General features: G+C 45.1%; 14 protein-coding genes and 1 long non-coding RNA gene across 22 annotated transcripts in view; 9 read left to right on the top strand and 6 right to left on the bottom strand.

Moving 5' to 3' along the window:
- Positions 1–18134: 18134 nt before the first annotated feature.
- Positions 18135–20304, bottom strand: LOC111070042. The gene is made up of 6 exons (XM_022360339.2): positions 19439–20304; positions 19216–19370; positions 19031–19139; positions 18751–18974; positions 18570–18687; positions 18135–18506 (listed from the first exon to the last, which is right to left on the bottom strand). Exons 1-6 carry the CDS (start codon positions 20289–20291, stop codon positions 18256–18258), a joined length of 1710 nt encoding a protein of 569 aa, XP_022216031.2. The 5' UTR covers positions 20292–20304; the 3' UTR covers positions 18135–18255.
- A 2434-nt stretch (positions 20305–22738) lies between these two features.
- On the top strand, positions 22739–27183 carry LOC111070043. The gene is made up of 3 exons (XR_005968200.1): positions 22739–22986; positions 26321–27019; positions 27087–27183. It is a non-coding gene; the product is annotated as an uncharacterized LOC111070043 (long non-coding RNA).
- Positions 27184–31058: 3875 nt separating this feature from the next.
- Positions 31059–32426, top strand: LOC111069911. The gene is made up of 2 exons (XM_022360134.2): positions 31059–31594; positions 31665–32426. The coding sequence occupies exons 1-2, from the start codon at positions 31357–31359 to the stop codon at positions 32054–32056; spliced, it is 630 nt and encodes a 209-aa protein (XP_022215826.2). The 5' UTR covers positions 31059–31356; the 3' UTR covers positions 32057–32426.
- A 1205-nt stretch (positions 32427–33631) lies between these two features.
- Positions 33632–49513, top strand: LOC111069909 (protein unc-79 homolog). 6 transcript variants are annotated; one of them, XM_022360126.2, is made up of 26 exons: positions 33632–33741; positions 33931–34039; positions 34111–34230; positions 34320–34481; positions 34559–34729; positions 34791–35066; positions 35130–35828; positions 35893–36546; positions 36611–36882; positions 36943–37044; positions 37104–37242; positions 38282–38338; positions 39288–39367; positions 39813–39878; positions 41243–41563; positions 41636–41784; positions 41842–42575; positions 42640–43506; positions 44687–44954; positions 45011–45653; positions 45715–45786; positions 45846–47105; positions 47161–47339; positions 47408–47562; positions 47639–48527; positions 48589–49513. In XM_022360126.2, exons 2-26 carry the CDS (start codon positions 33985–33987, stop codon positions 49409–49411), a joined length of 9213 nt encoding a protein of 3070 aa, XP_022215818.2. In that variant the 5' UTR covers positions 33632–33741; positions 33931–33984; the 3' UTR covers positions 49412–49513. The 6 variants fall into 6 exon arrangements, with proteins under 6 accessions (XP_022215818.2, XP_022215822.2, XP_022215819.2 ...); XM_022360130.2 differs by having other exon boundaries at positions 42640–42717; positions 48589–49512; XM_022360127.2 differs by lacking the exon at positions 38282–38338.
- LOC111069910 lies at positions 49391–50771 on the bottom strand. The gene is made up of 2 exons (XM_022360133.2): positions 50580–50771; positions 49391–50516 (listed from the first exon to the last, which is right to left on the bottom strand). Exons 1-2 carry the CDS (start codon positions 50723–50725, stop codon positions 49526–49528), a joined length of 1137 nt encoding a protein of 378 aa, XP_022215825.2. The 5' UTR covers positions 50726–50771; the 3' UTR covers positions 49391–49525.
- Positions 50772–51328: 557 nt separating this feature from the next.
- LOC111070193 lies at positions 51329–52156 on the top strand. Its single transcript, XM_022360566.2, has one exon. It carries the CDS (start codon positions 51329–51331, stop codon positions 52154–52156), a length of 828 nt encoding a protein of 275 aa, XP_022216258.1.
- A 46-nt stretch (positions 52157–52202) lies between these two features.
- LOC111070021 lies at positions 52203–53951 on the top strand. Its single transcript, XM_041594975.1, has 2 exons — positions 52203–53902; positions 53937–53951. Exons 1-2 carry the CDS (start codon positions 52295–52297, stop codon positions 53949–53951), a joined length of 1623 nt encoding a protein of 540 aa, XP_041450909.1. The 5' UTR covers positions 52203–52294.
- A 2229-nt stretch (positions 53952–56180) lies between these two features.
- On the top strand, positions 56181–65376 carry LOC111070148 (phosphatidylinositol transfer protein alpha isoform). Of its 2 annotated transcripts, none has more exons than XM_022360492.2 (9): positions 56181–56288; positions 56773–56825; positions 63546–63576; positions 63660–63771; positions 63849–64000; positions 64442–64522; positions 64757–64866; positions 64935–65114; positions 65176–65376. In XM_022360492.2, exons 2-9 carry the CDS (start codon positions 56809–56811, stop codon positions 65312–65314), a joined length of 822 nt encoding a protein of 273 aa, XP_022216184.1. In that variant the 5' UTR covers positions 56181–56288; positions 56773–56808; the 3' UTR covers positions 65315–65376. The 2 variants fall into 2 exon arrangements, with proteins under 2 accessions (XP_022216184.1, XP_022216185.1); XM_022360493.2 differs by lacking the exon at positions 64442–64522 and adding an exon at positions 64117–64194 and having other exon boundaries at positions 56183–56288.
- Positions 65377–68024: 2648 nt separating this feature from the next.
- Positions 68025–70930, bottom strand: LOC111070146 (cryptochrome-1). The gene is made up of 4 exons (XM_022360490.2): positions 70572–70930; positions 69411–69754; positions 68431–69350; positions 68025–68373 (listed from the first exon to the last, which is right to left on the bottom strand). The coding sequence occupies exons 1-4, from the start codon at positions 70711–70713 to the stop codon at positions 68157–68159; spliced, it is 1623 nt and encodes a 540-aa protein (XP_022216182.1). The 5' UTR covers positions 70714–70930; the 3' UTR covers positions 68025–68156.
- Positions 70931–82663: 11733 nt separating this feature from the next.
- LOC111070036 (45 kDa calcium-binding protein) lies at positions 82664–90615 on the bottom strand. Its single transcript, XM_022360332.2, has 3 exons — positions 89459–90615; positions 82823–83507; positions 82664–82765 (listed from the first exon to the last, which is right to left on the bottom strand). Exons 1-3 carry the CDS (start codon positions 89977–89979, stop codon positions 82691–82693), a joined length of 1281 nt encoding a protein of 426 aa, XP_022216024.2. The 5' UTR covers positions 89980–90615; the 3' UTR covers positions 82664–82690.
- A 10966-nt stretch (positions 90616–101581) lies between these two features.
- On the top strand, positions 101582–104120 carry LOC111070035 (BRCA1-associated protein). The gene is made up of 6 exons (XM_022360331.2): positions 101582–101715; positions 101971–102024; positions 102085–102460; positions 102525–102695; positions 102754–103545; positions 103605–104120. Exons 1-6 carry the CDS (start codon positions 101664–101666, stop codon positions 103897–103899), a joined length of 1740 nt encoding a protein of 579 aa, XP_022216023.2. The 5' UTR covers positions 101582–101663; the 3' UTR covers positions 103900–104120.
- LOC111070037 lies at positions 104065–105165 on the bottom strand. The gene is given in 2 exon segments (XM_022360333.2): positions 104065–104409; positions 104411–105165. Coding segments are annotated over 2 exon segments (903 nt in total). The 5' UTR covers positions 105044–105165; the 3' UTR covers positions 104065–104139.
- Positions 105166–111840: 6675 nt separating this feature from the next.
- On the bottom strand, positions 111841–114510 carry LOC111070170 (zinc finger protein squeeze). Its single transcript, XM_022360535.2, has 2 exons — positions 113941–114510; positions 111841–113883 (listed from the first exon to the last, which is right to left on the bottom strand). Exons 1-2 carry the CDS (start codon positions 114349–114351, stop codon positions 112627–112629), a joined length of 1668 nt encoding a protein of 555 aa, XP_022216227.1. The 5' UTR covers positions 114352–114510; the 3' UTR covers positions 111841–112626.
- A 4492-nt stretch (positions 114511–119002) lies between these two features.
- LOC111070255 (C-1-tetrahydrofolate synthase, cytoplasmic) overlaps positions 119003–121896 on the top strand; it is a 6647-nt gene continuing 3753 nt past the window's right edge. The window contains exons 1-2 of one of the 2 annotated variants that reach the window (XM_041595148.1): positions 119003–119134; positions 119879–120125. In XM_041595148.1, coding sequence (XP_041451082.1) covers positions 119064–119134; positions 119879–120125 — 318 coding nt within the window. In that variant the 5' untranslated portion in view covers positions 119003–119063. Of the gene's footprint in view, positions 119135–119878; positions 120126–121896 lie in introns of those variants that run through there. The other variant, XM_022360673.2, reaches the window with a different exon arrangement.
- Positions 120131–121896, top strand: part of LOC111070256 (probable methyltransferase-like protein 15 homolog) — a 1821-nt gene continuing 55 nt past the window's right edge. The window contains exon 1 of the mRNA XM_041595147.1: positions 120131–121896. This exon is cut by the window's right edge and continues 55 nt beyond it. Within this exon, the coding sequence (XP_041451081.1) occupies positions 120131–121249 (1119 nt within the window). The 3' untranslated portion in view covers positions 121250–121896.

The following is a 121896-nucleotide window of genomic DNA, read 5'->3' as shown; positions in this document are numbered from 1 at the left end:
TAAGAAATGTGTGCTGCCTGATTAATAGGATTTTGATATTCATTCCCAAACGAAGCTTTTGGTTAATTTTGTGATTTATGTTTCGTTATTCCACGCGATGTTTACTTTCATTCATGATTTGGCTTCCTCTGGGGACTGGAGACTGGGCACTGGGACTCCTCTCTGCAATTAAAGGCTTTACGTTCGCTGAGGGGTTAATGCAATAATTTAGCAGTCTTCCGGCACTTAATTGGTTCCCGTTCTGTCTCTCTCGCTTGCTGGGTGGCCCTCTGTCTCTGAGCGACCCAATCAGATCTCATTGTGTGGTGGGTGTGATACATTTGATTATAGGGTTTGTGTCGCAATCGCAGTCGCTCTAGGCGCATGATTATTCATGACTTGTACTCGTACGCTCAGGTCAAGGTTGGAGAACTAGGGAACTTAAGAAAACTAAATTAAGTTAGAAGTGGAATTTTTCATACGGAAAAATGATCCAAAAACTATGCTGGGCTTAATTGAAAGATTTTACTCCTCCGATGTGAATATAATTCTCTATATAGTTCTCTAAGGATATATTCTTATTTATATTATTTTAGTAAGTATTCTGCTGTTACTTAATGATTGGTTATAGAATTGTTGTAAGGCAGTTGATGTGCAATGCTTATCCCAACCGACTGAGGGGCGTTGCTGCATGACGCATGACGCTTGACACTTTTCTTTTTATCTATTATTTATGTAAAGATCTTTCCACTCTTCAACCATAGTTAAAGTCAATTATAAGATGATTCTTCTTTGATTTGTAGATCATATCAGATATTCAAAGATGCATTTCCACACTCAATAGGGATATCATCTCCCAATATTCCGAATTCTTCTATGACTCCCAAAATATGATAACCATAAAGTAAAATCAGAAGATGTTTCCACATTCAAACGATACTTAAGATCAATTAGAAGCTGCCGATGATTCGAACGCAATTTGTCGATGGTTAACATAGTATCTGCCACACTTAATCTGTAGTTAAAATTAATTAGGTGATGATTTTTGTTCCATTTTGTGATTGGAAGATCCAAAGATCTTTCCACATAAAATATACATATGTAAATATCTCCACAGATCGCTTTGGGCAGCAGGGAGCAGAGAGAACACACAGCAAAGACCTACACAGACCGCAACCCGTTATGCTGGAAAAGTTGTCTGGTTGCACTTGTTGCAGGTTGCCGCTTAGGCTTGGGCTGCCCCACTAAATGCATTTCCACTTATATTTTATTGCGGACCCCCAAAATGTTGAATGCCTGCAAATGTCAACAAGTTGCAAGTCGATGACGACGATGGTCTCGATGGCTTTCGATGTTTCGATGTCGATGAGTGTTTCCAGAGTACGACAGAGTATTGGATGCTGCCGCTTTATTTTTATTTGTATTTGTATTTCTATTCCTATTTCTCGTTCGTTTCGTTTTCTGTTGTTATGCGAAATCGATTGGTAACCATTTCCCCCCCTGCCCTGCCATGCCCACTTCTCCACTGGTTGGATGGGGGCACATGCAACACGTATATAAAGATTATTTTTAAGGTGCGCGCGCACTTTTGAGGTTTGGTGCCCACCTCTGGTCGTCCCTCTCCTGATTTCCCAAAATGCAAGCAACGCCTGTTTGGTTTACCGTTTTTGCTACGCTGAGAGATGAGGTTGCATGCAACGGTCGGGCGATGAATGCCTTGAATCATGACTGCCACTACAATCGAATAGGATCCCAGTCCCCAGCACGGATGCTTTTTACGTGGAACAGTGGAAGCCAATAGGAAAGTGCAGCGAAAATGCATAGAAAATAAGGGAGAGATAAGAGATGAACTAATAGAAACGGAAGGGAATCAATCAATAAAAGAATTAAGAGAATATTGATTTTAAATCAAGGAAAAATTGAATTTAAATTAATTAAATTAATGCATAAAATATTGTGTAAATAACAGTCTTTAATGCATAGAAATCCTTAAATATTCTTAGCTTAAATCTGTTCAATAGATCGGTGATAGGAAAATGTAAATGAAACCTCCCTAGCCATCGATAGTTTCTATATTTTCCCAGGAAAGTATTCAGATCTGTAGGTGCTATGGATATATTTATTTTCCCTTAGTTTTTTTTTCATTTATTTCGCTCTGTTTTGCACCACTGTGCACCCCAAACTGCGGCGCGTTCTTTGACAATTTTCAACGCCTTCGATGTTTGGATCAGCATTCAGCATCAGCATCAGCATTGGGATTGGGATTGGCGCTGCCTGCATGAGATGGCAAACTGTTGCCTGCCACAGTGCCACTGCCGCTGCCTGCCGCCTGCCACACTGCTTTGCCACTGCCAGTGCTGCCTCCGCTGATGCTTGGCGATGCTGCCGTTTGACGAGACTTCTGGTAACTGTGTGGCAGATTTTTTTTTCTTCAGTTTTTCCCTCTCTTTTGTTGTTGAATTATTATTTGGTATGGATTTTTGTTTTTGTTTTTGTTTTTGGCCTGGCCCAGAGGCTGTTGCCCTGTTTGGCTGTTTGTTGTGGCTGCTGCTGCTGCTGCTGCTTGTGCTGCTTCTGCTGCTGATGATTTTATTATTATTTTTCTGTCGAATGCAATGCATTTCCTATTGGGTAATATTTTCGATTTGCATTCCGCGCCATGAATTGCATTTTAATTAGATTCGAACGATGGTTTCGCGATGATTTGCACACGAAGGTGGGGTCTCGGGTCTCTCCCCAAAGAACAAACCCCACCTTTGCGGATCTCTCTTTGGGTCTGACCTTTCCTGCTGCTGCTGCTGCCGCAACAACACCGGCAAAAACGCGATTCAGCCCAGGCATTCCATAAAGTTTGAACAATTGTTTATTGTGCCCATTCCTGCTTCAGCTCTTTCTACAGCTCTTTGAGCCACTTACAAAAATCACCGATTGTGTCAACAAGAGTCTCTAAAGAAACAAACACACACACAAACACAAAAAATGCCCCTCGGGGGCCGGGCCCGCTGTCTCTCGTTCATTAACACCTTTTTAAGCCGTCGAACATTTCACAGTTTTCTCGAATTCTCAAATTCAAATAGAAATTCGAATTCGGCATCTCCAATGTGCGCGAGCGCTGTTTCATTAATTGTGTTTGCTCTTTTGGTCACTCGCTGGAGTCGGAGTCGGAGTCCGCTGTCAGATCTGTCAGATCTGTGGGTAATGAGATGAGTAGGAGGCAAATGTATGGCTACAGCATGCTGTTACAGGTTGTTATTTTCGGACAGGTATCCACACCTTTTCCTACATATCCCATTGGTTGTTGCTGTTGCTGTTGTTCTTTGTGGGTGTTGTCTGTTGTGGTAATTGGCCCGGCGAACGGGTTTCTTATTTCTTCTGGCATTTCCATAATTGTTAATTGTATTTTGTTGTTTTTTTTTTCTGTTCTATTATTAACCTTTGATATGTTCCATAAACTCTGGAGATTCCAATGGAAACGGAACCTACGGAGGAGCTGGACATTCTACTTAGCTAGAAATACTTTTTTAACCCCTTTTAAAATGCCTGCAACCCCTCAGAGCCTCCCCTAGGTCCACGCCGCATAACCTTATCAAAAAATTTGTATAAACAAAATGGCAATCAATAATCAAATCAACTTTCTTTCTGCCACAAGGTTATGCCCAAGCCCCGCGGCGAGTGCTGCCAAAAAGCGCAGTCTGAAGGCAGGAGTAGGAGGAGGGGCAGGGGCAGAGGCAGGACATTGTAACGTGACAAAAAAACAAAAGGCAACAAGCAGAAGGCAGAAGGTAAAGTTTTTTCAGTTTGGCGTGTGCCGATTTACAAGGATATATACGAGTACGAGTGCGAGGATATTACGTTGCATATGCAGCCTTGCCACACGAAAAGGAAATCATATTGATATGCCAATGTGCGGTGCGGTGCGGTGGTGGGTGGTGCAGCCATCGAGAGGCTAGGGGCAGCCTGCCGTTCTGCTGGCACTTTGTTATATGCCGACACTTCCGACTTGGAAATTTGTGCCATGACACGGATTCACAGACGGTGGACAGGCCGAGACCGAGTCCCTCCCCCTGATAGCCGCCCAAATGAAATTTTCATTATTGGACGCACCTCGAGGCGAGGCAAAGGCAATGCAAAGGCAAGGCAAGGCGCAGCCAAGAGTCTCTCGACTCCTCACAACCAGGTCGAGATGGTGGGGGTTCAAGTGTCCTGCCTGCCTGCCAACTAGAGCAGGTTAATGGAGATGTTTAATGGTTATGGACTATGGGGGAGGACCTGCTGCTGCTGCTGCCTGCAATCAATAAATTGAACGAGGTTTCCAGCTTTAAGATGCCAGAAATTCCATTAAAAAATTGGTGGCTAATATGAGAAATGTGTGCCAAGTCGATACAATTCTAGTTCTAGAAATAACTTTGATGAATGGGCAACATTTTTGTACGTTCTTCGTTGGACATTCAAAGGGTATTATGTGCTGTGAAATGAGCAGAACAATTACTTACTTAATGGGCTAAGCAAGGCAGGGTAGACAGATCTATACAGAAACACTACACAGCTCTGGCAAATTGTACGAAAATTCCAATATTAATTGACATATCAGTGCTCCCAATTTCTAGATATTTATATATATTTGCATTTCTTGTGCCCAGGGTATCTCCACCTTCGACAATCAATTGAAACCTTTTTTTTCTGTATTCTCATGGTTCACGTTTTGACTTTCGCTTTGATCTTTCGCATTGGACATGTCTCGATGTCTCTCGAGTGCACTTGATGATAAATTCCATCATCCCCATCCCCAATATCATCATCATCATCATTCCACCCATACATTATGATCATCATTTTGTATGCTCTTATGGGGGCCTCATGCAAATTTGTGCCAAAAAGTCAATTACCTGACGTGTCAAGTGTGTGTTTCGTTTTGTTTTGTTGGCTGTTTCTAATGCTAATGCTAATGGTAGTGTTAGTGCCACAACATGTTGCACAACTCCAGCTTCAGTTATAATATTGATTTACAATGCTTGAATGTTGTTTGAATGCCTGAAACGAACCCAAAAGACAGCACCCAAAAAATGTTTAGCATCGTTTTGAGAGGCATTCAAATTCCACAGAGGAGGTAGGAGGCGGGAGCTCTGTTCATCTTTTAAGTAATGCTGCTGCTGGTGCTGCTGCTGCTGCTGGTACTGGTGCTGCTGGAATGGTGTTGTATGTTTCCGCCTGCCAAAGTTTTTTTTTAGTTACTAATTTTAGTTATTTTTTACAAGATTTTTTATGGTTTTTTGTTTGTTGCTGTTTATTATTTGCACTTAACCTTAATTTGGCTGTGGATCTTTTAGTGGTGGCTGCTGTGGTGGCTGGTGGCTGGTGGCTGCTATTTAGAGGATTATAATAAGATGCCGCTTTAAAAGGGTGCCAAATGTATTCCAAGGCTGCCAAATGTTTATTGGCAGCTTTGTAATTGGAAAGAACTTGTCTGGTTTGGCTGCTGTATAGGATATATGATATTCCTGGGAGAGAAAACTCTTTCAAAGAGTTGCAAAATTGTCGAAATTCACTTTATATAAAATATAGATATTTTTAAAGCTTTAAATCTTATTTCACAATTTAATTCTTCTCTTAATTATAGTTAATTAAATAGTATGTAAACTATATGTGGTCTTCTACTTAAAAGATATTTATCCAGCGTTTAATTCGCTGCTAGAATTCAGTATATACAAGGTACTTAATAGCTAATGAGGAAGAGTTTCTGTTGATGCCTTTTCTTTAAGTAGAAGTCTTAGCTCTTTTTTCACATCAACAGTTTTCTCTCTCTCTCTCCATCCTTTAATCACTCTCTGATGCAATTCTGATTTGCAACTGTTTTACCACTTTTTCTCTCTCTTGCTGAAAGGTGCACACTTTTATTCTTCTGCGGCAATTGAAGATTCTCTCAACTTTTATTCTTCTCTGCATGGAGATTCCCTTCCCAACTTCTGCTGGGAGTAGTAGTAGCTGCAGATGGGGAGGTGGAGGTGGAGCGTATTCTCTTCTCTCAAACAATTAGCAAATTAATAATTTACAGTTTTCTAATCATCATTATAATGACACTCTTGCTGTTCGCTGCTGCTGTTGACGTAATTGCGGGGCTTGAAGTCGTCACAAAAGTTACAGTCTCACTCGTAAGTATTTTTACAGCTTCCGTCATTGGATTGCATTGTATGTGGATGGAGATGGAGATGGAGAGTGTAGTGTGGCATGGGCATCTGTGTTTTGTTGCACGTTTGTTGTGGGGTGGTGTGGCGGAGAGTGCATTTTTGCAACTTAATTTTTATGACTGGAGAGAAAAGTGTGTCCATATCCACATACATATGTGTGTTGTGTTGTGTCGTGGTTTCTGTCTGTGCTTGACAGACGCGACTCTGCTGCTGGCTGGCTGGCTGGCTGGCTGGATGATTATTTTCCTCGAAACAAAACGGAAAGCTGGCGGGGCTACCATTTACGATGCCTGAAAAGGGAAAAGGGCGACCCCCATTACAAAAAAAATCTACTGGAGAAAATGTCAAGTGCATCAAAGAGAGGCATGAACGGACGGGGGCGACGGGGAGGACCCTCATCTCTCATCTGCTGCTGCTGGTGCAACGTCATTCGAATCGATGATGCATTGCTGTTATTTTTAATTACGAGGCAACAATGTAGCTGTAGGAGATGCATGATGCATGCCACACACCCATGGAAGTTGCATTTTGCATATATGACGTCACTGAGCATAACATACGAGAGGGAATTGACATTTAAGGCTATCTCTCGGGTCACCTATTAGTTATTTTATTATGTCCCCAGACTTGTCTCTCTCTCTCTCTCTCGCTCTCTCTGGGGGTCTTTGTGTGTGGCGCCCCATTGTTGTGGCCTCAAGTAGGTGCCTGCCACTGACTGCCTCTTACTGCTGCACAAATAAATGTCAAGGAGCTGCTGCTGCCGCCGCCACCGCCGCCGCCGTCGCTCTGTTGGTTCTGTGGGAAAACTGCGCTTTGATCTTGTTTTCGGCCTGGCCATAAATTTCAATTAGAAGTGGGATCTATCGATCTCTCTATTCAATCGGGGGAAGGGGGGAATTACCCCTTTGAACTTGAAGTTTTGCTTCTGCTGCGGCTGAGAGGAATTTCCAGAAAGGAATATTCACTTTTAATTACTAGGTGAGATGTGTGGCTGTGGCTGTGGCTCTGTCTGTGGCTGGTCATCGCTGTGAAGCAAACATAAAAATTAATTTTCATATTTAATTACAGGCAAAAGCCAGCAAATGAGCTGGCAGCAGCGTTCGCTGGGTCATAAATGAGTCAACGACTGGACTTGGACGGACTGCCATAGGCCACACACCGAAAGCAACGAAAGCCACAGCCACAGCTACAGCCACAGCTTAGAGCAAGGGAAAGCTAGAGAGCCCGAAAGCCCAGGCAGAACGCCATGAAACGAGTTAGCCAACGATGCCAAAGATTCTGTGGAAATGTTTATTAAACTCCAAGGATTTTATGATTATGCCGCCAAAAACCTGAAGACGAGTCGACGGCGTCGGCGGCGGCGGCGACTACTGGCTACTGGTCCACTACTCCTCCAAGTCCAGCTCCTGCCGGCATCTCTTCTGCGTTTGGCAATTAAACTTCTGGCTGAGTCTGGACTGTGGTCGGTCGCTCTGTCGATGTAATGCCATTCATTTCTACTCCTCGACTACTTTTGGTCTCGTCTCTGGTTTTGCCATTGCCATTGCCCCACTCTGCTGTGGCAGTGGAGTGCTGCTACTTACTGCCATGCCACCATGCACCATTGGGGCTATTTAAATTTTCGACTTTTGCAGCACTGGCAGCGGCAGCGGCACTGGCACAGGCACAGGCACCGGCTCATTTGGTAATTATGTGAAAATGCATTTCGGTGGTGGGTCCAAAAAGCGTTTTCCCATTTGGACTACTGCCAGAGGGACGGACAGACAGCCTGCTAGTCGGCAAAGCCAGGTTTTTTTCTGCTGCTGCTGCTGCTGCTGCTGTCGATGCATGTCAACTCATTTCATTTGCGGCCAACAAGGAGTGTTTCCCTCGATTGTAGTTGGCAGGGTAGGGGGTTAGAGGCTCTCCTCCCCCTTTGGAGTTATGTGGCAAAGCCTATCCGCCTTCTTCTCTCTGAAGTTTTGGGGCAAAGCCCCTGCTCCACCTTCTCCTCTTGCTCCTCCTTCTGCTGCTGCTGGTGGCATGTCTCTCCCGTCTGCCGTCTCCTTCAGCTTGTGCTTCTGCTGCTGCTGCTGCTGGTGGCATGTGTGTCAGTCTTTGTTGTCATATTTGTCAATAATGTTGCATTGCGTCTGTCTGTCTGTCTGTCTCTCTGTCGTGTCTGTGGCTTAAACGTTCGAGTCGCAGGCAAAGTCAAAGCCTGCCTCCTGACCACCGTTAGAATGTGGTGGCTTGGCTTAGGCTAAGTCTGAGGCATGATAACGCTTTTCGGGTGATTTGTCAAAGAGTTTCGCGGTTTTCCCTCGTACGGCTGGGGTTAATAGAGTGCAACATTTGAATGGTTTCGTAATTATTCAGGGGAAAACTCTGAAGGAAAAAACCAACTCTGAATGACTAATTAATGCTGCAAGTGGAAAGAATGGGGGGAAGGGGATGTTCGGGAGCTGAATTGTGTTTGTGGCCAAGAGATTTTATAGTCAGAGTATTTTCTTTCTATGGGTTGTATCTGTGAAGGAATAAATGGGCAAAGGAACTTTGCCTTTTTATCTCATATTCTTTCAGCTAAAAAAGAAAGTTTGCTGCGAAACTGATGCAGCTGCTGTACATGCAATAGTTTATATATTTCCTTCTTCTTTTTATTTGTATTATGAACCTGTGGTATAATGGAAATAAATATCCCCTGAGAGTGCATCAAAAGAGAAAACTCCGTGAGCAGACATTCATTCCGTCCTGATTGCTTGTCAGCCATCAGCCCAATTGAATATTGAAAATATCCCCCCCCCCCGAAAAAAGTTATGAACTACATTTATAAGTATGTGAAAAACATGAAAAAAGTGTACAAAAAAACGAAAGAAAAATGTAAAGAAAACTACAGATATTTTCCGCAATTTTTGCATATCTTTTTTTGAGCTGGAGGGAGCCCCAGGATGCGAGGCAAAGCAAGCACCGCTGAAACAGCAGCAACAGCAGCAGCAACTACAACAACAACAAATCAAATAAGGAAAAATGTCGCCAAACTTTTCAATTCAACTGTCAATCAGTTTGAGATAGTGTCCGTTCCAGAGCTCCAGCTCTCTGCTCCCTGCTCCCTGGTGCTCCCTGTTGCTGCTGCTTCTCTGACTGCCTGCTACTCTGATGTGGACTCCGGGAACAGCAGCGGCAACAATAATGACATTTATGCAAAATAGCCAGAAAGCCCAAAAGCCAGTAAACGAGAGGAGGGGGCGAGAGATGCAGAGGGCGACCGAACAAACCATCGCTCGAACCGATGAAAACCTGGTCACCTTTTGCCATAATAATTGCACTTGCATTGCCATTGCATGCAAATCAAATTGTCATCACGCTGCATCTTCTCTCGGGGGCCAGGACTGGCCTGGCCTGGCCCTGGAGGCGGCTTTTGCGGCTTTATTGGCCCCAAAGGAGTAACAACAGCAGCAGCACCAGCACCAGCACCAGCGCAGGGATAGACCGACCTCTCTTTGACGATTGTCTTTCGTCTCGTCTGTCTGTCTGTCTGTCTGTCAGTCAGGGTTCCAGTCAGAGCCCAGAGTCAGGGAGTCAGGGAGCCAGGGAGCAGTCAAGCGGCCAGCTATAGCCAGCCGCATGATCGATGACAGAGTTTGTGTTTGATTGAAAGCAATTGGTGGCACCGTCACTTGGCTCTATGGAATCTTCCCCACTCCACTAAAATCCAGAGCCTCAACCCCTACCCATCCCCCGCCCGCTCTTTGTTGTGGGCGCACTCCCCATCTCCATCCTTTTTTCGTTTCTCTACTCCTCGTTGATTGCCACACGCGTCTTTCCATATAGAAAATTTATTGCCTTGACTTGGCTCTTGGAATCGGCATCGGCATCCACTGTGCATCGGCGGCGGCAGCAGCGGCGACGTCTGTGACTTCTGCTCTGCGTTGGCGTCACCTCTCTAACGGTACTACACTTTGGCGCACTGTGACAGTGTGACCATAGTGGTTTATGATCATTATGATTAGTTATGTTCGACAATCCCCCCAGTAATTGTTTATGCTATTTATGCTTTAATGGCAATTAATTGACAGGAAGACAGGGGGAGACTTTTTGTGTGGGGTCAACTCTAGTGGCAGGTAAATGGGGGGGGGCAAAGATCTTCGTGTGGGTTGGTTTTGAGCTATCGATTTTAATTATGGGAATGATATTTGATTAAATTATCGCTGGAATCAGTAGGTAATTAACTGGTTTAATCGAAGTATTCAGTGTTCAATGGCTTTAATGCACTTGCGCGTAATTACTGTTTTAGTCTATTAGTTTATTTACTCCACTTTTACCCCATAAATAGTTCAATTTTTTACGATTACAATTTGGCTATTTTCTGGGAACTTTTCGGTTGCAAAAAAAAAAAAAGCATTCCAAAGTCAGTTAAATGAAAAGACCCTAAAAAGAGACAAATTTCAAATGCTTAGAACGCATCCAAGCCAGGGCCTTGGGGCTTGGAGCCATGACCAATTACCTTTCCCATTCGGTTGGCATTCGGATACCCCGTATCCATATACAGAGAACCCACCGCACCGCCGCCTAATGCACAAAACATTAAGGTGCAAGGCAAATCCGGGTAACAAATTAATTTGTCATATTAACAATTGCCGCATAAAGTCACACGCTGCAGCTGCGGAGGCCTGGGGATCATCATCATCATTGGTGGAAGGAGGGGCGGGGAGGGGAGGAGAATGGGCTGGTTGGAGGAGCAGCCTCCGGTTAGGGCTTCATCTTGTAACTAAGTGAAGAGGCTTAAGACCAAGACCTGGACGGAACGATGCGGAATCGGAATCCAAGTCAGAGTTTAAGTTGAAGTTGTGCCTGCAGCAAACAATACCAATACGAGTACGAATACGAATACGAATACGAGAGTACTCGAGGGAGAGAGACCATGAGGCATCATGTTGGTGTTGTACTGCGGGCTGTTGTGATGCATTTCGTAGATTTTTTAATTGAAAAAACATGTTTTACGAGCGTCGCTAAACCACGACAACACAGCGAAAAAAAAAAAACAACAACCAGCCACAACAAAACACGAGAACAACCAACTAAGAGTCAGAGGCAGAGTCAGAGTCAGAGTCTAGGCGCAGCAGCAGATGACGCTGTCGTTTGTTAAGATTTGCGCACTTTTTGTTGTTGTTGTTCCAAGCCCAAGCCCAAGTCTAAGCCGCCCAATCCCAAGCCCCTAGATTCACTCAGAGTCAGAGTCAGCGTCGAGCTCCATCACCAACACATCTCTAGCTAACAAGTTGAATTTAAGTACTTTTTACGAGTACGAGGAGAACAAACGGTTTACGTAATGGAAAGGCCCTTTATTCTGGTATGCGTCATGCATGCCATGTGATTATTTATACATTTATATAGATATTTACTATGGCATACAGTTTCGCTGTTCCCCCTGTTCCCTGATGTTCAATAATGATCGTAAAGTTCATGACTTGTTTTAAAGGGTTTTTCTGTTGTCTCAAATTTAGATTCTTAATGATACTATAATATTCATGGATATCGTGGAATAACAATTTTATTTTATATGAATTTATTTTATATTTTCTTTTTTTTATACAAAATCCGATGTCTTCTCTTCTGTCTTCTATTTTCTCTCTCCTTTTTAAACTTTTCTCATCTCTTCCATCAAACATTTGTCTCCAAAATATCGATTAAAAATCGATTTTAATATAAATTATAAATTTAAATTATAAATAGTAAATAAATTAATAAATATATATAAATATAAATTAGTCGATCATCGCACATAATAACAAAGTATATGATAGCATTGTATGCATACAACTATAAAAAATTTCTTGTACAGTTTAAAAATCAATTAAAAATCGATTTTAGCATCGATTCTTTGTATTAAACGATGTCTTAATCCCATCATATCTTTGGCACTTAAATCCTCATTTCATATGGAGTACAGCTATGGCCATTAAAACCTATTGATAAATCCCATCAATGGACAATCTGAGCTGCTGCTCTCCCTCGACCATGCCAGGACATTAAAAAATGGCTGGCAGTGTCAACAACCGTTTAACCCGAGGCATAACCCAAACCCAAAACCCAAACCGAACCCATAACCCATCCAGGCGTAAAAGACTTATCAAATCTGCAAGTTAATTGCCAATTCTTAATTAGTCTTTAAGCTGTAGCAGCCTGCAGAACTGCCACAGAAAAGAGCGGTGTCAGTGCTCTGCCAGAGTGCAGGAAAATAGGCGGAAAATTGAACCTTGCCCAGAGCCAAAGACGCAGACAGCGCTGGCCAATCCGCTAAGAAATTAAATAAAAGTGCGGCAATTAAACGTAAGGCAAACCTGACTAAAGTTAATCGCTGGATTGGAGGCAGGAACGCATCTCACTAGCAAACGGTGACACCACCACAGGAAGAAGAAGCCGCAGCAGCAGCCAGAAGATGGAAGCCGATTAGAGGCAGACTCTGACTCCGAGTCTGACTCTGGCCTGAAAGTCAAGAAAGAAAGTTTAACTGTGGCTGCTGCTGCAGTGACCTGAGCCGATGAAAAATCCACGCATACCCGCCGCAACTTCCACAGAAAGAAAGAGAGAATGTGGCAAATGCAAAGTAAGAGCCATAACTGAATGCAAAAATCAGGCAAATGGTAATAAAAATTAAAAATCCCCGAGAGTGGAAAGCTGTCTGCCACTTGGCTGCCCGTGGCTCTGTGTCTCTGTGCCTCTGTCTGTGTGTGTGTGTGTGTGTGTGTGTGTAACTAACGGATAAGCCTTGGAAAATTGACGCTGACAAGGCTTGGCCAAAGTGGCCAACGTTGCGTATGCTTAATCTGCCTATTTACATCATTTCCCGCTCTCTCGTTGCACTCTCGTGGACTCCGGACTGCGATGTGCGTGCAACTGTTGCCATGCTGTGACTATCATTAATTTTTCATATTCATAATCATCATCTAGTCGGAGTCGCAGTTGCGCGAAGCTTTTTTTTCTTCTTCCTACCGAGTTGTTCCTCTCCTCTCCGCTCCTTTTTTTTTTTTTGGTGTCAAAATGTTGTTTCTTCTTTCACATTTTTCACGCGATTTATGCACATTTTCCAAGAGCTCTTCCCCATTTAATTTTTCGTCTTCTTCTAGACTTTTTCTCTAGCCTGGCTTCTCTTCTCTTCGCGCGTTGTTATCTCTGGCGCTGCTGCCCGTTTGAATGTTTTACATGCAACATATTTCCCCCAAAAATGGGGATGCCAGCAGTCCGCGAATTTGGAAAGGCTCCTTTTTTGGTTGGGTGTTGATATTTTGATGAATGTGCGCAGACTTCTTGGTAGATTAACATGCGTCGTTTCGGCTGCAGATGGCCAGGAGTACACGATAGCTGGCCTGTGGTATGGCTAGTGGTAATGAGGATGATGATATCCGCCCGAGGCTAGGTCAATGTGTGTCCAAAATGATCGAGGAGCTGCGCTTAAGCTGGAAAATTATACTTAAAGTTCTTTCAACTCCAACTAGAAAATGTTTTTTATTGCAAAAAGATATGGTATAAAATATACAATTTTCAGGGAGTCTATAGATCATTCAAAGTCCTCTACTACTCTGCTACCATAACTCGGGGCTTAAAAAACATAATTGGATTAGTTTTGGCAGAGATCTGTTAATTGAACGCTAATCTAAACCGATATAAATTCCGAGTCCTTTCGTTTCCCCTTTCACAGTCCTCTTTCTTTTCCCTTTTCATAGCCCAAGCGTTTCTTTTTCAATTTCTGAATTAAATCAAGCATAAAACAATACCCAAACTAAGAGTAGGAGAGAGAGAGAGAAAAAAGTCTCCCATGTGCCAATTTCCATTGTACTCCACTACTGCCATCTGCCATCGAAGTGAAGTGAAGTGAACTGTAAGTTGACCGGCAGCACAACAGGCAGGCAGCGGGAAGGCATTTAGGCACTTAGCATTTTTACACATGTAAATAAATGGCCAACACAACGACAACGACAACGACAGCGTCAGCGTCAGCGAAATGTGCTAAAAGTGCGGCAATAAAATGGCCAGTGGGAAGACCAAAGAAAAAAGACCCAGAGCCCAGAGCACAGAGCCCAAAAGGCATGTCTCCATCTCCATTTCCATTTCTGACTCTGAACCGATTCGTCGTTGAGTTGAACAAAATCGTTAAAATTAGTAGAAAATAGTGTGAAAAACGACACAAATACATATCAGCAGAGCGGCACACGTATGAGGTGTTCGCGGGGGAATTTTTTAAGTAAAAGAAACTTTAAATGGCACTTGGGTATGGATTTTGGACGGCTGAATGGTTGAATGCCTGTACTACGACTACTACTACTACGGGCACACACAACAAACCGAGAAGACAGTTTAATTACGGCGTGAAGTTGAGCCCCAGTCCCCCGCCGTGTCTCGTACCCCTTTTCATACCCCTGCTTTTGGGTACTTACGTTTCATAGACGTTTTGTTTGCCATTTGTTTGGGGAGATGAGATGAGATTTTGAATGCAAGCGTGAATCATAAAATGCTCACTTGATGTGTTCGCTGCAATGTCACTTTGGTTACTACCTCCCTGTGGTACCAGGGGTACCGCACCCCTCGGGGTGGCATCTTCAAAGTCAGCGCAGAGCTTAAGGAGTGGGTGCCTCCGCATCGTATAATAATCCATTGCGAATCCATTCCTTTGGCCCCCATAATGATTGTCGTCGCAGTTTCCCTTTGCTTGCTCTTTGGGTCAGGGGTCAAGTGTCTCTCTCTCTCTCTCACTTTTTTCTGTAATTGGAAATGGATCTGGGATCTGGAACCCTCTTGCTTGGCTGGCATACAGTGTTATATTCCTGTACTTCTGTGCTTCATTTTACATCATTTTGAAGGCCCTTTTGCGTAGTGAAAAACTGTGCAAATCGATGATGATTCTGATGATTCGCATTCCACATTTATTCCTCCGCAATGACTAATTATTTTGAGTTACGACAAGGCACTCCAGCCAGTTTATGGGACTCGATCATCGATCGATCGATTGGGATTTAAATAGAGAGAAGATTCCTCCGCCCGTAGCCAGGACCGCCGCGAACCTCGGACCTCATGCCGCTTACAGAACCATTAACGAACGGCCAAATGATCGACTGTCCAACCAGTTAATAAATTAATTGCTGCAGAAGAAACGAGAAATACTTGGAGCCCCGCTCATTAGATAGACTTGCAGCGATAAGAAAGAGCAGTAGAGGGAGCTTCCCAAAGAGATTCCCAAAGAGATCTTCGATCGTTTCGTTGATCGCTTTATTTGGGTCTTGGGTCTGTGTCTGGTACGGGGCGCATGCCGAATGCTGCTGCTGCTGCTGGCTGGCTGGCTTGCTGGCATTTTACGAGTATTTGTTCGATAAGTTTGTGCAATTAACAAAACCCATGCGGTGGTCCAGTCCAGTGGTCTGTTCCAGAGTCTGTTTTTAATAAAGACAGCATTTGTATAATGTCTTGTCAAAAATTTATTGGCATTTTTGCCAATATTTTGTCCCATTTCAATCTGATTGGCTTGCTGCCCCCTTGCATTGATCTGTTCCGCGCTTGGGAGGCAGATTGTGATCTCTGTGTGGCATGCCACTGGAGTGTGCAGTGTGGAGTGGACTGGCCTCCTCTCGATTGGCCACTGGCGATGACTGTTTTTGGGTGCTCGGAGTGGAGTGGAACCGAACCGAACCGGCGGGACAATTAAAGCCCCATGAAGTGTGTTGCCTACCAGGAGATTTCCAACAGATTTCCAAGAGATTTCCTTGTGATTTCTTTCAGGTATTTAACTTTGATTACCACGACATGGCATATAGCCTGTGCTGTGCTGTGCTATGCTCTGCTGTGTTGATGATGGCTGTGTTTTCACCTTTTGCTTGGTTGTCCTCTCTCATTTCTCATTCCATTGATTAAATTATGCAAATGCAAATGCAGTGTGGAGTGGTGTGTGGTGTGGAGTGGAGTGGAGGTTACAGTCTGTGACAAAAGGCGTTGCCATGCACGCTTGCAGTTGTTCCCTTTTGGTTCCCACACCCCCAACAAAATCAGGCCAAAAAACCAAAAACCAAACCTCAAAAAAAACAAAAAAAAACACAAAAATGAATTTCAGTTTCCCTAATTTCCATCAAACGGCGCTTTGAGTTTTTCTTTGTGCCTTTTGCTTTTGGCCAAAAAGATTCTCATGTTGTCTTTTGGACTCAGCGGCGATGTCTCGATGTCGATGGCGGGCGATGTCGTCTCCAGCCCGACAACGTCCTCGTCATCGTCATCGTTGAAGTCTTTTTGTTTGTCGTCGTCAGTCGGCGAATGGCGGTGTCGGCGGTGTCGGTGGATTTTCAATTTCTAATGTAGTGCACGTTACGCCCTGAAGGGATTTTTATTTTATTTTATAACCATTTTTGTGTCTCCTTTTTTCTTAGATTTTCTTACGGTTTTTATTTATTTATGTGCTGGCGTGGCGTGGCGTTGGTGTGCAATGAGAGAGGTAAGGTACTTGTACAGTGTGCTGGGACTGTTGGGGAAAATGCATGGGGAAACGATTGATGATGCAAGAAATGTAGTACGAAATAATCATAATATTAAAAATATGTAAATATTATAATACTGAAGGCTCTCTTGTATATTGGTTCCATACTTTTTTGCCAGTTAAAGGATCACATACCATCCTAAGAAAGATCGACTGGATTGTCCATACAAAATGTAATTTTCTTCTTATCTTCCTCTGATTTGTAGGAAGGCAAAGGCGTATAGTTCTTATTAATTTTGTTCTATAATTTTTCCCATAAATATTTAAGTATAAAAATTAAATTTTAATATTGTTTATAATTACTGCCGGACATTTGCTTCAACTCTGCTATTGTTTTCTGTTCCACAATTTTTATACTTGCACTCTAATTCTTTAAAACAACTTCAATTCCAAATACTATTTATAAATATCCTGGCACCACTATGCCTGCCTCTAAGGGTTCGTGTGGTGTGTGCCCAGAAAAGGTATCCGCAAAACGTCATTTGATGACAAACTTCAAAAACTTTTCCATGCAATAATGCTTTGTGATTTTTTTTGTTGGTTTTTGCTGCTTTTTGTTGGTTTTTGCTGTTTGCATTTTGTTTTTTGGGGGTTTCTTTCATTTTCTATTGTTGGTCGAGAAGTAATTTTTTGTTGTTGTTGTTGTTGCTGTAGCTCTGTGGATGATTGCTTTGGTCTAGTTGTTGTTGGAGCGACTAGTGTACGACACTTTTACAGTCAGTCATCCAAGCGGCGGATAGATAGTCATGACATGATGTCGCCGGGTTCAGCCCCCTCCGAATCGCGAAACAATCAAAATGATATGCAAATGTATGTGCACGAGAGGGTACCGCTACGAAAAAGGCGTGGGTTAATTGTGACTTTATCATGGAACCAACCAACAGACAGACAGACAGTTGGAGATGCCAGAAAAAACGAAGGGAAAGAAGGGAAACAAAAAAAAAATCACATCCATCCGTTGCTTTTGCGTCCGTTGCAATCGAAAGGAAAAAATCAAATTTATTACAAATTTAAGCATAGAAATCGCACGAACGAATATAGGAGTCGGAGTCGAAGTCGAAGTCGTCGCTATGGCGATGCGGCAAGTTATAGATTTCGTCATAGTATCTATTTTATTATTTTTTTTCTATTTTTTTTGGATGTGCAAATTTGAAATAAACCTGTCAACAAACACCAACGCGGATGCCTCCTAATGTGGGGAGCAGGAGAACCGAATGGTGTGTGAACCTACGAACCTCTGGAGGACCCCAGACCCGTAACCGCCTCCTGACGTGACGGTGGGTGGGCGGCGCCAAAACTAAGCCACCAAATCACACCAAAAAAACACATTAACACGGGGGGACCAGCCAGAGTGTAGAGTGCGGTGCTGCCCTAGCAAAGCAACGGATATGGATGTCGTTCCCATAACAAAATCAAATGCCCCCAAGTTTTGACCAAAGCGTAAAAGATTCCATTTTTTTATTTGCAAACACCGAAACAACGGGCAAAGGCAGAAAGGCAGGCTATCCATCCATCTATCCATCCATCAGCTATGGTTTATGTATATGAACCAGAAATCGACATGGAGATGGAGTTGGAGAGATGTTTCCCCCCAGATCAGACACACAGTTCCTGTCTGTAGAGCAAACGAAAGCCGCGACCCACATATTCGGCATCGGTGCGAAAGGGCAGAATGATGGGACCGGCGGCCGTATCCCTCACCGTTGAATGCATTGTAAAGTCTTCAGTCTCGCGGCCATCGTTGAATCGCTCGCCACACAACGGCACCGAATTGATGGCTATAAAATCGTCAGGGCAATTGAAAATACCAGCGCCCGCTTGCCCATCAGAAACGAGATCGTTTTCGGCTGGAAAAAAAGCCGTATAGTCTTTAGGGAAAGTTCAATAATTTGATTTGAATGTGGCTTTACCTTCATCTTTGTTGACAATCTGAAAATCTGGCTGATCGCCGCCCAATTGCTCGGTGCTGTAGCTCACGCTGCAGACATTCCGCATACGCGACAGGCATATGGCATAATTGAGATTGTTCTGCAGAGAAAAATCATTCCATAGAAGCGCAAAGCTTAAACAATTTATAGGGGAAATACTCACAAAATATGTGGCCTCTCTGTTGTCCACAATGGAACCATCTATATCGTAGTTGAAGGACTTGACAATGCCTTCCGTTTCGCTGAAGTATTGCAGACAATTATTGGGCGCCAGATCCTCCTCCACTTGGGTGACTTTGATATTGAAAGAGCGTGCCCCACCAGAGACTTTGACAAACACAGAAAGATACACCTTGCCCTCGTTGGAGTCGCCAACGTGGATATAGACTGAAACGAGGGATTGATACTCAGAGCTGGTAGCCAGAGAATGTTGAGGAGCTTACTGTGCTGCCCCGTGTTGATGCCACAGAGTGTGGGTATCTGGAAATTGGTATTGTGGCCAGAAACTATAAACTGATCGTCCAGGCAATCGCCATTGGTGGGGCGACTCAGCTAAAAGGGGCAGATAATGCATCAATAAAGATCACAGATCACAGATTACAGATCTCGCTCCTCTTCTTCGTCGCACCTCAAACATTTGAAAGTCCAATCGTAGCTGCTGCACTCCCTTGCGCACATTGAGGATCAGCACACAGATCATCATCTCCCGCACTGCATTCGGATAGTTGGGGCTCTCAAAGTAAACGATCTGCTGGCCAGTGACATCGCCACATCCGTTGACAACTGCCAAAGTAGAAATTACAAGTAGATGCAAATGGAAATCCTCTCGGACTGCTGCAACTTTCACTCACAGACACAGCAGACGCCCACGCCCTCGGCACAGCTGTCGGTGGGAATGCCACCCAGGCTCTTGCACTCGAACTCGTGGTAGCAGACACCCTCCATGGTGCGTATGTCGCCCATGGAGACGCTGCACTTGGTGTTGGGAAACTTGATCACCTCGAACAGACTGAGGAAGCCTTTGCCCCGCGACTTGGGTGCACTCGGCTGCTTCAGTATGAGATTCGCTTCGATGGGCGAGCCAAAGAGCAGATTCTTGAGCGTCTGTTGGGGCTGCATAATGGAGGTCTTGCTGCTGCTTGGAGCAGGCAGCATCGGAGGCCCTGGCCCTGGCCCTGGCGGTGGCCTCATCGTGGGTCTTTTTGTGGGCTTCGTCTCTGGCGGCGCAGGCGTCGGACTGGTGGGCATCATTTCATCCGTTCCTGGCGATGGTGATGCTGAGGGCGATCCCTCCTCTGGCGGGGGCTCCACAGGTGCGGATGTCGTGCGCATGGGTATCGTTGGCTCTGGCGCGTCAGGATCCTCCTCCTCTGGCGTGGGCTCTGGCGGCGGTGCTGGTGGCGGCTCTGGTGTGGCCATGGGCATCTCTGCCGCCGGTGGCTCCTCCTCCTCCTGCGGCAGGGCAAACAGCTTGTGCAGATGGAAGCCCGGCTGATAGCGCATCGTGTACTGGAATCCAATGCCCTCCATTACCATGCCGCCAGGACGCTCCGTGATCGTTGGGCCACGCCTACTCCTGCTCCTGCTCATGCCCATGGTCACAAAATCATTGCCACCGACGACGACGACGGCTGCCACCACGCCCACATAATATAGCGTCAAAACGAGAGCGCTTATCGAGGCATTGCAACGCTTCGACAACATTATTAACGGAACTTCAATCAGCGACTGTCGCTGGTCGTCGTCGAGATGCGTTGCATCTGCCACATGCCACATGCCACCACCATCACATTTGTGGTCTTTCTTTCTTTCTTGCTTGCTGGCTGGCTTGCTGGCTTTATTAGAGCATTAATTGTTGCCTTTCCAGAGATTTTTCAACCTTCACTTTTTGTGCCAGCAAAGCAAAAGAAACAAAACAAAAAAAAAAACACAACTAAAGTCACGCTACTCTGATTGCACTTCTCTTCTGATGAGTGAGTGTGTGCGTGAGTGTGTGTGTGAGTGTGGCAGTTGCAGCGGCCTGCAGTGTTATGCCTGCTATTTATGGAGATTATTTACGGGGGAGTTACTGCTAAGTTGAAGCAAACTTTAATACAGAATACAGCAGCAACGATGGCAAAACTAGTCGAAAAATCGTGGGAGACTTTCTGCTAAGTTTAAACTAAATTTCGAATAATTTTTATAGACTAAACAACTGCAATTGCAGTTTCTATAATAGCAAAACCAATCAAAACAAGTCGTAACCTTTACTAGTCGAGCCACACTCTTAGGCTACGCAAAACCCCATCAAAGCCCCATCGATGTCATCTTAGTTTTAGCCACAAACTGCTCAAATGCTAACGAGAATATCGTATAGCGTACATAACGATGCATAAATTTGAAAATCAATTAAAACTTTCATAATTAATTATGCCAGACGACGGGCGAGAGACGCCCGTTGCAATCAGCAGCCAACCAACCATCCATCGATTATGTAAATGCAAATGCAAAAATACATTTTGCAATACGAAGCATCAATATATGATATCGAAATCTTCAAAGCGAAATCATTTCAATTGCAAAATCCGAAATCGAAATCGAAAGAGCACTCGAGCTGCCTGCTGCAAGTGGCTAAGTATGCAAATGCCACAAAATGCTAAAAATTCGAAACAATTTAGCAGCTTTTTTATGCACACGACCCAGCCGAGTGGGATGCAGCAGCATCATCATCATTACGAGTTGTATTTACTATGGAGTGGAATACCAGAGCTCATGATTATGCAGATGATCATCATGGAATCCACACACACACACACACACAGACAGCAGAGAGATGATCATAGACATATGCATCATGCACAACAAGGTTAAAAATTGTTAATTGTTCGACGAACGACAGTCAGAGATCCCAACTTAAACTGCAACTGCAATTGGTATTATTATTATGCAGCAGCAGCAGGCAGGCAGGCAGCAACAATTGTTGGCTAAAAGCCGCAAGTATCAGTGCCAGTCCCAGCTGCTGACTGCCTGACTGACTGACTGCCTGCCTGCAATTGGCGTTGGCGTTGGCGTCGTCTCCCAACTATAAATAATTGCACACTTGACAAATAAAACAACTGTCTATGGAAAATATTATGCCCGTCCGTCGCTGTATTTTCTGATGCTTAAAACTGGATATATTTGACGCGACAATGCGGGCGTTTAGTCTTAAAGATAATCATTATGAGTATTAGTATTATGAGTGGAGTGCTTTCAGTTATAATGGTTCGAGAAGGGGAGGCGGAGCGGGGCGTATTTGGTATTTCGTGATTGTGGAATAAAATGGCAATTAATCATGAGAGCTACCAATTATTGTGCATTCAATCAATTAGCAGGGAGCCACAGATCGTGTATTATTCGAGCTGAAACGGGGGGAAACAATATCGTTTTTTGGGGCTTGAATTAATCCTTTTATATGGCTACAGCAGCTGCTGCTATAAGTCACTTTTTGTACGCGTTAAACACACATCTGACAAGTCCCTGAAACTCTTCTCTTTGCAGCAGCAACACTTTGCATGTTTACACAGCACTACACTCCATACTACACTCCACTCCAGCTTCTGCTACATCTGCCACAGGCAACATCATCCACAGAGAAGAGTCTGCCTCAAAGTCTGCGTGGATCAGAGACTAAAAACCAAAACCAAAGCTAAGCAAAGCAAAGCAAAGCGAACGGAGCCCAGAACAGATCTCACAGCGAGAGATCCAGCAAACCCAATCAAACCACACGTACAGACAATTCCCATCCATTAATTGAATCAAATCGAACGTTACGCATGCGTCATGCCACAAAATGACAAAGGGAGCCGCCACTGGGAGAGGCTCACACATGCAGATGATCATAATAATGACGATAATGATGATGATGATGATGGTTCCAGCCATCTAGCAGGAGACACAAACTCCTAGAGAGCCACCTCCACCAACAAAAAGGAACAGACAGACGTAGAAGCAGAGGCAGGGCAGTGGCAGAGGCAGTGGCAGTGGCAGTGGCAGGGCAGTGTCAGGGCAGGGGCAGAAGCGGTGTGCTGCAAGCGGTGAGTGTGTGTGTGTGGACAATATTGTTATTGCTATTACTTCATGTTATGTTATGTTATGTTCTGTTCATTTCTGTTCTGTATTTGTAGTAAGCAAAGTGGAAATCGCAGTTGGAGACCCGCATCCAGAGGGCGAAGAATCAGGGACGCATGGGCTCAGGAGGGACTCCGGAAAGTGCTGCCTCTGGACACTAGACTGTGGACTGTGGACTGTGACTGTGGTTAAAGCCCACTTAATTGACATTTAGTGGACACTCGAATGCAAATGCTACACAGAGTGGACAGAGGATATACACTGCAATAAAATAAGGCAAAATAAGGCACAAATGGAGGATTAAATGAATGTAAGTAAAAGGTAGAAATGGATTCTTTTATTAATTCTTAGAGGCAGCCAATGAGGAAGATACTGGGAATAGTGATAAGTTCGAGTCAAATTTCAACCTAAAATATCCAAAGGAACAGGCGGCTATCACACTCTTACGAGGCATATAAATCTGCACAAAATATCAGGATTAATGTCACGTTGCAGCATTGAAAACACTCTCCGGAGTGCAGACTTTTTTCTCAATCATATGGTAACTTTTTGGCGCATTATCTGCCAGTGCATGCCACATACCAAAGCGAGTGTCAGGCTGCGTGGATTTCGGATTTTGGCTGGGCGCGATTCTCATCAGCAGTGCTATAAGTAGTTTTCCTTTTCGAACTTGAATGCTCTGAGTCTCTGGGATCTGTCCTCTCTCCCCTCTCTCTCTCTCCTCTGTCTTTCCTCTCTGCTGGCATTCTAATACGCTACCGTACTAGCACCCTGCCCTGCCCCTCGTAGCTCCTTCAACCCATTCGCTTGATAATGAGCATGTTCTGCAGTTGCCATTCCTGTTGCCTCATGATTTCTGAAGATGCGACTGCCAGCAGAAGTAGCATTCGAAGAAGTAGCTTCAACTGAAGCCCCAGACATCATTACAATATAATTGATGGGTTATGGCCCCGCTAACGGTACTGGCCAAAATGTTTCCTTGGCTTCAGTATTCTGTATTCAGTATTCTGTTTTTTTAGCCAGCAGAAGTAGAAGCCAGTTTTTGGCTTGTGGAAATTATCATTGTTCCGTTTGACAGCTGGCGAGGAGTTGTGCGTATGGTTATGGAGGCTGGGAGGTTGGGAGTTGGGAGTCGCTATGCCGTTTGGCTATGAATATGCAAAATGGTTATAGTGCCACCAAATCGGGTGGGTAATGCGAGCCGCTGACATAGAAAACTACTTAGAAACTAGCAGGAAAATGTGTGAAGAATGCAATGAACTCTTGGCTTAAAGCGGGATTTTTGTGCTGAATCCAAAGAAGTGATTTCTGATTTATAGCGAAATTACTTGGCTGCGAGATCAGCAATATTGTCAGACATGGGATACACACATATCCTGCCGGCTACCTTTTCAACGCTGCCCGACTTCATAAATCAATTCCCAGGGCCTTTAAAACCTAAAAAATCCAAACAGAAAACCCCATAAAAACATTCAAGAACCGCCCTCCTATATAGCTGCTCAACCGAAACGAATCTCTGGCCGCATTCGCGTGAATCAAAAGTCGGACCAAAAACCCTATGCATTTCAATGTCATTTCGGCAATCGAACAAAAAAGCAGCAAGGCAGAAGGCCAGGCCGGAGCCCGGTCATTGAAAGTATATCTGAGAAGTGTATCTGTATCTGCATCCAAATCGAAAACGTTTAAGCGAAAAACAAAACAACAACAAAAAAAACACCAGAAATTACAGCAAAACATTTGCGGTTACCGCATTTTTGTTTCTGTTTTACTTTACTTTACTTAAGGTGGTTTTTGCTGCTGTCTTAGCCATAATGCCGCCTAAACCGCAGCTGTGTTTTTTCTGCGGCCGATACGCTGCACGCACCACAATGCAGATATGAATGAGGATGTGGATGTGGAATCGCGCGAGCTGGGGGAGAATGCAGATGGAGCTGTGGATGTGGTTGAGGTTGAGGTTGAGGCGGAGGCCAAAGGAAAGTTCGGGTTGATGCCCATAAATGGTGCGTTAATTAAATGCTTTATTAGCATAATGAAATGGTATCAAAGCTTCGGGCATAGCAGACAGTCTGAAGGTCGCTTACATGGGCGGATAACAAATAAAGGATAAAATATATGTGGAATATTTCCGAACTAAACGAACGGATTTAAAGCTACAAAAAGTGGAAGGAAAATCCCTGAATTTTGTAATACAAATTAACATACTTCTCTTCATTTAAAAGATCCAAATTAAAAGTTGATCCTTTGAGACCTGTAAATGTAGCGCCCCATAAAGTGCGTCTCGACCCATACCCTACAGTTGTGGATTAATTTTCAACGGGTATTAAGTATTGCTACACTTTTTTTCATAGCAGGGCATGCAAAATGAGGACCGAAAAAGGATGCCAGGCGGAAGCTGCTTTATTGTTACCGTTTTTGGCTCTAACTTTTTGCCCGTTGCCTCTGGCCTCTGGGTCTGTGTTGTGCGTTGTGGCCAACACTTGTTGGCCTGACCTGAAGCCAGCCTCCTTTGTTTTCTGTAGTCTGCAGTCTGCAGACTGTATGCGTTTTTTCTTCGGGGGGCAGATCTCTCGCTCTCTCTCTCTCTCCCTCTCCCTCGCTCTATCTGCTCGAAACCATTGATCAAGCGATCCATAATGAGCGATAACTGCAGTTGGTGTTTTTTTTTTCTTTCTTGCTGCTTACTGTTTAGATTTGCTTTTGTTTAGTCCTGAGATTGAGAGCGGTATTTTATATTGGGGGTTTTTTTTTTGTGTGTGTTTGTTGGCTGCACTGTGGCTCAGTTACGTATCTGGCGGATACATTAAGTATCCGCATGTAGCGGCATTTTTTGTTTGTCTCTTTGGCTCGGAGGAGTAGAAGCAGCCGAACGAGGCGGAGGCGGAGGAGAAGCAAAATTAAACTGTTAACCATGCCATGTTTAGCTGCCATTGTTCGTTCGACTTTTAGCATTAGCCAGGGGTAGCCAGTGGTAGCCAGGGGCATCCAGGGGGAGGGCGGGGGAGCTGGACCCCAGAGGGAACCCACAAACTGACATTGTTTCGGCGGTGCTGGCGGTGCTGGCGCTGCTCGTGGGCTACATATGTCTTTTGGGGGATAATCTACCGCAGTATCTGTATCTGTATCGCTATCTAATCGCTTTCTAATGGTCCATGGCGATCTATGTTAGCTGTCAGTCGATCCGATCGCTTGTTTGTTAAATACATTTTTTGTTTTCATTCGATTTTGTGTCCAAGAGGCAGCTCTTAAACATATTAATAAATTAGAAAATGTTTTTTGTCTAGTGGTGATGCTGCTGCTTGCTGCTGCTTCTGGCCTTTAAACTTTTAATGCATGGAAAATTGCATGTCGATCGCTGTGGCTGGCTGTCTGCTGGCTGCTGTGGATCGGCCATTGGCCAACCTTCAAAATGAAGTTGTCTCTTAATTACCGAGGAGATCTCTGGCAGAGAGTGAGAGTGCTGGATGGTTTTTGCTACCATAATTAATTACCACCTGAAGTGTGATGAACTTTAAGTGGATTTTGATAGAGCCAATCGATTGGGCTACGATCAATGTGGTGGAGTGTGGAGTGTGTGAAAAATCGTTCATCAAATGGGGAATATCAAGAACTAATAAATCTGTTTATATTTTGTTTACTGCTTACAGAACTTCCACGTTCTGCGCAATGAATTATCTGCCAATATGTTAGCAGTCAGCCATCCATCGAGTGCCCCACGCCCGAGTATTTAGCAGAAAACTTTCTAACAGCAAAATGCATAAGCACAGGCATAAGCATCTGCCTGCATCTGCATAGTAAATTGAATACATCAGAAACAACTATAAATAATTGCCAGCCAACAACTGCAGGAGGAAATGAAGAAATTTTGCCAGAAATTTTCATGTACGGATTGGAGTGCGTGTGTGCGTGTGCGAATGGCCCAAAGGCGAAGGCTAATGGCCCCCAAAACGGCCAAGCGACGACGACAAGCATTTACAAGCTGTGGCCACAAACTGTGCGACGAGAGAGACAAGTGCAATAGGCCAGCGCAGGTGCTGGCTAGTATACCCTGCTCAGGAGTACTCTGTCTTGGGAGGTGCACTGTGATTCGAGGGAGGCGTTTGCAAGTTAAGGAAGGAAGCATCTTTGATAGATCAGATACCAAGCAGTCGATAAGGCCACGTCCGAGTCTTCAGATCCTTGGCATATCTTATGCAGAGCAAGAATCGCTTAAGGGATAAGTTTTAGTAGGAATTTCCACTGAAATTAAATCATTTCTTTTATTTCAGCAAATGTTGAGCAATATCGGAGCACTATATCGTAAATAGATGCTACAGGAATCTCACATTTGCCCCACTGATTTTTGGGTAGGTTTTTTTTACTAAATAAATATGACTAAATCGTAGAACTCAACGCTCAAACTTCCATCTGTAGAGCATTCATTGGAACCCACAGACCATACCAGACCAGACCCAACCAGATCCGCTGCAGCATCATTCAATCTGCCATCCTGGCAGCCAGTGTGTGTGTGTGTGTGCCACAAGCCAGCCAGGAGATGACCGCGACCGCGAAGGCAACGCACGACAGAGGCCACAAGGAAGCAAGCAAGCGGCAGGCAGGCAGGCAGCGAGGCAGGCAATCGGCCAAACTGTCAGACATGGTGCGTCGTTGTGTGCCAAAAGAGCAACCGCAGAGACAGGCGGACAAGCAGGCAACAGGCGCAAGTCAAGTGAATGGCCAATGACCACCAAATTGGCAGTAAAGCATACAAAAATAACTTCAAATGGTCAAAAGGTTAACAAAATCAAGCAGAGAACAAGAAGAGAAGACAGCAGACAGCAGCAGCCAGGCGGTGGCAGGAGAGAGCGAGAGAGAGAGAGAGAAAGAGATGAGAAGCTGCTGGTGCTGGTGCTGGTGCTGATTCTGATGCTGGTGGTGCTGCAGCTGTCCCGATCCCAGCCAGCGGCTGTGGCTGGCTGCATGCCCCAACATGTTGCCAACATTCCGTCAGCAGCAGCAGCAGCAGCAGCCAAAGCAACAGTTGCCATTGCCGCAGTATGGGTGTGTGTGTGGTGTGTGTGTGCCTGTTGCAAGCAACATAATCCCCGCAGCCAGTGTCTGGTGGCTGTGTGGCGACTGTGTGCGCAACGAAAAAATGATTAATGAGTTGCCTCATTACCTGGCGAAAATCAATGTCTTGCGCATATTCTGTGGGCCAAGAACCCGCCAGAGAACACAGAGCAGCAGCTCCATCCAAGACGGAGACCCCAAACCTGTCACAGCCACTTGGCCATGTCTGCTGTGTTGTCGTTAGCCATGTCGCTGCCGTCTCTGGTCGCTCGTCGCTCGTCGCCCTGTTGCCCGTTGCCTGTTGCCCGCTGCCTGGTTGCTGTTCCTGTTGCACCGTCGCTTGTTGTCGCATAATAAATCGATCATAATTCTGCAGACCGGAGACTCAAATATCGCGCAGTGTCGACGCTGATTTCGATGCTGATTCCGATTCTGATTCTGATTCGGATCTGCTGCAACGACCGACAATCAGCTCCTGTCGCACACGACGACAACAACAACAACGACGACAGCCACATCATCGGGGAGACCTCTGCTCTGGCTCTGACTGATCTCTGAGTAGATCTTTGCTTTGCCGCACTTGGCTTCCCTTTTTTTATATTGCACTTTTTTTTGTTTTTTCTTTTAATTGCAGTCGCGCGCCGCCTGCTCCCCATCTGGCCAGAGGCTGTTGCTGCTGCTGCTGCTGTTGACTGATTTTATTTATTAAACCGTTGACATTCTGGTGACTGCCGCAGGCGCAGCCCCAGCCGCAGCCGCTGGCGCCTTTGATAGCCATCAGTCGATATCCAGGCGCCTCCAATTTATGGCTACTGGTATTATTGATTAACTTCTTGCCCATATTGTGACTTATTAACGAAGATTATGCTGCTCTTGCAGGTGCTGTTCATTTGGCTGAGTAATGAGGGAAGCTTATCGGTGGATGGAAAGTGTAACAAAACTACAACGGTCATTCGATGGCAGCAGGAGCAAACTAGAGGTATAATTGGATGAATTTCCCTGAGCATATTACGATTATTTATTAGGATTTTTATCATTTAAGGATTACAAATCATCTGGAGAAATGCGCTGCGGCGCCCTCATGGACTGTTCATCGATAAAGGGACATAGTGAGGCCATCGCAAGCAACTCTTCGATAGCGATCAGTCGATAAAGGAAGCAGGTAAAACCTTACATTTAAGGGTAGTAATACTTAGGCTTAGGCCCTACTTTCTGCTCATAATTATTCTCCATTAATGCTAGGAGTCTCCCCCCACCCCGTGGGGTCATAAAAAATAACCAACCCAACCCATTTTTATCAATGATTACACAATCCACACACATCGCATGGCTGGATTATTATTATCATTATACAATGATATTTATTTAAAATGCAGAAAGAGTCAGAGACTCACTCTCTGGCGAAGCGCGGTAATTGAACAAACGATGGATGATATTCCCCCCATCCACAGGGGCCAATAAACCGAAGCGATTGAACTCTTTATCGCTTCGTTATCTGTGGACTGGAACTATGTAAATATTGTAAATCTATAAAACCGAACCGAACCGAACGGCAGTGCCAAAATGTAAGAAAATTCCACGATTTACGACTCTGGGGGGGGGGGAGGGGGTTCTCTTTATCGGTTACTGTTTAAGGTTTACCTTTCCCACATAGAAGAGATATCTATCCAGTTAGAAGGCAGTTTGGGCAGGGGGGGATTGTGCTGTAGAATTGTACTGTGTTGTACTTCAAACCAAAAACCAAAATATTAAAGTCAACAACACAAAATGGTTTTGTGGTTTGCTGTGGCTGTTGTCGGCAGGCAGGCAGGCAGGCAGCACAAACAAGTTGAATGGCATTGCAAATGTGTGCGGAGAGGAGAGCAGGCGAGTGGAGAGAAGGGCTGGCTCCCAACTGCCAACAGCAGTTTGATTGTTATTGCCAATGAATGAATGCACTTGCTCTGAGGATTTGTCTGCCAGACCAACTTATGAGTTGCCTCTGCCTCTCCATCGCAGCAGCAGCAGCATCTCCCATCATCTCCCCAACCATTGCCTTGAGGGCTGTGTGTCTCTGTCTGTCTGCCTGTCTGTGTGGCAACAACACATTTTGCGGTCTCCAGTTGCAGTTGCAAGTTGCAGCTTCTGCTGCCATTGTTGTAGCTCTCTCTCTCTCCAGTTCCAGCTACAGCTTCAGTGGCAGCTACAGCTTCAGTGGCAGCTCCTATCCTTTTGTGTGGCTGCTGCGTAAACCCTCAGGGGGTGCTTATGCCGGCTCTTATTGCAACTGTGTATTGGCCATGAATTTGCTGCAAACAACATTTCCGTTTTGGCCATTATATGGCGCCCGGTTCTATGCGAAGAGGAGTAACCATAACCATAGCCATAGCCATAGCCACAGCCACAGCCCCCCCATTGTCGCTGACATTTTCACACTTTTGCCTGGAGAGTGAGTAGAGTGGAGTGGACTGGAGCAGATGTTGTAGATGGCATTATCCTTGTTCATTTCCCTTTTCTCGTGTTTTATTCTTGATGATTTATTGATGTCTCTTTGTTGTTCTGTTTTGTTGTTTGCTTGGGGGGTTGCGCTTTTTCCCCATTAGCTTTTTGTTGTGTGCTGTGCAGGGCGGAGGGTGCAGGAAATTAATATCATATGAAACATTAAAGCTCGTCTCTTTGCGTGTGCTGCTTCGTATCCGTATCGTACTCGTCTCGTAATCGTTTAAAATCTCAACACCTCAGCAGCGAACAAAAGTCCATTGTTTGCGGTGTATCTGCCGCACATAACTACATAAATTAAAGTACTCCTCGGAGCAGGCAGGCAGGCAGAGCGGTGGTGGAGGTGGAGGTGGACAGCAGGAATCGCCACCAGAGTTCCTTGTCAATTGATTTTTGAAACGACTTTGTTGGTGGGCTGCCCCACTCTCTACAGTCTGCCACACTGGACATCCAAGCGGACATTTGGAACAATGGCAAAACACACACACACACACACACAGAATACCAACGGGGGTATTGTTGTGTGCCGTGTGCACATATTGAATGAATTGGTTTTGTTTTTGTGCTTTGGATTCCCTCTTTGGTTTTGGTTTTGTTTTTGTGTGGATTCGCGTTTGGCTCTGTGGGGGGAATATAAAATTAAAATCGGATCAATTGAAACCTGTTTCGATGTCGTTGTTAACACATGTTACCCGAGAGCGTCGCCAAATTGCCCAGAGAGATAACATATAAATTTCCAAATTGCCAAACTCTGGATTTCCCAATCGAAGTTACCCCAGAGAGAGAGAGAGAGAGGGAGAGGGAGAGGGAGAGACAGTAGCAGGCCTTGACTTTTCGGCACATCCAAGTCGGTAGCGCTCAGTTCCATTATATTGTGATACGACTTCACGTCTCGGAACTACCAAGCCAACAAACAAAACAAAACAAAAAATCAGTGCCGCACAGACAGAGATTTTCGTATGGGAAAGTAGTCGCTGACTCTCCTGTCAATCACATTCGTAGCCAGTGCGCTCCCCTGCTCACTTCCATTATATTTTCCATACGTGACGAGCTGAGCTGAGCCCCTTGTCGAAAAATAGCCTGAAAAATAGAAAATTTAACAATTGACAACATTTTTTAGAACATTTCGCTTGGCATTTTCGGACCTCAAACGACGATGTCCAACATGCAGGATGTACCGCTGGCCGAGCCGGAGGTGATGGCCGGTTCGGTGGCCTCATCGACAGCCACAACAAAGTCCAGTTCGCTGAAGCGCTTCTTCAAGCTGAGCAAGAAGCCGCACAACCTGCAGGACGAACTGCAAGATGCGAACGAATCGGTCGTACGCCAGAAGGATCCAAGCAAGAACAATACGGTGGGTCGTTTCTTCACGCGCTTCAAGCATGCACACAAGGGTAAGCAACTAGCAACTAGCATATAGCACAAAGAGAACGAACTGCAATTAATTCTTGATTATCCTTACAGATGTATCCGATGAACCATCTTCTTCGGCTAGCACTGAGGCCACTGATGCTGGCGAGGAGCAGCAGCAGCAGGAGCAGGCCCAGGGCCAGGGTAGCAACAAGCCTTCACCCAATATGAAGCCCACCATTAAGGAGTCCATTTCGGGCTACTGGAAGATGCTCTTCAATCGCACCAAAGCCCAGAAGCATGACGGCTCTGGCATGTCCGACGGCATGTCCGACGGCATGGAGGAGGTGCACGAGCTGCAGCAGGTGAAACAGGATCAGCATCAATCGGACGAAATGTCCGAGGGCTCTGACCGCGAGGAGCACACTGAGCCCACTCAAAACTTAAACCAGCAGCAGCCGGAGCCCGTTGTGGCCTTGACACTGCACGGGCTGCAGGACGACTAAGACACAAACACCAAGAAACAGCAACAACACACTATCCTCTTGGGAAACACCTTCAACTAAACATCGTTACTTTAGTTGTGCCCGCACCCCGGCCCAACCAGCCGGAGCGTCGAAAGCGTCGTTCAGGCGCCGAAAGACAAAACACTGACAAATATTTATACACTCACCTCTTGGCAATTAATTACTCCATCCATCCTCTACACTCGGGGACTTCAATATTTCCACCAATATACGCACTCAAAGCGTCACACTTTTCACACTTTTTGGACACATTTTGTACCAAAAAGGCCTTCCGCTGCTCGACGAGCAAAATGTTTAATTGCAAGCAGACAAACCCCCAAAATAAATGCTGCTGCATGTGCATGTAAAATGTAATCCTTGCAGTCTTGTGTGGTGTAAACCAATCGCTAGACGGCCCTTCCATTGGGTCGCAAAGTTCAGTTAAATTAGTTGTTAAAATGTTGGCTCCACAGGGTGTCGGTTACCAGGCCCAAAACACGTTTTGGAACCAGGGTCAAAGGGTGCCGCATTAGTCAGAAAACCCTCTGAATGTAGTCGAGGTTTTTGCTTTCCAGTGAAGCCCTAAAAGGAAAAGCAGGCACACCCCCGAAAAGGTGTGCATCTCATTTGGTAAATGAGTATTTAATTGTGGAACCATTGGGGGAGGTCTACAAGGGGTTGCTGAAGTAATGTAAATGCAATAAATTTCTGCGTGTTTATTGTTCAATTTATTGAGAAATTAAACAATATTTATAGTGACAGTAAAAGCAAACCAAATATCATAAGTAGAAGTCTTAAAAAAAAAGTCTGTCCCTCGCGAATCTCTTGTACAAAAGATTTTTTTTTTTTTTACGGGTTTATTTATGATTTTCCCTATTAAGACAAGTATACAAATCTTAGCTATATATTTATTATTGTTCACTTAATCTTAGAGTCCCTAGCTAAGTATTATGGGGGGGGGCGGCGGTGGGAGGTGCGTTAGCTGCGGCTATTGGATGGGCTTGAAGCTTGGCCTGGTACTTGTACAAAAGATAGATTAGTAATTGTTCCACCCAAACTCTACACAAACTCTCCCTGGCAAAACTCTCCAAAGAGCAACACCAACCAGTTGCATCCATCGCCTGAAAGTAGAAACAGCTGTCAAATATTTACAAATATTGTCGGGAAACTGCGCAAACTCTGGAATCGCCTCCTAGAGATAGTAAATATTTACACATGGATAGACCAAAACAAACACTTGTTGGGTGAAAAGTGCGACCGGAAAATGCGGAAAATGTGCGATAAACACGCGATATGCGCATGTCCTGCTTCAAGCAGCTGTTTTCCCTGGGCTGCTGTCGAGGGTGGGTGGCCAAAGTGGGTCAAGAACTCAAACCACGACTCAAATCTATGGAAATACCTTTACATTTATCATCAAATATTATAGAAATAATTAATATTCGACTAGTTTTATGTGTCAAGTGCGCCATCGAGTCAAAAAGCTATCCCAAAAGTATGCAAAATTCAACTAAAAGTAATTTTAAGCTGGCAGGGTGGTGGCGGCGCATCCAACAGATATCGGAATCGCGCAGGATACACACCGAAAATTCTTCAGTTTAGTTATAGAGATTTTTCTTTGTGGTCAAGGCTTGCTGTAACACCCGTAAAAAATTGCAAATCTATTGAAAAAACTAACAAATTTCGAGGTAAATTCAATGGAAACATAAACCTAAACCTCCAAGGCATCTGTGGGATATGAAACTTCTTGGTTTGGCATGAAATTTGACACGATTTGAAGTATTTTCCCCGCATGGAGAGCATCTTCAGCGGGGGGTGCTCCAGCTCCATTACGTAACCTCCTTAAAATGTTTCTCTGTAATTTTTGTCATTTTCAGAATGCGAAGTCCCTCGGCAGCAGTTTCGGCAATGCTAAGGATTTGTCTGATATAATGACTGGCAGCTTTAAGGTGCAACTCATCAACATGGGCACTCGTGCTGCCGCCTGTAAGTATACACCAGACGATGGCATGGGGCGTCTCTCCAATATCTGTCTCAATATATTTCCCCACTTGCAGTTCAGGCGAAATTGAGAGCCCTTCATGACTACCACGTACGTCTATTGCACAATGTCTTACCCGCCCCCTCTGGCGTTGATATTGCCAACAATATCAAATACTTTTCACAAACTCTACTAAGTGAGTAACCCCTACCTAACCCCTAGTGTATCATATAGCTAGAGAACTGTTGCATGATTTGTTTGATTGCTTTGATTGATTCCTTGCAGCTGTCCTCAAAGATGTGCGCACTTCACCGCACGAACTTATCAGGGACCCTCTCGAAGATCCCACACGCATGTCTGCCTATCCCAATCTTGAATATGGCAATCTCTACAATGCCCTAACTATGCTCATCGATGTGGCACCTTGCATCCAGTATGGACAAATTGGTAAGAGCTACCGAATCTACCGAATATTTACCTTACCGAACATTCTGCTAATCTCTCTCTTTTTATTTGCCCTTTAGTTTTCGGCAAAGCTCTACTGCAGTGCCTTAGCTGCATTCTACCCTTCCTCGACAAGGATCTTATTGATAATCTACCCTATCTGGTTAGCTCTACTATATCCGTACTACCGCCAGCACTGCACCAGGACATAGTCAATGCCCTCTGCTACTATATCTTACCCTTCACTATAAGTAAGTATTCCCAGGCTCTCTTGGAGGATTATTTCTGATGCTTTCTAATGACTTCCCTTAGCTCGTCGCAGCTCCGATGAGCAGGAGTGCCAGGCCTGTCAGTCTGTCTCCTCTGTGATCATGATGGTGCTGCAGTATTCCAACAATCCCGCCCACCACTGCCAGCTGCTGGAGTGCCTGATGACCCTCAAGCATAATGTCGTCAAGGATATCCTGTGCGTGGTGGCCTACGGCACCGCTGTCTCCCGCTCCTCGGCGGCCAAGCTGCTCTTCTACTACTGGCCCGCCTTCGATGCCAATCTCTTTGATCGCAAAGTCTTGCTTTCCAAACTGACAAGTAAGCGAAATCCCTTCAAAATTCTTTAAAAAAAAATTGCTAATCTTTATTGCTAATCCCTAGACGACCTTGTGCCCTTCACCTGCCAGCGCGAACATTGCCCGAATGCCGGGAATGCCGAGGCGGCCAAGGTCTGCTATGATCACAGCATCAGCATCGCCTACGCCCCGGACTGTCCGCCGCCCCTCTATCTGTGCATCGAGTGCGCCAACGAGATCCATCGGGAGCACGCCAATCTGGAGTTTGGCGACATTCTGCATCCCATGCAGCAGGTGTCGATGGTCTGCGAGAACAAGAACTGTCGCTCCAACGAGAAGTCCGCCTTCTCCATCTGCTTCTCCACGGAGTGTGCCACCTTCAATGGCAATCATCCCATCCGCTACTGCAGCCAGTGCCACAGCAACAGGCACAACTCGCGACGCGGCGGCGATCATGTGGTGCACCGCAGCCTGCAGCCCGCCTGGCAGATGGATCCCGAGATGCAGATGCACATGGTGGAGTCGGTGGTGAGCCTCTTGCGCGAGTCCAAGCCGCTCAACTTTGAGCCGGGCAAGGAGTCCTCGTCCTCGGATGCCAAGAAGAATGGCTCCTCGGGCACCGCGGATAATATCTCTCGGGAGGAGCGTCAGCGGCTGGGCCGCTATGGCATTTGGCTGCTGGTCGGTCGCTGCACGCCCACCGCCGACACGCCCGTTGAGGTGCTGGGCAGGATTCTGAGCATGCTCTTCCACTGGTTCCATGTCACCGCCTACTCCTACGATGGTAAGCGCTTCAATTGGCGGCAAAAGCTTTCGCTTAGCCCCCCTTTTTATGCTCCCTTTTTCAGCTGCTGGCCAGGTGGAGAGCACCATTGAGAAGCTGAAAGTGGACCATGTCTGCAATTGGCTGAAGGAGATCTGCCGCATCCACTACAACGTGTTCATCGCCTGCCTGCTGCCCCATCCGCCCGAGTATGCCCGTGTCGGCGGCCATTGGGAGACCCTGGCCTCCCGCACCAGCCACCTCAAGGAGGGCCTGCAGCGGCTGATCTGCCTGGTGCCGTACGAGGTGATCACCTCGGAGATCTGGGACTATGTCATGCCCCACTGGATGGAGGCCATCACCAACGATGTGGCCGAGAAGGAGCTCAACGAGCTGAAGATCGTCCTCAGCAAAATCCTCGATCCGGAGATGTCGCCCCTGGGCTTCGATGCCAAGACAATGTACAACTTTGTGGCCATTCGCTTCGAGAAGACGACCGCCAAGGTGCAGCAGCAGGCTCTCCACTGGCTGCAGATCCTCACGAAGCTGGAGATCCTCATTCCGCTGGTGCAGCTCTTTGCGATGTTCGGCGATGGCGTTCGCATCATGAAGTACGGCATCCAGCACGAGTTGATGCGCGAGAAGGATGCGGCACAGCTGCAGCAGCCGAAGGCTCCCAAGGTGCCCTGCAAGGAGACCAAGGCAGAGATGGCCAATCCCCCCCGACGCAGTTCCATTTGTGAGACTTTTTTTTTTTTTAACTGCAAGCTTGTAATCCACAGCATAACAAAATAAATTCCCAGCTCCTGTGGTGGAGGATGACTCTGGCAATACGTCGGCCATATCGGATGATGAGGCGCCCACCAATCGCCACACGGAGTTCTCCACGGATGCCGAGCACAATCTCACCTGCTGCATCCTCATGCTGGACATCCTTCTGAAGCAGATGGAGCTGCAGGACGTGGAGCAGCACATGGGCATCCATACGAGTGTGTGCGAGAATGTCTCGCGGCTGATCAAGTGCATGGTCACAGCGGCCCGTGTGGGTCTCAGCAGCCATGTTTGCGCCCTGAAGGTGAGGCTCGTTACTCGTCAACTACGAACGTAAATTAATGTATTTTGAGTGCCCTTTTAGGTGGCCGAATGCGCCTACTGCGAGGCCTCCATTATGTGGCATCAGTTGGCCACAAAATTAGTTCAGTTTATGGCTCCTCTGAATCCCGTTAGGCCGCCAGATGTGAGTGATACTGAAACAAGAGATCCCAGGGCATGGCACTCAAGAAATTCTATTTTAAGATTCCCATTGAGGACATCATCGAGGAGGAGAAGTCCTCGCGCAAATCCCCGCCCGAGTCCGATAAGGAGAAGACGCGGGATGTCTCGCTGTCCATGGCTCCCCTGCCCATACCCCTGGGCCCGCTTGGAGGATTTGCAGGTACGCCTCAGACCTTTCAAACATTTTTATTTGATTTGAAGTGCCCCTTCCCCCTGCCCACACCAACGAAACTCGGTTGTAACATATAGAAGACTGTCGTCAAAGCAATCCTCAAACCCAAAACCCAAACCCCACCAAGTCACCTATAAATAAATAATTAATCCACCGTAAGAGTAAAAGCAGTGAAACGTCACCCAGAAATGTAGCTAATTGTAGACTGTACTTTGAGCCTGGACTCTACATACATTTATACATATATAAATACTGTTATATAAACCGTTTGGCAGGCGAATGGTATGTGATGCCCCACCCCCCACTCTTGGAGCGGTGTGGCGTCCTTGTAAACAAACTTACTTTAGTCTAAAGAAAATCCCCACGTTTTTAAAAAGCAAACTGAACTCTTGTACCTACAAACAAACAAATCTAGTAACCTGCACTGCTATGCCTTGTAAAGTACCGTACTTGCCCCTTGAACTAAACAAAAAGTCCCAGACTAAAAATCCCCAAACTCAAACTCCAAATCCAAACTCAATCTCAACGACCCAGAACCAAAAACCATAGCCAAGCAACTAAAGAATCCCATCTAAACGATCCATCCATCAATCAATCAATCAATAAATCAATCATCATATTGCCATCAATTGTATCTTATATTTTGTGAACCATAACTATTTGTCTATCTTGCTATCTATCTCTACATAAATATGTGTATCTATTTCTCTCTCTCTATCTCTAACATATACCACCTACTGCGCGTCTGCCTGTACATAAAAAAAATAAAATAAAAATCAAATAAAATAATATAACTATCTCGCTCGCTCGCTCGCTCGTTCGCACCCTCTTCCGCGCGTACGAAAACTGTAAACTGTAACTGTCTTTCTTTCTCTCTCTCTCTCTGTATCTCTCTGTGGCTCACACTTGAATATATATATATACATATGTTCTCTCCGTTCAATCGATCATGAAAAATACTAAAAAAAAAAAAACAAATACTGCTACCAAAACGAAATACTAAATCAAATCTATCACTCATTATCAGATATCTTTAAGCTAGATCAATTCTTTTCAGACGATGGAAAAATTATTATAATGGCAGGTGATGCACCAACAAGCAAATTTTTCATTCGTTACAAAAACCAAACAAAACAAAACAAAAAACCCAAAACAAAAAACAAAACAAAAAATAACAATTGCAAATTTACATTAACATTATTAAACATTTGTTGAACACACATTTCGTTGCAATAACTCCAAAGAAATCCACCAACTCCAAACCAAACCGATCCCCAAAAGACACTGGACAAAACACCCCCAGAAAAAGACAACAAAAATAGTTTCACTTTCAGTCACACACACCCACACACACACACACTAACCGTCTCTATGTCTACACACACACACACACACACAACACTCTCTACTGTCTATCTCTGTTTAGCTTTACTAGAGTAATATAATATGATTTAGCATTACCAAACAAAACAAAACAAAAGCTTTTATATCCACCAAAAATAGTTGACCTTTTCGTAGTAGTATGACAGCCCTCCCCCCATAGCTCTGAGTTTAGTACACGATTATCTTTCGGTTCGGTTAAAATACTACTCTACTCTACTCCACTCCACTCCACTACTCTTCTCTCTCTCTTTCTACACTCTAAAATGCGACTCCTACCACACTTAGCCCATCTATAATTTCCACAGTAGGACTAACTCCCGAATGGGTGTGTGTGTGTGCCCTGTTTAAGCATTCCAATTGGCTACCAAATATTATGAAAAAAACTACTTAAACTTTGCACACAGCTACATAGACCGCCCCAACCCCCAACCCAACGATTGGCCGCAATCTATCTGCATGCGAGAATTTTCCATGAATTTTCCTATAGGTTTTCTATATATGTATGTATGTAACTGTACTTGAATGCATGCATCGATTAGTGAATGCCATTCATTTGTATGTTGACCACAACTTCATTATAGCTGGAACGACTGAACCTATTTTGCCACAGCTAACCATACTAATACCCATTGATAATTCTCTTTCTGAAGGTCCTGTGCCGGTGGCAGTGCCCCAACCGGAACCGCACTCTGTCGGCGGAGTGCTCGTCCATATGCCCCACGTCTGTTCCGTATGTATTTCGATCACCATCAATACGTTCTATACACACTATGTTCTCTTTAGTTGTCCACCAGTTGTCCCCTTCCCCTCTATTATTGCGAAACATATTTCAATTTCACATCACAATAATCAAAAAAAAAAAAAAGAATAAGCAAAATATAACTTGAAATATTATGCGTTGACTGTAGGTATATTGAAACACCCCCCATAACCCCCATATACTTATACTATATTCCATATAAATATTCAAACTAATTAATTACAGCAAGAAAAAAACCAAAAAAAAAAACAAAAAACCAAAATATTAAGTGAGCATTCAAGTTTTTTCATTTTACGTTTCGTTCCAACCCGCCAAAAAAAAAAATCACACAAATTCCAATACCAATTCGAAAGCTATCAGAAATTTGTCCAACGATTATACAAAACGTTTTCATTTCTTCATGTATTTTTTATAGAATAACGAAAATGGGCATTCAGTTGATTCAGTTAATGAATTGAGAAAAGTTCACGCCACAGACGAGGTACTTTGTGCATTCATTAAAACGACAAAAAAAAAAACAAACCAAACCAAAACCAAACCAAACAATCTACCGAAAAACACCCCCAGCTATAAGCTGTACAAGTGTTTGTTTATAATATTAGTTCTATCATTTACCCAATTAAAAACAAATCCCCAACCCCTACTATCCCACTCCTACAACAATTCGATTCGATATTTGTACAATTAAATATGTTTTTCAATATCGTATGTTTTATTTCTGTGTCCAGACCAAACCCAATCGTACGTACTCCTCGTGTTAAGTGTAAATAAATGTACAGAGTGTTTTCTCTTGTTCTTTATTTTGAAATTACTTTCTATGATTGTTTCCAAATGTTCCTATACAAAAAAAGTTCTTACTATTATATTTGATTATACATACATTGTAATTACCTTTAGAGGAGTTTCTACAGGCTTTATAGAGCAGTCATTTAGTGACTGAATAGCTGAAAATTAGGTGCCAAGTGAACAAATATTATCAAAGATGGCAAGAGACGTAGGAATCATAATTTTTATTAGATAAACTTAATATTTATTCAAGGTCTAGGCTGGGCAATGGCAAAGGCTTTTTCTCATAGAGAAATGCCATTAAAGGAGAGCTTTCTTTTACTTAATAGATATTTTACGATTCTTCCAAACAAAATAATAGATAGATTTTTATTCTATTTTTTTGGATCACTTTTCTATTCATTTTATTAAAGAACTACTGTGTCTCAAAGTATCTTGTATGTGTGTGAATATAAATTACGAACCAGAAAACCAGAAAAACCTTATCAATGTACATTTTGATCTTCAATTTTATTTTTTTCATGTAAATATTGCGTTCCATGCTGACTTTACCTCACATAACAGATAGTTTTTGGTCTTTCTTTTACGGTATTCCTTTCGTTTTGGATCATTGTTGAAGAGCATGTTCAATGTACAGCACTCTGCCACTGCCACCAAAAGAATAAACCAAAACAAAAAATCAATCTACTATATAGTACTCGTATCACATATAAAAATCTGTCACCAGAAAGCAAGCGTTTTATGCAATTTTACATGTATGCAACATGTGTTATGTAACAGTTTCTTTCGATGTAAATTATTATCTTTACGCGTTTTGTACGTGTGTACGTAAATGTAAGTGTAATCCGACATGTCGCAAGTACCCAACCAAAACCAAGCATTGCATTTATCTACATGTGTTTAATGTATAAGGAATGTAACACAGAAACACACACCATGTAAACCATGTATACCATGTAAACCGTGTAAATATGATGTAAAAAACTGTATAAAATTCTCTTCAGTTTTCTCTGATTTGCTCTAACAATTCCCTCCCCCTTTGTCCTGTCTCTCATGCAGATCATGACAGCCACCGTTGAGACGGTTTCAGAGCAACTCGATCTGGCCTCCATCCTGCCCACAGATCGGGCCATTGCGCGTTCTATAACCCTCTCCGATGCGGATGTGGGCAGCGCCAATGTGAGCGTCACCAAGGCCTCGGTTATGGGTGAGAACGGTGCCAATGGCAGCACCGCCTGTGGCGGCGAGAATGGCAGTGGCTCGGACGAGGAGGAGGAGGAGGAGGACAGCGATGACTTTTGGCACACGTCGGTGGGCAAATTTAAATTTACACTGGACACGCTGCCCCAGCCTCTGCAGTACATCCATCAGCTGCTGACGGTACGACTGCCCCTTTGGGCTCTTCCCAAGATGATCTTCTGCTAATGCTCGATGCTTTTTGTTGCTTGATAGGAAATACCCACCATCAAGAAGCCGGAGATACTCTACTATGTGCTGCAGTGCCTCAATACCATGGCGCTGCATGGAGATGCACTGGCCAAGGCGGCCAAAGAGCAGCGCGGCTTCTTCATTTGGTGCCAGGAGAATTTACTCATCAAAAAGTAAGTGAAAATCCTGCTAAAGTTCACTCCTAAGACTTGTATCTCCTTCTGGGTTAGCCTTTGGGAACTTTGCAATGCCGAACACTCGCACATCTGCCAGGTGGGCGTGCCACTGCTGCTGCACTGCATCACGCTGCCGCTCGGTTCGGATGTGTTTTGGCGCGTGGTGCAGGAGGCCTTCCACGACACGGACTGGCGGGTTCGCTTCACAGCAGTCGAACGAGTAACCGTGATTACACGTTTTATGGATTCGACGCCGCTGCGCTCAGAGGTGGGTCTGCAAACGGCACTGGCCACGGCCTTCTGTCATCTCATCGCCAGCATGGATGACATCAATGTGTATGTGGCGCAGCGGGCGACGCTCTATATCGGTACGATTCATGACACGGCAATACGGTCACTGCTCTTCTGCTTGGAGTCGCAGTTCGATCTGTTCATTGTGGATCGCCCGGTGGTGCTGCAGTCCGTCTATCAGCTGCACAACTCCCTCTCCGATCGCCGGCTGCTCGGCTGGGATTTCTTTCTCAATCGCTTCGACACGCTCTTCGTGGAGGCGCAGATCAATCTGGAGAAGTGCGGCGACATCTCCTACCTGCGGGATCTGCGCAACTCGGACAATGGCAGCGAGGCCTTGTCCGCCAAGATCCTGAAGGCCAGGGAGGCGCTCAGCCAGTCGGACACGACTGGCAGCATGGCCAAGACGCTGAGCGCTTCCTTTGGCACCAAGTGGCCCTACAAGCGGACCATGTCGGCGCCGGCCAGCATGGCGCCCCGTCAGGATAGCAAATTTGGTGAGCGTAAAGCGCAGGCTATCCCAGGCTGATCATCTTTCTATTGTTGGTTGGTTTTTTGCAGTGCCCGAAAAGGAGAAGATCTACAGCCGTCAGGTGTCGGCGCCCATACTCAAGCGGAAGACCTCGCGCTTCGGACTGGGTCAGTTCCTAGGCAGTAGTAGTGGGGGGGCGTCTGGCAGCAGCCAGAGCGCCAATCCGGCTAGTCATAGTTCAGCAACGACCACGGCAACAGCAGCCGCCATACGACCCAAACCGTCGCTGCCCTGTCCCATCCACCAGCATACGCCACACACGGCCTTTCCCTATCACCATCACACCCATCCACACCCACACGCACACGCACAACCACACCACAGCTTCAGCCACCATCATGCAGCATCATCGCATCATCATCATCATCATCATCCAGCCGGTAGTAGTACTGCACAAGTAGCAACCACATCAAGTCTAGCCTCGGCTCATAGTCAGAGCCATCAGTATTTAGTGCATTGCGTGCCACCCCCCAGTCACCACAGTCCGATGCCCACGTTGCAGGAGGCAGAGACGCTGCGTCGCTTCAAGGCAGCAGCCGCAGCAGCAGCAGCAGCAGCGGCAGCCTCAGGCTCCAACCAGGAGCAAGCCGGAGGCAGCACAAACACAGCAGCAGTAGCAGTAGCCACACCAGCAGTAGCAGCAGCAACGGCCAGCAGCTCGACAGCAAATCCCCATCCCTCGGGATACTCCTTTCACTCCCATTTCCAAAAGCATCCGTCGGCACCCAATCTGCTGCCACCGCAGCCAGCCGTGCCGGCGCCCAGTCCCAGTCCCTCGGCTCTGGCCTATCCCATGCATTGCACTTGCGATGCCGGAACGCATCCGGTCATGGGCACGGGTCCGGGCACAGCTGCGGCGGCGGCGGCGGCGGGCACCAGCAGCACGGCCAATCCAGGTAGGTGGTAGAGCATGTGTGTTCGAAGAGAGATCCAGAGATCCCGTGTTTAATCGATGTCTTTAATCCCCCCAACCCTCGATGGTGTCTGCTGATCGGTGTTATTATTTCTGTGCCCCCAAATGTGTGCATCATTCACAAGGAACTACCATTCAGATTTCCCTCACTTAAATGCATGTCTTGTGGAGATCATTCCCCGTGTGAATGATGTATGCATTTGCGGCTTAACAATTGTCAGTGTTGCCTTGGCTTTGTCTTACTTTATTTTATATTTTATATTTTTATTTCTCCCTTGATTTATTGTTTTTAATTTTTAACAGAAGTCTTTTACAGCTGGCTTGATTCTTTTAGTATATATTTGCCTAGAACTCTAGCAAAATAAGTTTCATATATCAGTTTTTTTTTAAGGATTTTGCGTCATCAATTTAAGAGCCTCATGGATTCTTAAGCCCTAAACCCTAAATATGTATCTAAAATGCATGGAAAGTGGACACAAAATCATTGCATGGATCCTCCCACTGATCGCAGCACACCACTCACATATTATTCCATTCCACTCATCCACTATGCGCTACATATGTATCTATATAAATGTGACATCTGTATTATCTAGTTGTGTGTGTGTACATTGAACTCTGTTTTCCATAACAAATACCACCAGCACATGTATCTGTTTTAAGTGTGTGTAAACCCTTCCGAACTGGTATGTATGCTCTCCAACAAAAACATCTCTCTCTCTCTCTCTCCCGGTATATCTATCGCGAACCACTCTACAAAAAATAATGAAAAACCTCTACTCTATTTCTCTTTTCTCGAACCTTTCTCTGTCTCTCTGTATTGCTGTCTCTTCCCACACCCACACCCACAATAAATTTCTATTTGAACTCTCTAATTGGCTTTGAGTTATCCCAATCCCAGACCCACAACAGAGACATATTCCTCCTCCTGTATATAACTACAAAGACACAAACAAAACTAAATTAATTTATCCGTCTATGAAAACGAATCTAATTGTGAACCCTCCCCCCATTGGCATGTGGCTGTGTCCCCAAAAAAAAAAAAAAAAAAAATCAAAAAAGAATATTGGTGTTTTATCCCCCCTACTCCACCCACTAAAGAAAGTTGACAACTAAAGTGAATATACATATAATTATCCACTTCATATCCACGCCCCAAACAGACGGACACATCCACTCGCTGGGCGGCCTCAACGATGAGAATCTGATTGGGCTGCTCAGTCGCATCACCGAGCTGGAGGAGTCGGATCGCGAGACCATCCATCTGCTGGTCTTTATGCTGATGCAGTTCATGTCCCGCACAGATCAGGCCTTTCCCTCGGAGGACAAGCCGGTGACCAGGACACAGAATATCGTGCTGAAACATTTGTTCTTGCTGCTGGGACACAATCAGATCGACAAGACATTCCACACCACGCCAGAGTCCCTGAGGTGAGTGCCAAAAGGGAATCCCTGGATACAGAATTATAATTTCATCTTCCCTCTAGGGTGTCGGCTGTGTTCAATGCGTTTCTGGCCAATCTGCCGCAGGTGTTGGATCAGAATCATCTGATTGGCGGCCTCATTCTGCCCTCCGTCATGCAGATCATCTTGTATGCCCCCTATCCGACCAACACCTCGGGCGAATCGTATCAGAACATTGTCTTCAACTACTCCCTGTGGCACCTGGAGCAGTATCCGCGCCGCAACTGGCTCTTCACCATGCTCGTGGCACTCTACAAGTACTCGTACACCCAGCCACCGCTCAGCGGCTACATCATCTCGGGCATTCGCATGATCATGAACAGCCTGCGCGGCCATTTCCATCAGTGCAGGCGGATCCCGACGACCACCATACTGGATATACAGGGTGTGGGCGGTGCCGCTCGCTCGCGGGATGTCAGCCAGCCCTCGCTGGGCACCGATCCGGATGACAAGGAGGCCAGTCCGCCAGTCAGTCCCATGTTCCCATCGGAGGCCACCAGTGCCGCCTCCAAGAGCAAGGGCAACGTGGCCTTTACCCCCAAGCTGCAGCACGCGTTCAGGAAGTACAATGACTCCAGCCTGGATGCGGATGAGACCGAGTCGGAGCTGGTGGCCATACCAGAGAGCGATCTATCGGACAGCACCCTGCACGGCAGCAGTGCACCGGTGGGTTTCCCCAAATAGCCGTGAATACTGTGAGCTAAAGTAGAATCGATTTCCATTGCAGGGCTCCTTCGATGACGCCATTCACTTCGAGGATGTGATGCCCACGCGCAAGCGTCTGGAGTACACCGAGGAGGTACGGATGCATGCTCTCAGCTCCTGCGATTTCCATATTTAATGCATTTTCCCTTGTAGAAATCCACCAAGTCGCACAAGTCGATGATCACCACCAAAGTGGGTGACACGTACACCACCAAAATCAAGGCCACAACCACCAGCGAGACCCTCGTGACGACCCACTCCACACGGCACAGTCTGCAGGAGGGTGTGCGCATGATTGTCACGCCCCTGGTGGGTGCAGAGACCACAGAGACGGCCATTGTGAGTCCCCCCGTGGATGTGCATCGTGCGGTGACGGTGCGCAATAAATCGCTGGAGAATGCAGCCGCTTCCACATCGAAAATGTTTGCTGCCATTGCCACCAACCATCTGAAGGCATTGGGTGCCCTGCAGGATGTGCCCGGCACAGCGGACAGGAAGCCCGGCTCCAGCAGTGGCAGTGGCAGTCGCTCGGCCAATGGCAATGGGAATGCGGCTGCTGCTGCTTCTGCTGCTCCCGCTCCATCTGCAGCGCCAGCAAAGTCCATTGGGCGACACAAGACGATTGTGGAGTGCAGTGCCGGAACATCGACATCATCCTCGATGGACGATTCCCGTCACCAGAAGAAGTCGCAGACAAAGTCCCTGAAGCGCACGGACAAGAACTACGGCTCCCCGGACTCACCGCTGTCCAAGATGAGCGTCATGCCGAATCCCAGGGACGAGATGGATGCCGCCATGCAGGGCCTGCCGCCGCCAAAGAACATTGCCGCCTTGGAGATCCCCACTCCGGAGCGACTGCTGCCCATTGGCACCCAGGATACGGTGGCAGCTTTGGTGGAGCGTATGCGGGAGGGGCTGAATCTGCCAGACATCAGCCACCTCAAGCAGGACAGCCTGGATGTCTCGGAGAGCACCAAGGACGATGTGACGCCAAGCAGCCGCACCAATTCGCCCCGTCGGCTCATCAAGCAGGTGGCCCTGGAATCGCCGCCGAATCCCAATGCCCCGTCCACTTCCCAGCAGCCCACACAGCCGCCAGCCGATCTGCACACTTCCATTCTGAAGAATGTCCAGCAGGAGCTGAAGCAGGGCGCGGTAGTTGGAGGCGCTGGAGGCGCAGCCGGGGGAGGCCTGACTGCCAGCAACAGCATCAAGCGGCCGCGACAGAAGCTGGCGCCCTTCAACGTCGACACCAATGCCATACCGGACATACGTTCGCGCTTTGCGGGCTCCTGGCCACCGCCTCCCTTCCAGCCGGCAGAACCCGATCCAGACGATGAGGGCGAGGATGGTGTGGGCGAGGCGACCAATGGACATGGAACCTCGCATGGTGCAGCACATGTGCCACGTGGGGTAGGTCTCTAACAGACTATCAGATTCTGTATGCTAATCATTTCCTTCGCCGTAGAGCGCACGTCGCGTGGGCGACTACACCATCGTGGAGCGTTGCTCGGATTGCGGTGCCCACATCGAGGAGTACACAGACGAGGAGATTGGCATATTCATCGTGATTCTGGGCACCTTTATACACCGCGAACCGGCCATTGCAGCGCCCTTTCTGCCAGAGATTCTCACCATGACTTCGCGGTAAGAGAGAGCCCTCAGCTCTCATAGCCCAATGATTTCCTGCTTTATGGTTACACCTTCCATTGCAGCATCTGTCTCAGCTCCACCCACTCGTGGCAGGGTGAGAACGGTCTGCCTTTGGCGTGCAGCGCACAGGCAGTGGCCCTGCAGTTCATCCGCTGTGTGCTCCATCAGCTGGCGCCCAATGGCATCTTCCTGCAGGTGTTTCAGACCCAAATGAAAAGTGAGTCGAATTTGATCCCCAGCAGCCTCTGTGCAGCGCATAACGTTTCCCATTCCCATTCCCTTTGCCTTTGCAGTGAAAATTCGACACAATCATTTCCGCAGCATAGCCAAGGCACTGCAGGACTTCCAGGATCTGAATGCCACCAGTCCCATCTACATGGTGTGCGAGTCTCTGACCTCCAAGAAGGCTCTGCCCGTGGATCAGCTGCCGGTGATATTCCGCAACATGGCCGAGTATCTGAATCTGCAGTGTGTGCCCGCCGAAGCGGGCGTGGGCCTGGCCATGTGGTCGCAGGCCATGCAGGCCATGGAGTCCTTGCTGCGGCAGGTGATTGTGATCATGCCGAGCCTGAGCAACGCCGAGTACATGCTGGACATAATCGCGGCCACGCTGCGCCTCAACTGCGTGCCCAAGACGCTGCTCGATCCCTACTCGAAGATCATGGCCTACTGCGTGCAGCACACGAACCTCGAGTACCAGACCATCTACGAGCTGTGCACCCTCAACACGCGCTCCTTCAGCAAGGATCGCGACAAGAACCTGCTCTGCCGCCAGATGATCTTCGAGTTTGTGCAGGCCCTCAAGTTCAAGTCGAATATCCCCGATCACAATCTCCTCGTGATCATTGGGTTCGTTCTGCTCGATGCTGGTGGCACATTGCCGCCGGGTTCTGCTCCCGGCATGCCCGAAGCGGCTCCCATGCTGACCACCAACTCCGCCGATTGCCTGCGGCAGTACATCAACGATGTGATTGACTTTCTGGCCGATTTCCACACGCTCAGCAAGATCAAGAACGGACAAACGAGCAACGGCCTGGGCGAGGACACCCTGGGGGGCGTGCTCAAAGGAGCCGTGGCACAGTATCTGGCTCTAGAGATGTCGCGAGGAAACTCCAGAGACAACAAAGCCGTCGCCCGGTATCTGCCGTGGCTAAACAATGCACCCTCCTCCCTGCAGCAGGGGTAAGTGTTGAAGCAGCCAATGGAAATGCACAATTCTCAATGGGAAATCCTTTTCTTGCAGTCCCAAGGAATTCACCGAATGCGTGGGTCATATGCGTCTGCTCTCTTGGCTGCTGCTGGGCTCGCTGACCCACATGGTGCTGATGCAGCGTCGCCAGGAGACGCACACCATTCCGACGCCTCCGCCGAATCCTCCGCCCGGCCAGGGCCAAGCACCCGCAGCCAGCGTCCACTATCAACATCAGGGCGTGACCTACTCGCAGCCGGTGCCGCAGGAAGCCTCCTGCCACATAGCCGATCACATTCAGGTGATATTCGCTGGCTTTGCCGAGCAATCGAAGACCTCGGTGCTGCACATGTCCTCGCTCTTCCATGCGTTCACCCTGTGCCAGCTGTGGACCGTGTATCTGGAGCAGATGGCCCACAACACCAGCAGCAATGTGGAGGGCGGCACGCTGGGCGTGCTCTTCGAATTCTGGGCCAAGGTAACGCCCTGCATCCTGCAGCTGGTGTCCCACGCCAAGCCCGCCATCAACAAGGATCAGCCACAGTCCAGCGTTGACTTTCAGACGCAAAGTGCCAACTCCAAGCTATCCGAAATGGTCAATCTGCACTTCCTTAGCCTGCTGGAGGCCCTCAAGGACACAAACTCCACGGTGCTGGGCAAGCTGCTGCCCATGTGGAGCCCCGTGCTCTCCTCGCAGACGCAGCTCTCCGACACGCTTCATGTGCGACTGCAGAATGTGCGCGACTGTGCGCCGGACTACGAGGAGCAGCAGGCCTTCAGGTCGGAGGCGCTGCTCAAGTGGCTGCAGCGATTGCAGTTCAAGATGGGCCAGATCGAGCTGCAGGCCTCCACCGCCACACAGTTCTATTCGATTTAAATGGGAGCTATAATCGCATGTAATCTTATCTGCTATCTGTTGTTGCCTACACAATTAAATAATTTGCAATGTTAACGAGAAGCCAGGAGGCCAGGAGGAAATGGCAGGAAGGCGTCACTCGTAGACCGTGTAATGAATGCCACTTGTGGCTGCTGCGCTGTCGAGACTCGTTGGATCATGCACTTCATTTTGTTCGCTGGGCTTTTGCCTGCCCTCAATCAAATAATCCACTTGGGGATTGCGATAATTTCTGAACGATGCTTTGGTCTTCAGAACAGACTCCTCCGGCAGCTGGAGTCCCGAGGCTGCTGCCCTGGACGACGACTGCTGCTGTGCCAGACGCTGCTCTGCCTGCTGAATCCTCAGCTCTCTGATCCGCTGCATAAAGTCCAGCTGCAGGGTCGCTGACTCCGCCAGCGGAACCATCTGCACTTCCTTGTGCTGGATGAGTGGCGGGGTGGCTGCAGTGATCTCCCAGTGCTTGCCCTTCTTCCGTATGCGCTCCTTATCGGGATCGTGCACATTGGAGATGGTTGTGCGGAACGGCATGTATTTCTCCCGCACAGCACCCCTGTCCTTGGGTTCGGTTTTGTCTATGAGGTAGAGGGAATGCTGATCGACGGGGGGATAGGAATGCGCCTCTGGCGGATACTTGGCTGCCACCAGGCAGGCATCAATCTCGATGAACTCCGCGGGTATCGAACTGGTCGTGCTCTGGCCATCCAACGCAGAGTCTGGCGAGTCGGCAGTCTTCTTGAACGTGTCTATGTCGGCCAGATCTCCAGCCGTTATAAGACTCTGTGGTGGAGGCAGCACCTTGACCCTCTTCTCATGCATTGTGCCCTGCGCTATGATCCGCAACGGGTCCATTTCCAGCTCATCATCGCTGTCCAGTATATCCTCCACATGCGCCCCCTCATCCACAATCTCGCGGCCATTCCATTCCAGATTGTTCAGCGCAATCTTTCCCTTGGACGCGATATTCAGTTCGCTGAGCATTTGGGCAGTGGCCTCGACATCGTCGCGCTTCCTAATCTCGTCCAGCAGCTTATCGTAGGACTCCTGAAGGCGTATGCCTTTGTCCGGCAATTGCAGCAGCCGCTTCCTGGAGCAACAATAGATAGTTTGTTTATATGTGAAATCCGCCACAGATCGTTGCAGCACTTACTTGAACGACAGAAATTTTGATTGTCTGTCTTTGATTTCCAGTAATTCCACATAGCTGAGGGTTTTCAGGTCCTTGGTGTGCTTCTCCTTGGCCTGGCTGGTGCCGGGAATGCGATTCAGTGGAGCTGCAACAATATTTTTGCTCATTTTCGCAATTTTCGGCCATTAGAGGTGTCAAACCAAAGAGGGCACTATCGATAGTATCGATATTTTGCTGCTAGCCTCTACTATCGAAGGTTTTGCGACAATCATGATAGTATCGAGCTACAGTCGTTGCGCTTTTAATATGTTTGGATTGGCTGCTATAAAATACGAAGACAAATTTGAAAACAAATCGACAGGGGGCATCTAATTTTTAAAATGGACAAGTTCCTAAAAGGTATCAATGGTTTTTTAATTATTATTTGAGCCCGATACTATTACGATAGTATCGATTTTTTTTCAAAACATTCAAACATTCAGTTCTATTTGAAATTCTTTCGCGGGGTTCAGTGTGTTTTGCAGTGTGACTGACTCTCAGAAATATACTGAAATAAACCGTAAATATACCGAGGAAAAAACGAAATTAGCCCACTTAAGCCCGGAATATATTGAATAGCAAGTGGTAGAGATGCCAAACCATCGATAGTACTTTTTGTGATAGCCTACGATAGCGATAGACAGCTGTTTGAATTCAAATTTCAAATTAAAATTCGTACAAGCATGCCCTGGCATAGCTTTCAGAGCCAACTTTGAAAGACATCCCGCACCATGTGTCGCTTCACCAAAATGTTGTTGTATTTCCTCGCGTTCTGCGTGTGTCTCAGCATTTTTGTTTTCATTTACTGGATAATTCTGGAGCAGTTTCGAATGGATGCCGAGCAGCCCTCCATTCTGAAGCCACCCAGCCTTACCGTAGCCCCTCTGGGTCGCAATGTGGGCCTGAAGAAGCTCATCATGTGGGGTGAGATTGGGGAGCAGTCATCGAACAGGCTCCAAAACCAGATTAGGCGTCTCGTGGGCAAGTACGGCTATCGGGCCGAGCACCGGCTGAGGGAATGCAGTTTGGATCACGCCTACGGATATCTCTCGAACAATCCCTGCGTCCTACTGAAGCTCAACCAGGCCCTCAACTTTGAGGCCAGCACCTACCACGAACGTCGCTCCCTGCCCGATGCGGTGCCCACGGCTTTGCGCTACTATCTGATGGAGATGGCGCCCGAGCGGCGTGCGAATAAAATTTGGGCATCCTGCGATTTCGTGTACAAGACTGCGGTGACGACAATGTCCTTTGTGCCCGAAATGTTCTACGATGCCGATGGCCTGTTCACCAAGGAGAACTTTTACGTTGACCCAAATACTCCGGAAAACGAAACGGAGCGCGTGATCCACGAGGAGCCCGGCTATCGTCGCATCATTGGGGTGAAGTTTCACAATCTGCCACCGAATAAGGATGTGCACGTCACCTGCTCGGTGTGGGCCAGGAATATCCCGTTGGACTATGCCACCGTGAGGTTTGTGGTGCACCGTGTGGATCCGAAGGCCCACATTGACCCGCTGGACATTCTGTACGATGAAATCGACCTCTACGATGAATGATTGAATGAATGAAAGAATTACTGATTGATAGTAGGCACAGTACACGCCTTACATATCAATATATCTATAAATTATATTTGTTTGGAAAATTTAAGCAGCAGGCAAACACACACACAGCAGAAAAGAGAACTCTGAACAATGCCGGAGGATCTGATGATCCCTGCGGGGCACTACAAAGTGCGAAAGCGTTTCCGCCAGGAGGAGGTGACGCGCAAGAAGCGCGATATACCCTGGCAGAAGAGGGTCTTGGATCTGGACAACAATCAAGTTTTTGGCCGCACTGCCTGGGCGTGGTTCCGAATCATTGGATTCTACCTATTTCTGTACTTCCTGATAATGTTCCTTATGGGCATTTGGTTTATCATATTCAACTTTGCGCTTATTCCCAAGGATCATCCCAAGTGGCTGAAGGGAGCGCCGGGATTTTCGGTTGTGCCGGGCAACCTCTCCACAATATCGTGGTACACGCATCTGGAGAAGCAGATCTACCCGATAGCCGACACCATCGAAGCGGCGCTGAGCAACCTGCACGACAATGCGGAGAAGTTCTTTCACGAGTGCAACAATGACACGCTCTGGGGATACGGGGAGGCGAGAACGCCCTGCTTCTTCGTCAAGATGAACAAGGTGTACGGATTCAAGCCCGATACGTACGAGACCATCGATGATCTGCCATCCAATGCGCCCGACGAGCTCACCGATGTACTCGGCAAATATGGCGGCAAGAGCCGGGTCTGGCTGACGTGCAAGGTGACCAAGGGTCCGTCGCCCACGATGGACTACATTCCGGGACCCTACTACGATGCCTCCAGCAAGATGGAGGGAGTAACCCGCATGGTAGGCGTTAAGCTAAAGGATATGCCCCAGAACAAGGAGGTGCAAATCACGTGCAAAGTCTGGGCAAAGAACATCGACGTCGACGAGAAGATTCCCGGCATGGGAAACGTCAAAATCGTCCTTCGCATGCGGGTGGATGATGAGAAGCGGGCCCTTTCTCCATCATTAAAAAGGGTCACGATTATGCGAAGGGTTTTACGTCCGCCTTCCACCACCAGCACCGTTCGGACACAGCAGAAAGCGGTGACAGCAATTCCGACAGAGATTCCCAAAAAAGAGGAGGATCAGGATCAGGAACAGAAAGATCCTGATGATGCAGAGCAAGGAGAGGGGAAAGAGACCAACGTTCGCTCCAACTCGACTCGGGATACAGTGACAGTGACAGTAACAGAAACGAGTCCGCACATAAATACAGACACAGTCACGGAGAGTTCTAAAGATGAGGATGATGCGGAGAACACGGATGAACAAGATGAAGAGACGGATAGCCTGGAAGATGAGCCAAAGAAAGATGCACCCAATATAGACAAAATTGTAAAGAGTATGAGAAAATCAACGGTGACTGAAAGTCTGAAAGAAAAGTATGTGAGGAAACCCCCAAAAGAAGTGGAAGAATCGGAGGATCAGGAAGAAGAGGAAGAAGAAGAGGAAGAGGAAGAAGAAGAGGAAGAAGACGAGGCAGACGACGAGGCAGAAAAATCGAAAGCAACGAAAGTTACAGTTACATCAAGTGGGAAGCAAAGGAAAATGATGGAGAGTCCGGAAAAACAGACGGCGACAGCAGGTCCGAAGCAAAACAAAGTGACGGTGCCTCAAAAAGGTTGGAATATGCCAAAGAATCAGAATGCGAAAATCGAAGAGGACACCACAACTCATTCCACTCGGAAACCAAAAAAACTAAAAGTGAAAGTAAAAGAGAGTCCGAAAGTAAAGAAGGGGACAGCAAGAGCTACTCTAAAGCAAAAGAAAGTGACGCGGCCTACAAAAGCTACTCCAGAATATCAGGAATATAAGGATGAGAAACCTTATAAAAAATATGATTTTCCAGGGACTACTGAATTCGATCCATACTTTGAGGACATGGGAGAGGGTCAGAACGACGACACAACGGAAGATCCATTCTTTATTAAAAATTTAGCCATTGCATGTATAGTTTTTATTTAGTTTCGCTCGATTTCGCTGTATTATAGAAAAAAAATAATTTAATTAATCATACATTTAATTCCGAATCGCAGTAATTGGGATAGATACCCTTTTCAAACGACCAGCCCTGGGATCATCGTGTTACCGTTTTTCTTGCGATATTTCAACTATTGAATATAGTATGTTGCATGTTGTATTTTGGTATATTTCTAAGGGTCGGCGGTATATTTTACCAATGAATTTACGGTCACCCTGTGTAGCTCCCCTAACAACAAAAAATATACATATATAACTTAGAACGATTGATAGTTGAGCCATCTATAGTTTTGAATGTTTTGAAAAAAAAACAATCGATACTGTCATGATAGTCTCAAAACCATCGATAGTAGATGCTAGCAGCAAAATATCGATACTCTCGATAGTGGCTTACAATTTAAACGCAGAAATGAGTCCGGAGATCGTTTTAAGTGCTCTCTTTCGACTGGGTCATGGCAAGGTATGGCCCCAGTATTAAAACGGCCGAACTTTTTTTAAGGGCCTCGCAAGGACCTCACCCTAGCCCCGACGGACTAAATATTCCATGTCTGCAAGAAAGCACAAAATCCCGCACGGTGAATTATGTGGTGAGGTGGGTATTTTTCTTGAAAGCTCTGAATATTGTGACGTCATACGTCACACCTCATACCTTATCCTTGCGGGCGAAATGAGTCCGGAGAGCGTTTCAAAATTTGCTCTCTTTTCAGAGGTGAAGAGAGCGCTTTCGTGGTGACTTTTCGTGGTGTGAGAAACATGTATCTTAAGGGATCGCGTATGGAATGAAGATTCATTGTTGCGTCATTCCATACGCGTTCCCGTAAGATACATTTGATTTGTATGGGAAAAAATTCAGCAACATGTGGAAATGTTGTAGCAGCATTGTTGTGCAACTTTGGCAAGGAATGAGCAACAATCTGCATACCTTGGGAAAATGGATATTATGGACTTGAGATATTGTTTGTAATTTCAGGCTCCAAGTAATGCAGAAACTACTCAGTCTCTTATTAAAAGACATCAACGAAATTTTGTAGCTCATGGGTACCAATAATAGGTATCAGAACCGGGATAAATGTATATATAAAACACAAAACATATGCATATATAGGTAAAAAATAACTCAATCTTACGAAAATGCAATATTAATGTTTCAAAGCAGCCTGAAACAACAAATTTAACATCAATTTAAGGAAATAAGGTATACCAAAGTCCATACGCCTAGAAGAAACTTGGTTGACCAGCAACAATGACGTTACATTTAGTCAACATTTACGTTTTATGCTTTGGCCGTTTTTGTTTGAACCCTATTAACTAACCAATCCCATTAAAAATAGGTTTGAAAACTAGCCAATCCTAAAAAAAATTCATTGAGGAATTGGAAAAAATAATATTTTTAGGGCTGAGAGGGCCAACTAGCTAGTAATATTAAACTGAATATCAAAATTGAAGAATTTCACATAAAAAAATATCATGGTATGGCAGCCCGCAGCAACTACGAATTGCACGAGTCTGGCAACGCCACAAAACGACGTCACATTCGTTTTATGTTGTTTTAGTTTGAACCTTAATATGTAAGTAATCCAATAAAAAGGGCTTCTGAAAGCTTGCCAATATTGTAGAAAATTTATGTATCTATCGGATAAAATTATTTGTTTAGGGCTGAGAGTCCCAGCTAGCTAGTAATATTAAACGGAATATCAAAATCGAGGAATATCAATGTTGAATGTTTTGAAAAAAACAGTCGATACTATCGTGATAGTATCGGGTTCAAATAATTATTAAAAAACCATTGAATCCTTTTAGGAATTTGTCCATTTTAAAAAACTTCATGCCACCTGTCGATTTGTTTTTAAATTTGTCTTCCTATTTTATAGCAGCCAATCCAAACATATCAAAAGCGCAACGACTGTAGCTCGATACTATCATGATTGTCGCAAAACCGTCGATAGTAGAGGCTAGCAGTAAAATATCGATACTATCGATAGTGCCCTCGATGGTTTGACACCTCTAATATAACTAATAGATAAGATCCCCTAACAACAAAAATATATAACTAATAGTACGGACGCGCAACGTTTTTCCGGCGATTAGGCAAACACGGTATCTAAACTAAAAAATTGTATGTCTGCACATTGAAGAATACAATTTGCCGCAAAACCATTTGGTTTGTGTGCGTGCGTGATGTGTGTCAGAGTGTGTGTGTGTGTGCGTGTGGGGGCATATGACTCGTGTTTTTTAGCCGACAATCCATAAAAAAAAATTAAGAAAAAAGCAAATTAAATGAGACTAAAACGCCGCTCAATTAAATTGTATTAAAAAGTGAATGAAAAGTAAATGTTGCAGTTATTTGGCAGCCAAACAAAAGAGAACCCCTCTTGTGTGACAGCCCGCTGTGCGCCCCCCTTTTGATGTGTACCCCTCGCTGACAACCGTTTTGTTGCTAAAATAAATTAAATATAGAATAAAATGCGTGTTTGAAGGTTGCTGCTGCTCTTTAAGTGCAAGTGCATCTATATATAGTTTATACAAAAATCTATGGAAAACAGAGAAATGCAAATTTAATATATTTCTGTGCTCTCTTTCTCCCTCTTCCTCCCTCTCAGCGTTTTTTCGAAAAGTGAAATAAAAAATTGGAAAAAATGCAGATCAAAGAATTGTGAGTATAACTTTCAGTACATAATTTATGCAAAAGTGTTTGTGTTTAAATATTTAAATGACAGAAGCAAGCCGCAAAATTCTTTGTGACAAATCGATTTTGTGCTCCCGCCTCTCTCTCCCTCTCTCTTTATCGTTCGTCTGTGTCGCGTGTCAGCCTTTGTTGTTGCTGCTGTTTTTGCTTTTCTGTTTTTTCTTGTGCATTTATTTTACCGCAAAAGTATGTTTTTCTTATCAGAACTACTAGCTATCCGCCACGCTCTCTCCATCTCTCTCTCGCGTGGGCTACTCTCTCATCCAGATGACGTAATGAGTTTCAAGTTGGAGGCTACGTAAGCGTCTTTTCACTTATTGGGCGCTCGGCTTCAACCAAAATGCTCATTGAATTCAAGAAATAGCCGACTTTCAATTTGTTTAAGCGCCGCTGACACCGCTGCCACTGCCACCGGTGCCACGTTGTCGAATTGGCATTGTTGTTGGCGGAACAGTGACTCACTCTCGCTCTCTCTCTCTCCCCCGCTACCACCACTCTTTCGCGCTCCGAAGGCTTTAATCAAACAAGTTGTAAAATAAATGGTCGATAAGATTTTATTTGTTTGTTGCATAAACTTTGTGGTTTATAACACATTGGATTCCTAGTTTTGGGTTCGGGATCGGTATACAAATGTCCCTCAATCAGAAAAGTGCCATAAATGTGACGCCAATCAATGCTTTAAGTGCTACAAAGATTCTCTTTGCAAATTATTCACGTTTCTGCCTGAAAATCAGTTCCCTCCGCTCTGGCTCGCACTCCAGCTGTCCCTCTGTCCCACTCTTTTTCTCCCACACACACTCTCTCTCTCTCTCTCCCTCTCACTCTCTGGCACTGATATTTATGAGGGGTATTTGTGGGAGCACAAGGGTATATTCTTTCAGGTGGAGATATGTACACTAAGCTTTGTAGTTTGTGCTAGGATTATGTCGATATGATTGGAAGCAGATAGTGGAGCCATACAATAATATTTACTAGAAATTGAAATTAGAAATTGTAACGATCGGACTATTATATTAGGAAGAAAAATGAAGCCAAGAAATGAAAGCAAAAGAAATTAGAGGTATCCCTTAGTCGTAACTATTGTTCTGGCATTCTTATTCGCTTTAATTTATGAACGGAAATTGCCAAAAAGGCTGCAAATTGAATTGCTCAATTTATTGTTTAACTGATTTTGACTTTGTCAGCAGATGCCACGTGAAGGTTAAGGAAAATTGAATCCATTTGAGGACACCCTAAAAGGTTAACCCTTACACATGCAATTTAGTACGAGTAAATCTCCATTTGCTTATCACATTTAATACATTGCAGTGCCTGCAATCACTCACATCAATCAGGAGTGATTGTGGCGGGGTCTTAATGCAGATTGTAAACAAATCGATTGCTGATAATTACGAAAAATTTATAAACAGATTAGTTTTGTAAGTCGCATCAAAACTTTGCAGGGAGCGACGAACTTTTGGAGAACTGCGCAATATGTGGCTGTTTTCCCAAACTTTATCCAATATGCTGCACAAATATTGAACTCTGCTCAATATCCCCCATGGCACATTTGCATATTTGCAAAAACAATGTTTTTATTGCCAGATTTTTGCCGCTATCTGAAGTGTAAACCATTTGGTTGTGAACATTTCAACGCCTTCATTAAATGGGAAATGAAAAATGCACGAAAATATATAAAAATATATACGCATTCCCACGTAAATAAGTATGATGACTGCAGGCTGATAAACAATTTGAAATTGCCTCCAGGACGGACGACTGGCAAAAATGAAAATATCGTACAATCAACGCAAGAGCGATAAACCAAATAACCTGCACTTTAAATGTGGCATGCCATGCCATGCTTAAATGTTGTATGTGTGGCATCTGCAATTTCGTGAACACACATCTCTCTTTTTTCTGTGTGTTTCACAAATTAATACTTTAAGTGCTGTTGGTGGGGAGGGGGGACAGTCGATTGGGAAGCGAATTTATAATAAAAACTGCATTCACTTCTCATGCAGTGCATTACAGTGCAGTTCGTAGATATAGCGTTATATTTCCAATATCATTTGTGGTAAATGAATACCTGTAAACATTTGTCTGGTATTTATGAGGAATTTGTAGGGATTGTGTATAAAGTTTTTTCAAAGAATCATCAATCCTTCTTTCGGTTTCATTAAACATTCAATGTAAAGGAAAATGATGGGCGAAAGGGCGAAAGGGTTCAAGGTCCAAGTGTTAGTTTTTAAGTTATTGAAAATCATATTTAATTTCTCAAATCTCTCTCTTAGATAAATAGATCGGACTGCCGTCTATTTCCGTTCTCTAACTCTTTCAACTTTGATCTCTAAAAGCAAAAACTAGTTTTCAATGTCAGCATACATACAAGCATGCATATTACCATACATACACACATATGTATATGTATATAGCTAGTAATACTACGATTAGAGAGAGGTTCATGTCAGTTGGGGGAAAACGTACTCTGGCGTGACTTTTACAGCCCCCCGACGCTCCGATTGGCGTACTTTGTATCCCAGACATATCTAGGGGGGGGGCCTACCTACCGCCAACCCCCCTTCCATGTCTCCACTCCCCAATCAATTTGAAAATGGCACGAGCTCTAATTTCAGACCCGCCATTTGTATTTTCCATGCACTCTGATAAGATATCACGAAACATTTGTGCCGTTTAAGCGTCTGTGTGACTGTGTTATCGTTACACGACTCGCATGTATTGTATTCGTACAGCCCAAATTGTTGGTAATTGAGTGTGACTGATGGTAGATCAGATGGCCTAATGCCATATGCGGGCCCCGTAGAGACCGCAAAGCGAATAAAAAACGACGACTGTTGGACAAGGCTAATCCCAAGGCAATTGTGGGTTTTTTTTTTTGGGTTAAGTTTAATTGTGGGCTTTCAGAGGGTTGATTGTGACTTTGACCCCAGAAGTGTGTCATGCAGCGAATGGAGCTCACAACATACACATGTGATTTATGTGTATAATGGATCGGGAAGTGAAACTCCCTTCAAGCCTTTCATTGGTGTCCCTTCTTTCTTTGCTTTCACCTATAGTCTCATTTAGTCATCGATTCAGTGAATCATTCCATGCAGGAAAAGAAACCTTCATTATACATACATCATATATGTGGGATGTGACCTCTCCCTTGCCGCCCCTTGTGGCACCATTCCATTTCCAATCTCTCCCCATGACATCTTTTACTGCGAAGTAAATCAATTATTACTGTGCTTCAGTTCGGCCTTCAATTGTCGTCCGAGAGTGGCGGCGGCCGCCCACGAAGCGACCGCAAGAGCCACGGCCAGAAGCTCTTTCTCTTTCTGCCACTGCGTCCCGCACTCAATCTGTCCCACTCACACATTCACTTTCCATTTTCAATTATGCCAACAAAAGCAAACAATTCCCCCGCTTGTGCATGGCCACAGGGGAAGGGGAGAGACCGTCCGACCGACCCCCCTTGAGGGTTTTCTTTCGGCAACTTTGGTCTCATTAACAGAGCACTCTTCAGTGCTCTTCCCGCCCGCTGCTATGCTGCCATTGTTGTTGTTATTGTTTGTTTCGTGACTCAGTTGACTTTTATTCATTCATTCTTTCTGTCTGTTCTGTTATACCCGCCTGCGACAGTCCTTAAGTCAACCCACTCATCCCCCCAGCCCTTTGCTGTAGCTCTTGGCATATGTGGCGATTTCTTTTATATACATATATTGCCTTGTTTTGTTTTTGCATAATTTCTTTATTGCTTTCATTGTGTGCTCTGATTCCCTGAACCCCTTACACTGTCACTCGCACGTGCACTGAGAGAAATTAGGAATATATAAAGCAAGTTTAACCCACAAAATGTATACAGTAAAATTCCCCCTCTTGGTCTTCACATTTAGCTGTAATTGTTGGAATTATTGATTCTCAATTTTTCGATGCCACTTGTTTTCTCCCAGTGTACTAGTATTGGAGTACTTTTGCGTGTCTCTTATCGTTTGATCTCTCATTGGGATATTTTTGACCCAGTTGTAGATGTTGTTTCTAGTATTTCTTTCTCTTTCTCAGGGCCCCTCTGGAAATTTATTTACTTATATCTGTACTGGTATCTTATTGGGACACAAACTTTTGTCACAAACTGTGTTTTTCTGTTACTTCTTTCGGGGGGGTGCCCAACGGCCATAAATATTTCCTTCTTGTTTTTGATTTTGGGGATTTTACGAGTTTCTTTCTTTTTTGTTTTTGTTTTTTCTTCGTCTCGTCTGTTTGTTGGGTGGATGGAGCAGAGGGGGAACTTTCCAAATTGAAAGAAAAATATATAAGAGAAATAATTTTTTATTGTCAATTTATTTGTGTGCCAAAAACTTTTACAATTTGAATTGATTAAACGATGAAATTTGATGAAAAGAAAAAAGTTTTGAGTATCGTTTGTTATCGTTTTGTTTTCAGTAATTGAAGAATTAGATGGGATTTTAAAAGAAAGAATATCGAAAGAAATAAGAAAAAATAAAATAAACTAAATTTGTTGGGAAAAAAAATGCAACAACTTCAAACGCTGTAATTCACAAAATGTTAAAGATATACCAACTTAAAGTGAGTCTCTAAGAGCCAGTCACCTTCCGAATAAACCTTCGAGATTCCTTCAATTCCTTGCTTTAGTTGTTACCTGCAATTTATTTGCCTTTTCTAATTAGTTTTACACTCGCGAATGACTTCATTAACAATTAAGAGACAGCATAAAAAGGTTTTAATTTACTTTAAGCCCTAGCTGTCTCTTTTTCCCTCTACTTCTTCCCTCTCCTTGCTCACACCTTAATCATCCATCTTAGTTGGTAGGGGGTAGGTAGGGGGGAAATCCCTGGCATGAACTAAGTCAAAAGTTAAACACTGAATAAAAGTGGGGAGGAGCAGCCCACTGCGAACTTTAACCTTCTGGGTGTGGGGGTTGGGTTACGTGCAGCAGCGTCGCATAGTTGAGGAAACTTTTCCGGGGCATCACCGACGCCACATTAAAGGGGCGACCACGCCCACCAGTTGCTCTATTCGGATGGCAATTAGGAAACACATCATTACAAGTGTCAACAGAAGGGCCAAAAGGTTAATTGTGTCTGGAAGCAGCAGCAGCACCAGCAGCGGCAGCGGCAGTCTCCTCGTCAAACAAAGCACCAAAGTTCTTTCTCTCTCTGATTCTCTGCCATCTTCATCGCACTTTGATTGTGCCCCGTGTTTTGTGTTTTGTTGTGGGGTTTTTATGTGCCTGACAGAAGTGGGGCTAAAGGCAGCAGCACGAACAGATGACGGCTCATAAACTTGAAGGGAGGCGCCGCCAAGACGTCGTCTGTGGCTGTCGCGGGGGGCGCTGTGGCTCTTTATGACCAAGGAAAAGCTTTGCTTCGCACCTTGATGTGGCATGCCGAACGCTTCCTTCCTGCATTATCACCTGGGGAGCAATTTAACCCTTTATTACTACCTGTGGAAATGTGTTTCATTTTCTCCGTGACTTGGGCTAGATTGCAGTTTCTTGGAAAATGTTTCTTGGAATGTTGCGCAAAACGCCGCGTATCTTCCTTAGGGCACACTGACAATCATATGTAAATGGGTTGTATTTTGTGTAGCATTTTAGATTCATTACTGAGGATTTTCTGTAGCTAAAACAAAAGTCTACAATCTGAAGAGACTTCAAAATACGATAGCACTGCCAAATAGCTGTGTGAATGCCCAGATAAAAGAAAAGTGCATCTCCTCTTCGTTCAGTGGCTGTTCAGGAAAAGAAGTGTGTGTGTGTTTTGGCTCTTGTAAATATTTTCCGGCTAAAATTTTATGTGCAATTAAATTGTCCCGTCCCCCAAACGACGACTGCGGCGTGGCAGCAACAGCAGCCGCAACAAAAGTCAAGCAATGCGAAAAAAAAAGTTTCAAGGCTGTGGCATAATTATGCGAAGGACCCAGAGCAGAGCAGAGCACTTCCTGCAGCCACATCTGCAACCCTTTTTTTTTTTTGGTAATTGGAGGACGAATCTGTGTGTGTGTTGCACGTTTTGGAGGCTGCCTCACTCGCATGCATGCGAAATGGAAAAGCTTTTGGTAAAAAAATTTTAATGTTGCCAGGCAGGGGCAGGCACTTTTGTCGCTGGCTATTTTCGGTCAATGCATATTTATGTCTGCTTTTAATTAAAATGCGAGAATTCAAATTATGCTGCAGGTTGAACGAGTCTCAACTTTGCTCTCATTAGCATCTGGCGACAGATACATGAATACATGCGAAAGATACGCATACGCCCGAGTGGCGCCTGAAAGTGTGGCAATTATCAGCTAGAGTGTTTGCCCCATCAAAGTGCTTATCTTACAGATAAAGATACATATATGTATGTATCTTTAAGTTCAACAAAGTGCTCAAAAAGTCTTTAGAATAGTTTTGGCTAAGTGGTCTGTGGTTTTGTGGCTATTGTTAAATAAAGTTATGTCTAAGATTTTGTGGGCTTTTGGGTTTAGTTTTCAGCTTTCAGGCGTTCTGCCCTCTGTTTAACCCTATATACCCCTTCGAGCCTCCCGTATATTCTAGAGTATCAAAATATCCTTTTATGCACAGGCCTGCATTTAATTAAAAAAGTGTTTTTATATATAAAACTTAATTAAAATCATGTAACCTTTTATGCCTTCATTCGCTTATGCTCTCTTTCTCTCCCTCTCTCGTTGATATTTCTCTTGCAGCCGCGTGACTTTGCCATTGACTGTGGAAGAGGTAAGAGATGCCAGCCGCAAGGGTAGCCCCCCGCTCACAGTTAATGAAACTTTTCTTCTTTTGTGTGTTTGCGTGTGTTTCAGTATCAAGTTGCACAATTATTCTCAGTGGCCGAGGCATCAAAGGAGAACACTGGCGGTGGCGAGGGCATTGAGGTATTAAAGAATGAGCCCTTCGACAACATTCCACTGCTGGGTGAGTGCCACTGAATCCGATATACTCGCATGTATCTGATGATCATTTAAAATTAAATTGATGTCTTTTTTTGTCAGGTGGCAAATACACTTCCGGTCAATATACATATAAGATCTATCATCTGCAATCAAAAGTTCCAGCGTACATAAGACTATTGGCACCCAAGGGCTCTCTGGAGATACACGAGGAGGCATGGAATGCGTATCCCTATTGTCGAACGATTATCACGGTAAATGGAGTGAGGGCATTACCACATGGGGGTTACAGAGGGGGTGATTAGGGAAGGGTGCAAAGATTATTTGACTTATGCCAAAAATCTGTGTTTTGATTTTTATGAATTTCTAGAATCCCAAATTCATGAAAGAAGCCTTTAAAATAATCATCGACACGCTGCACGTCGGCGATGCGGGCGATTCAGAGAATGTAAGTGGATGGATCCCTGACAAAATGCAACTAATTTGTGTTCCTCTCTTTTTTTTCGTTTCGTTTCATTTTTACTTTCATTAAACCCATGCTACCCATACTACCCATACTACTAATATATCAACCAACATCAATCAATCAAACAATGTGTGTGTTTCCCCATTAACGTTTTTCTTTGGCTTGGTTTATGGTTTTGTGATCTGCACTGTACTGTTCTGTTCTGTTCTTCTGTTCTTCTGTTAATAAGAATCCTGGTTATATGAACAAAAACTTTCTTATAATTATCGAATCGAATCATTTTGACAAAGACATTGGCGAACTACCGAATGTGAGTGTTGTGCGGTTTTCGTGGCCTTTAAATTTCTATATATTTTCTACATTTTATTCGTATTTGTTCGCATGTAGTTTTTTGTTTTTGCTTATCCATGTGCATGTGTCACTCGCTATACGTATTTATATGTTTGTATCTAGAGCCGCTTTCAATGTCGAATGAAACGTATATGATTATATCTTAAGATTTCTCTGTTTTGTTCTGCTTTTTTCCCGTTCGATCTCCTTTTAGGTGCACGAACTGACGCCGGATAAGCTGAAAGCACGCGAGATAGTGCACATTGACATTGCCAATGATCCGATATTGCCTGCAGACTTTAAGCCCGAAGAGGATCCCACCACGTGAGAATGCTTGCTGCTCTCTCCCTTTATTGTATACTCAATTTTAAATTTCCTCCTTTCGCCGCCAGCTACCAGTCAAAGAAGACGGGACGTGGGCCCCTGGTCGGTGCCGACTGGAAAAAGCGTGTGGATCCCGTGATGACCTGCTACAAGCTGGTGACATGCGAATTCAAATGGTTTGGCCTGCAGACACGAGTAGAGAATTTCATACAAAAGTCAGAGCGACGCCTTTTCACAAACTTCCATCGGTAAAGGATACAAAAAGTGCGAATAGACTCTTGAGCATTAATTGATTGCCTGTATTTATAGCCAAGTCTTCTGTTCAACCGATCGCTGGTACGGTCTAACAATGGAGGACATTCGCGCCATCGAGGAGCAGGTCAAGGACGAGCTGGACAAGGCGCGGCAGGTGGGCGAAGTGCGGGGCATGCGAGCGGATGCCGATTAAATATATATAGTAGCAAATTGTAAAACAAAATATAAAAAAATGTGTATTGTAAAAAGGAGTAAAACAACAAAAACTAAAAGGCAAAGCAAAATACAAAATGGAGATACAAATTGCATAAATAAATTTACGTTATAAAAAAACAAAATTACAAAAAAAAACACTAAAACTGAAAAATCGAAAAGCAAAAGCATTAACGAAATGAAAGCAATTTGAATGCGCGGCGGCGACATCAACAGAACAACAAAAACCACAAAAAGAACACCAAGTGTATGACAAGAAAGTTAAAAAATAAATAAAAGTTTAGTTACAAATAGATTAGTGCACCCGACAAAAAGAAAGTGCAGGAACCCCCCCTGCACTCGTATGTAAAATTATTAACGGAAGGAACTCCCTTCCGTGTCCATATTCGTATCCTAATTCGTTTTTCCTTCTCCTTGTAATGGAATTCAAAATGGAATTTGATTTAAGTTGCATTTTGTATAAATTTTGAAAATAAAACCAAATGACAGATTAATGTATAAAGTTAAACACAAAAGCCACACCAACCCACACACATTCGAAATTAACGAATAAATGAGAATCGAAAGGGAAGGAAATCCAGGGAGAGCCTAGAGCCTGGAGCGGGTTCGCAGAGCATTTTGAACAAGTGATTTCTATAGAAATAGAGACAGAGAGAGAGAGAGACAGACAACAGATTAGATTGTTGAGGCATCTCAAAAGATGTGTGCACGCCATGCAGAGCAGGGGTTTATTTACATTCATGGTTTATGCATCCAGTGGTCTGCATTTGATTTGCATTTCAAAAAGTCAATGTAACAATCTGCAGAGAAGGAGGAGGAGTAGGAGAAGGTCGAGGCGCTGTGGTGTTGGGGTCACATATTGATGGACAGAGCAAACACTTACTTGCCTTTCATTGGGTTGACTCAAGGATCGTGATAGCCAATAGTTTTCTTCGAGCGTAAACAAACACTAGAAAACTGCCAATATCTACTCGATAAAAATGCCTAAAATTATAGAAAAAAGTAAACCACCTTAGACACACGCACACACACACACACACACACACACACATCCAATCCAATTCCTACACTCTGCACTGGACACGAATCTCTCGTATTTCGAAATGCTTTAAAGAACTTTTTACCATCTGCCGCTACATTTTCTGCTCAAAGGAGGAAGGAGGAAGAAAACCTTCTAAATATATCTACCGTGTATATCTATATCTATCTATGAAACGTCCATTTTAAAACTAAAAATCTATACCGAAAAAACAGTAAGAAAAATCCAGAACTACAAGCTTTTTAAATGATCTTAAAGCACACTTACACAGACAGACACACACACACACAGACGAAGACAGCCGATTAAATATTAAAAACATTAACATTAAAAAGGCTACAAATGGATATAATTGAACCTCATAGGCTTAAAGCATTCAGACAGCAATCATCAGAAATGGAAATGGAACAGGCATCAAGAGGATTTAAGTGGGGGAGATATATTGCATACTCCATTTAAGAGGGAGCAGCTTTTATTTTTATATCACTCAACATGCAAACAGACACACACACAGATACGATAGCCACTCAGATATATATACATATATATATATAGTGAATGCATCAGCATATGTACATACATATATACACACTTGAATCGAGGAGTACTTTAAAAATATAATAATAGCAAAAGCGAAATGCGTTTACGAGATATATACAACATACATATATATACAATATACATACATATATTGATATTGATTCCATAATGTATAAAAATTGCCTCAAATTGTTATTTGCTGTGTGAGTTCTCGTTCATTCGTTGGTTAGTTGGTTATTGATGATTGATTGATTGATTCATTCATTCATTCATTATAGATACTTATGAAACGTATGTGTGTGTTTTGAAGAACTCTCCTCTCTACTCAATGTGTATGCATTCGCCTCTCTAAATGTTTACTAGCGTGCTAAACAAATCCTCGGCCGGTTCGAGGTTAAATTCTTTAAAAACTCCAAACTTGATTTGTAGCAAAAAGGAAAAACAAAACTGTCGAGGGACTCAAATTTCAAACAATAACTCCTTTATAGGTCCCATCCAGCATCCATCATATAGCCAGTACGTATGTATATCTATAATATATTTCATTTATATGGCACCTACACCACCCCCACCCACCCATCCCCCCACATCTATTAGATCGAAGAATACCAGAGAATTTTAGGCATTAAAATAAAATATACACCACAACTTAGACAAATTATAAGGATATATAAAGATACATTCTCATTAAATAAAACATCAAATTCGATTTCAATATTTGAAATTAATTCGCGTTAAATTTTTCTCGAAAAACAAAAAATAAGAAAATAAAACTAAATAAAAAAAAAACACAAAAACTAAAGTAAAGCCCTATTTAATTAATGCTGTTAATTAACGTATAATTTGATAACGTAATACAAATGATAATAATAATTATATATACTATATACAACATAAATGATTTTTGAAATAAGCTGAAAATACAACAAACAAATTGATAATTGATACATGAGTAAAACCCAAGTTATAAGCTGTTAAAAATACAAAATAATAATAAAAAAACAAAAATAAAATTAAAAAATAAAAACGAAAAAAAAACCATACAAATTGTATTGTAGAAATTATTTTAATTGACAAAAATAAAGCATTATTAATTATATACATATAATATATACATAAACACGCGCGGACAATTGACTATTTATTATTTATTCGTATAAGTGAAGAGTATGATATACATAGTGTGTAGGTATGTAGAGGTATTTTGAACATTGATATAAGGATTAAGAGTATTAGATTTCATTTAGTAGTTGGCCAGCCAGAAGAACTGACGCACTTCCTCCTCGTTGGAGGGCCGGCAATGGGGCGGCGGTGTGATCAGCGAGTTCCGCAGCGCTGTCATGGCCGTCATATTACGCTTGACGGCCTTCGATAGATCTATAACACGCTCTGGATAGTGCACTCCAATCAGGCACTCGTACTGCACCTGCTGCTCCGCCGACAAGCGCCAGGGTTCGTGACTACAATGAATATTAAATGAGGATCAGCTTCATTTAAAAGTGCATCAGACTACTCACATATATTCCCTGGGTAAGTTCTTAAGCTCCGGCACATAGCGCCTGATGTAAACCCCCTCCGGATCGAGTCGCTTGGCCAGCGCCACGGGACAGGTGACCAGGGAAGAGTCCAGCAGGCGCTCAAAGGCCGAACTGGAGACCCACATCCAGTTGCCAGCACACACCGACCAATCGGCATCGAGCAGATACTTGAGGAAGTGCTGCAGGCCGTGCTCCCAGCTCTGCCAGAGCCCACCGCGGGTGAGAAAAGTCGCCACCGTGTTGCGGAGCGTGTGATGCAGCCAGCCCTCGGCGAGCAGCTGCCGCATGGCCCCATCGATGAGGGGGAATCCCGTCTGTCCCAGGCGCCAGCGCTGCAGGAGATCTTCATCGCGCTTGGCCCACGGAATGGTCAGGCAGATCTCGTTGCCATCCATGCGATCGTAGTTGGGATTATTGACGGACATCGTGTAGAAATACTCCCGCCAGATGAGCTGCCCGGTGATGTGTGCGCCGCCAGTCAACTGAACGCCCCGGACACAGGCCGCCAGCTGGACATTCTCGAAGAGATCGTGGACGCTCCAGTAGAAGTGGCGCACCGAGAGGCAGCCGAAGCGCAGGTGGGCGCTCATCGACTTGGGCGCCTCCTGGATGTTGGGCATCGCCTGGTTGGGCAGATAGTAGCCCCGCTCGAAGGCGTTCCTCTCCACCTTCAGTCGCTCCTCGAGCAGTGCCAGGGCCTGGGTCTCGCCGCCGCGCCAGTTGATCTTCGCCAGGAAGCCCATGTTGTCGCTGTAGATGTTGAAGTGCTCCGGACTGGGTATCTTATCGAAGCAGCCCAGATGTCGCCTCAGTTCCGGCGCCAGTTGGATGAAGGTGGCATCATCGATGTGGGCATCGGTGGCGGGTCGCGGCGGCACTCCAATAATCTGCACAGTGTGCTGCAGAGACAAAGGCCTTTAACCACAAGGAACCTATGCACTTAGGGACAAAAAACTCACCAGAAACATCTGATAGGTCAGCGGGGGTATGCCGCCGTTGGTCTCGATCACGAGACGCGGATCCCACAGCGTGTGGGACACCTTCTCCACGTACTCGATGCCCAGCTCGCGGCACAGCAGCCTGGCAGACTCGTCCCGCTCGTTCCAGATGGGCTCACAGTCCACTTCGGCGCAGATCTTGTGCAGACGCACTTGCTCGTGCAGCCGGCGGAAGATGAGCGTCGGCTCGCCCTCAAAGACGAACAGGCGACCGCGCCCCTCGGTGGCTGCTTGCAGCTGCTCATCGATGTCCTGCAGAGAGTCGAGCAGGAAGCGCATACGGTTGTAGCCCACACTCTTGGTGCCTGGAAGTACGAGGAAGCGGAGAAGTAATAAGATGGGTGAGTATTTCCATATATTAATGGTAAAACGCAGGCATTGCCCAGAAAATAGAATAAGTTATATTATTATTATTATTGCTAAGCTCAAGCAATATTCATTCAACTTCTCTCGCTCTTCCCATCTCAGCCATGCCAGGGTACGATCTTTTTTTGCTCAGTGTAGCTTTCATGTATCGTTACAGTTATTCCGCAGTTTTGCTGTAATTAATACTCACTCTCTTCTCAGGCAAATGCTAGCGCAAAGCTCCCCCGCTTATCGGTCAAATTAGTAGCTCTCTCCATCTCTCTCTGCTGCCGCTCTCTCGCGCTCCCACCAAGCTGCAAGCCGCTTAAAAGTGCATTCTATTCAACAGCTGTGCCTTTGTGCTTGCTCTCTCTCTCTCTCTCGCTTCCTCCTCACAACATTCTCTCTATTTACTCGACCACTTCTCCCATTCTACAATTCTATAGTTCTACCAACGCTAGCCGCAAATCGCATTAGAACGCACCGTTTGTTTTGCTCCGCCATGCAAAAGTATTCGCACCTTCCCCACAGCACCTTCACCCCCTTTACCCTCCTTTAACCAGCAAAAAATTGCATTTTCAGAGCTTTCATTCAGCCACAGCGGGAGGGGGGTGTTGGAAGGGCGAAAGATGATGCGAAAATAGAAATAAAAATGTGATAACCGCAGTGCAAGGCGGAATAAAATAAAAATCAACGATATTAGCTCATAGACGGAGAGAGCGTGCGCTTTTCGTTGCTCTTCCCCTTTTCCCCTTTCTCACTCTGTCACTCTCTCACCTGCACTCTCGCCATCGAATATGAATACGGGTATCAGGGCAATGCCTTGATCTTTCTCCTGCAGGGCGGCCAGCAGAGCCGGATTATCGTGCAGCCGAAGGCCATGCCGGAACCACAATACATTTGCACCACGGGTGGCCATCTTGGGCAGCGATCTCAGATATCTGTACGAAGGAGATTACTTGTAGAACCGTTTCTTGGCACTGTTTCCTTCTCTATTGGATTTAATAGAGGAATAGGCAAAAGAATTTGAGAATTCAGTTCCGCTATCCCGATGCTCTCGCGCCGGTTTCTAATTGACGAATGTGTTGACGGAGACGGAGATTCCAGCCAGCAGCTTAACTGTTGCTTGGATCCGCGGCTAAGGTATATTAATCCTGAGGTGAGGTACTGCCACGCTTGCAGTGCTATGCTTTGATTGACAGACTTTCCCTGTGAGGCAACCTTACCTACCCCCCAGCGGCTGTCGTAGAAGTGAGCTCTCCGGTGGAGGCCTCACCATTTTATTAATTTACTCTGCCCTCAAGTCGCGTCATCAATACAAAAGCTTAGTGTTTGCGTGTGTGTGTGTGTGTGTGTATCAGCGGCGGCATTTAGCCCACGGTTCGTTGTGTTGCCACCCCCTGGAACAGCTGTCTGTATCGCTCTGTCTATAATTCTCCATGTCAGTGGCTACGCAGTACAAAATACGCAACTGTTGGTCAGGGGGGAGCTTTTCTGTAACCTTGGGGAAGGGTATATGCGGTGTTTATTCAGCTTTAAGGCAGGACAGGGATAAAGGGCATAGAAATCAATGCAGAATTCTCAGATATAGATGGATTAACTGGAGCATCAGTAATTAAATTACTAACTTAAGCAACGAATGCATAATGCTTTGCAGGGTATCCAGAGTACTGCTTTGGCAGTGCTTTCTAGTCCCCGCATTTACGTATAATGCATTGCTATGGTAACCCTAAACCCTAAACCTACTGCCAGCTATGCCTGACGGCCATCTCGGCCGCCGCCTCTTACCCCATGCTGTGCACATGCATCACAAAAAACTTCGGCTTTGCATGTTGCCCAGACAACGCCAGAAACAGAAGCTGCGTCAGGGGCTGGGACTGGGGTTGGGGATGGGGTTGGGGTTGGGGCATGCAACGTGCGTAGCCGGGATGTCAACTGCAAAGCTCTGGACCGCACGTGTACTGGCACACACAACAGGGGCAAGGAAGGAAGGAAGGAAGGCAGCAAGGCAAGGGGCAACCTACGTACATGCAACAGTCATGCAAAGCCTTTCAGATGTTCCAGATGATGATGATGATGATGATGATGATGGGTCCTGTGTGGTTTAAGGGAGAGGAGCAGGCAGTGCCGTGCCACTGGGGGAGCAGGCAGTGCCGTGCCACTGGGAACAGCACGAACCATAGTCGAGTGGGATTCGCACAAAACAATCTTCTGAGAACTGTGTTGGCTTTTATGAAACTAATTTGCGACCGGTCCATCGATTGGGACAAGCAGTAGCTAAAGAAAAGAAATTAAATTGCCAGAGAAATCTCTGGCCCATTATTACTCATACGCCATGTGGGGCAACTGGCAACGGAGATGTATGGTTTCCTGTTGTGGCAATTGCAGCCAGCGGTTACCTTGGGGATAGTTTACATGGATACTCCAGTCTGCAGTGTCTCCTAGCACGATTTATCATCTGTCTTGGCCCGCTTCGAGGTCCCAGCACCTCAGGTGCACTGAGGCTACGCTATCTGCTTGTCTCATTCTTTCGCTCAACACGTCACCAAGGACTTGACGGGCATCCTTTGTGCAATCAGTGGAAGGAGCACACACACATACACCACACTCAGGGGGAGAGGAGGGGGGGCATCTTCTGCTGTTCCGTTGGCTCCATTTGTGCTGATGCTTCGTTACATTACATCACAGCGGCAGGGGCAACAAATTGCAGATTGCAGCTTGTTACGGGTAAGGAATATTGCAAGGAAGGAACTCTTGTGTATATAATTCTCGAGTCGTGTATTGTCTACTCGTTGCAGTTCTATGAACCGAACAGCAAGCAGGCAGCAGCGGCAGGGGCAGGGCCAGGGCAGGCAATGTGTAACAGTTCATGTCGCAATAACCAACTCCGTCTCTGCCTGCCTCCCTTTAAATGCGAGTGCAAACAATAAAATCCAGAGAACAATCCATCACAATTTTGTGAAGCGATTATGGGGCATTGCTTTTTAAGGGGTTTCGCCTTTTTGTTGAGTGAATCATTCATGGAAATGTCACATTCAGAGGAGGGCCACCGAGCATGTGCCCCACACATAACTAAATAAATCAACTGAATCAACTGAATCATTGTTAACATTCAGCATTGACAGAAATCTGACAAATGCCGTAGAATATACATACAAAATACATACCTAAATAAACATATACATGTGTGCATATATATCTGAATGTTATGTATGTTAAACAATAGAGAACTTTCATATTGGTAAGGAGATTATGTAGTTCTCGGGCAAACAGACAGCTGCATAGATTTTCCAAGAATTTTACTTAATCACATAAGTGTGTCCACACACACAGACAGTGCGTGACAGCAATGTAAGACTTTATAGGGTTTGCTACCTTAAAGGTGGCCTGAAATTAAAGGCACTGCAGGGTTCCTCCTTTTTTGGGGGTATATTTTTAGCTAAAAAGCTTCAACTTTTACATGCCGCAACGCAATGTAAATATATCCATTACTCACTCTCATAGACCCCAAAAGTGACGTACAAGTGGGCGTATATATTATGCATGGATACATGCCATATGCAACTTGTGTTTTCTTTTTCCAGAGCCTCATCCTCCTCATCATTTATCTCGTTCCCTCTGTCCCTCTGTCTCTCTCCGTCGCTTTGTTTCTCCGTTTGTTATTCTTTGACCCCTTCTGTGTGAATGTGTTTGTTCTGCTGGCAGGACTTTACTGACTTTACTAATACAAGTTAAACAATCAAATATGTCAATCATACGCACCATTGGACCCTTTGTGTGCCACCAATACGAGCAACCAGCAAACAGCAACAGAGTCAGAGCCAGAGCCTGGCACATGGAAAACCATTTGTCTGGGCAATAATATTTAATGTAATTTTATGTGCATATGTACATATGTATGTGTATGCATATGTATGTGTTCCAGGCAGAGGCCTTAACTACTCTATGGGGAAACTTTTGCTGGCATTCAGATTTAATATGCAAAAGGGTTCCCCACCTTTTTAACTTAAGTGAGATTTATATTACTTTTCTTTTTTACCTGTGTACCTGTTCGGGGAATGCCATCACACTTTTGTTGCATATTTTCACATTTTTATTATATTTTTTAATGTAATTTTTTGGCATTATTCTGGCTCCAACTCGGACTCGACCCTAACTTTAATGTAATACAGTACCAGAACAGTTGAAATATTATACATCCAGGCAAATAATAATAATAAATAAATCCGATATGGAATATTATCTTCCATACTATTTTTGGTCTGTTCTCTGCCTGTACAGAGCTTATATGTAGAAGAGCTTATAGCATACGTAATTCGATGGCATATTTAATTTCAAATCATTATTGATAAATCCTTTTTGATGCAGGGCATGCTGTACAGTCTGGATGGCTGGATGGACACTTAAATATGGCGGCCCCGCTGGCTGCTTGTTATTTTTATGCAAAAATTGTTGTAATTGGGTTTTTCGTTTTTTCGTTTTCGTTTTTGCCACTGTGACGTGACCATTGTTTATTTTTAGTCAAAATGCCAGACGCACGCACACACTTCAGTAGACTAAACGGGGAATACATACATACATACATACGTAAATACGTACATAAGTACGTTATGTACGTAGACACATGTGGAAGTGACGGGTTGCGTGTCTGTCAACGTGTGAGTATCTCTGTGTGTGTGTGTGTGTGTGGGGAGGAGGGAGGGGATCTGTCTATCTTTGTGTGTGTGTGTGTGTTTGCGCTGTGTGTTGCGGCTGTCAACAACAGGCGCCGCTTGTCAGAGCAAACAAGTAGAAGTAGGAGACCAACCGCCGTATAGGCCATATGCAGGCTATATTCAAACAGGAAGGTAGGTAGGCCAGTGCCAGTGAGCCAGTGAGCTAGTGAGGAGCGCCTTCTAGGCCGGCAAGGCCTCACCTGCCATTAAACATGCCCTGGGGCTGGGGCCATGGCTGGGGCCCGTCCTTGCAGCATTGTTTGATTTACCTGCGGGTATCACGGACAGACGAGGAGGCATTCAGGCGAGCAAAACTACGCCCACGACCACCCCCGAACCTTGCACGCACCCCCCCTCGCACCCGCCTCGCCTGGCTTACGTACAGTGAACCCTGGCTGACTGACGTCAATTGGTGGAGTTAACCGAATCGTATTAATTCCCTACGTCCTTTGCAAATTGTAAATATTGTTTCATGTCTGATTGATTGCACCCAACAGACGCAGACCCTGTCCCTGACTTTATGCCTGTCTCTTACTATCCTTCTCGCTCTCTCCCTCTCTCTCTCTCTCTCTCTTTGTCTCTCTGTCTCTGTTGTGTCCACCCTTTTTGGCATATATGCCGACAAATTAACTGGCATAAATATTTATGTATGGCAAAGGGGACTCGGACTGCTGTGGAGACCCTGAGACCGCCTTTGAAGTCAGCAGCCAGCAGCTGTATTGGCCTGTAAGGACCTCCACCTGCAGCAGGAATGGCTGACTGTTCGCGGGTGGCAGAACAGTTGTGCCGCTTTATTGAACAGTTGTTCCGTGGGAATGCAGTCCGCTGGACTAATTAAATGGGGGATTGTAGAGGGCAAACACAAGCGAGTTCTTTGACTGACTTCATGGAGTCCCATCAATAAAAGCCAGCACAATGGCAATCAGCGGAGAAGCTCACCTTTAACAACTCTCCCATTGGTTGGAACGGGGCGGGCAGGAGGGCGTATGCTTGAGCCACGTTTATAATGCCATTTCAGATTGTGGCCCGCAAAGCATTAAGTCGCATTATCGCTACTGATGTGCCGAGGTCCAGTCATTTGTCCAGCAGCTTAGGCCAAAGCAAGTGCAGGGCGCACCCTTTCTGGCGGAGAAGGAAATTGGCTAATATCTTTGATATATTCGCAGTCATAAATCCTTAACAGGGCTATTAATTTACATGAGGCAGAAGGGATACACACTGAAGCCAGAGAAATGTCCTTCTGTCTGGCTGCAAGATAAAGTTTTTGGGCAGAGACCCAGAGAGAGAGCGCGCCAGAGATTCCACTTTAATGAATGATGCTCCTCTCGGCAGTGCGGGAAAAACACACACAAGCAGAGGAACAAATATTAATCACTCTTAATGAATTTGATGTCAGGCATGAATATTATTATTCCGAATATTATGCAACTTTTTCGCCGTTCTGACAACGAGACAACGAGTCGGGCACAGCGCTGACAGATAGCGAACGGAATTCTCGCTGATTAAAAATGCCGCCAGGAGCGCCAGGATACGGTAGAATCCAGCGGCAGCAACTCTATTTCCAGAGGCAGTTGCTCCCTGGGCATTCATAAAAGTAAATTATGTAAGCGAAACTTTCTACTCGACTCGTCTCATCTCGTCTCGTCTCGTTTCTTTTCTTTCTTTTTGTTTGGCTGCTCTGTGCTCATGGAATAAAGTTCCATTTTCATCAGGCTTCATTTCCGTCTTGCTGCTCCTCTTTCTACTTAGCATTCTCTCTCTCTCTCTCTCTCTCTCTCTCCATGCTCCATGCTCCATTCTCCACCATTCAGAAGTTCAAATAATTGTTTTGAACTGAACTGAACTAATTTCTGGCGCACAGCCCCTGCTTTTCTTTTACTCCATTTTCCCCATCGCACTCTCGGACGTTGCATGCAATTTGCGACCAGGTAGGAAATGGAAATTCGGAAATGGCGAGCTGAAAATGAGAAATGAGGCAAAATGGTAATGGAAATCGTTTGGGGAGGCAGTTTTGCATAAAAAAGGGGTTGGGGTGTTGTTGGGTTTTTTCTTTGTACGTTGAATGCAACAAATTAGTAAAGCAAATGAATTTATTCCAGGAACGTTAAAGCCCCAGCCAGCCAGCTCCCAGCTCCACTCTGCATGCAGCATTCCCCTCAGCCCTGAAGAACGTTTCCCTCTGGCTGCTCGGACGACTTAAAGACAACTTAATCTTTGCGCTTAGATCGGGATTGAAAAATGGCTTGATGCGGCGTTAAAAAGATTTGGTCGCCTTAAATGCTGTCGTTTATCTCGCACTTGGCTTAGTGGCAAGCAGCAGGAGCAGGAGTATCTGTGTGTGTGTGTGTGTGCTCTCTCTATGTGTGTGCGTGTGTGAGTACTCTATGGAGCAGTAATTCACACTTATACAGCCATAAACATTCGCCAAGGGGCAGGGAGCGGGAGAGAGAGAGAGGGGGAGCACGTGTCTGAGTATGTGTGTTGTTTGCTGGCTGCCCCAGGCTGCCGGGGCGGCTTCTGTTTGCTGAATATACGCCTCAGCAGCGTCACCTTCTCCCATGCCCCATAAGCCAGAAGCAGAAGAGAACCGGAGAAGGATATGGCAGGGGTACCCCCTAAATAGGAGGCTGGGACATGGGGATCGGCATGTCAAAGGCACGTGCAATGCAATATAAACAATTTCCCACACACACACACACACACACAGACAATTGCGTGTGTTGCGGCTCTGTTGGAACTAACCGGCGGCTTTTCATTTTTTTTCCCCCCACCACACACACTGGGAAATGCCTTTGGCAATGGCCAGGCTCTGCTACTGCTGCTGCCGCTTCTGGGGCTCCTAGTCGCCTCCGTCTCCCCATCAGTGTGTGTTGTGTGTGTGGCCATGTTCGCAATATTTTTCATCGTTTTTTTCGTTCAATTTTCTCTCTTGCGTTGCTGTTTTTTGTTCTTCTTGTTGTCGTGTGTCGTTTCCCCTGCCGAAAGCCGCCGCAGGGAGGCGCCACAATGCCACTAACACACTCACACACACACACACACACACACAAAGACACGCAGGAGCACCGCTGCGTATACGTAATGTCAAAACTATCGATGGCGAATTTACACCACGTTGTGAACACATTTTTTCCCCTGCCCCTGTCCCCCCCCCCCACCGTGCCGCTGCCAATGTTGTTGCCGCGTTAGTTGTTGCATCCGCGCATAGGGGCTTATTTGTGGCAGCCCCGCCATGTGCATACCCTGCCTTGGGTAAGGAGTGTGTGCGACTGGTGGGAAAGGATTTGTCCAGGCTTACTTGAAGACTTTTCTTTGAGATTTATTTGTCTTGGATCTAGTCAATATTTTCCAGTGTATACAAATGGTCTTGCAGTAATTATGTGCCTCAAAAAATTACATTATTTTATGGCAGAGTCAAAGAAGAAAATAAATGTGATAACCGTGTTTTTTTGCATCCATTTATTGGCTGGCCGGAAGGACATCCCTCAGGCGCTATGCTATGAAAAAGGGTTGCAAGGAAAAGGCTTTGAAAAGTGACAGAAAAGGTTTAGAAAAGATATAGAAAAGGTATGGTAAAGTCAGAGAATAGATATGCAGAGGAAATAGCAATTGCATTTTTAATTTTGTACACCACAAGAGCTGATTGACTGTTCTTCAGCGTGTTCTTGTGGTTTATTCCATTACCTTTGCTATGGATGAGTTAAGCAAAAGCAACAATACCTTCACATATGCCTAAGCCACATTCAACTTCTCTTTCCCAGGATATCCACCTAGTCCATCCCCACGTTTAGCCTCATTTCATTCGCCCTGTTAGCCCATGGTGGAGAGCGGAAGGGCGAGATCTCTTCCTTTTCTATCGCATATTTCACTACATTTTCATTTTAGCGCTTTCACACACACACTCACACTCACACACACACCTTCGAGCACACACATAAGCACTCTCATGCATGCACAGGCACGCAAGCACACACACACACACAAACACAATGGTCGCACTTCCTGTTTCCGCTTCCTGATGGCGGCGTCGGCGGCGGTGGCGGTGGCGGTGGGTCAAGGGAGAAATTTGCATAAATTTTCCGTACATTTCGCACAGAAGGCAAATTGCATTTTCAGCATAACACGTACTCCATTCTACTTATACCCGAACATACACACACGCAGTAGTTTTTCTCCCCTGCCGCCCACCCCCTCCTAAAGGTAGGCCGTGCCCCACCCCACCATCATCATCCTTATTTGCAGCTCCATCCTTATCCTGTCGCTCCATTCGTCTGGGAGCGTGTGTGTCTGTGTTAGTTTAAGGCATGCAAATGTTACGAAAATTGCTTTTCACTTTACTCACCCACCCACCCGCCTTCGCTTTCGCCGTCGCCTCCGTGTCTGTGTATGCATGGCATTGTCCCACCCACCCACACACACACGCTTGGAAAGACACTCTCGAAGGACATTTCCTCACACATTGACACACTGAAAGTTAAGTCAAGTGTTTGCCAGCAAGTTGTTACTGCTAAATTACCTTTTGTTGTAATTTTGGGACTCCGGACTCCGGACCCCCACAGAACTGCACAATGGACACAGTGGGCGTTTTTTTTTTAGTCATCGAATTTGAATGTAAAAATATTAAAATATATTCATGGCAAGGCATGGCCCACACCCCCTATCCCCTATCCCCTATCTCATGTAATATTTTGCGCTGTCAGCTAAATATTATCTCGTTGGGCTTTCGCCGCTTTTCCGTACGAAAAAATGTGCATTCAAATTTGCAATCAATTTCGCATAAAACTTGAATTCCGATCACCTGGAAATTTCACGGATTTTTGGCCACTGATAAAATATTATTGCATGCCATGCCCGAATTCATTTTGGCTGCAAAAATCATACAGGAATTTCATTAGTACTCGTATTTAAAAGGAAGGAAATATGGAATCTGTTTAATGGAATTATGGCATACTTTTTTGGGCTAACAGAGCGTGTTAAAGGAATAAAAGTTGGGGGATTTATGCAACATATTATAAATAAATATTATAGATTATAAGTAGTTGCAACATTATTTTTTTGGAGGCTTTGCCTGCAGGCTACTTTTCAGCATAATATTCAATTAGATAATGCCATTGCTAGCGATCCTTTATGCTGTGGCTGAGTTATGTTTGGAGCACTCACATACCACACACATTTCCAAATAAACTGCAAGCAAACTTTTGCGGTCGCTTTGTAGCTCTGCTACACAACATTTCATGCCACAGCAGGCCATTTCTCGACCATTGTACCCTGCCCAGGAATCTGTTAAATGATGTGTTTTGGGCCAATTTGAACAGAGCACCGCCCCGCCCCGCATCGCACCCCGTTTGCCATCTGTCTCTGTTTTGCCCTCAGTTTTATTTGGCAGTATGGCATTTAAAAACTGATTTATGCTGCAGAAATTTGAGTAAAAACATTTAATTGCTTTGAACCTGTGCTCCCTACTCCAAGTCTCTCTCTCTCTCTCTCTGCCCCACTCTCTGCTCGGTTGAGTGTTTTGTGGTTTCGTTTCGCAATGCAATGTCCAACCAACACTACAAAAAAAAAGTAGCGAGAAAGGAGAAAGGAGACAAGGAGACACAGAGAAGAAGAACTCAAATAATATTCTGCATACAAAATAACTCGGTTGGGTTTTCTCTAATGGCTGAATTTTAAAATGCATGAGCTCTACTCTACTCGGTTGGGACCTCTTCCCATCCTTCTGTGGTAGGTCCTGGGAGCATGTTTGTGTTGGGCTCTCAGGGTTGGGGGTGTGTGGCATGCTTTGTGAACTGTTGAAGTTTATTTTTGCCAGATTTTAATATGTATGAGTTGAAGATGAAGCATTTATGGCAACACAACACAGTGGCATCAGTGGCAGATAGCAGATAGAAATAGACTCTGCTGTGTATGTGTTTGGCATATTTATGCGGGAGCACATCGACGTGGTCTGAGGGCTCCCCCTCTGCTCCCTCAGCCGCCGAAGTACGAGTGTTTTTTTCGGGCATGCTCAGCGAAATTTGCACTGGCAAGTGACTGACTAATGTAAGTTACGTGTATCCCATCCTTACATGTATCCTTACTCCCAATGAGGAGTACTGCCGCACACCCTCCTTTAAGGCCTCATCCTGGTACTGGGTACTCCTCGCCGTGCTCCCGATAATGCAAAACATTTGTACTAGACACAAGGATGCTGCTGCTGCTCTCCTCTTGCCTTGGGTTGGGGCATCCATGTATGGAGTGTAGCATCTTTGTTGCGGCTCGTTAAGTGAGGCCGTATGCCATGTGTTTTATGTTGCTAACTCAATTTATGAATACCACCCATGAATCAGGGGGATTATGGACTCAGTCTAGAAATAGGCAACTGCTATAGCGAGAGATAAAAGCCCCCGACATTAGCAAAGTAAACGAACAGAAAACGTACCATACGAAGGCAGAAAACACAGCCCCAAATGGAATTACTTCTATATTTTTTATTGCTTTATTTTCTGGGCAGTATTCGAACCAGAAGGATACTTCGTACTATAAATTTCGCTGCAGCCTGCTCCGGTAACATACATTACCTGCTCCCAAATCAAAGTGGCCTCTTCACTCAATGATTCTCCATTAAATTTGCACTCCATGCAGCCACCATATCCACTCCCAATCACATCACACCACTCATTAGATATCCCTGGCACTCATCACCAGGGCACTGCCACTGCCACACACACATCAAGTAACCAGCAGAGGCCAGAGCCAGAGCCTCTGAAGCAGTCCCACACACACACACACTCGTTGCCAGCCTCTGGCAGGTCTGTCCAGGGATAGGCTCATTTCATATGCATCGTCCTGTTGGCATGTCCTCCTGCTCTCGTGTACGTTATTAACCGAATTGATGTGTTTGCTTATTTGCTTAATGTCTGAGGGTTCCCCCTCGCTTCTCTCTGTCTCTGTTTCTGTTGCTTTTTCTGTTTCTGTTTCTGTTATGTTAAGCTCCAGTTGCTGGGTACCTTCACACTCACATCGTGCCAGTCCTTTGCGTTTTACGTGCTCATTATCTGTGCTTCCGAACAATTAGATTCAATTACCCAACCAACAGGGTTCGCTGCTCCAGGACTTACTTTGTCTGCCTTTGATGGGTTAGTGTGTGTCCTGGTGCTGGTTGCTGGCTCCTAGGATTATTATTCCCGTAACGTTATCCGCATTCTTTGCACATCACACGTAGCCGTAGGAGAGAATCCATCCGGCTTATGCTGCTGTGCTCCTGCCAGACTTTGTCCTTGTGCATGCCGTTCGTGATGCTTCGACCCCGCTTAGTCCCAGAATCCATCAATATTTGGCCGTACATTTTAAATGATTTCTCGTAGGTAAGCTCGGGGATTAAAGAAGTATTAGCACCCATCAGGAAGTCAATTGCTTGTTAAATTCTCTCCCAAGGATATCCATCAGCAGCACACAAGAGGCAGAGCGAGACAGAGAGGGAGAGTGACAGCGATTCCTTGGATATTTTATGTTGCAAGTGCCGCTTATATATCATTCGTCCTTCGCCTTATTTATCTGGTGGGGCATCCCTCCAGCCACAGCAACCAAACAAACAAATTGAACAAGGACTTAGCCTTTATGTGGAGTGATTTGTCAGCTCAGACGGAAGAGATTGTTCCTAAAAGCCGATACCAAAAGGTGCCACAAATTTAATTTCATACAGCAAAATTATTTTGCCAAGAGCGGGTAGAGAAGAGAATCTAAATTAATGGCTCAGATTTGTCCCCCTAAGCACAACTGACTGTGATTTATCTTGAGGTTTAAGTAGCTCTGTTTAAGACTTTTCCCAATTAAAGAAAAACACTTGTGCCTGGAGTTTCATAAAATTACGTATATTTATTTTTTTATTTTTATAGTGTGGAGTATTTTGTGTTGGATTTATTATTATTATTCATTTTGTTGCCTTGCATTTCTTATGTTTTAATTATTGAAAAATCACACGGTAAATGATTTTCGACGTACAACTTACGAGTATTCATTTCTGATCTGATCTTGAAGGATATTCATATATGTATTTATGTTAAAACTGAAAGATGGTCGAAAGCTACCGAATGAACAACTTACAAATTAATATCACTATAAATGCTCAAAGGGTACCAGGATTGAGGGGCTAAAGGACTGAAGGGGGGGGGGATGTGTGTGTGTGCCAGTAATGAAATTAATTCAGAATTCAGTGTGAAAACTGTTTGCCGTGTCGATCATCTTGGATTGCAGAAATATCTCAGCATTGTCAGTCATCTAAAGGAAAGAGCATTAAAGAATTTGTTCCCGATTAAATTAAATCTAGGGACCCACCTCCTTGAGCGTCAGCAGCTCATCCTTATTCTCGTCGCAGAGACTGAACAATGTGGCCGCCTCCTGGAGGGCATATCGCGGCGTCTTCGGGTTCACATAGTACAGCAGCTCGCCCCGATCCGCCTTGCCGTCGTGATTCTTGTCAATGATCCGCTTGAACTCGGCCCGTCGCTCCACCAGCGTCTTGGAGATCAGCGACTTGCGCAGCAGGTCATCATCATCGTCCACATTCAGATCGGAGAACTCCTCCAGCGTCAGCTGATCGTCGCCATCCTGATCGAACTGCCGCAGCAGATCGTCCACCAGCTCCAGCAGATTGGACACACTCGATTCCGGGTGCCTGAAGCTCAGATACTCATCGATGGTCAGCGTGAAGAGATCGGTGCGTGCCGCCTCCGACCAGCGGGCCTTGTCCCGCATCATATCCTCGCGCGCCCGTCGATTCAGTGCCGTGTGCCTGATCTCATCGTGCTCATCGATGTCCGCCTCCGTCATGCCGTGCTCCCGCAGAAAGAAGCGATGGTACTCGTCCCAGGTGATCAGCCCATCGGCGGGTCCAGTGTCCACGCGCCGGAACTCGCGCACATTGTTCATAATCGCCTCATCGATGTGCTCCACAATGCGGCGATTTATGTACTGGCCCAGCTCCTGGATGGACAGGCGTCCATCATGATTGCGATCAGCTCTGCAAAGCGAAGAATGAGATGAGAAATGAGTGCTAAATTCTGTTCTTAATTCTGATGCTGCCACACACGAGTATTTGTTAGATAATTTCGAGATTTAAGTGACTTGAAGGGGGGCACTAATCAAATGTACATTATACATTAAGTGCCCCCAAGGCATGGCCCCGAGGCATTTCGGTTTCAAATCCCTGTTGCACACACTTGTCCTGTGGCTGGTTCTTCATCCTCTGCGGCTGCTCCTCTGCCGGGCTCTGCTACCTGCCACCGCAGACTGCATATGACAGCTGTCTAATGATTTCTCAAGCCCACAGGCTGTCCCTGGCTGTCACTCCCCCGCCCTGGCAATGGCAATGAAGTGCGAATGCCCAAAACAGGTGTCAGGCATTAAAGCTGCTCTCACTGGCGGAGCAGCAGCTAGGCAAGGCACACTCGACAGCAGGGTTTGGCACTGCCCAAAGGGACTTGCAGGGTGCCCAGGTAGCTTTACCTGCTCTGCAATGTGCCTTGGTTAAAGCCAAAGCCATCTAACCGCCAGAATAATCAGCAAGTATGGGGGAGCAGGAGCAAAGAGGAGTAGGAGAAGGAGCAGTGGGAGTAGGAATGGGAGTGGGAGTAGGAATGGGAGTGGGAGAGAAGGTGGAGATTGCGCGGTTTCCGCCTGGAACATTGTTTGTGTTTGTGATTGTGTCTGTGTGTGTGTGTGTGTGTGCGTAAGGACACAACGGAAAAGGAAGCGGCAATGGCAGTGGAAGTGGCAGAGGCAGCAGCAGCAGCATACCCCAGCAATGTCTGTGTCTGTGGCTGTTGTGCAGGAGGCAGCAACAACCAACCACCACAGCCATAGCACAGTGGTTTCATTAGCATATAGTTGATAAATAAATAAAGTTGCAACTAAAACGATTTTAAGTTGCCTCTGCTGCTGCCTCTGTTGCAGCACTGCCACCCACCTACTCGTGACTCCTCTGCTCTTGGCTCTCGAAACTTTTCTCTCTCCGTCGCTTAATTCTTCGCTTGGTCACGTTCTTGGTCGCCTCTTCTCGTTTTGCTTCTTTGGCTGAAATGTATATGAGAAACGTTTGCGGTCGTTTGCTCGGTTGGATCAAAGCGGGGCAGCGACACACACAGACACAGATCAGGGGAGGGGGCGAAAGAGCAGCAGCGAGGCAAAGAATGTAGGAAAAAAAAAAGAGAGCAAGCAAATCCTCGAATATAAAAACAAAGTTTTGGTTCGCTTTGCGTTTCTTTCTTTGGCATCTTTGGTACGTGCAAGAAAGTGAACCCCTCCCCCAACCCACCAACAAAAAAGAAAAAAAAACCATGGAAAAGACTGGTTTTAGATACTCTTTCAGCACGAAGCCGCCTCTATAAAAATTATGCGAATATTTTTATAACCAAGCAGCATGTGGATCGATTTTTTGCTGTCTAAAATCAAATCACCAAAGCCACTCCAAACATTAGATTCATTTAAAAAACAGAACGGAAAATATCTTTTCAAAAATTCCCTACTAAAAATTGAATTTAATTCACCAAAATGGATGGGGAAACAAGAGATTGGCACGAGTACGACCTGGAACAAATAAGGCTAATCAATTTAGAACTGGATCGTGTCGAAAGAGGTGAACCACCTGCTCCTTCGCAGCCAAGAGGCCAAAGGAAGAGGCCATCGCCCAACGAAAAGGAACAGTCGAAAGAGCAACAGGAAGAGATGTTGAAAAAGAAGCAATAAACCAACCCACACTACTCATCGATTGAACCATGCTAAGCCATAGTCTGCCCCACTCATAGTCCCTGAATAACACAACAAAAGGAAGAACAAAATAAAACTATTAACCATTTTCGCACACATAAATCCACATACATATTTATGCTGTAATGTTTAAATACTCCACAAACTTCATTCAAAGAGGATTCAATAAATGTGGCAAATGCAAAGACTAGCCACACAAAGACCCTGTTGCCCTTCGCTTCGTGAACCTTCTACAGAACCCTTTTTGCATGTAAAATTAGAAATACCTTCTGGCAAGGGTATCTCTGGCAAAGGGAACAAACACAAACGGAAACGAAAACGAGAACGAACTTTTTCATTCGTACATTTTTGTGCATTTGAAGCTTTTCGGAAAAGGAGCTTCGCCTAGACCAGGAAAAAAGGAAGTACACGGTTGTCCTCTCAAGCCCTAAGCAGGGAGGTCCCTTTCCTTATCCCCAGGAGCCAAGGGATCCAGGCATCCAGGCGGGGTGGGGTGGGGATTTGTTACAAAGCGCAAAGTGCATTTTGCATAAGCCTGCGGTAGCACTGAAGTTGGCCAATTGCTTGCTTGCTGCCACAGTTCCACAGAGATTGCCCGCCCCTGCAGTGTGCTGGGTGCCTGTGTCTGAGGACTTGGCCTACAGGATCATACGGAGCCATAGAAGAAGCTTTTTGAGTGGTGCATAAAACTATTATTTGATGGGCAGATGGATACACGACACACAGCTGGAGTACATATTCATGTTATTCAGATTCGGATTTATCCATGCAATTCTTTTTGCTACCTATCTCTCCCTCTCTCTCTCTCTCTCTTTGTGTCTCCTTTTACTGCCTCTCTCTCTCCACACTTTTTGGTCTCTTCCTACTCTTTTGTCACTTCTCTTGGTCAGAGTTTAAATTGAAATAATGCAAATTGTTGCCTTTAAAAGTTGTTAAAATTTTAAAGTGGATTTTGGGTTGGGGGAAAAATGCATTTTATTTTGGCATTAAAATACAGAAATTTCAATTTAAACTCAATGCATATTAGAGGGGTTTTAATATACTTGAATTTACCGTATTTCTATAGAAACACCGTATTTCTCCTTTCAACTTAAGACAAAAGAAATCATTCAAAAATTATTTTGTGCTCCCCGTTTATTAATTACTCTGCCCGAACACATCATATATTATGTTCAGTATAAAATGAACTGAATATCAACTAACCAGCCAACTCTCTGTACATTTTCCCACAATTTTCTAAAGAAAGAAAACTTTGGCCGGGCCGCGTGTTGCGTGCAAAGTTTTAGCCGAAAGTTTGTTGCATACTTTTGTGCGGCGGCAGCGGCAGCGGAAAAAGGAAGTGCGCCATTTTAGCGCAGTGTCCAATCAATGCAATGGCGGGGCAGCAAGGTGGGAAGATGGGAAGGGCAGAGGGCGTTTGGAGGGCATGGCATGCCTAATTGGAGGCAAAAGTCAGCATTGGACACAGGACATTAGCACGCCTCAGTGGGCTGGATCGGAATGGGATCGGATCCGATTGGATTGGTCATGCATATGGAATGAGATTGGAACTGCCATGTGACAGTGCACAGAACGGCGAAGCTAACAGAGAGACAGAGAGAGGTGTAGTGGAAGCGAAGTGCCGTTCACAATTAAAATTTATAACAATGTCCTCTCCGCCTCTCGACCCCCTTTCAACGCGGCAGGCGAGGCGACAGTTGCAGTTTCCATGGCAGATAAAATTTAATTGCTCCTAAAAATAGACAGGACAGCGAGCTCGCACATGGCACATGGCCTGCACTGCACTCCCCTGCTCCTCAACAGCCCATTGTCAACCGCATTATTAAAATGGAATTTATATGCCAGGAAGCGAGGGAGACAGGGAACAGGGGCGGGGCACACGGAGCCTCCACAAAATGATGGCTATTAATTTCAGACAGCAACGCAATTATCACAACATTTTCTGGTCAGTTTAATTGCAGTTTAATGCCAAGGCGACAAGTGGGCCAGCACCACATAATTCACACAGAAATCCCCCAGCCCAAAAACCCCTCGGGACTTGCCTGAAAGTTGCCAAAATGTGAAGCGAACATTTAGTGTAGTGCATTTCCCTGTTGCCCTTTAATTGTTATATTCGTATGGAATTTAATTTGATTTGTGATACGAAATTGAATGCCTGAAAATGTTTTTTTTTAAATTTTATTAGAATAGATATTCGAAATGGAATGAATGTTCGGCCTTTCCCCATGAGAGTGTCTGTCTGTCTGTCTGTCGATGGTTTTACGTTTTATCCTTTATCAAATATTAATAAAACTCAAATGCACACACACACACAGAAACATGTGCAAATACAAACGCAAATACAAACACAAACACAAATACAAATACAAATGTAAACGCCAAATGCGTACACGCTTGGCCACACTTTGAAAGTGTGATATGCCCTGAAGAGCAGGAAGCAGGAAGCATGGCCATGGCGTGGCATTAGCTTTCATTTGCTGTGCTCTCATGCCTGAGGCGCTCGCTGCACAGTGAATGCTCTGGTGATGGACAGCTTTGGCTGGCCCTTAGATGGCTATCATACTCGTAAATGTTGTGGGAAACGCTGTAGGTGCTCTGCAACACTCTCTTTTTGCGTTCGAATCGGAAAGGGAAAGAGACTTGCTCTGGCTCTGGCTCTGGCTGTGGCTGTGAGATGGCCCTAAGCCGAAAGCAATCAAGCAGATGCACTGCTCAAACGGAAAGTGCAGAAAGTGGGTGGCCATAAATTGTGCCTTTGGTATCCATTTTGCGTGTGAAACCTAATTGAACCAGCATAAATTCTCATTAGTTGACAGCAGAACAAACAGCAATATCCGTGTAGGCGCTGCCAATCCTCGAGGCCACTGCTTGGGCGTACCAGAATCAAACGAGTCCCCTGGCAAGTCTTCCCATTTTATTATTTATTGAACTGCAACTGAAATGAGTTTACCAAACTGTCTTATTTTTTTTTTTGGTTTATTTTTTGCTACAAAACGAAACTTTTGACCAAAAAACTTTTGTGGTTGGTGGGGGCCGAAAAACGAGAGTCAAATAAATGTGAAATTGCAGTGACAGTTTGATTTCGTTTCACTCTTGGAATGTACCTGCAATTTTCACTGCCAAAACTCCTTTTCAACACCTCAAGTTTTTGCTTGTTTTCCTTTTGGCTTTTTGTGAAATTTCTGGCCAGAAATTTCTGGCACTTTTGACTGCCTGATTACACCCACAAGCATCCCAGAAGCACAGCATCAAATTGCAATTTTAGCCCAAGACACGACCATGACTGGGTAAACTTTTAGGGGGCGCTGCACCCTGCACCCTGCCCCCCAAACCCCTGTGAAAAGAATCTATTACGACCTCTAGTGTGGCCAAGTAATTGCCCAATTGCCTAATCGCTTGTGCGGAGAGAGCGGAGTAGCCGGCCAGAACGTTTTATATAGTTAAAGTAATTAGGGGAATTGTGCAAGTCAGCCGGATGGAAATCAACAGAGTTTCCTCCCTGCCTGCCCAGGCAGGGCAGAGCGGGGCATGGCAGGGCTGTGGAAAGCTCTTTAAATTATGCCCAAAATATAATTGAATTTCATAGAAATTTAAAGACTTTTCATAAGTCTGTTTTCACTCTCACTTGCTTTGGTTCTCCCCCTCTCTCTCCTTTTTGGATCTCTTTAATCTCGTTTTAGTATGTGCCCCCACCCCACCCCACCCCACCCAATCAATGTTTATTATCTTGGTAATTCGATTATCCTCTGATTGCTCGGAACAAATCAAACTCATCAGAGACAACAAATCTCTGCCTCTGTGTCTGCCTCTGTGTCTGTCTGTGTCGCTGTCTTGGTCTCGGTCTCGGTCGCTCTGTGGCTTTATTGATTCAATCATGCTCCTCCGCTCTACTGCTGCCAACAACATGTACATCCATCAATTACGAATTGCGGATTCCGACTGGCTGTTGGCCACTAATTTCCACAATTTGTCGTACATAGAGTTATGGCTGGCCGGCTGGCCGTGTGGCAAAGGGAGACGACCTCCGACCTCCCTACTCTCTTGTGGTGTTTGGGGAGTCCTTTGCTCCTTCTCTGGGGAGTGCAGGGGCTGCCGATGCCGATGCCACAGGCAACATCGTTATGCGTAACAATAAAGAAGCTGCGCGCCAAATAATCAGAATCCCCGCCACCATATCAACCACCCACCCCCCACAGCTTGGCTTACCGTTTGAAAGCTTTTGCGAGTATTTGCTTCTCGTTCACATTGCTGGCCGCCAAAATAACTGTTTGTGGCTGGTTAGGGGATTTGCTGGCGGACAAAGCCGCTGACCGTGTCCCCGTGGCGGCGCCTCCTTCTGCTCCTTGCACTTTCTCCTTGGTGCTGGCCAAATGTTTGTTGGCTGATTCCTCGGGGGAGAGTTGCTGCTGCTGCCGGCTTCGGCTATTATGGCCCACATTGGGCGCCAATTTAGCCTCGGCAGCAGCAGCAGCAGCCTCTTGGGCAGCACCACCAGTAGTGCTGCTGCTGCTGCTGCTGCTGTGACTGCTTCCTGGGTCCTTTTGGTCCTTCTGCTGCGGCTGCTGCTGCTGCTGTTGCTTCTCCTGTTGTTGTTGCTGGTGCTGCTGCAGCTTGTGGCTGGTGCTGTGCAATATCAGGCCAATGAAGAACATATAAAACAAAATTGCGCACAATGTCGAGCAACGAAGCCAGCGGAAGCTTTTGCTCAGCTTGTTAACGAAAGTCATTTTGTAGGAGCCTCCACCGTAGTTGCCTCCGTCTCCTCCTCCTCCTTCTCCGCCTCCTCTGCTCTGGCTGGACAATGGATGGCAATGTCGACGGACTGGGGAGGGCGTTGATGGAACCAGCTGCTGCTGCTCCTCCTCCACCAGTTCCAGTGCCTCCTCGGTCCACGCGGTTTTGTGCTCCAACTTGGAACCTTTGCCGCTTCACCCTCTTTCCTCTTCCTCGCCGCTTCACCCTCTCGTTGCGTGTAATTTGCTGTAATTTCCACACACAAACCCTCTCCGCTTTCCGCGCTCCGCTCTCCGTTCTGTGCTCCCTCTCTGCTTTCTTCCTGCCTTTCAGTAGCTCCTATCTGCGTTGTTGTAATTGTACATTAATTGACTTTTATGCTGCATCCCAGCGACAGCGACAGGGACAGGGACAAGGATGATGATGGCTGCCAGTTCTCGGGCTGTGTGGGTTTCGGTGTCTCTGTCTCTACCAATTTGTACCGCACTGTGTGTGGCCACGCCCACTTTAAGTATGGCGCATATGGGGGGCTGGTCGAGGTACTAACTGTAACAAGTTCTAATACCAATTTGATGTGTTATTGCCACTCGCACGCTGCTCGTTGTGGTTCTCGGACTGCTTCTGGTTCTGCTTCTGGTTCTCATTGCCATTCCCATTTCCGTTATTCCTGCTCTTCATGGCAGTCTCTTCTGTGTCTCTTTGCTGTTGTCTTTTGTGTGTTGCTGCTGCTCTTTTTTATGCCAAGTTTACATGATTGTTACAGGCATCGTTTCCATTAAACATGATGCTGATGCTGGGGCTGGGGCTGATGCTGGGGCTGGGGCTGATGCTGGGCTGCTGCAGCTGTGAAAAGAATAAAATGGATGTACCATGAATAAAAAGTTGAGGAAATTGTTTGAGAGCAAATAATTTAGATTAAAGTTATGGGATCAGATCAGAGGATCAATTGGGTGTCCAGAGCTTGGAGCCTTTGACAGCTTTGACAACCCTTTGGAGTGCCTTCCGTTAGCAAAACTCTTATCTCCCCTGTGCTGTACAGCAGCCTTCCTCCACTCAAAGTTGCCCCTTTTTAAATGCACTTTCAGGCCAAAGGATAGCCGCAACCCTTGTGATATTTAATGGCGACCTGTGAGCCCAGAGCCTTTGCTTTAGTGGCACTGTCCACTTCACTCAAGAATTTCTGTTTTGCATTCAAGTGGTCCACCTTCAGCCCACTCCCACTCCCACCCCCCGCCGCATGCCCACCGCAAACTTATTAATTAACCCCCCACAGAAGCTCTTTGCTCACTTGAATGACCTCCCAAGGGACCTCTCGGGGCCAGCCACATCCAGCGGCAGTGCGAAAAGGGGATTCAGTCATTAAGCAGCCAACGAGCGAATTAGAAAATCCCCCAGCCCCATTCCCAACCCCATTCCCAGCCCCATAAATTGCACACTTTTTTGCTCATTTCATTATTGAAGTACGAGATTCCGAATCGGCCATTAAATTGAGGCCAAGCTAATGACTTACATAATGGAAAGCACTAAAACGAGAGTCGTAAATGAGATCAGCAGATGAGATGAGAGTTCAGAGTAGGGAGGGGCAGGGGCACTGGGACTGCGACTAGGCCATGGGTACTTCGTTTTGAAAGCTCACACATAAAATTCCAACATTTGTTCCGCAGAGCATTTATGCGGCTACATAAATGGCGGAGGGAATCAGAGTTGGTGGGGGAATTTAATGAAGTTTCCTGGCTTTTCATTAATAAAGTTGTTAATAAAAAGAGAGCCTTTATTCTGTTTCTTGGGTCTAAGATTTATGTTCCTTTACAGCAAACAACAAGAGCATGATGCCGCCCTGGAAATATATGCCAAAGATCTGCCAAAGAGATCTCAAACAATATATAAATTCGCAGATTGAAATCTCCCATCTGCTATTTTACAACATTTCATATTTAAAGCCTTTCCATTGATGCCTCTCAGGGAACAGGAACTTGACATTGCAGCATTGGTGGGCGACGAGCACACCCCCAACCCAGCCCCCACATTTATTTATTTACCCCTGCAGACCGACCATTAATTGAGTAAAGCAAATGGAAAATTTCCACCGAACTGCAAGCCACTCAACACGGAATTGCGGAATTGGTTTGTCCCTGCATTTGCCCGCAGAACTTCCCGCGCCATAAGTAAGCATAATTTAATCAGATATTTATACATGTTCTCCCCAGATGAATGCTCACTGAATGCATTAACATTTCGCCTGCTCCTCTCTCTCCCCCTCCCTAGAACCCTTCCACAGTCTACGAATGGATTCCCTGTACTGTACCCTTTCTGCTGCTTCTCTGAATGGATTCTCCTTCCTTGTATGGCAATCGCAGCTGGAATTCGATTTGACTTACTGACTCAATTCGGATTTCTGAATATGTTGAACCATACATATATGGAAGTGTTTCCCCTACTTCCAGAGCCAAGCCATTCCGTTCTCGTGTGTGTTTGTGTTTTACGATGCCCCCACTTGTTGTTGCTGCTGTTGCCACACTTTTTAACGCTTTTGTTTCGCGTCGTTTACTTTTGTTTTCGCCTGTCTGCTGCTGCGCTGCGCTGCCACTTCTGGCTGTTGGCCTGGCCTTTATTATGGCTAACAAAAAACCAGTTGAGCATCTTTTCAAACACTCGGATTCATGTTCGGATTCAGATTCAGATTCGAAGCGGGAGATAAAAATACAGAGATACACTCATAAGCGAGTGAGTCGCAGCTGCTGCTGCTGCTGCCCGCCCAAGTGCGAGATGGCGAGCATTGTTTTGTGTTGGCCAAGAGCATTTTGGCCACCACTTTTACTGTTTGTCCATTTCCTTTTTTTCAGTTTTTTATTAACTGGTCCCTCGTTCTCTCTGCACTCTCTCTCACTCTCTGAGTCGCTTGTTTTATTAGCTGCTCCCCAACAAAAAACAGATGGCCAAGAAAGGGAACCTTCACGCACAGCGACACACACACAAACACACACACAGAGAGAGAGAGAGAGGCAACAAAAAGTTGGTAATAAATTTTTAATGAAATTTTCTGTGCAACCTTAATGAAAAACTGAAAAAGCGGAACACACAGAGGGAGACAGCAAGAGAGCGACAAAGAGCGACAAAGAGAGAGGGAGAGAGAACGAGAGAGTGTCACAGAGAAACGAAAATGGTGCCACACAGCTAGAAAGATTTCTTTTTTAATCAAATTTATGTTCATATCTCGCCAAATCAAATCCAATTAGCAACTTTGTAAAGTACTTTCGTGGCACCCCTCGACTCTGCCAGCGAATGGATACGCCTCGGCTGGAATGGCTGCTCATTAAAAGTGTCCCTCTGCCAGCACCGGAGATTGTTATAAAGATTCACGCCCGCCAACGCCTCTCCGCTCCATAGATAGTGTCAATTTCAATAAAAATCGATGATGTAGCAAAAAGTGCATGAGGAAAAAAACGGGAGGGGATTGGGGCCAACAAAAAAAAAACGAAAAGAAAGTTGACACAAAGTGGGAAGGCTATGGGCAGGGTATTCGTACTTAAAGATACTCCTTATCCCTTATCCCTTAAAGTGTCTGAAATTAGCTGGGAATGCAGCTAACAAAAACCCCATTGAAAGTCCAAGATTTCAGCTCTTTTTTTTATCCAAACAAAGTTGTTGGCTTTCAGAGAGATTTCAGTGAGAATATCCATAAAAGATTTGGACATAAAACTCCATTTATTTGATGAAGAAAAGTGTCCAAAGATGACTCCAATTTATACTTAAGTCTTAATTTTAATTTTCACTAAATATTCACTAAAATAAATACACAAAATGATTGACAATTGATTGATGGAATATGTTGGCAAAATATCTGCTAAATAATATTCCTTTGCATTGTAAAATCTCCATAGAAACAATATGCCCTACACACTCGACTCTGCTACGGGGTATAAAAATGCGTTAAACTTTATTGCAAAACTATTGGCAGACAAGTGGCAGAAGATAGAAGGGACATCAGAGAAGGGCAGCAAAGAGGGGGCAGGGCAGCAGCAAATGCAGAGGGAACTCTGCCAACGGGTTGTGGACATCTGAAGGGGGGTCAAAAACTTCTGCCTGAGGAGGGAGGCTGGCAGCGATAAGCTCTCGCTGCCTGCACAAGTTTAAAGATTTGATTTGGCAAAAGCTTCTCCATCTTCCACTCTCCTCTTCCATCCTCCTCCGCTGGGAACGGGACAGAGCAGAACGAGCTGATAAAAATTCCTCCTCGATTCCTGCTGCACATTACAAAACGATGATAAAGATGATGATGATGGAATGTTTGCTCTCCTCTCCCATTGATGGATCCATCGTTTGTTTGAGCAGCAGCAGCAGCAGAGTGGGCAGGGGGGGTGCTTATTGGCCAGTTGAGTTGGGAATTGGCGAATAGTTCTGGCTGTGGGCTAAGGGGAAAGGATAACAGTTTGATGCGAGTGATTGTTTGTGCCACAAGAGGAATGCAGTTCGAGCAGCAGCACCAACAACAACAAATAGATCAGGAATGTGTGCTCCACAGGGGAGGGGAGGGGTAGGGGATTGCTCTGCTCTCCATCTATGATGGAATACCCCCGAAGGTTTATGTGGCATCAGTAGCTGAAAAGATTCAAAGGATTCTGTGGCAGCTTGTTTGAATTTATGGAAGAAGTTTCGATGCATTTCAATTCATTTTTAATGTTTGCAGGGACTGCGATAGAAGAGCATAATACTCGTAATTATTTCCATTCCAATTCCATTCCCTGCCCGTGAATCCTCTCGGAACTTCTCAGCCATAATACGCTTCGGTTTGAGCCAGCAATTATAATTAGCCATTTATGAATTGCTCTCCACTCAATATCTATTTCAGTTAACACAGAATAAGCCATACCGAAATGTACATCCATCCAGCCATCGATGGCCAAATCAATTCTATTAATTATAAGAGCAATTCACACAGACAACAACAGTCTGCATAACTGTCCAACTATCCATTTGTCTCCCACTCTAATTGAACGTTAGCTAAATCCTCCGCTGAGTGCTGTCCAGAAAAAACAGAAAACCCCTTTCTGGGGGTGGAAGCAACGGCAGCAGAGGCAGCAACAAAATTCCATAAAATATGCATAGGAAAATTCATTTCAATTTTTTGGCCATAACAACTTTCAAGAGAGAGAGAGAGACTCTGACATTTCAATTAAAACTCGAAGCGATTTGATGAGCAGCCACCAATAATGATCGTGATCATAACGATGATTGGAAGGGATTACTTATAACTGGAGGAGGGTAAACTCTGATGATAATGGGCGAGGGCGGCCTGTGCTGATAGATTTAATTTAACTTTTTAATGAACTCGAGTTGAAGCAGGCAGAAAAGTGGGTGGAGCAACCCATTGGGAAGCTGCCATTGCCACCCACAATTTATGCCAATTAGGCAAAAGAGTTTGTTAACATTTTACGAGACGGCTCGCTCTTACACCCCAAGGATTTTACGGATAATCTAAATTCGAATTTCGAAACTAATTCCGTTTAAGGTCTGTCTAAATTGCTCATTTATCCCCCCCACTCCCTTTTGTTTGCGGGTGTGTAATCTTATTTCTGTGTGTGTTTTGGGGGGGGCCCATAATCAACTCTACTTTTTGGGCAAAGTCAAAGCTAGACCACATTTGCATTTGCATGAGTGTGTGTGGCACTCAATCAGTGCCGAGCAAACAACCTGCAACAACAGCAGCAACAGCAGCAGGGGAAGGCAGGGGAAGGGGTGCGGAAAGTGGCAAGAAAAGTGCCAAAGTGAGGGGTAGCCCAAAAACAAAACCAAACCAAAAAAAAAGAGCAGGAAACAGACAAATAAGTTGATTTGTTTGTTGTTTGTAGAGAATGAAAATGCCGAAAAAGCGCACAGCCAAATGCAAATATCCACAAGAGCGAGCGATGCACGGGGACATGCACGGGGAGAGGAAAGGGTAGTCAGAAGCCAGTGTACTCGAAGTGTGAATGCTCTCTTTTCATTAGCAAAGGAAAGCTGAGGTTTCAGAGTAATTTGAACTGCGAGATTTTCTGGAATTTCGAGAGATTAATGGTACAAGAAAAGTCTTCCCAAAGCCTTCATTCTGATATTGTTCTCAAAAAAAAAATCAAACAGGAAAGTATGCTAGATAGAACTCTAAAAAATAATTTTGCACAAATGAATCAATTTTTTAGTAAATAGAATAAATAAATCCCTCAAACACGCTCAAAAAAGAGTACAAAAAAATAGTTGAATATCCTCTGCTGTTCAAGGGAGGGTAATAGGCATGGCAGCGTGCCTTTAAAAAATGAAAAAAAACCAAAGCAAAGCTTGTTAGTCTAACGGCGCGGCGCAGCGTGCACATCGCGTATACGCAACGTGGTGCAGTGGCAAGGCAATTGCCATGACAACGCAGCAGGTGGCAGCGGCAACAGCAGAGCTTCCGAAAGCGGGGCAATGTAAAGAAGAGACAGGCAGGGGGCAGCAGTGAGGAGTGTGCTCTCCATGGCCTGCGAAAAGTGCACAACAAAACTTTGGAATGCACTTGAATGCAAAAGGCCCCCTCTCATACTCCCCCCTGCCCCAAAAGCAGCGACCCAGAGCGCAAACAAATGAATGCAGCAGCCACATGCCCCACTCTGCACAGTGTTTTGGGGCCAGGAAGATTGGCACTTGTTGTCATGGCAGAGGGTCACAGCGATGTCACAGGAATGGCATCATCAGAAGTAGCACCATAGGAGCGGCACCCTTCCAGTCAGATGTCAGGTGAAATGCCAACTGAAAATGAGGTTCGTCTCACATTTTTACACAGTTTACGCTCGTGGCACTCGTGTACGGACATTCATATGTAAATAAGCCTTTATTAGGTGTGCACCAGAGTGAGGTGGTGCATGGATACACCAGGACTCCGGGACTGACAGCTACCCTGAACCAAAGCGAACCAAAGCGAAGCGAAGCAAATGCAAACCGAGTTTGAGGCCAATGCGGAATGGAAATTGAAGTGGAGTCGAGTCGAGTCTGGGATGCATACTGATTGCTGTTTGGATTATTGAATTGATTGTCTCTCCCACTCTTTTATTTGTGGCCCTTTTTGCTTTGTTCTACATGGCTCTTCCTCTTCCTCTCTCCTCTTTACTCACTGTGTGCATTTGCTTTTTTTGTGGCATAGTTGGATGTGGGATATATGCATAGAGAAGAGATTCAGGGTCTTATAACCGATTGTTTTTCGAATAATGATGGCCAAAGAGAGTTCCATTTGAAGGCAATTTGGGGCCTTTAATGCTACTCTGGCTTTGCCTTTCCTGCTTTATAATTTCTTTGCTTTTCTTGGCCTAAAACTCATCCCTTAATTTTCGCTAATTTCTCATCCAGAGCTAAAGCTCTACGAATTGTTCTTTAATTTCTTTCGGTTCCAAAAAATAAAAGATAATCTTCGTATTTAATCTCTTGTTTTGCTGTTCGCCTTGCGCCCCCGAATTTAGTGACATTGATGGATGGCGAAATGGGCGAAAAAATCTATTCCACATGCAGTAGTCCTAGAAGCTAGGTTTTGCTCTGCACCAACCAAATCAATCAACTCGGAGGCACTTTCCCTGGCATGAAAATGAATTCAAACAGAGCAGCAGATTGGATTAGTTTCGCTTGATGATTAGGGCCAGAGTGAACTCAGGGACTGAGGGAAAAGTGGATTAGCTAACAGCTAACAGCCAGATGTCTGTCTGCTTTATAGATAGCCCTTCTCCGCCACCCTCACCCTCTGAATGCCAATACCAATCGCCATCTAATTATTGTTTTCGCTTCGTGGCTAAACTATAATTCCGTTTAATTGCATTTTGATTGGGGGTTTCACATATTCATATGCAGATGTTCATTGATACGGCTAACATTGTGCATGGAAAATACATTTTCGCCGCTAATCTAATACAAAACGAAAAAGTTCGAATGTGTTACAAGGCAATGCGTATGCGTAATATGTTTTTCATGTGGTTTTCCCACACCCCATTAACGTAACCGTATGGGATTGGATTTCCACGTTAAAAGGGTGCAGATGGGTCTGCAAAACTATTTATGTATGCAGTATTGAGTAAAGATAAAGCTGAATCTTCCTGCCAGAGGAAAAATTAGTTCGATTAATTAGTAGATAAATCTTTCAGAAGGTAAGATTAAATTTAAAAAAAAACACTTAAAAAGGCAAACAAAAACCACAAAAAACAAAAAAGTACGGATTAAATAATTACCAAAGAACAGAAAGATAGCTGTAAAACGAAAGACTCAGAGAGAACACTAGAAATACCTTTAAAAAACTAACAAATAATCACAAAAGCACTTCTTGCTAGGTGAATGCCATCCATGTACAGCGCATAGAAAGGCAGCGCAAAAATACAGTAAAAATAAAAATGATGCATTACAATTGAATCATTTACATATGAATATTATGCAGCATAGAAAATGGCACTGCACGTATGCAAATGTATTTCCCTGGCGCAATTTATCTATCAATAAAATATGTGAAAACGAAAGTAAGTGTCATACGTGCATGGCTACAAGCAATATCGATCGAAAGCCATATTTCCATTTCTAATTATAATACGCTCAAGCCACGCTGCTGTTTCGCTCACTCTCCATGGCCCATTCCCAGTCCAGCCCCCCCTATCTATACATATGTATATCTCTCCGCTCTTTCTGTTCCCCTCGCTCACTCTCTGTGCATTTCTATGATTATGTTACTGTGCTGGAAATGGCAATTGGAACACGGGCAACAAAACATGATTACCTCAACCGGTTGCACTTCGTTGCAGCAGCAACAGCAACATATCCCCTCCTCCTCTTGCTCTTTTGCACCAGCACAAACTTTTCGAGAGTGAGAGTGAAAGAGGCAGCCAGAGATGTGAGAGAGGGGGAGAGACAGAGCCGGAGCCAGAGCCACAGCCAGAGCTGTAGGAAGAGAGTAACGTAACAGTGAAAAAGCCAGCCAGAGCTGTGTGAGCGGGGGGGCAGAGCAACATGCTTGCTCATGATTGTCGTTTTGCCAGTTTTTGTTTTTAGCAGCTTGCGGGGCGCAAGGGCGGGGGGCAGCAGAAGGCGGGTGGCGGTCACAAAAAGTGAAAGTGCACTTTAAACACAAACACAGACACCACATCTACACATTGACACACCCACACAGACACATATATTCGTATATTCATATGCATATATGTATGCTTACAAAATGCCACATGTCAGCCAAACATGTGTAAGTGTTTTACATACATACATATGTACGAGTATGTCTGCACGTGTGCGTGAGTCTGTCATTTTAGATGCAACTGTGAGCCAGCCGACATTTAAGCGTAACAGACACTTGAGCTTTTCAAGAGAGAAGCGAAGAGCAGAGAGCATAGAAATGTCAGGGAGACATAAAAGGTGAGGCAGCAAGCGCTCTTCAATCATTATTAATGATGTGCAGCATCCTCACTCATCAGAGTCTGAAATGGAATCGCAACCTCACCTTATAATAATAGCACTTGGACAAACAAGTCAACCCTGTTATGTGGCGGGGTGCGGGACTACCCATGACTGCAGTCATGACTGAATGAATGAATGTGTGTGCACAAATGTCTGTGTTTGTGTGTGTGTGGGAGTGTTTATGTTTGCGCGTGGGTGTTGGTATAACAATAAAAGCGCGGAGAAGTGCAGCAAATGCATGAATAAACAACAACTCAATTTGAATAAAGCAACAGCAGCAATAGCAGCAACAGCAGCAACAGCAGCAACAGCAGTAACAGCAGCAACAGGGCTGCAGTTAACAGAGCTACCCATGGGATCCATTCAGCTTAAGCATCTTTTTTCTTAGAGCTGTAATTTAAGTGAAGTGATCCTTTAATGCTAAAGGAGACAATTTACAAGAACGACAGATGGCAGCTGGCATGAGGCTCCCACTTGAAAACGAACTAAACTTTTGCCAAGAGACAAATTAATTCGCTACGATTTGAACTCGAGCCAGAAAACTTTGCTCCTTTAATTAACTAAATTCCCAAAAATGAACAAACTAATTCCACTTAAATTTTAGCAATAGTTTTAGATGAACCCCCGAAAACCAACCCTTCAGATAGTGAATGCAATTTACACTCTAGTTCCGCTCTGAATACCAACTCCAACGAAACTTTTTTTTTTGGCTACTGCAGTTCTCCTTTCATTTTTATTGCAAATCTATATGATCCAGAATGTTTATGTAAAAATAAAACCCGATTTTCTGCAGTGTTACAGCAAACTGGTTGGTTGGTTGGTTGGTTGGCAGCTCAGCTCCACGCTTGGCTAAGCTCTCGCGCTGGCGTTTATTACATACAACAATTGATTTTGCGCTATGCGACGCGAAGCAGCAGACAAAATGCAAATGAAAATGATAAAGTGCTCAGAGCGCCAAAGAGAGAGACAGCGACAGCGAAAAGCGGGTTAGTTTGGGTGCAAAAGAGATGGGTATGGGTGTGGGGACAATATAGTTTCAAACAAAACTTCAAATTGGCAAACAGAAAAGTGACTCACACACACAACCACACACTCAGACCGAGAGACAGACACAGTGACACTGGCAGACAGATAGACTGACAAGTGGGGTGGGGTGACGGGGGGTGGGGCCTGTGGGCTGACTGCAACAAAAATGACAAACGTGCTCTTGATAGACTTGTTGACGACAGGAAAGCAGGCAGGCAGGTCTCCTTCTTCCTGCCACTTGGCAGCACTGTCAGCTGCAAAAATCCCTCGAGAATGAGGTGACGTTTTGAAACACGTAAAGGTACCGCCCCACAACTGCTCGGGACACGCGTATGTTAGGATGTGTGCAGGATTGACGGGCGTTACGAATATTGTAAGCAATTTTATTGCTGAAACCATTAATAAATAATGCCAAAAATCAATAGGTTGATTTCTTGCGATGGCCGCACATTTCATACTCGCATATTGTGAGTGCGTGTGGGTGCCGCCAAATACAAAATGTATTTTTGTGGTTCAATCTTGGTAATTGCAATTACGAATCCCGCACACCGCACACCGCACACCGACCCCCCCGATCAGTGTATTGTAATCAATTTGTTGGGTTTATTACGACCAGTTCATGGTTACACTATCCCCAACAACAACAACAACGACAGCTACAGCTACACTATCCATTACTGCACTCACGTTTTATTATTTGTTTTTGGTTTGTTTTGCTCTTGCTTCTTTTTGCTGTTCGCTTTGGCTCTCTTTTGGGGCTTGATTTACGCGCGCGTGGAATAACGAACAAGTCTCGTAAACGTGTTTTTGTCACGGCTTAGACCACTGGCGGCAACACGTCCGCCTCCGAGTAGCTCCCAGTACGTACTAACTGTATTTTTTTGGCCAAGACGCCTCGGCAGCCTACCCGAAGCGAAACGACGAACATTTGGTCGCTGGAAGGAGGTTGGGTGAATGGGTGGCTGGTTGGCTGGGTGGCGGAAAGCCGACAAGTTGTAAGCGACCACCGCCGTGGGACATATCAAAATCCAGTTTAATTCCTTTACCTAATTAATCAACTTTTCAAAGGGCTTTTTCACGAATTTATGTAAATTGAGAGTAGGCCAGATTTGTTCTGTTTTTTTTTTTACTCATTTCTCTTAACTAAATTTACTGTCGTCTAAATATTAAAAGAATCACAACACTTTTACAGACGTTATCAGAATATATATTGTGAAAACTCGAAATGTTGCTGCTGCTGGTAAACCGAATGTCCGTTCAAATGGACTATTTTCCCGGTATGTAGCAGTAAGTGTTGGTAAAAACCAGCGCACCTTCTCGTGTTCGTCAGTATATTTATAGTATATTCTTATAATGAAAATGTATATTTCGGTATATTTGTGAGGGTCAGGCGGTATATTCTAAAGATTTTTACACGGCCACGCTGTATCTCTGCACAAAAACAAAAAAAAACTAAAATATCAATTTAAATCGTCTTTTTCCCATATATTTTGGCATTTAAACTGATCAAAATTATGCCTGTGTAATGCTAGAAAACATTTCCTTGTGTGTCATCAAAATCGAAATCGATTTGGAGCCAGACGCAGGTAAATGACCCGAACAAAGAAAACGCATAAATTTCGCAATAATTATAAGTCCCTTCACAGAACAAGAAGGCGCCGTATCAGCAGAGCATCCAACCAATCCACGGGTCCAAAAGGAGCGCGAGCGGGACCGTGGACTGCGACAGTCCCGCGACATCATCATCGAAACGTACACGAATCAGCGTTGGACAAAGGAACTGTGCGAAAGCGAAGAAGAGTTTGAGGGCGACGACACAAGGAAGATGAACTGGTCCGCCGCACTGCAGCATGTGAACAGCCCCACGGCTGGGAGTTCGCGCGAGACGACACCACGTAGCGGCGATGAGTCACAGCCTGGTGGCGTGCAGGCAAACTCGAACTTTCCACTGGAGATTGGCTACTTTTCGGGCAATCCGATTGTGGAAGTGACCAAGGGACTCATCCATCTATACAAGAAGAAGTAGGAGCAGTCATTGCGTGTTTTATTAAGCCATTTAATACCTCTTCTCTTCTCTCTCGGTTAGTGAACGAAAGGCCACCAAGGAGGCCCCATCCAATCAACTCTGCCTGCTGGCCGTGCCAGCCACTCTCAACTGCCATGATTTGCTGAATTTTATAGCACCCTGCCATGCGGAGATCAAGCATGTCCAGATCGTACGCGATGGCAGTCCCAATCAGTTTATGGTGCTCCTAGAGTGGGTCCAAATCCTTAGATATCTCTGGCATTGTAATACAACTTCTAATGCCCCACAGATTTCGCTCGAATGAATCGGCCCTGGAGTTTTACAAGTCCTACAATGGCATTGCGTACAACTCATTGGAGCCGGACTCCTTGTGCCATGCCGTTTGGGTCTCTGCCGTGGAGCGTAGCGAGCACGGACTGCCGCCCGTGGGGCACACCGAGCTGCCCACCTGCCCTGTGTGCTTGGAGCGCATGGACGAGAGCGTGGATGGGGTTCTCACCATTCTCTGTAATCATGCCTTTCATGCCAGCTGCCTGATGAAGTGGGGCGACTCCACCTGCCCCGTCTGCCGGCATGTGCAGACCCCAGAGCTGATGGAGGACTCCGTTTGCATGGAGTGCGAGGGAACCGATTCACTGTGGATTTGCCTGATCTGCGGCCATGTGGGCTGCGGTCGGTATCAGGGAGGCCACGCTGCCGCCCACTACAGGGCCACCAATCACACCTTTGCCATGCAGCTGGGAACCTCCAGTGTGTGGGACTACGCAGGCGATAATTTCGTCCACCGTCTGTTCCAGAACAAGTCCGACGGCAAGCTGGTGGCCTCGCAGACCGAAAAGGATGAGCGCGAGGAGAAGATTGACTCGATGCAGATGGAGTTTACCTATTTGCTGACCTCGCAGCTGGACACACAGCGCAAGTACTACGAGGAGCGAATGGAGCGCCTCGAAGAGGAGTGGCAGAACTTTAAGGTGAATGCCAGCGAGGCCAAGTCGGAGGTGACTGATCTGCTGCAGGTGCAGCAAACCATGCAAAAGGAGAAACAGAATCTAGAGCGTAAACTGGCGCAGCATACCAGCAAGTAAGGGCAGATGCATTTCCAAAGAGTATTATGGGGTCATAATCTGTGCTCCATTTCAGACTAAAGGATGTCCAGAAGCAGCTAAACGAGGAGCGTGAGCTATCGAAGGCCCTGCAGGACAATCAAAGCTCCTGGCTGGTCAAATACAAGGCCCTGGAGCAGCAGTACACGGAATTCAAAGCCAAACACGATGCAGAAGTCACCGATCTAAAGGAGCAGCTGCGCGATGTCATGTTCTTTCTGGACACCCAAGGCAAGATGGCCAATTCGGAGCTGGCCGGTGCCTCAATCACGGGCGTCGGCGAAAAGGAGCCCGAGCCGGGCACGCGTCGCAACCATCGTCGCAAGAAATAGACTTTAATCCGTGAATAAAGCTGAGCAGCTTGGATGTATCTTGATGTATTTAAAATGTAATGTTTAATCCCCCCACCCCCACCCACGCTGAAGGCTGCCCCTTCCCCCCTGCATAAAAAACAGCTCTAAATGTGATTTCCTTTGTGGAAGCAAAGCGATAAAAAGTAAGAGAGAATTTCCAAATTGTATTTCATGGTGTTTTTTCGTGTGAATTAAAACAGAATAATGTTCAAAGTGCATCTAAATATTTTCTACGATGGGCTTCTCTTGCGGCGGACACGTGTTCTCGCATTGGAATGTGGGATCGGGCAGCTCCTTGGTGCAGATCTCTGTGGCCTCCTGGATGAGGGTCTGCTTCTCCAACATCTCCTGCTCGCTGCGATCGAGATTCATCAGATAGGCGGCAATGAAGGCACGCGGATCCTGCGGCTCGTGCAGATGCAGCTGGGCAAAGGCGCGCACCAGCTGCTGGCCCATTGTCGCCTTGATCTCGTCGGCCAGGGTGTCCACCAACCCCGAGATTCTTGCCCTGCGGCAGCCAGTCGTACTCCTTGAAGCAGCAGCACTCGCAATAGGCCCTGGGATCAGAGTCCTTCAGCAGCTTGAAGAACGGCTGCAGCTCCCCCTCGCAGCGCTTCAGATGGGCCACCTCACGGACGAATCGTTTGTTCATCTGGCAAATGTCATATTCGCACTTCTTGACCACCTCATTGTCCTGCGAGAGAGCAGCCGTGCGCTTGATGTAGTCCACGGTGTTCTCCTGGAACGACTTGAATTTGCACTTCTCCTCGTTGTAGGCATTCAGGCACTGGCGCGCATACATCATTATGTTGTCCCGGCGGCGGCGCAGCTCCTCGCTCTTCTTTGTGTAGTGCAGCTTCAGTTCATCCAGATTGACGATGCGTTCGGCAAACTGTGTCAGATCCTCCTCACTCTCGCAGACCTTGGGCTTCGTGGACTTCTCATCGCCAGCGCACTTGGACCTTTCTATCTTGGCCATTTCGGCCTTCATCTCCAGCTGCACATTCCGCAGTTGCGTATTGAGCCGCTTCACATCATTGTCGCTGATGATCAAAGTGTTGAGCATCTCCCGCAGGCAGCCCTTGTGAGGATTGGGCAGCTCCTCATTGCATTCTGTTAGCATTTTAATTGCGAAAATTTACAGACTCTTTTGGTTGGCAAAAGTTTGGGGTTTTTATTTTGGAATAGTTCGTTGTGAATGAAAGGTTTTTATGGGTATGATTGAAATAGTTCTATGACTATGACTATGGCAGTATATGTGCTAGGGGTTGCTTAGTTACAAAAAGGGTTTCTAAAAGTTAGAATTTCCAAAGGAAAATAGCAGCTGGAACATCTCATACTCCTCTCACATCTGCCAGAACACCTTCTGTAATGGTAACTCATAAATCTATTCCATTCCCCTCACTCACAACCCCCCACTATTTTCCCCATTAAAATTGATGCAATCGTTATGAATAGTTTTCATACTGAAACGTATACTATAATTTATGCCATGCCCCGTGCCTCACACTCTTCACCAGCATTCAACCCGCCAGCAAAGACTTACAGACTCCAAAAATAAAAGCAACTACAAGTCGAACCGGTTTGACTAGACCCCCACCGCCAACCAGCACCGAATCTTCACTTAAATTGCGTACACACCGACGTACAGACGTACAGACGATGCACAGACAAACAAATAAAGAACTTAAATATAAATTTAATTCACTTTTGGCTATGAACAACCAGCTCCAACAACACCAAGAAATAAATAAATAAAACTTTTTTAATGGGTTCCCCCCACTACCCCCCACTCCCCCTACCGGTGCCGCTGTTACCTCAGCCATCTTTCGGAATCTCTCTCTCTCTCTGTCTTTCAGTCTTTCGTTCGTCTACAATTGGCAAGCGATCAATCAATCTGTCGCTTCTACTACCAAAAACTTTAGTGTGCCAAAAGATTGTGGGGTACGGGCTGATAGATACCCTGGCAAATGGAAAGGAGAGGAAAGTGGAGAGAATACCTGCATGAAAGTCACAAGATAATTTCCAATATAAATGCATGTAAATATGCTATAAATATAGACAAATAGGGTACCCGCAATTTCGAATGACAAACTCGTCCAAATATTCGCCTTTAAAGCTTATCCGAACTTCGCTCTCTACTTCATGCTCCCTCTCACTTCTCTTCCAATCGCTGAACCTATCCAAAAATTTTATTTTTTGCCACAAGTCAACCTGTTAGCAAACCCCCCGAAAGAGAATGATGATGGGGTAAAAGGGGCACACGGACTTTGTCCATCTTGTACCTGTAATTAAGTAACTTAATTAATTTTTGTATTTTAAAAAACCAACACCTTCGTGTATAAAATTTTTCCATTTGCTTGTGCAAAAACCTTCGCTTTTGGCGAATTGAATAAATTTTGCATAATTTTTGCATTGTGTAGATCGTAGTTAAAGGAATTTGATGGATTCGAAGTCGCCTATCGCTCGATAGGGTATAATTTGATTAATTCTGCACAGATGAGGCTGGTATTTTGAGATTAAATTAAGATGCATTTTGTTGTGGGGTTTTTTTTTATATATAAGGCAAGATCATTTCATTTTAAAACGAAAGTGTGGGCAGAGATTTTTATCTTAAAATGAGACTTTAAATTAACGATTTCCAAAAAGGTAAATCATATAATGCTTGGGGATTAGTTCATTCATTGAATTTGATGGGGTTTAAAAAAGTTTATAAATAAGGAAACAGGAAATAGAGGAAAATATAGATCGATTTTGATATAAAAAAAATACAGCATACAATCAAAAATCCTTCAGATACGATTCATCTCGTCTTATATGATACTTTCACTTACTTATAGCATATAAAATATCTTGGCCTTTGATGATTCCACAGCTGCCCTTGCTGCATTTTCTATTGCCATTCAGTGCGCATGCAAATTAAAATAATTTAAATTATTGAATGTGACTAATGAGCAAATATTGATTTAGAAACTTTATTCCAAAGGCCACGGATACAAAGCCCGAATATGTTAAATAGATAAACAAATATGCGACAACGACAAAAGGAAGAAGCGTTAGGAAACCCCAGAAGGATGTGCCAGACTAGACTCCCGTCTTGGGGTGGTTTCCCTGCCCCGCGGCTGACTGCATGGAGGGAGAAAAATTGACCCAGACAAACAGCTTGAGTAGAGCGAAAGTAAAAGGAAAAGTCCTATCCATAGGACACCTTGGCCCTGCGCATTAAAAGAAATACGAGGAAAAAAAACGAAATTTAAATAATTCACGTATTTTTCTGTTCGAAAGAGCTAGAGTTTTTTTTCGTTTAGGTCTTTGCTTTTTTTACGGATGATAAATGAAAAATTATGTTTGACCCGCACCCCGTTTTTCCATTGATGATCATGTATGCAAATGCGCGATGCCCAGATGCGAGTATCCCGGCAGAGGATCATCAGCCAGCCATTCATGCAACCCTTTGAGGTGCTTCGTCCGATCCGCGAACGTGTTGTGCATAAATTAGGAAATCCTTTGGTCCTTTGGGCCCCTTTTGTTCACGGCACTCACCCTTTTTTCGAAAAGATCGTTAAGGAAACGCTTCCGCATGGAAATGAGGCAAAAAATCCGGATTTTTTTTCTACTTCTTGTCTTCTGGCTTGCCTTGCGGATGTCTGCATCTTTTTGTGTGTCTCCGGGTGGTGTGCCGTGTGCGAGACTCCTTTATCCTTGATCGTCACCCCTGAGCTGTGGGTAGACGTTAGACACACATAAACGGAGAAAAAAATCGTGAGAAAATTTCCAGCGCCAAATATTCAAATGAGGTAACCAAATGCCCGCCGTTGCATACTTTTTTGGGTGATTTTTTGTGCTCTGCTCACCCGAAGGACACAAAAAATAGAGCCCATCAGGTTCCAGCCCCTTGTCAGTTTTTTAACCCATTTTTTTTTTTGGTTTGAATACCGAAATTTTTTATGCTTGACTACCGAAAAAAGTCGTTTATAATTGAAGCGATTCCAGCTTTTTTTTTGGCGCGTAATTTTTTTGTTTTCTGAAAGAAATCCCGTGTGACAAGTTTTTTTTTGTCGTTGGGTTGAGCCAAAAGGATCGGCCTTGTTACTGTAGTTTTTTATCCTTTTTTTTTGGTTAATTTTTTTCTGTAGTTTTTTTTTGACAAAAGGCGGCGCGAAAATGTTAATTAAATTTTTGTTATTGCGTCATTTTATGGCGGATAACGAATGATTCCTGTTCAAGGGATACAATCTTTTATGCTCCTTTCAATTACGCAGTTACTTTTTTTTTTTAGTTTTTTGTTGTGTTTTTTATTGTGTATTTGTCGGCTTTTTTTAGTCGGTATTTGTCCAACACGTGTTGGCTGTCAGGGCGTTCATTTGTAGTACAAATAACTCGTGATTTTTGTTTGAATAAATGTTAACAATGTTAAGTACTTGATGGGCCCTTTGGGCAGGGCTTTAATATCTAAAAAAGTTCAGCAAAAAATATTTAATTGAATGGCAAACACATTTGAATAGGGACTAAAAAAAGGGACTGAATAAAAGGACTCAGGGAAATTGTTGGCCCTTCAAACGGTGGGAGAATAAATGTATTGGATTGATTGGGATACTACTATGATTTGCTTCTGTCAAGAAATGATTACATAATATAAATATGCTTCGTCTGAAAAGGTAGAAAGAAAGAAATGATATATATATTAAAATCCCAGAAAATGTTCCACCTTTCTCCAACATCTGTTGTTGCTCTCAAATGAAGAATGACTTCCTTAGTCGAAGAAGAGCTGCCAAAACATGCCAGAAAAACCCTTTTAAAACCAGCAATAAGAAGTGTATTAATACCCATTCAATCCCTCAATAATTACCCCCAAATCCACATTATCGAAAACGTTTAATTAAAATGCCACAAACCTACTTTTATTTTTTGGCAATATGCCAATGTTCTCTCTCTCAAGTATCAATTACTGAACAATCGAAATATGATAAAGGGGAATCAATCCAAACAAGAGCACAGAAACAAAAACCTCAACAATAGACAGCAGAGAGTGCGTTGAGCGTGCCCTCTCATCCGTTTATCCACTGAAAGTGCGAAACCCCAGAGTGAATCGATCAGGGATAGGGTGCAAAATATGAATATAGCTCGTACCCTGGAAGAATAGCTAACGAAAATCGCATCAAATTTCACAATATCGCACCTTATTAGAATCGAACAAAGCCTGAGGAGCACAGCACAAGAGAGCGAACAAAGAGAGCCACAAAAATTGGCAAAGACTGGCAGGAATATTGAAATGCAAATGCCACAAAGGAACAAGAAGTTATGGGAAAAACATACACACCTCTCCTCAATATATGGGCTAATCGGTGGAGTGTATTCTGCATATTGTGTGGCATTGTCTAGTAATTTCATAAATAGTTTATCCAAGAGAATTGCTGAATGCCGAACCCCCGACTAAATGCCATACGTGAACGGGTTACCCTCGACGAGTCCTTTCTTATGCAAAGCGCCCCCGAAACCTTCGCTGGGGTGAAATCGGTTTTCTCTATCCTTTTCCTTTCTCCGGATGTTATTGTGTGTGGCGGCAACCCCTGATGATGATCGGTTGCTATCTCTATAGGGTAGGGCAGGGCAGGGCAGGCTGTGTGTTTTGATTTTCTCTAGAGTTTAGAAACCATAAATCTATTGATGGCTTTGATGACGCCTTTCTGCAGGCCTCGAAATGATCTCTTGGCATTGAAAGCGCATAGATAATATTCAAATGCAAGTCGTTTGCATAATGCTCTGTCCCTGAAACTGATTTTAAGGGGCAATGCACTGAAAGAAACATAGGGAGCAGCGAACTTCCCAGCTGGAGGAGGTTTGTGGTACAGAATTCGTGATGATGTATGGATTTCTGGCTAGGAAACGCCAAAGGAACTGCTGGAGTATAAGCGGAACTAATAAATGAAGGCACATTTAGTGAGGAGAGGTACACTCTAGAAGAAAGAAAATTCGTTCTTTGGTACCCAGAATTGTTCTATGATCATCAAATAAATTCTCAAAAATATCTACAGTCCCCCAAACCCCTCTTTCATCAACGAACTCCTTACCAGTAGCACTCTTCTTCTTTCAGTGTACTCTTCGAGGATCTCTTTGATATCTCAAGCAGATGCCACGCTCAACCAAAAACTCCTTCCTGGCCTCAGGCATTGCATTCTAATTATCATATCGATCAGCAAACCCCAGACGACTGCAAGTAAAAGTGACAGTCCCAGGATCCCAGACAGCACCGAGCATCCTTGACAGGATAGATCCTGTCAGCCACATTTTTTTTCTCATAGTTAGCATAACAAAGCGCTGATGAGGCACACAACGGACAGAGATTCGGTGATGATTTCAGCACCCAAAGAAACCCGAGAGAAGATCAGCGAAGAGCCACCCCGAAGATACTTGCAGGCAGGCAGCAGACAATCCCATGATCATTAGGGCATCTATAAAAGTGAGGCATTGATATGCTAATCAGAGAGAGAGAGAGAGAGAGAGATCCCATGGGCCATGGCGCAACTCTTCCAATGCTCGAATGGCAGCCCAATGATCGATGACGACCTGCGATCGCCTGGCAGAAATCAAATCATTTATCAATTATATTATTGGCAAACATTGTCTGGCCATAGATTCGCGATACCTTTACGCTCCGCTCCCCCCCTTTTTACCCCTTTTGTCTGTGCATTTTGCACAAACTGCCAAATGGTCGATTGTCGATCGATGAGCCCTTTTATCCAGGGTCTTTGTACTCTGCGGTGTGTTTGCCAATTCAGCCTTCGATGATTTGTTGGTTTATTGTCAGCGATCCTTGTCGGTGTTAAGGGTTCAGAGGATCGGATCGGATCGGATCAGGTCGGATCGGATCGTGCCGAATTTTCGCACAATATCCTTGCTTGTTGACAAAACAGCGCAGACAATGTCCTTTTAGCAAGGGGTTTATGTCTCTATCATCCTCACCTCTCTTTCTGGTTGCTCTTTATCCCCCTAGTGGGTGTCTTCTATTCAACGCCAAACAATGCCCATTCTTAGGGCAATTTTTACGAGCTGTTTAGGTGGTTTTTATATTGTTTTTATATGAGTCATAAAATTCAAATTACTGCGAGTGTTTTAACACACTTTTCCGAGCTATTTATAATTCCATTCAAATGCTTGCCTAAGCAAATAGAGAAGACAGAACTTTTAGTGCAAAAAATGCGGTGAGAAAAAAATAAAGAAAATATAATAATGATGCAAAAAAACAAAACACCTGTAACAACTTTTAAACTGGTTTTATTGTGTGTGACTTATTGTTTTATTAATTAGCTATGAAATTTGCTCAAAACATAAATGTTCCATTGTGTAGAATACACTATCAGCTTACTAATCTTTTACCATTCTCTTCTGTTGTTGAAGAACTTCACTCGGTCTTCGAGTGATTTCCCACTTGATTCGAGTTGCAAATCGTGATGTGTGAAGCATATGAACTAGTTTTATCATCAATAAATATACATACAGAGATTTGTGTGCGAGTATATATAAGAACTCGCAATCATTAATCTCTGGTTCGATCAGCCAAAGAAAAATACTTCAAGATTCAGTCATCAGTCATCAATCATTTGATCGTTGCAGCGACAAGAAAGAAACACCCCACTGACCAAAACGACAGCTGCGACCATTGAATCATAGAATCTTGAGCCCTACATTTCCCATTTCCCTCTAGAGATACTCAGATTATATGGTGGGGTGCAGGGCATACATAAATCTCTCATGTCTTATGTCGCCTTGGGCTGCCCTTAAGAAAGGAAAAGGAAATTCTCTTAAGCGGATTATCATGCAGTTTTCTGGTTCAGTGAATCCTCATCGCATCCCTGCAAATGCAAATCTTGTGGTAAAACATATAAAGATCATTCAAGGTAATTATTTGTATAAATTATTTCCAAATTTATTATACAATTCGTTTCTTTTCTTTGTTTTTGTTTTTAGGTAGAAAATACACTTTTTAGTTCTTAAACTAATTTGTTTTGATAAATAAAGATAATATCGCTAGGGTTTTTCGCTTATGGCTAATATGATACGTCGTACAGCACACATATACATACATAAGATTTACATTATGTATCCGCCGTACTTTGTACGGCTCCTATCATCGGATTGGCTTGCGAAAAACTTGTGATCTACTCAACCGAATTATTGCTTTTCTTTTCGAGTACATCAGAGTTTAACTTTACTTTTTGGAGAGATTTCTTATAGCTAGAAAGATGTTAGAGGGTCATTAAAATATCATCTAAACGATACTTGAAAATCCTGAGTTGTCCTAGATACGCATATCCTATACAATATATTATATTCTTCAAATTCTTTGCAGTTCAAGGCAGAGAGGAGCTGCGTGTTGCAGCTCTTCTTCGTTTTTATTTTTGGGCAGTGTTTGGAGGCGTTTGGAGTGTGAGATTTATAGCAGTGGAATAAAGCAATCAATACTTTTCCAGATTCTAAAGCGATTGGAAGTCTATACACAAAGGTTAATACTAAATGGAAGTTTCAGCTCCTGCACTGCCTTGAACTGGTGCCTAAACTAAGCCTAATGTAAACATACTTTCGAGTGTTTAAACTGGAATGAATTCCGCATTTAGTTCCTGGAAATTCATCCCGGTTTAAAGGTCCTGTTGAAACCTAAAACTAATGTCATCGTAGCTGCCTTTTGTGGCCACGCTGAGGCCTGTACTATTGGGCCTTCTCCTTGGCCGCCTGGACGGCGCTCAGGCCCAGGGTTAGATGATCGCCAGCGATGAGTCCCGCTGCCCCTGGCTGGTGCGCATAGTTCCGTATCTGATGCAGCGAAATGAGCTGCGTGGGAAAGGCAGCGGCCGCCGCTGCCGCATTCTGCTGGTAGAGGTAGGCCGCCGTGGCCGCTGGAGCTCCACGATGCTGCTGAAGATGTGAGGGTGGCACCGTGGCGCTGAGTGGAGTGAAAGCCGAGGATCCAGGCCCAGGCGAGGGCTGCTGTGAATGCTGCTGCTGCTGTTGTTGTTGCTGTTGCAGGTGATGCTGTGGTGTCGTCTGCCGCAGGACGAGATCCTCGCCGGCGGGGTCTTCATGCGGACTGTGCGAATGTCCAGGCGTATCCGCCAGCCGCTGGTGGTGCTGCTGCAGCATCTCCTGCTGCTGCTGCTGTTGTTGCTGCTGATGCTGCTGGAGCGAGGCAAAGTTCGCGTACGGCTGGCCATTCGCCTGCGGCAGCTGCTGCTGAATGGCCTCTGCCAGCGACACAGCCGCACTGTCCGCCCCCATTTTGGCCCAATACGCGGCATTCACATCATTCATTGCCTGTCGCTGCAGATTCAAACCGATTCCACCCGATGGCACATGCTGCTGCACTGCAGCCACCTGACTGGTGTGCCGTTGCTGCTGCTTTTCCGCCTTCTCCGCGTGCTTCTGCAGATGCTTCTGTAGGTACGTCTCCTGCGTGTAGGATTTCCCGCACAGATTGCAGATGTGCGTCTTCAGGTGCTTCGAGTCCTTGTGCTTGGGTATGTGCTCCAGCAGCGTCATCTCATCGGCGAAACACTTGTAGCAGGAGTTGCATTTGAAGGGTTTGTCCGTCTGATGGCATCGCGAGTGCGACTGAAGGTTCGAGAGCTGCGAGAAGGCCTTGGGACAGCCGGCATGCCGGCACTTGTACGGCTTGTCCCCCGTGTGCGTCCTGATATGCTGTTGCAAGTGCGACAGCTGCGTAAACTTTCGCTGGCAGATCTCGCAGCGGTAGGGTTTGATCCCCAAATGGATACGCGTGTGCTGCGACAGGTACGAGGAGTTGGCAAAGGATTTGCTGCACGAGGCGCACTTGTAGGGCTTTGCCTGGTCCCCATCTCCTCCACCGCCGCCAGATCCTCCGCCGCTGCCCCTGCGATCATCTTCTGGCGACGAGGCATTACTGCCGCTGCTCATGAGCGGCCGCGGAGGCGATCTATTGGGATCGTACTGTAAGGAAAGGCCAGTGGTTAGGTCTGCTCTTCTCTGCATCCCACTAGGACTCACCTTTTGCTCCTGCTGCTCGTGTGGCGTTGGCGGAGAGCTTGGCGCACTGTAGCTGGACTTTAGATGCTGCGACTGCTGCTGGTGGTGATGCTGCTGTTGCTGTTGTTGCTGCTGCTGCTGCTCCTGATGTGCCTGATGCTGCTGCTGCTGCTGCAACATCTCCTGCTGGTGTTGTTGCTGCTGCTGCTGTTGCTGTTGGTGATGCACCAGACCATTCTTCAGGCTGTAGTCCAGCCGCTCCACCACATTCTGACGAAACTCATTGATGTTGAAAGGCTTGTAGTCATGGACCAGTTGTGCCGTGCGCAGATCCGCTGTGGTGAGGTGCGTGAGGGATCGCAGCTGGTCAATGGATCGATGGAGATAGTCGCCGCTTGAGACGCCGTTCGGCGCCGTCGGCAATTCGGCCATAAGCGGCGGCTGATGGCCCCCAAGTGTCAGCGGGCGGTAGGCGATGGTGCGTGCGTCCAGCTTGGGGCAGAGCTCACCAACGATTGTGCGGCGAATCGACAGCCAACAGTCGACAGTTGGAGCAGCTTGGACTCCGCTTACACAAGAGACACTCCACTTCTACTTCTACTTTGACTCTTTCCTCGGGTGGGGGACCGACTCTTTTCTGCTGAAAGTACAAAAATATTGTAATTCTTGAATCTGAAATTATTGTCGACGCTGCAAAACGCGGCATAAACTACTTTTTCGATTCTACTTTGCTTCCCCTTACACTTTCGTACACTAATTTCTGCACATTAACATATTTATGCATGAATTAATTAATTGCTTGTGAATTGTGAATTAAAACGTGTGCAGTGATAGGCCCCAACGCAAAGAGTTCTTCTGTGTGCTGCCACAACAACAACAAAACTTGCCACTGAAGCGCAAAAAAGCTCCAAAAGAATTATTTATGAACAATGCCAGTGGGGGGAAAAAAGCGAAAATGAAATTTTCAACAGATCAACAAAAAAGGCGCTTGGGGCAACAAGTTTTCGTGGTGACAACACAACACATACAACACAGCCACAAGCCACAACACAAGATGGAAAGCCAAATCCAAACCCGAATCGGGGTTCTCTTTTTCGGACAGGGAGCAAAAAACGTCAGGGGCGCCAACGGAACGTGTCAACAACCTCGATGGATGGAAATTTAATGCAACTACAAGTTTAACACATTTCTGGGAGTCGGCACGGGGAGTGGCAGCAGCAACAATAAATGGACCAATCATGTAAAAGAGGTGAAAATAAGTGGGGGAAAAATATGATTGGATGGGGTGCCAAAAAAACCAAAGGGAAAGCACATTTTAAAGGAACATCTCTTGAATGAATAGAAGGGATAATGGAAAATATTCTATACTATAAACTACTGAAGAAGAGTATACGAGTTATTCTAAGAATCATTAATCCACAAATTTCGAAGTATTTCTAGTTGACAGTTAATCACTTCTATTCCTTTCACTTCTGGTGTACTTTTTAATCAATTACTCCGCCCTTATCCAACACCATCATACAACTCATTTCTGACGATAATTTCCACCAGCATATCCGTCATTGATAAATGACTTTTAATTGATTTAAAAAACTGATTTTTTCATAATCCTTTTATAACGTTTGCAAACCCCACAAAAAAAGTATTTAGGCCTAAAGCCTGTAGAGAATGAAGATTAATAAATAAATAATAATATATTCCCTACTTGTTGCATTTATGAGGAAAATCAACCAAAATTATTAACCTTAATGTACATTACCATTTCCGCAAAATTTGTTTAAAATTAACAAAGAGCTCAAAATTTATTGTAGCTGAAACGGAAATGGAAATTATTGGAATTTGCTGGATTGTCCAGATTTTCATAGAAGATAAGATAGAAATCTAACCGAAGCCTCTCTTTAACTCCACTCTCAAGCAAATTTTCAGAAATTGTAATACAATGAAATCCATTCTTCAAAAAGAATTAAGGAATGGATGAACGAAAGTAGAGTTTAAGACCCCTCCCTATATCTTTTCGAGCCATTAATTGCTATCGAAATACATTTTAAAATGATAACTAACTTATTGCCTTTCGTTTCTTTTAAAATAAGAGTTCAAAATGTTTGAACGATAATTTGTTAGCGACCTTTTGGTCGGGTGGGTGTTGACGTCAGAGGCAAATTGAGTTCTTTTCTTTTATTTTTTTGCGCGCTGGTCAAAAGAACCGGTTCTGATGTCGTTGCTGACGTTGGACAATGACAGAGGAAACGGGAGCGGGAGCAGAAGCAGCGGCCAAAGTGGAAGCAGGGCAGGGGAAGGAGAAGCGGAATGTAAAAGGACGCGCTATTTGCTTGTTGCGCACAAAAAAAAGAGAAAAAGGGAGACGGGGCAGCGGATTACGGAAAATGTAAATACCCTATAAAAGTGTTTGCTTTTGAAAACAATTGCAAAAAAAGTGGCGTCCAACAAACAAGGGGGAGGAAGAGAGACAGAGAGCAGCGCACACAACCTGATAATGCCCCAAAGACGCAGTCAGTCAGGCCCCAAAAAAAAGAGAGGAAAGAAGCAGCACACGCTGCCTAAAAAAGCATATAAAATAGTATACATAAAAAAAACCCCACACACACACGCACTCACATAAACAAATACACACAAAAAACGAATCAACGAAAATTAATTGAGCGCAAGCAGCTGAAAAACAAAAGAGAGCAGAAGAGCTAGAGCAGGGTATACTAATAAGAAGGTTTAGTGGCAATTATCAAGCGGGAGATTGGCAAATGTATAAGTGTAGGCGGAGAGAGAGAGACAACCTTCTGCCTCACCTTCTCATGCCATATACCTTGATCCAGAGAAGCACCAAAGAGCGAGCAAGAGCGCAACATAAACAAACGCTACGAGCCGGACATCGTGAAAACCGCAAAACGAACAAAAACGTTCTCTAGCTCTCTCGCTCTCTCTGCCATGCTTGGGGGCGACATGTGTGCGAAAAAACAGCAAATATTTGAAGAATACAAAAAAGAAGAAGATAAAGAAAGACACGACGACACACAAAAAAACCGCCACCAACGAATGAATGGAAGCGAGCATAAAAAGCCAGGCAGCATAGGAGGGGGAGAACAATGGACAGAGGGGACAGTTACCATTTACAAATATTTTTGCGGGAACTAAATTGTTTTAACTTTTGAGACTTGATAGTTTTGTGAGCAATTCAAAGCAGCTAACAATTCGGTTTACGGGGGTTATTGAAGGAACTGATTTGATTATTTGGCCATCTTATTTTATGAGCCAAGAAAGTTAATTGAATTTAGAATTTTAAATATAACAATTCCATTTCCAAACATCGTCAATCTAATATTAAAATCATCCCAGAGCACCGTTTAAACTCTCTAGAATTCTCCCCCCATCACATCCGGCCCACTGTGCAGCGAGCGCGGGAAACACGACTTGCAAGCAAAATATTGTTTTCTTTCCAATAAGGCAAATAAATAAAAGAAAGACTTGTGGGAAGAAAGTACTCACCAATTTGAAAAGGTCTTTTGTATTCTGGTTTTTCCTATTGCTGTAATACTTTTGTGGGCCAACTCTTGTTGATATTTTGGCCCGCACCGAGCACGTGTTCAGCTGCTGATTGTAGGTGGTTGTTGCAAGAGAGAGGGGGGGTACAATGGGGTTCCACTCTTTCACTCAGGTATTTAAGGGAATAATTTGCTTGTGGTTTTGCCGTAATTTACTTGTTGGATTAGACGCATTCTTGTGCCTTTTTATTATGTATTTCAATGATTCCACATCAAGTTTGCAAAATCCGTTTTTTATATTCCTCTTTTTGGTTTCTCTTCCACATACACCAACACACTTTAAACAGATTCCCGTGTGGCAACAAGAAAAAATGGCCGCGCACGCCAAAAATACACCAACACACACTCGTTTTTTTTCTGCACTTGTGCTTTTGCCCCTTTTTTACGTTTTTTGGACTTTTTTTTGTGGGGGCTTTTGGGACTTTTTTGGCGACCCGCCTTCTGCGATTAATTGCAATTACAATCGTTTGGGAGCAGGCGGTGGGTGGCGCAGCGTAAGCTTCGGTTACGCTTGTTTACATCAAGAGACGAGCGCGCGCGGTGCAGAGCAGGAGCAACAAAAAACGGGACTCTCGGCGCAAACGAGTAAAGAAGTGCTCGGTTCGGCGGCGGAAAAGAGAGTGGAAAAAAAATCACAACCGAAGCAAGTTTTTTCTGAAGCAGCTGAGCGAGAGGGTGGGAATGATGTCGCTCTTCTGCTCTCCGCCGCTTGCACACGTTATGAAAAAAGGCTTGTTTATGTTTTTTATGTGTGTACTTTGTCTCTCTTCTCTCTTCCTCTCTCGCTCTCTCTCTCTCATTTTTGCTTATTTTCTCTTTTGCGCGCGCTCTCTCTTGTTTCGGTCATTCCGGTTTTTTGTTCCTCTGGCGCCTGATTTTTTTTGGTTCGCTGTGTGGAGTTTGTTGGGTAGGGGAGGGAGGCGTACTCCTTTTTTTGAATACCGAATTTAATTGGGCCAAATGTTGGTCAAAGGAGACGAGGAAAACACAACGAATGAAAGATATCCATTGATTGAAGATCCTGTTGAGGTGTTTTGTAACTGAATGAATGATTACCTGGGATTGCATGTTATTTTATAGAGATATTAAACCGAGTAGCTATATTCTCTATAGTTGAAGTGAATTTAAAACGGACTAATCTTGTCATATTTTACCTATTCTTTTTTATTTGAAGATATAGGAAGTGCCAATCTAAGATCAAAACTTACCTACATAAATATGGAACCATATCGAGTAATATTGGTTGACTACAGATTTTAAGCATTCAAATTTTACCCGCTTCCGTAACCGATGTTCTAGTGCGATAGCAGCGAGGTGATATTTTGCAGTTTTCGATGAAAAAGGTGGTTCTAATTTCCGAACTTCGACTGTAATAAAATTTAATCAAATCCGTTTACCATGGTTTCCCTTACAAAAGTTTAGTGGGTCTTCAGGCTCATTATATGCAATATTCATAATATAGTAAGTTTTTACCCACATACTTTCTTAGTGCAATAGTCGCAATAGAACATCGATACTTAAATCGATGTTTGTCCACCACTAACAGAACAACGTGCCGCCTTATTTTTTAGATGCAATTTGTTTAAAAACATGTCGGCACAATACCAAAAGTTCCTGAAAGTACTTGAAAAGTGGCCCGCGGATAAGTCAAAAATCGGCAGGTAAATATTATCATCCACTCAAACACACAACACAAGAGAAAAGCTGGGCGAATGTTCGTTCTGGCGGCCTCCTGGGGTGGCGATGGGTTGCGTTGCCTTTTGGATTATCTAACAAATAATGATGCAAAATGCTAACAAATAAATGTAGCAAGTGTCATTTAAATGTAAATAGTTGCAGTGCAATGTAAAATTTTAGTTTCAAAACATGTCAATGTGGGACTGTCTCCATCTGTGCAGATGTTGCCGCCATCCCGCAATTCAGGTTCCACACAACTTGCACGGTGGAGTCCACCGTGTGTGTGGAACGCTTGTTTCATGGTAATGATCGCGGCTTACATGGGCCCCATTGTTCTGCCGGTTTTCCAAGCGTTTGGTCGACAGCTTCAAGTGTATTTTTCTTGCCTTAGGAATGTCGTCAAAGTTTTCCTATCAGCTAATCCCAGAGGAATATCTCTTCGGAGATGGAGCAGAGGTCCAGTAAGTGGTGGGATCTAGGGATTATTCTGAACTCGTGCTGCAACTTTCGCTTTGCTTTGCTCTCACCTTTTCTGCTTGCGGTTTCCCATTACGTCTGCCCAGGTGCTTCACTTTAGCTTCGATTTCTTTCCCAGAAATAGCCTCGCCCCAACCCCTGCCCCAGTCGAGCTGCTTGGAACGAACATCTGCCACCAAAACAACCGAACAAAGTTCCATTTGCTGCCCCTCCAATAAAAACTTTCTCTATATCCTCTAATCCGCACAAAGGGATCTCGGCGAGCAGATCCGCAAGCAAGTGACCAGATTCTCAACCAGCGTGAATAGCGAAGCGGACAAGGATCTCGATCGCCAGATTGATGCACTGGAGCGACTGTCGAGCAACGTGTACGCCAAGAAGTATCCACGCAGCTACGAATCGACGGCCACTGGACTGACGGCCGCACAGTGCAGTCAAGTGCTGAGCTCCGAGTTCCTGCGGTATCTCAACGACGGCGCGGGCTCAAAGAAGAAATAACCAACATGCTGAAGCGACTCCTAATCCCCACTAGAATAAGGCTAGAATATCTAAGACACAACACCGCAACAGCAACAGCGACAGTTGCCGCTCCTCCCCATGTGCCGGTACTCTGCGACACAGCCATCGACTATTTGAAGGAGTCTCCCGGCAGAACCTTCTTCGACATGACCTTCGGGGCGGGGGGTCACACGCGGCGATTACTGGAGGCCCTGCCGGATGCCAAAGTGTACGCCTTGGATCGGGATCCAGTGGCCCACCAGCTGGCGCAGGAGCTGAGCGAAACGGCGGAATACAAGGGGCGGATCGTCCCTTTGCTCGGTAAATTCTCCGACATCCCACGACTCTTTGACGAGCAGAGCCTGGCCAAGCACTCGATTGACGGCATACTCTTCGATTTCGGCTGCAGTTCCATGCAGTTCGATGAGGCGGCCCGTGGATTCTCCATCTCCCACGATGGCCCGCTGGACATGCGCATGGATGGAGGACGCAGTGGCGGCCTGAGTGCCGCTGATGTCGTGGCCAAGGCCGACGAAGGAGATCTGGTCAAGATTCTGCGCATCTATGGCGAGGAAAAGGCAGCCAAAAAGATTGCCAGAGCCATAGTGGATGCCCGCAACGCATCGATTAAGATTGAGACGACGCGACAGCTGGCGAACATCGTGGAGGATGCCCTCGACAGTGGGCCGCGCAAGGACAAGCTGAAGCGTCCCGCGCATTCGGCCACCAAGACGTTCCAGGCGCTGCGCATCTTTGTGAACAACGAGCTCAACGAAATCAACTACGGCATGCTGCTGGCCAACGAAATGCTGCGCCTACACGGTCGCCTGGTGACCATCACCTTCCACTCGCTGGAGGACACCATTGTCAAGCGGCACATCGCTGGCAATGTCATTGCTGGCGCTGCTAATCCCCTGCCCCTGAAGTACTCCAGCCATGGGCTCGTTGATGATCCCGAAATGCTACAATCGCTGAGAGAAAACAACTGGCGGCAGCTCCATAAACATGTCATTGTGCCCGACCCCGCAGAGGTCTCTCGGAATAGTCGCAGTCGTTCGGCCAAGCTGCGGGCAGCAGTCAAGATTAGTGGGCTCCCCGAGTTCTATGAGGAGAGCAAAGAGTAGAGAAGTTTGTGGCTCTCTCTGGCTGTATTTGGGCAATTGCTTATCGATCCAACACCAATTGACACCTTGCTGATAAGGAGAACTGGTTCTTCTATTCCATTTGCTGAGGTTCTGTTCTGTTTGCCTTCGTGCAGAATGGCTTGAGGCTCGAGGCGTAGTCTTATTTTTGTTTAGTTAGATTAGGAAAACGCTGTTAATTGTGGCAGGTAAAAGTGTTCTCCCGTCTTACAGTGGGTTCGCAAGCCAAAAATCGGTATAGAATTGTAAATGAAAAATATATGAAATATTTGTTGAAAATGTTTTGATCTTTTGGATCTTTAAATTTATTATTAGAAGTATAATCAATTAATTTTAGAATTTCACTTAAAAGTTCCCCCATATCAGCTCTCATTATTACCCCTTAGGTCTAGAAATATTGCCTAACATTCTGCCAATCGTTTCCATAGCATGAATTTCTTCATTTTCGTATCACTTCTGCAATCATTTCATAAGTTCCAACCACCGATAAGATTTGATGTATGGAAATTACTTTCGCAAATGATTTCCCTGGTAATCCATATGTTGCTATGATTTCGTACTCCCTTTGCGGTTATTCTCCTTGAGCTGGAATGGATCAAGCCCCTCCACAGACGTCACATAATGGTGTT

The sequence above is a fragment of the Drosophila obscura genome, unplaced genomic scaffold (assembly GCF_018151105.1).
Source record: "Drosophila obscura isolate BZ-5 IFL unplaced genomic scaffold, ASM1815110v1 contig_4, whole genome shotgun sequence".
Taxonomy (NCBI): Eukaryota; Metazoa; Arthropoda; class Insecta; order Diptera; family Drosophilidae; genus Drosophila; species Drosophila obscura.
The sequence above is the reverse complement of the archived record's forward strand: the minus strand, read 5'-3'. Positions and strand labels throughout refer to the sequence as shown.

Bases quoted from the DNA above. Each gene is read 5' to 3' on its own strand.
- LOC111070146 (XM_022360490.2), bottom strand. From the start codon at position 70,713: ATGGCCACCCGTGGTGCAAATGTATTGTGGTTCCGGCATGGCCTTCGG. The intron at 69,755-70,571 runs GTGAGAGAGTGA...TCGTACTTCCAG, and splicing joins ATTCGATGGCGAGAGTGCAG to GCACCAAGAGTGTGGGCTAC. The intron at 68,374-68,430 runs GTGAGTAGTCTG...TATTCATTGTAG, and splicing joins AACTTACCCAGGGAATATAT to TCACGAACCCTGGCGCTTGT.
- LOC111070170 (XM_022360535.2), bottom strand. From the start codon at position 114,351: ATGGCCGAATTGCCGACGGCGCCGAACGGCGTCTCAAGCGGCGACTAT. The intron at 113,884-113,940 runs GTGAGTCCTAGT...CTTTCCTTACAG, and splicing joins ACGAGCAGCAGGAGCAAAAG to TACGATCCCAATAGATCGCC.
- LOC111069909 (XM_022360126.2), top strand. From the start codon at position 33,985: ATGACTGGCAGCTTTAAGGTGCAACTCATCAACATGGGCACTCGTGCT. The intron at 34,040-34,110 runs GTAAGTATACAC...CCCCACTTGCAG, and splicing joins GGGCACTCGTGCTGCCGCCT to TTCAGGCGAAATTGAGAGCC. The intron at 45,787-45,845 runs GTACGGATGCAT...TTTCCCTTGTAG, and splicing joins GTCTGGAGTACACCGAGGAG to AAATCCACCAAGTCGCACAA.
- LOC111069910 (XM_022360133.2), bottom strand. From the start codon at position 50,725: ATGAGCAAAAATATTGTTGCAGCTCCACTGAATCGCATTCCCGGCACC. The intron at 50,517-50,579 runs GTAAGTGCTGCA...TTGTTGCTCCAG, and splicing joins TCAAAATTTCTGTCGTTCAA to GAAGCGGCTGCTGCAATTGC.
- LOC111070036 (XM_022360332.2), bottom strand. From the start codon at position 89,979: ATGACTTTCGTTAACAAGCTGAGCAAAAGCTTCCGCTGGCTTCGTTGC. The intron at 83,508-89,458 runs GTAAGCCAAGCT...TTCGCTTTGCAG, and splicing joins CTCGCAAAAGCTTTCAAACG to AGCTGATCGCAATCATGATG. The intron at 82,766-82,822 runs GTGGGTCCCTAG...TCTTTCCTTTAG, and splicing joins AGCTGCTGACGCTCAAGGAG to ATGACTGACAATGCTGAGAT.
- LOC111070042 (XM_022360339.2), bottom strand. From the start codon at position 20,291: ATGTTGTCGAAGCGTTGCAATGCCTCGATAAGCGCTCTCGTTTTGACG. The intron at 18,688-18,750 runs GTGAGTATTTCC...TTTTCTCTGCAG, and splicing joins ACAGAGAGGCCACATATTTT to AACAATCTCAATTATGCCAT. The intron at 18,507-18,569 runs GTAAAGCCACAT...CTTTTTTTCCAG, and splicing joins GATTGTCAACAAAGATGAAG to CCGAAAACGATCTCGTTTCT.
- LOC111069911 (XM_022360134.2), top strand. From the start codon at position 31,357: ATGTCCAACATGCAGGATGTACCGCTGGCCGAGCCGGAGGTGATGGCC. The intron at 31,595-31,664 runs GTAAGCAACTAG...TTATCCTTACAG, and splicing joins CTTCAAGCATGCACACAAGG to ATGTATCCGATGAACCATCT.
- LOC111070148 (XM_022360492.2), top strand. The intron at 64,523-64,756 runs GTGAGTGTTGTG...ATCTCCTTTTAG, and splicing joins ACATTGGCGAACTACCGAAT to GTGCACGAACTGACGCCGGA. The intron at 65,115-65,175 runs GTAAAGGATACA...CTGTATTTATAG, and splicing joins CTTTTCACAAACTTCCATCG to CCAAGTCTTCTGTTCAACCG.
- LOC111070035 (XM_022360331.2), top strand. From the start codon at position 101,664: ATGTTGCTGCTGCTGGTAAACCGAATGTCCGTTCAAATGGACTATTTT. The intron at 102,025-102,084 runs GTAAATGACCCG...GTCCCTTCACAG, and splicing joins CGATTTGGAGCCAGACGCAG to AACAAGAAGGCGCCGTATCA. The intron at 102,696-102,753 runs GTGGGTCCAAAT...AATGCCCCACAG, and splicing joins CAGTTTATGGTGCTCCTAGA to ATTTCGCTCGAATGAATCGG.
- LOC111070021 (XM_041594975.1), top strand. From the start codon at position 52,295: ATGCCGGAGGATCTGATGATCCCTGCGGGGCACTACAAAGTGCGAAAG.
- LOC111070193 (XM_022360566.2), top strand. From the start codon at position 51,329: ATGTGTCGCTTCACCAAAATGTTGTTGTATTTCCTCGCGTTCTGCGTG.